The 144,179-nt window shown below is 38.6% G+C and overlaps 6 protein-coding genes across 6 annotated transcripts; 2 read left to right on the forward strand and 4 right to left on the reverse strand.

Moving 5' to 3' along the window:
• Positions 1-1,755: 1,755 nt before the first annotated feature.
• Positions 1,756-32,039, reverse strand: LOC135461872 (calcium uniporter protein, mitochondrial-like). Its single transcript, XM_064739140.1, has 7 exons — positions 31,836-32,039; positions 22,976-23,057; positions 22,093-22,263; positions 20,903-21,007; positions 19,997-20,160; positions 8,348-8,551; positions 1,756-7,400 (listed from the first exon to the last, which is right to left on the reverse strand). The coding sequence occupies exons 1-7, from the start codon at positions 31,932-31,934 to the stop codon at positions 7,203-7,205; spliced, it is 1,023 nt and encodes a 340-aa protein (XP_064595210.1). The 5' UTR covers positions 31,935-32,039; the 3' UTR covers positions 1,756-7,202.
• Positions 31,999-46,618, forward strand: LOC135461871 (phosphatidate cytidylyltransferase 2-like). The gene is made up of 11 exons (XM_064739139.1): positions 31,999-32,129; positions 34,825-34,967; positions 35,530-35,626; positions 36,873-37,049; positions 41,394-41,513; positions 42,069-42,151; positions 42,505-42,661; positions 43,136-43,288; positions 43,845-43,979; positions 45,118-45,221; positions 45,770-46,618. Exons 1-11 carry the CDS (start codon positions 32,076-32,078, stop codon positions 45,894-45,896), a joined length of 1,350 nt encoding a protein of 449 aa, XP_064595209.1. The 5' UTR covers positions 31,999-32,075; the 3' UTR covers positions 45,897-46,618.
• A 4,045-nt stretch (positions 46,619-50,663) lies between these two features.
• Positions 50,664-68,446, reverse strand: LOC135482202 (DNA repair and recombination protein RAD54B-like). The gene is given in 27 exon segments (XM_064762112.1): positions 50,664-50,801; positions 51,030-51,104; positions 51,207-51,365; positions 51,690-51,803; positions 52,407-52,451; positions 52,453-52,530; positions 52,532-52,579; positions 53,208-53,324; positions 54,123-54,287; positions 54,654-54,877; positions 55,325-55,504; positions 56,018-56,129; positions 56,621-56,767; positions 57,311-57,391; positions 57,673-57,754; positions 60,240-60,287; positions 60,817-60,971; positions 61,973-62,017; positions 62,833-63,008; positions 64,112-64,180; positions 64,183-64,199; positions 64,675-64,729; positions 65,210-65,231; positions 65,614-65,655; positions 66,215-66,428; positions 66,698-66,726; positions 68,068-68,446. Coding segments are annotated over 27 exon segments (2,682 nt in total). The 5' UTR covers positions 68,155-68,446; the 3' UTR covers positions 50,664-50,705.
• Positions 68,447-68,683: 237 nt separating this feature from the next.
• LOC135476803 (peroxisomal 2,4-dienoyl-CoA reductase [(3E)-enoyl-CoA-producing]-like) lies at positions 68,684-75,731 on the forward strand. Its single transcript, XM_064756937.1, has 8 exons — positions 68,684-68,790; positions 69,524-69,592; positions 69,829-69,946; positions 70,101-70,170; positions 70,860-70,984; positions 71,455-71,548; positions 72,421-72,525; positions 73,620-75,731. The coding sequence occupies exons 1-8, from the start codon at positions 68,717-68,719 to the stop codon at positions 73,829-73,831; spliced, it is 867 nt and encodes a 288-aa protein (XP_064613007.1). The 5' UTR covers positions 68,684-68,716; the 3' UTR covers positions 73,832-75,731.
• A 649-nt stretch (positions 75,732-76,380) lies between these two features.
• LOC135462221 (actin, cytoplasmic type 5-like) lies at positions 76,381-78,708 on the reverse strand. Its single transcript, XM_064739634.1, has 2 exons — positions 78,460-78,708; positions 76,381-77,547 (listed from the first exon to the last, which is right to left on the reverse strand). The coding sequence occupies exons 1-2, from the start codon at positions 78,583-78,585 to the stop codon at positions 76,543-76,545; spliced, it is 1,131 nt and encodes a 376-aa protein (XP_064595704.1). The 5' UTR covers positions 78,586-78,708; the 3' UTR covers positions 76,381-76,542.
• Positions 78,709-80,475: 1,767 nt separating this feature from the next.
• Positions 80,476-83,243, reverse strand: LOC135462220 (uncharacterized). Its single transcript, XM_064739633.1, has one exon. It carries the CDS (start codon positions 83,006-83,008, stop codon positions 80,672-80,674), a length of 2,337 nt encoding a protein of 778 aa, XP_064595703.1. The 5' UTR covers positions 83,009-83,243; the 3' UTR covers positions 80,476-80,671.
• Between the last annotated feature and the right edge of the window lie 60,936 nt (positions 83,244-144,179).

Below are 144,179 nucleotides of genomic sequence, written 5' to 3' on the forward strand. Positions count from 1 at the left end.
GGATTAGGGTTCAGATGCCAGAGCCTGATCGTAAAATCCCCAACTGGACAATTACAGCACATTTAATACATCAAATAATCAATACCGCAATGAGGTGCGGCACTGTAACAAGTAATTTGTGACCAGGGAAACGGAAATAGATATTTGAGCTGCATTGACAAGGTGGTACAAAGTCATCAGGAGTTAGTTTTAGAATGGGTGGGTGTATGATCAGAGAACCCTGACTGGCTTAGCGGTCTGTTTTTGCTGAAGATTACATCATGACCTGTGTACCAGCATACTTCTCACTGATCAATATCGGTTGATTCTCTTTCTACTCAGATCACATCCACTGATCAATAGCTCTCTCTCTCTCTCTTTTGAGGCCCTGCTGTGGCACTTAACTCCTCAAATGAATATTTTATTTCCCATTTTCTGGTGCTCCTGACTAAGTAGAGATATTATTCATAGAATTCATGTATCCAATGGCATAAAAAAAAGAGAAATAATACATATGCAAAAAAGCAAAAAAAAATTACTTAGGAGAGGGAATAAGACTTCACAATTTTGCCATTACGGCATTGGAAATCATAGCATGACTTGGCAGATATATCTTTTTGCCATGAAAGGTGAGGGTAGAAAGCAATGAAGCCAAATGTAGAAGCATCAGAGGAAATTTGAGCATTGGCCAGACAACCCTTGCTCAGGTCTTTGAAATAGCTTTGTTTTTCTAGGGTCTTCCAATAGAATGAGTTCAGTAACCCTGTGACTGAGGTGATGGAGATGACAGTGTAATAGCCAGGTCCCTGTTCTGTCTGGAATGGCCTATCAAGATATATTGTGCTTGTCAGTCTCTAAGCCACATATCAGGCACAGGAAAATTGGTCTGGCAATCCAGAGTTTTGGAGAACGTGCACAGAACTTTAACAACCGGGAGGAATTGGCATCAGTTAATCATTTATAGATGGAGGTCATTTTACATCACAAGAAAAGAATATGCAGTGTATTTTGCCTGAAAATCTTGATCTGTGAAGGTCATAAGGCACATCATGACAGTAAACAGTTCTCATCTTTACAAAAACAAGTTACTGATAAAAAACAACTTCTTGGTTGCTAGGTTTTGGGAAGAACAATAAAAGGTCAAAGCTGATTGGTGATCTTGCCCAAAGGATTCGAAGACTGAGGACTCTGGGAGTGGAGAATTAACCTAAACTCTCTAGATGTACGTGGTCTACATAGATAGAGGTCTAATTGGAAGGTTTAGAAATATATGTTGATAGAACAGAACACCACGTCAATTGTGCATCAGTTAAACGGAAACTAAATATACTCTGGAGAATATGTTGCCCTCCATGAACTAAAATTTATCAAGATTGCAATCGGAAAGTGAGTAGATTGCAAGCCCATGTATTTTTCCTTAGATCAGAACAATCTAAGCATCCCTGAATCCAGATGTCACCACAATACAGACATACACATAGGTACTGTAAATCTTTCACCTTTTCAATCGCTAAAGCACCTTTTCCAGTGGAATTTATACACACAATTATTATGAAAATTCCCTAAAAATGATATCTTTGTGTCATAAAAGATGCTTCATAAAACTGCAAGTTATTTCTCCACACTCCATAGTTCCCTCGGAATGTTTCAGAGTAGTGGTTGCAGAGGTGGTTAAAAAGGTTTTAGAATTACGGTAAATGCAATGTTATGCCTACTGCCAGAGAGGTCCATTTAAAAGCAACTCAAAAATAAAATAAACAAAAAAAAAAAACACCATAATGTAATAACTTCTATATTTTATTTGCAATATGAAGAAAATATTGTCTTTATGGGCCACTGGTTCGATCCAAACACAACATGCATTTAATTCAATTTTGTTACGCAACGAATATTAACTTTAAATAGCCTTACACAGTAACACATGTATGTGCATGGCATACAGAATAGGAAAATTGTGCAGATAAAGGTCTCAAGAAAATATATATAGATGAATAAATATTATCACCCTTTGGTTCAGTCCAATAAGCAAAGAATAGTACATTAACATAGCAATTAGGGACGGTACGTTATGTAATTCTCACGCTAAACTAAATCAATGTTCTCAATATCAATTTCATATCTCATATTAGCCAGAGTCATGGGATTTATGGTTGTCATTCAGTACAAAGTTATCCTGTTTTAGAGACCAAGAGAGCATGCAAGCCCAAAGTTAACATCAGTAACTGAGTGCATCCAAGTGCCCAGTGCTGCCATACAGCTCAAACCTTTAGGCTACATCTAGCGTGAGGACATTACAAGTATCTCAACTGACATACACAAGCTGACAATTAGCCAGTTCTCAGCCATACAGATGACATGCATTTGGTCTGCGGCCATGGTAGATCATCTGTAATAAGACTTTCATGGTTCAGTGCATACAGTGAAAGGGACACACTTTAGAAAAGACCAGGAATTTCTGATGTTAGAGATCCAAAATGGCTGCATGTGGAAGTCATCTTGACCTGATATGCACTTCTGACTCAAAGAACACTACTTACACACTTCAGTACACAATAAAACATAAATTTGTGTGAGCTGATCAGTTGCTTTTTCTTCGCAATTTAAAAAAAAAAAGTACACTCTCATGGCATAGCATTACATTTGTTGTGAGCCAGAATACAATATTCTATGTAATACAAAATGATGAGGTACACCACAAACCTGTGTAGAGTGCATATCAGCGACAACAACCTAAAGGCCTCTTAATAGCAAAATGTTTGCAATAAATCACAGTCAGGTGTTGGAGTTAATGTAACGATGAAGTTCTCTACACATACCTGCTTTCTTACACGTCTTAGTGCCAACATTGTAAAACTACCACAACCACAAACAAAGCCTGGAAGATCATTAATTGTTAAGCTCAATATATCTAGGCCTATACACCTACATGTATGACAAAGAGTATGGATTTTATAGACCGGCTAATGTGGTTACAAAATTTTACCATATTAGGTGGCAGTGAAACAGGCCTTTTTCATAATATCAGGTACAAGTACACGTATTTCTATCAACAAAAAAGTCAAGCAGATAATGCCCAATACCTACACACATCTTTTTTTCAATTCATCACCAAAACATTTTCAAAAGTGTAGTAGTTCCAACTTTGCCACCTTCCAGCGAAAGTTTTGAGTTTGGCGAAAGTGGTGATGATGTTTAGGCTGTGTGATGACTAACATTGGTACAAGTATGACTACACGTACATGTATAGGTACCAACCTTCAATATGCTTGATTATTGTATGCAATAATGTTTCGATTCCTCAACGAAAGAGGACACCGCAATAACTAACAAATGATGAAAGATAATACATCGTTGACTTAATACTTTAGTATTAATTCATTTAATTCTTCAGTATTAATTGAAATAATTTTCTTGAAAATGGGTTAAATTATATCCAATACATATACTTCATAAAAATTTGAAATAATTGATGTTGAAAATGGCTAAAATTATAAGCAATGTCTATACTGAATCAATATGCACTGTCCTGTATCAGATATCCCTCTATCTTCAAAACAGTAAGCAAAAGCAGAATTTTGGCTGAATAGTACCATGTGACATAGCTTTTGTGTTGAGACAAAGCTACCTGAAACTACCTGAAAGTGCTTGATGTAAAAGTATAACCTACAATACAGTACATCCACATACATATATACATGCGCGTCTGTTAGTACAGGGCCACCACAAACCTCATGCACAACATTACTATACAGTATTACACAATTACCAACAACTAGATTCACTAAAATATTAAAGTATCAGATACATTTAGACAATAAGATTGAACTGGGATACCCACCTATATACACCCCCAGAGCAATGTACAGCAGTGTACAGAAGGTTTTCTATGATGAAATATCTTCATTCAAGGCACTCGGTTACATGTAGGTTAACACTGAAGTTGTTGAGCAACTTTATATATCTGGGGATCTAATTACATACATACTGAATAACATCAGACAAAATCAGTATAGAACATAAGATGAAGTGATTAAGCTGAGACACGTATCAGTCCAGTGAACATCACTTAACCGGCCATCTGGAATAGCTCTGTGCAGATCGTACATAGATGTGGCTTCTTGAGGGAGCTTTATAGTGTGAGTAATACTTATATGTGCAGGTTACACCAGTGTTCCAATATATCGTTACTAAAGTCCCTTGCTTTAATTCCCTTTCATCATCCGGTGTGGTAGAGTATTGATATATACATGTACAGATATAGAATTCACTCATGTGAGGCTGAAGAATAACAATAAGCATCTATTAGTAGAGAGATCAGCAGTCTGGTCACAGAACAGGGCTGAATGGCTCTATGGTACAGTACAAATGTGGTAGAGCAGTGTTGGCACTTAGTTCAATATCTATACTGACTTACAGCAGCCAGATAGCAGACAGCACAACCAAGACGACCAATTTGTCAAGCCAGATTATTACTATTGCTTAAAAAAAAACAAAAAAACACCCAGCCAGTCAGCTATCCAGTGTTTATACCCAATGTGAGATCAACACCCACATGCTTGCGAGAAAAAACTTCCATTAACCCTGTAAACTGTGCAGACTGGCGTACCATTACTGTCAGCCTATACATCATGGTTAAAGTTCACATATCTTCTGTCGGAAGCTTGGGTTTTACAAACATATCAGACTTGTATGCCGACACAGGAATAGCCCATAGAACACACGATAGTTTGTACATGTTGCACAAATACATGCTTGATTGATACCCTCAAATTATATTTGGATAATCCCACTTTGCTGTCCAGTCTTAGTCCTGCCTGAAGGCAGACAGTAGATTAATGGCTTATTTAGCCCTGGATTTGCCAGACTACAGACTGCATTGGTACTGGAAATGCTCTATAGCTTCTGAATTGGTTATCTATATAAAAATCCTGGGTAAATGCCCTTGATAGTATAGCTGTTTAGGACACATATAGACTAGCTGCTGTATACATGCCTGATGTTGAAATTGGGATGTGTCCCTTCAAATGGAAAACGATTCTTTCAACTACCGCTATTTCGTGTCAATACAGCACCAAACTGGTCTGGCAGTATTACTGGGATTGATCAGTGGCCAGAATGGGAATATATCATATACATCACAAACCAGTGAGGAATAACACGAAATTCACAATAACTAACAAATGTGGAAAAGATTACTTTTAAGTTGTTCTACAAAATAAATGGCATATAAATAATGATGTTACCTACCTAATATAAAGATAAATACAGGGTTTTATGTCTTCATATCTTTCACAAACAAAGGATAAGAACTGCTATTGGCTTTTTTAAGGCCAACAACAGCCATCTTTCACATTTCAGAACTACAGTATCAAAATAAAAATTAATGACCATTTAATAATAATTCTAATACAACGACAATTGCTTGAAGCATCATAAATGTGCAATACTACTGTTACAAAAGGGAGAGATTCTACTGAGAGTCAAGCTGGTCACTGGTAATTAGAGCATTAGTGCACTGTAGTACAAATCTGAGAACCACTTCTGGAATGAACAGGGTTTGTAATCTAGGTTTGACCCATTTCATGTTCACAAGCTACACATACAAAGCATCTTGATCAGAATAAAAAAAATTACAGTCTATCTCTCATCCATCATAAAGTCCATCCAGCTAATACACAAGCTCACAGCTTTGCATTTGGAACGTGAATAAAGCCACATGGTGCTGCCTGACCATTCAATAAATGGGGTTTGGTGGCGTTGGCATTGGCCTAGCCAATTATAGCTACATCAGCACACTGAGAGTTTGTTATGTTCCAAACAGTTATCTACTTGTCCATATGATGTAAACTCATGTATGTAGAATTATTCTCAAAATAAGCTATTCCAATAATTTGGGTAATATGCACGGTATTACCTGTACAATATTACCTGTACAATATAAACGTTCCTTGAAGCCTGAGTTGATCTAATTATGGGAAAACATGACCAACTGATGTGATTCTTTGACTTGTACACTTTGGTTGGTGTTAAGAACAAATAAATAAACAAAGGCCAAAAAATACTTGTTGAAGAACACTGGTGAAAAAAATAGAAAAAAGGCGTTTCTTCATGCTTAAGAAAAGAATTCTTAAGCCAGTAACAACGATATGAGCTTATTAAAGAAATTACCATTTTGCATTTACAATTTAGTTCACAAAGGTTGCAACTCTTAAAAAACATTCATAATTACACATATAAATATAACAAAAAAATGGAGAAGTTAAATAGCAACATACATTGATCAATCAAGCACATCCAAACAGATAATAAAGAAAAGAAAAATACCCTAGAAGAGAGACAGTACAGGAGCTTGACTTCACAGTACAGAGACAGACTTTTATAAACAGAATGACAATGTACCCTATATAGAGCAATCTCAGTTGCTACATAATGACGAAGAGAACTGCTATGAGGAAGAGCACCAGCGTTAGAAATCAAAATATGGAGATAAATCTATACGCGAAAGGCACCAACAAAATAAAAGGGAGGCCTGTTTAAATACGCTTGTGCATTTGTGTGCATTCAGTTAAAAAGGTACATTATATATTTTACCTCCTCACCTGTTTCATGGATCAATCTCTAAACATTTCCTTGTAATCACATTGACTCATTTTAACTTGTCATTCATCAAAGGGTGCATCAACAGCTGCATGTTGTTGTAAATGGAGAGTTTTCTAATGAATGTATAAATAGCCAAGACATCTGGGAAATTGGATTTCAACAGACGGTTTACTCTGCACAAATTAAATTAAGCTACATGCAAAAAGAAAAAAATTAAAAATAGAACATGCTAAAAGTATGGAAAGAATCCAAAGCTTTGGTAGTTACCATACACATACATGTAAGGATGTATGTATATCTTATCTACAATATATAGATCACCTACATCTACGGGCACATATAATGGCCGTACTGTAGTACATGTACATTCACTCCGACTGGCTGAAAATAGACGTTTTTCTAGCCATCATGATCGTTCTGGGCCCTCTTCTTCCAGAACGATATTAGCACAAAACTAACTAAAAATGCTAATACATGTACCATATATCAATACGTGTGCCTTAGTAACAGTATCAGTATCTAAGGTGATCTTGGTGCTAAAATGGCCACGTCTTCAGGGTTTGTCTCCATGTTATTCCCTGGGGTACCCAGTACAGAAAGAGTGATCTAGGGTTGTACACATGCTATACTCCTTTCCTGGCAAGAGGCTGGATGGGCAGGTGAAGCTGGAGGGGGTCACGAAGACGGTCCAAGTCCAACTGGGCAACAGCTATCGCATTTTTTAGCTGATTGTAGCGATTTATATCTAACTTCTGTCGGCGAGCAGTTTTATAGAAGAACAGAAGATGTTGACGATCCTTCACATCAGGGAAGTTATATTCCTGAAATCAAATAAATATTAGAGTGTTTAATAATGAGTAGAACATTTTAGAATTAATCCAAAACTTTCCAGTGGGGAAAACAGGCAGCCTGGAGATCACACTGCTTAAACACATGTATCTGACACACCAAGAAGAAAGGAAACTGGATTCATGCTGTACATAACATTTTTCACAAGATGTTGTTCATAATGTCCAACTGCATGTCAGTTTGGACAACTTGTTGCTGATGGTGTCCAATGTATTTCTGGTAATCTGTTTTTCATGATGAGTAATTCACATTTGGGAACTAATTGCTCCTGCTGTCCAAATAGGTGTTGATGCTGTCCAATTTGGTGAAACTTATGAAGATTTGTCATGACACTGTCCAATACAATTCTGGTTACTTGTTCTTCATGCTGTCTAATTAACTTTCCGTTACACAAGAATGCCTCTTGTCCTATAAACTACCTAATGCGCTCTGAACATTGCTGTAAGCTTATTCATTTTTTTCGGTGAATTTAACACTTACAAAAGAATTGAAAGCATTACAGATTGAAAGCCAGTACCTTTAAGCTTTTTAGACAAATTCACTTCCCATTTCATCAGAATAAAATTAGCTAACAGTCAACAAGGTGCCCATAAGTCTAAGTGACACCCATCCCCAAAGACATTGTCAATTATATTGCAAGTTTCACTGTACCTTATTTTTTTTTATTTCTTTCATTACCTTAAATAACTGTACCTGTTTTTGTATTGGTATGTACCATATTAGTACATGTACATCGTAGGTACCTGATAATTTTTCTCATGCAGCCCAGGCTTCATTCATAATTAAGGTACATTTAACGGGAGACACTATTCCGGTATATGTTAACAGGGGGAGCAAATTATTTGCAACATAGAACAGAATTCCCAGGTTATTTCCCAGACATGTTCTGTTCATCAGACAGAAGTAGCATTGGTCTTACCTGCTTTGTGAGCACAAAGTACGCATACATAGCTATCGTTGTGCCGTAGGTAACAAAATAAGTGACAGGTTCCATGATATCCCAGGAGTACTCCCACCATGTGAGCCGGGCCAAAACCCCAAACTGTAAGCCCATTAGACCCAGGCCTAACCATGACAACAGCGCAGTTCTCCTATTGGCAGCCTCCTCCAGGGCAAGCTTTTTCTGCAAATATAACCAGTAACAGCATTTATACGATACATTATTTCTGGAGATATAAGATTAGAGTAACTTAAATGAATAAAAAATCTGAAGGTGTATAGTACAGTAAAATCCAGTTAAAATGCTACACCACTGAAAACCTTTAACTTACATGTACGTGGAATCAATTTAATAGTGTGTATTTCCAGAGGACAGAAGATATTTGAATAGTTTTAGCATTCTCCCTTAATGTAAAGGGCCCCGTTTCACAAAGTGCACGCAGCTCTACGTTGACATAACTACAATGGTGATGTGTTAAATACACACAGTACTGGTCACCACGTCATTCACTTGCTAGATATGAATGTTGTTCCCTTGACAACGTTTTTTTTTACAATTTGAGCTGTGGTATACTACACCCTCATTTTGAAATGGTATCTATCATAAATAAAAAAAAAATAGTTCAAGCTAATTAAGATCACAATGAAGATATGTTTTGAGTCCTTCCCTTTGTAGCACACCAATCCATTCGTTCCTATAATCCTGATTTTATACGCCATTACCAAGCTCTGCAAAGCATGTAACAAAATTATAATCATGAACATCATTTCCACATTCCTGCCAGAATTACTAAAGTAGTACATTTATACAGAAGTGCGCCAAAATACCTAAACCCTTCACGCCAGATATCATTCACCTTAATAATGGATCACAGACCATTTACCCTAATGGATTGGATAAGGAAATCTGATTCAATCCAGTTCATAGATGGCATGTTTTGTGGTTTATAAAATCAGACTAAATGCACATAAGATGAATAGAAAGGCCTGAGACCAGATCATAGCCCAGCCAACAGCAATATTACCTACGTGAACACTGTTCCTTATTACACAGATTGTGCTGCATATATGAACTGCAGCACAATCATCATGTCAACCATAACATCTGGCTGTTAATAATTATTAAACAAATCTTTACTACTCGTGCATAAAATATCAATCTGATGATGTTATCCAGAAAAAAACATCCAGATATTTTTCAGAGTATTACTCAAGTAAGCCATATATGTAATTTTAGTCAGTAGTGCACACAGATAGGAGTGCATGCAGTTTCACATAAATTCAGTCTTGCTCACTCTCATCAATGGTATGATGAACCCTTTTACTTTGCACCATATCATTTCTATCATTCAAGCTTTTTTGAAAATCCCTATCAGTTATGTCATGAAAACCTTCCATCAGAAGATTTCAAGTAATCATGTGGCAAATCTCCTAGCCTCTAGTCTACAAATTCCAGTTGGTTAATGATGAATTTCTTTACTTTACATCAAGGAACTCCAACTTTGGTAGTTTACTTTGCACTACCAAATTGTAATGACAGTGAATCCCATTGCTTCAGCCTAGAATCAAGTCAAGAAATTCCAATGACCACATGCTTACTCCCATAAAACTTGTACATTGTACCTCAACTCAGGGAATTCTACTCTCAGAAAGGAAAGTCCAATTGGTTATGTGATGCATCTCATGTAAAGAATTTCACATCTCTAAAGTAATGACTCCATTTTCCTCAGGTCAGGAAATTCTAATCTGTCTTGACTCAAATCCCATTACCTCAAGTCAATGTAAAAAATCACTACAGCTATAGATTTAACTAAGAAAACAGGGAGAGGTTCACACACATGTACTATGTAGATGGGGAGCATGTGAGATAATCACGTTACCTTCTGATTTAGGCGAATGAAACAATTTTGATAATCAAAGGCTTTCACAAAAATAATTTGGTAAAATATATCCAGACTGTAATGAAGGCTAGTTACATAATATCAGCTGTTAATTCAACTACAATGCATTGGAGGCCTCAATGGGTCAGTTGGTTAGTGCGCTAGTGAAGCGTAATGACCCAGGAGCCTGTCACTAATGCAGTCGCTGTGAGTTTGAGTCCAGGTGAAATATTCTTGAGTACGGCGTAAAACACCAATCAAATAAATAAAACTGTGTCACTACATGTACGTGGAAAACTGTACAATATGCATGTTAAGAAACTACATCTGAACACCATAAATGTAGAGATAAGTTCATCTAGTTCACTAAAATAATGTATTTTTGCTATAAGCCATTTTATCATGTTGATTGAAGCTAACCAAAACATAAAATTGTCAATATCATGGAGCTATTTAGCATTGTTTATGTTTGCTCAATGCAACAGCTTGTCTGACAGTGTGATAAACAAGGCCTATTCATCCGCGGCCAAAGTCGGCAGTGAAGGCCACAGATGTACTGGGGGAATAATGTGGTAAGGTATACACGTCCATGGCCTTCTGTGAATGGCTTAGTCAGCACATCAGTGTGATGGTAGATTACCATGTATGAGGGGTTCCAATCTCATCACAGGCCAATGGGGGTGTCTCCTGGTAGACTGTGACATTCTCTTGTACTGGTGCGATGTACATGCAAACAATCTACGCTAGTGATTGCTGGTACAATCATGATGACGAGGAAAATATCAGCCTATTCAGTGGTCCTAACACAAACCGTCAGTACAAACACTGGCTGCATCATGTAAAACACATGTATATATAGCTCTGCTATTGAATGCCATGCTTAAAGATTTTCAATGACTTTTCCACTGCACAAAATACTTTATGGAAACTGTTTCATGACATGTAAAAAGATACCTGTGCAATATTTCAGAATGAGCATCATGTTCCTTTGACATATAGTCCATACTATCTTTGTTTTAATGATGATGTAAATAGAGAGTGTTCTGTAATCAGGCTAAGGTGACACCAACTTTATTTTGTGTTTTATGTGCGAGGCAGCTCAAAAAAAAAAAAAAAAAATTATCCACAAGTGGAATAAAAATAAAACTGGAAATTCACCTTTTCATTCTGTCCAATCTTGATGTTCTTGCGATTGCCTGTTTTTCAAGGCTTTCTCATCATGTACATGTATATATGTTTTCAACCGGAAAAATTGCTGGGATAATCTAAATTTTCCAAAAATTAGATGATTTTCCAGTTATATTTCTAATTTTATACCCTCTTCCGACATTCAAAAAAGATTTAATCTACCCATAATGCAACAGTTTAACCTTGTGTGGCCTATGGCCTAAAGTGATCAGAAAGTAGACTGGTCTGGAGTGAGATAGACAGTGTTCCTGCTCAATGTACATGCACTATCTCTATGTTTGCCAAGGCCCAGTTTCACACATGTAAATGTACATAATACTCTATACCATATTACCCTGTCAATACACAGATGGGAAATATATAGTGCCGAAGTAATGGTAACTTTGCCTGATCCTTTCCAATAAGCCCAGGTTAATAACCAAATAAATGACAGGTCCCCAGGTGGAATTTACTGTTATATGTGCTCTTGCAATTCTCTGCTGACCACATCATTCTGGTCCAGCTACTTTAATACCCAGAACATGATACACATGCGTCTCGATGAACTCTGTAAAGGTGGGCACTTCAGCAATAACTTGGGTCCAGGAGAATGTGCAGAACTATGCACATGTACTGAATTGGCCAAGTGCTTACTCACACTGCTGCCTAATGATTAATCACCACGTACATGCACAGGCATTGCATACATACCATACATGTAAACGTATATGCACATGTATATATTTGACTGTCCTTAATAATATGTTTGTTTCACTTAACCCTACCTACCCAACCAAAAGATTCTTTTCAAATGTTTTTATTGAGACTTTACAAAGGCATGTTTCTTGAAACAAAAATTTTTTTAAGAATGGCCTTGCATGTATACACGCATATATCACAGAGCACCTGTACATAATAAGTAAATCTTTTTCATAACTACTGCTTGTTTATTTTGTTTAAGCCGATGTAAAAAGTCAGAAATGTACATGTGTGTCACAAATAGTTCACTTCTACTAACACACATGAATTTATTATGCTTGACAGATTATCATATAATTAGCACAATTAACGACTGCATGGCCAGCACTGCACTTTCCCCGATAAAACATTTATATTGAGCAGACTGCGGGGAAAGTCAATGCACGCTCTCACAACCATGGATTTGCGTATGTGTTAATATACAGATTTGTAAACAGGGCATCAGTTATGGGTACAGAGCTATAGTCAACATAATGATAAGCACATAGATACATGTAAGTGGTTAGTGGCAGTTTTCATACTGAGCATTAAATATGGGTGCATACATTTAAGACAAGCTACAATTTGATTGGACCAACATTGAAAAGTTGTTTCTCTGAGGTGCAAACTAACAAGCTCAACTTGTGAATTTTGGGTAAACATGCACATTTACACCATGAAGTCCACTTACATACACTGAAGCACTACCTGAGAATACACGTACTTGTGGGTAACTTCCTTACAATGCGTGACCACATGTATTAGGCTGACCCTGGGAGACATCCCAGAATTCTGTAATGGCTAACACTTATCTCAGTGATTACATGTACCAGGATACATGTACATTTGAGCATCTAATTTTAACAACTGAACATCTCTTGCAAACCAATCTCCTACCATATTAAGGCACATGTCTATACTAGGGCGATGAAAAGAGAGAGATATTCAGTTGATTACTTCACTGAACATCTCACTGAAGATCCCCACTGAACCATACATGTATTCATCCGGGTGGCTCAAATACATTTATCAAGACCGGCAACATGAGTTGAATGTTCTCTTACTCCACTGAACATCACAAAACATGCCTCAAAGCAGTCTGGCTTGATCTCATCAACCAAAAGGTAGATGCCGAGCTAATGTAGGCAGGCTAGCACACACATGTATGTGCAGACAAAAACATTTCATGACAGACACAATATCTACAAATAAAAAAAAGGCAAATGGTTACATCTCATGTACATTAATGACAGGTGCTGAGGTACACCTGTGGTCGAACATATGTCAGAAACTCATACACCGTGCAGAGTTATACAAGATCCTGCAGGTTTTCTACCAATGTTGAGTGCTGACAACTGTATTGTGCGATGGGTGCCCAAATTTGTGCAGGAGATCTAATAAAGAATATTTAAATCATTAATTGTGAACTCTATGCTATATCCCGACTTTGCACTTGAAGCGTGGCCTTGGCCGTCATGCAGGTGTTGAGTATTCCTGCTGATCAAGCCCTGCTTACTGTTGATTACAAGTTTTAATTGTCATATATTATCAGGTATCAGGCAGTCATGTTGTATCAGAAACTGAGGGATACCTTCCAGAACCTCAAATCTAATAGGGATGCACGTGCCACATGAAATGTATGCGATTTGTGTATGATGGATGAGGTACAGTCACATTTTCCCTCTACAGATTTCAAGTGAGCTCTGGTGGGGAATCTAGGAATCAGGAAATGAGGCCTTTTATCTTTTCAGTTAAGTCACACCGCTCAAACTTTCTGGTCAACTGAGCGAACACTGTTTATACTTTCTATCACACTGCCTATAGCCTTTCATCGCATCGAATACCCGCCACCCAACCCAATGAGTGATAAATTCTCCCGACATACATGTAGTCTGATAACAGTAGGCTTTGAAGCCAACATGACAAAAATGAACACTATACAGGAATACAAATACTCCTGTAAATAAATTAGAAACTATCCGTCTTGACTTAATCTGTATGTTTTGTAAAGTAGTTTGTATAGTTAAATAAATCTCGGTGAATTGATGCCTTCTGGATGATCCTCCTTACCCTCCCCATTCTGGAGAATGGGCTACCAGACTGATGTCATTCTCCTGCCAAGGTAGACACCATTCAGGTGCACTACCTGCTTTTAGCATTTCTAGTAATAGTTTGCATCTAAATAGCACTCCCCAGCACCATCCCATTTTACAACACAGTTGCTAATTAGCATTTCAGATCTGCATCACGTAGCTGCAAACTAACATCACCACACTACATGTATATTTATCTTAAATTTCAAAGTATTGTCGAAACAGATGCTAGCCAGGGTAAGTAATCTGTACAACACAATATGTTTGCCAATTAGCAATTAGAAAGCATTGTCTACATAGATGCTAACTATCACTGCCAGGATCATGTTACCCTTACAACACAAAATATTTACTCTTTACCAATTTGAAAGTACTGTCTAAATACATGCTATCTATCACATATTATCTCATATTATCTTTACAACATAATACATTTGCTAATTAGCAATTTAAAACTCGTTCATTTAGATCAGTTTTCAGGCATATTTATTATGTAATACACTGATTCTAAATCATGTGCATTAATATTTTTTTATAGTAAGTGGAGACGTACTTACCAGTACTTAAACAGGCAATGTAGGCCCATCGGACTTGTAACACTTGTCATTTTCCACCTGTATACCTATTCATCTAAATAGCAAATATATTGTCCCACTAAAAAACTGCAGAAATTCACTTTTTGATACTTAACTACCAGATAGCGATATTATCGCAGCTCTAATACTTAGTTTCTACAGAGCGCTATTCTGCAGCGCGAAATAGCGAATATATTGTCCTTTCAATACATCCGCACAGATTACCTGTCTGATAGCTTCTACATGTACCTAGCCCTATCATAGCAACCCTAAATCTGATCAACTGGTCTCTGTAATAGTTAGCTTCCACATAACACTACCACAGCAGTGTTAATTGGAAATATATTGTCCTCTCCACAAATCCGCATAGAGGGTCGCTGTAATAGGTAGCTTCCACATTGCGCTATCACAGCAGTGTTAAATAGCAAATATCTTCTCTCCACATATCCTCACAGAGCGTTTCTGGAATAGTTAGCTTCCACATAGCACTATCACAAGCAGTGTTAAACAACAAACATATTTTCCTCTCCACATATCCGCACAGAGCGTTTCTGGAATAGTTAGCTTCCACATTGCGCTATCACAGCAGTGTTAAATAGCAAATATCTTCTCTCCACATATCCTCACAGAGCGTTTCTGGAATAGTTAGCTTCCACATAGCACTATCACAGCAGTGTTAAATAGCAAATATCTTCTCTCCACATTTCCTCACAGAGCGTTTCTGGAATAGTTAGCTTCCACATTGCGCTATCACAGCAGTGTTAAATAGCAAACATATTGTCCTCTCCACATATCCGCACAGAGCGTTTCTGGAATAGTTAGCTTCCACATTGCGCTATCACAGCAGTGTTAAATAGCAAATATCTTCTCTCCACATATCCTCACAGAGCGTTTCTGGAATACATGTAGTTAGCTTCCACATAGCACTATCACAAGCAGTGTTAAATAGCAAATATCTTCTCTCCACATATCCTCACAGAGCATTTCTGGAATAGTTAGCTTCCACATAGCACTATCACAAGCAGTGTTAAATAGCAAACATATTGTCCTCTCCACATATCCGCACAGAGCGTTTCTGGAATAGTTAGCTTCCACATAGCACTATCACAAGCAGTGTCAAATAGCAAACATATTGTCCTCTCCACATATCCTCACAGAGCGTTTCTGGAATAGTTAGCTTCCACATAGCACTATCACAAGCAGTGTTAAATAGCAAACATATTGTCCTCTCCACATATCCGCACAGAGCGTTTCTGGAATAGTTAGCTTCCACATAGCACTATCACAAGCAGTGTTAAATAGCAAACATATTGTCCTCTCCACATATCCGCACAGAGCGTTTCTGGAATAGTTAGCTTCCACATTGCGCAATCACAGCAGTGTTAAATAGCAAATATCTTCTCTCCACATATCCGCACAGAGCGTTTCTGGAATAGTTAGCTTCCACATAGCACTATCACAAGCAGTGTTAAATAGCAAACATATTGTCCTCTCCACATATCCACACAGAGCGTCTCTGTAATAGCTTCAACATAACGCTTTCACAGCAGTGTTAAATGGCAAATATATTGTCCTCCCAACATATCTGCACAGAGCATCTCTTTGACAGTTAACTTCTACATAGTGCTAGTATAGCAGTGCTAAATAGCAAATATATTGCTCTTCCAGAAAATGTGCACAGCAGGCCTCTGTGATAATTAGCATCTACACAGCGATACTCTAGCAGTCCTATATATCCCATACATTGTTCTGTCAACCAATTTGCTCAACTGGTCTCTCTGATAGTTAGCTTCTACATAGCGATATTATTGCAGGGCTAAACAGCAAATATATTGTCCTTTCTATAAATGGCCTCTCTGAGATTTCGATTCTGCATAGCGATATTCTAGCAGCGCTAAATAGCTCATATATTGTTCTCTCAGTCACTCTGCACAGCTGGCCTATTTGATACAGTAGTTAGCTTCCACATAGCGCTATCACACCAGCGCTAAACAGTAAATATATTGTTCTGTCAACCATTAGCTTCTAAATGTACATAGCACTATCATAGCAGCACTAAATAACAAATATATTCTCATGTAGCCAGTAAAGGGAATTCAATTCCGTGTTCGGGTACAATTGTTTTACCCTTGCAGGTGGTTTTCAAAACCTGTGTTCACATGTGGGGGGCAGCATTATTCATTGATGAAATGGCAATTCTCTGAGTTCCAATCACATGTAGACCCCATACAAGAGAGGCTATGGAGATAAGCTGTCAGTAGATTTGAGACTTGCCTGTAAATCATGCTACATAACAATCAACTCATTGGATACATAACATTTTATTCAACCAAGTAACTAAAAGGTGAGAAAGTTAAATAAAAAAAAAAAAAAATGAAAACTAACTCTTATACTAATTTGGTATTTAATTTACTGCATTCTCAGAATAAGTAGAAAAATAAGTAGAAAATATTTACACAGTTAATACCGCTGGGCGATATCCTGACAGTTCTGATCAGTGAAGTGTGTCGTTGTTGTAGTTGACATTCCCTGCTGTGCTAATGAGACTACGTTCGCCAGGCCTGCTCCCTCTTCGTCTGATTATACAATAACTGGCTCCAAGGAAAAAACGAACAAACTCAACACCCATTGTTTGAGAAATCACTTGTTTCATTCGTTTTCACCAAGCCCGAAGCAAACGATTTATGGGGACGATCCCTTAGTCACTGTCCACAATATTTGTGTATCAAACAGTTGGTGTACCACATCACCAGTGAGTCACCATTCATGCTGTGTGATAGTGTGTATGAAAATGTCCACTATGTGTGCATATCAAACTTTCCCTGGTGTGTGTGTGTAGCAACCAGTCAATGTACCACATCACCAGTGAGTCACCATTCAAGCTATATGTGTATCAAACAGTTGGTGTACCACATCACCAGTGAGTCACCATTCATGCTGTGTGATAGTGTGTATGAAAATGTCCACTGTGTGCATATCAAACTGTCCCTGGTATGTGTGTGTAGCAACCAGTCAATGTACCACATCACCAGTGAGTCACCATTCATGCTATATGTGTATCAAACAGTTGGTGTACCACATCACCAGTGAGTCACCATTCATGCTGTGTGATAGTGTGTATGAAAATGTCCACTGTGTGTGCATATCAAACTGTCCCTGGTGTGTGTGTGTAGCAACCAGTCAATGTACCACATCACCAGTGAGTCACCATTCATGCTATATGTGTATCAAACAGTTGGTGTACCTCATCACCAGTGAGTCACCATTCATGCTGTGTGATAGTGTGTATGAAAATGTCCACTGTGTGTGCATATCAAACTGTCCCTGGTGTGTGTGTGTAGCAACCAGTCAATGTACCACATCACCAGTGAGTCACGATTCATGATATATGTGTATCAAACAGTTGGTGTACCACATCACCAGTGAGTCACCATTCATGCTGTGTGATAGTGTGTATGAAAATGTCCACTGTGTGTGCATATCAAACTGTCCCTGGTGTGTGTGTGTGTATCAACCAGTTGGTGTACCACATCACCAGTTAGTCACCATTCAAGCTGTGTGACAGTGTGTAGCAAACAGTCCATGTACCACATCACCAGTTAGTCACTGTCCATATTGTGTGACAGTGTGTAGCAAACAGTCAATTCCTGCCTGTGCAATAACATTACAAACTTTGACAAAACCAAATATTCAGCCCAGGTCTAATTTGTATGTGTATTTTTGTCTGATTGCGACTTGAAACTATGTTTGGGCAGATATGAAGTCTTTCCTGTCACAATGAGTCTCATAAAATGCACAAAACTTGCAGAAATGTGTGTGACTTCCGAGGGGTTATAATACTTTACGCTAGCCACATGGACTAGTTTGTCCCACAGCGAAGAAATCTCCTTCATGTGCATTGAAAATAGCTATTTAGCTTATGTACATTTCAGTGTTTGTATCCGAGCTATTGCATATCCTGTTATCAAAATGACAAAAACACAGCCTCAGAACTTATAGAGCATGAATATTTGAACATGCACTACCCATCAGATGATGACTAAATATAGTTGCACCATCTTCATTTCATCGTAACCTTGAATGGTAAAAACAAAGTAGCATGATATCAGTGTCAAAGTACATATGGCAAGATGTACCACACATATTTATGCACTGTATTATCTAACAAAGGGGCCTCTGTGGCTCAGTTGGTTAGTGTACCAGCGCAGCATACTGACCTATGAGCCTATCACAAATGCAGTTGCTGTGAGTTCAAATCCAGCTCATACTGGCTTCCTCTTCAGCCGGCCCTATGTGGGAAGGTCTGGTAGCAACCTGTGGATGATCATGGGTTTCCAGAGCCCGGTTTCCTCCCAAAATAATGCTGGCTGCCATCATATAAGTGAAATATTCTTGAGTACGGCGTGAAATATTCTTTAGTGCAGCTTAAAACACCAATCAAATAAATAAATAAATAAATCTAACAAAAACAAAGACTAGCTTAAGAATTAAGTTCTCCTCATATTTAACACTCAAATCACCCCAGAAAAACGATCTCGGCTTTCAGTGATTGTGAAATCATGGCAGATACACTATAAATATGAATGAGTTTGATATGCACCAAGCATGACCCCTTGTAACCAGTAAATGTCATATGAATGAGAGGAGATTGTTCACTGATAAAACAGATTAACATGGAAACAGCAGACTACACTAAACGACATTCTTAGGGTAAAAGTGGCAAAAATTAATGTCAGGTAAAAAAGAAAATCAGGTACAAACAATTGTCATATGCATATCTCAACCAAGCCATGGAGCATGTAATAAAACTTATGACATGTAAGCTATTCAGTGTGGGTGATTTTTATGCCAATAAATAATCTTCCTAATGTTTTTAATCCAATGATGAATAAATTCAGAGTTCTATAGTTCTTAAAATGACGTGAGCTTTATATTTACAGTGATAGTCCATACATATTTTACAACTTTTTAAATGAATTTCATATTTGTAGTTGTTAAGGCAAAATATTAACAGTGCTCAAATAATTAATTATGTGACTGATGACTATGCATTTGTGTTGAGAGTGAAGAGTTGCTTACACAGCTTTAAGATGTCCACGGAAAGGTAAAACAAAAGCAGCACAGTTTAGGGATATTCACTAATCTCCACATTGAAGAACTGCCTAACCTAACTCACCTTTTCTAAAGGCTGTAATTCTACTTTCAAATCCTCTAGTCTTTGGATCAACTCTTGTTCTTTCTTTAGCTGATATTCTTCAATGTTTAAAGTGGAGTAGAGTTGGCTTAATGTGGCTTTGACATCATCAAACCTGTGAACATCTTCATGAGAGGTTAACCCATCTACAAGAAAGATTACACAATAGTCTGAGCAAGAATTCTGTCATATCACTATTAGCAAATATTAACTTCCAATATGTTTTCATTCCCTTTCCAACTGAACAACTGTTATCCTTGTTTTTCAAAATCCAATTACTTTTATAAAAATATTTTCAAAGCTGAAAAACACACAAATCTTAAAATTCTCATTTCAGGATCAGAAGGCCTGTTTCACAAAGCCATTTTGGGCTGAAGTCCAAAGTGCAACACAAAAAAGGGATAAAAAATGTATCCATCTGATGGATATATTCAGTATATTTACAAGTTTAATCTGGATTTCAGGCCATTTTGGGCTAAGTCCAAAATTTTAATATTTTTTACATAACAAAATATTTGAAGCTGGACAATGAAAAATTATGTGTACCATGAATTTGTTTCACCACAACACAGAAGCATCGATCAAAACTGTATTCATTTGACGACTATACATTTAGGAGTGTAATCTGGATTACACTTTTACAGCCTGAAACTGCTTTATGAAACTGGCCCCAGAACTCAGACTTACAAACTGTATAAAGCCCTTAAAAATATGCATATTATTTCATGTATAATTTACAGTGGGAAATTAAGTCAACAAAATTTATTAATCCGTTTGTTCATAATAAGATTTCTCTGTAGAACAATAGTGTGTAATGAAGCTGAATAATTCCACTTCATGAATATAATCAACTGAGCTTTCCCTGGCTATATCAGACACGTCACTCACCTATTTCAGGTGGGCTGATGTTGTAAGAGGTATCATTGACTTTCAATGTGAAGTTAGACCTCAATAATATATCAATGGTTGTAGATTTCGCCACTTTGTTCCCCTCTGTAGATAAAAAAACATAAAATACAATACCTCAATGATACATGTATGTAAATCTATGTACATTTTTCCCTTGTTATAATGCCAAGTTTTGGACAAAATTGTGTTAGCAGTTCAGTAAATTTGGCAGTACAAGGGTTTGCACATGCTCTCTAGAAAGCGGCTTTTTGTACATTTGGATACCTTGGTCAAAGTAATGTCACAAGAAAAAAAAAAAAAAACTGGCTCCAACTAACTATAACTGACAATGTTACATGTATAAAATTTAGCACCTGCAAACCACTTATAATTTGGAAGTAGCTGGTAGAAAGCCAGCGGATAAGAGTTGGATGTTTGCACTCAAATGCAAGTTCCCTTAAGACTAAACTCATCCAAATTACTTCGACCACACATGTTATAGAGATAGGTAACCATGGTGTATAGGGTATGTACATGTAGGTTATGTCACACTAAGGTCGGTTTGTACAAGTATGTATATAGGTTTATTTATTTATTTTTTGATTTGGTGTTTTATGCTGTACTCAAGAATATTTCACTTATACGACGGCGGCCAGCATTATGGTGGGTGGAAACCGGGCACAACCCGGGGAAACCCATGACCTCCTGCAGGTTTTTGACTAAGGTTCCCACATACGGCCGGAGAGGAGGCCAGCATGAGCTGGACTTGGACTCACAGCGACCGCATTTATGATGTATACAGATCATAAGCTCTACAGATCAATTGCGCCAGATACAAATTTGACACACGTTTAATAATGGATAACAGTATAACCTGTCTGCAAAAGTGAAGGCCTATACTGCAGATTATGATAACAGAAATCTAATATAGATGTAGATCAATTCTGCTTATATACCAAATGCTGTCCTTCCTAATTCTGACCAAAAGTGGTCTTTCTTGGGTAAAAAAGAAATGATTAAACTTAGCCCATTCAGCATTCTAAAGTGTTCTTTGGAATTAAAAAGGATATCTTTCCTTCTACACCCACTTGCAGACTGGGGTCTGCAAAAGGTATGCATGTTAATATTATACCAGGGCAACTGAGAAACTCAGTTTACACATCTAAAACTGCACAGCATATTGAACCTACCACTTGAATATACGGCTACCCTGTCAATGCCTCCATCCTCCTCCTGTATATATTTTAAGAGATCCCCAACTGTGTGCGTGATGGGTTTGAGGGTGAAGTCGCAATTTTCCCGACGAGATGGCAATGGCACAGATATCACAGGTAAGCCATCGCGGTACTTTACAGATACATCTGTGTGGAGAGAAAGTAACATTACATCAACACAACACACAATGAATACATGTAAGTACTGGTGGAAGGAAAGCAATTTCTAATGAACTTCATGTAAGGCCATTAATAGGGCCTGTTGAACATTTTCATGCTTACCACCAAGGCTCTGAAAACAGTGTTTGCATGGAAATTTGAGGATTTAATGCCCCAGGTAGAGGTTGAATGAACAGCTAGGGTGTGTCCTGGTGACTGATCCTCCTCCCTTTACCAACCATATGATTTCCTAGGAGTCAACATAATACATCTACATGTACATGTATACTAGTAGTGAAATGTATATGTATAAACAATTTGTGAACATGCTGTGATATCTAAGATCTGAACTAAAGTTCATATAGATTTGTGCACAAGTAACATGTACTTTATATAGTCCCCAGCTCTTACTGCTTATGAGGTTCTTGGTGACAACAAGTGAGCAATGATGCTTGTGTGGCCGTTTCTTCAATGCAACAATTGTTGAAGACTACCTGTCTTCCGCCAATATGGTGTGCATATCTGTAAGTCACAGTCACACATAGGAAACATTGTCAGTAACTTCCCAAATGCTGATGATTTATACTGGGTACTCTGGTTTCCTCCACCCAGAAAACTGACTGCCATCCAGAAAAGTGAAAAATTAAAAGTTTGGCCTTAAGCAACAATGAAATAGGAAATAAATAGTTTACATACATACCATTCACTGATGTACCTGTACAATACAGTCTGCAGGGACAGGTCAAGCTACCAAATCGAACCTCTCCTACTAGCATAGGCACCTGAAACAGAAGATAACAGGTTTGCAAGTCTGACTCATGTTCAACCATTTGGCAGGTACTTGGGAGTATTCATTACATATACTACAAGCACATGTATGTATTGTGGAATCAAAGCTTCAGAAGCTACTATGTCCAAGCAGAAGTAAACACTTACCTTAAAATGTATGATATTTATTGGTTGGTTTGTTACTTTTTTTGATCATACCACAACAATGTTTTCTTGTAGCCTGCCAAAATCCGAGTGACATTAAACAAACCACGTGTGACCATACATGACCTTTGACTTTATATGGAGCAAATAGCAAGGTAAAGATTTGAACTTTTCTGTACCACTGTGACCAGACTCTGGTTTGAGCCCACATCTCTTGTAGACAGATGATCTAAATGCTTTGGTTTGTATGACAAAAGGTTTAATGACGATGCTGGACTACTGTTCATTCAAAAGAATGCAAACATACATGTAAGCTCATGACTTCCTAACTTCCTATAGATGTTGAAAAATGTGGCACAATTATGTTTAGTAATGTAGTTTTACATACAATGTCCTACAAATCCATAGGACATTTATATACTGTAAGGCAACATGCACTATATGCCCATCTATAATCTCATACATGTTCATAGTCAAATATACATGTATTCTTGTGAGAAGTTAAAGGCATGGCTGCTAATAAAGCTTCCACCAAAACGTCTTACATTTCTCAAAAGGTGAATATTAACTTCATGCATGAACATCAAGTGGTTTTTAACACTATTTCAGCATATAAGAAATACGGATCATGTTTAAAAGGACTTACTTTTCAGTTTGTTAGTAGATGTACATGTGTTCTACATGTATGCATGGATAAGCTTAAAGCTAGATTCATATGCTCAGAGTCTGGTATCAAGTTGTAATCATTAAAGCTTTAAATGTGTCAGGAAATGAAACACTTTTTATGAACACACAAGTTATATGGACATGTGTTGGCAAGTGACAATCGCCCGTTAGCTCAAATCTTTTCATTGCAAAAACTTCATCTAGCATTCAGTATAGATAAGCTATTTTTGTGCATTTAAAGACCGAATTTAGTTATCTTTAGACATGAGAATCATTACTATCCAAGCTGCACAAACTATAGTATCCCGCTTCTAGCTGTGGTCCAAATTTTACTTACTAAACTTGCCTTCATCAATCCATGTAGTACAGAACTAGAGCCTAATCTCTTGAAACTGCAAATCCAACCACATTAGTAAATGGCACCTGATAGTTTATTGAGTACAGATCCTACATGGTTACACCTAACTTACATGATGAATGAAAATCTAAGAATTCATCATCGATAATTATCTACATTATGTACACTGTGGCTGACTGATTCCTATTTCGCAACATTATACATGCATGTACAACTTTCAAACGTTCAAAAATTTACTCCTCATACCATACTGTAGTTGTGTTGATCATGATGTTAAAATATCCAATTCATCTTTCAAACAAGTTTACACTTGATAAAACAATGTTCAATTCACCACATGAAAATGTTTAAATTAGAGCATTTTTTTATTATATAACTGTATAAAATGCTTTCAGCACTTCAGATGTGCACCAAATAACCAAATAAGTATAATAAATGTCATCTATGGCATAAGGATATAGTACACCACACAGGTACACGTATGCACTGGTGTGATGCTCTATGCCATGGATGTTGTGTGCCTTAAGCATGGCTAATCAAGCAAAGGGTATATACAAGTACCTGTGACCCATGGAACACCTACACTGTATATGTGTATTAAATTTGTTTGGGTATGCAACTTTCAGAAAGGAAATTAGAAAGCATCAATAAAAATCTGGCATGCTATTAACACTATCAAACTGAACAGTTACATACATTTTTGTGTACACTGCACAACAGATGTGAGTTGCTGACTGACTTTGACAGTTTGCCCATCTATCTGTGGGTATCAAGGAAGCGAGTTTACATGACCCGGCAGCAAGCCCACAGGGCACAGTAACCACACAGTTAACACATCTCAGGGGGAAAATGCATGACTGGACTTTAATATGCTTTATCCTGGCCAGATGAATTATTCAGCTTATCTAAGTGGTGGGAACCTGATGCCAATGTGGAAGTTTGGGTGTTAAGTCACGGCACAAGCCACACCAAACCAAAATTAAACATGTATGTCTCCATTTGTGATTGGGAAAGAGTCAACTGCACTTCTATTCATACTGTTAGATGATACTGACATCTTCTACAACCACAGCTGCACTGTGGGCTGAAAGGGAGCACGACTAAACCACTCATAAACTAAATGCATATTGCAAAGATAACCACAAAGTCATTAATTTAATCTGCATACATATAGGCTAAATGCAATTATTGCACACTTCTGATCATTAGTGATTTTGCTGATGTGTTATTTCCAGCAGAACAGCATGCTATACAGTTGTGTTTGAAACATGCCACCAAAGACGTTGCACAAAATTTGATAAAAATGAAGCCCACTGCTTAATGAAATCTTTAGTAGTCACATTTTTCATTTGATTTGAAACCTTTGAAATTTTACCAAAAAATACTCAACAGGTTTTTTTTAAGGGAGCTGTAAGGCCATAAATCTAAAACAGTTAAGTCAGAACACACTATACATGCAGTGATTTTAATAGGCATATGACCAGACTCAAGCTGGCTCTGGTCATGCCACTAGCTCTTGACCAGTGAGGTAGAGTGAGGATTCAAGCTCTAACCAGCTGAGATTAGACCATTTGCCGTTGAGCAGTGAGGTGGATTGAGAGATCAAGCTCTCACTGGCTCTGGTCAGACCACTTGCTCTTGACCAGTGAGGTGGAGTGAGGAATCAAGCTCTTACTGACTCTGGTCAGACCATGTGCCCTTGACCACTGGAGTGAGGCATCAAGCACTTGCTGGCTCTGGTCAGACGACTAGCTTTTGATATGAGGAGGAGGGATTGACGGATCAAGCTCTAGCTGGCTCTGGTCACAACACTAGTCCTTGACCAATGAGGAGTGAGGGATCAAGTTCTCACTGGCTCTGGTCAGACCATCAGCTCTTGACCAGTGAGGTGGAGTGAGGGATCAAGCACTCGCTGGCTCTGGTAAGACCATATGCCCTTGAGCAGTGAGGTGGAGAGGCATCAAGCTCTCGCTGGCTCTCGTTGGGCCATATGCCCTTGACCAGTGGAAAAGGGATCAAGCTCATTGGCTCTGGTCAGGCCACTTGCTCTTGACCAGTGTACGTGAGTTTTGAGAGATAAAACTCTCACTCGCAGAAGACTTTCATTAGAAAATTGAAAATTAGCCTTCATGTTCAATTTAAGTTTAGTAATAATGCCACAAGATAAGACTAAGTCAGGCTTAAGTATGAGACAGCTCTGTGATCCTGGTGCCAGGTCTGTAAACTGTATATAAACAGTAGTACCTAGACACATACATGTATATAGTATTTGGTTCTGAACCCAATTTATTTATTAAATCCTTAAACCTCAAAAAAGGTAAATTTCTTTAACATGGTATAAACTACACTACAAATGAATAAATCAAATGTAAATAACACATGCACTGTGGGCGTGCCATGGTAAATTGGTAATCAGATTTCTCAATCCGTTACTTTACATCTTTAATTTCAATGACATATGCACATAAATTAAGGAACACATCTATTCATGTATAGACAGTAAATAAATGCAACACGGAATATGTGTACTATTAAATAATACAGACTGACGTCACACATGATAGGCTGATATTTCTATTCAGGAACTTCTTCACAAAACAACTAATTAACATATACAATGATGCATGCAAGCGAAATGTAACAAGTCCTTACTACAAAGCCTGATTAACAGAGCCTCAACACGTGGCCAACAAGCTTTTACTTAATGAAAGGTGTTATGACAAAAGGGACTTGCAATAAATCTTGAATGAGAATCAATCTCTGTGGAAATAAACAACTGAATGTTGTATACGTGTACTTTATTATGGTAGCCCAAGCCAGCCGGCATCTGCTATATAGACCCTAGCACTGATCATCCTATTTAATTCCGCAAGAAAAATGTTCTCCTTTAAAACTCAAATACGTTGTATTAAATACATGCTTTTGGTATACCGAAGTCAGGCTATTCTCATAGATGTCAAAACCAGCATGGCCGAAACCCCACTTCCACCCATAATCCATCAATTGAAACTTTTGGACTGAGATGTGAACTCAACACCTGGCAAATCCACTAAATCCTGTGGCATGGTATGGTACCTGCTGGCTGTTGAAAAATTTCTCACAATGACATTTTGCATTAAGAATTTGTTTTGTATTTGTTTTTTTAGGGTATTTTGGTCAATGGATTTTCATCAAAGGTTCCATTTCAAAACATGTATGCAAACATGTTTGACATAGTGGAAGTCAGCTAACTTCGACTATTTCCATGGTGGGCTCACAGGTCTGTCATATCTTACTTGCCCTTGCATTTTAATGTTTTCACGAATGACATCTAAGCACCCAATAGAGTTCGTATGCATATGTATCAGCTTGTTACCGCAAGCACAGAAATAAGTTTTAAGTTGTCACAACACATAATTATCAAATTTTACGGAGACATACATCATTAAAAAACTTTGTGCTTGTGTTATCACCTCTAGTTTCATAATTTTTCATAATTCGAATTCAGGTTCATAAAAAGGTGACATGATCATCACACGTTTCATGGGGATGTTGATTTGGGTTTACCAGATGAGGTTCATACACATGCAACTTAGGTTCAAAAAGTGTGTTACACAAATTTAATGGGTCTGGGTATAACTGGTGATTGGTGATTGAACTCCTTACAGGCTGTGTGTTAGATACATTTCAAGTTCAGTATTACGTCCCTAGTGTATGAGCATAATCCAGATGTCTCATATTTCACCTACACACAATCAGGTATAATACACAACATAAACCAGGATAGCTGGCCAGAGACAGCAATAATAGCTGGACAATATGGGAACTTTGACAATCCAGTGACAAGCCACCGACAGGTTGGATGGCTAGAGGGTATGGAAGAGTCAGAAGATAAGTGCTCTGTTAGAGTTATCAGCAAATACCAAGGTGCCTCCCTTAATGATGTTAGCAGACATTTTGTTATACAGGTCTTCCGAGGTTTTGTGGTTGTCTTGCTTATTCATGTTTTAGTCTAATACACACCCTCCTCAGTCTAACAAACACATGACACACATGTATATGCATACATGCAGCATTTACAAGAAAATAAAATGCAGTACCTTCAAAAGTTAAAACTGGTATGCATCACAACTCTATGCATGAAAAATAAGGTGAGTTTTTTTCAGCTCAATGAGTATTGATTTGGTGTTCAGATCCTAGAATGTGGTCAGGGCAAACATTACCAAAGCTGATAATAAACAAATCTAACCCACTTTAAGCTGCCTGCCCTTAAGAGCCGTAACCCACTAACTCTATGATGGTTTACTGACATATATGTGCATGTTCATGTATGTGTGGGGGTGAGCTAATCACAATAAACTAGTCATTATACAAAACTTTAAAACAATTTGTCTTCTTTGTCACTACTTATGAGATGCATGTAAAAATGGCAATGAGCAATGTGAGGATAACATGGCCTAAGATGCCAGGTGCACTGGTAACACTCTACACTGGTATACCCTGTATGTACATACGAAGGCTACAGCTATAAGCCATATACATCTACTCTCAAGTGTTGTCCAGTCTATATATAACTGGTCCTCACCCAGCCAACACCAGACCTTCTATAGTAACAGGACGCCCTTCACATTGAGACTAAAGATGTACACATGTATCTAGAGTACTTGTAGCAACAGGCACATAAGCATACCTGTACATTGTACACTACAGTTCACCACTGCTTAATTCCCTCTTATCTGCAAGGTTTGCTGATGAGTACAGTAAATTCAGAGTCACAATTTCACTCCCACCTCTATTGGTTTGGTGTTTGAAGTAACAGATCAGATTAATAGAAATGTGCCCAGGAGGTGTGAACATTTCCTTGTTTGTGTCTAAGGGTGTTACAAATTAATGTGAACATACACACAAAAAAAAAATCCATGCAGTTTACATGTTCTTAGCCCTTCAGGTATGAGGAGACATTCTATGAAGGCTAGACAGTGCAACAATTATAATATTACCGATACAGGATTCTAGCAATGGCAGCTACCTTCAATGCAAAGGCAGTTAAAGAGAAAAGAGCCAATCTACTGTTTCAATAATCATGAGGTTTAATAATATATGATTCCACATTTAAGTTTGTCTGTTATAACTTTAAACTGTAATATCCATAAAGGAAAAAATGTACTTCCTGCTGTAAGTGAATACTTCACTCAGGTTATACTGAAAAAATAGTTTAAAATAGTGTGGAATATATGTACTAATTCTTACTGAGAAGGTACTTTACTGACAAGAAAGAAAAGGCGACTGTAACCGGATGATCAATTGTTATTTCTGACAGATCCAATTTGATTTTAAGCAAAACTTAAACAAAATTTATACACAAACAGTAAATGTAAATTTACACTCTGCAAACTTAAACATTCAATAGTTCCAAATGGGTACATACATCCAACACTGAACTTCAGGATTGAGTGGAGAATTAGATACGTACCCCTTTCTAGACGTAAACTGGTAGACTCATTCAACAAAACATAAACATGTATGACAATTCAACTACCCAAGTCTGAGAATTCTCTTGATCTTGAAAAGGTTTTCTGAAGCTCATTTGGAAGGTAGGATGATATCTATTCTCTCCATGACAGACCATTTGAATCTATCAACCTCAAGCTCTGTCAAAAGACACCTGGTTTTTCAATATGAGTGACACACAAGAAAAATACTTTCGCAAACAGGTACAAATTGATGTTGGTAGATGTGTCTTCATTAATATTCACATAACTTACACAGATGTACGTTGTCCACTACCGAGGATGGCATTTCCAACGAAATAAAAACTACTTCAGCAATATCTGGGGCCAATGATCACTCACAAGTGAACCATAAATATTCTCCATGCTGAAAACCTGATCTCTATCAACAAATTTGGTAATTTCGTAATATTTGTCCTGTATGGACTCTTCCACATTGTTCACTCACGGTAACTTTACAACGACAACATGTTATGGTTTGTAATGTTATCATCATTCCATTGGTCCTTCTTGGCTGTGTAAATGTATCAGATTTGTGAGCTCTTTCAGCAGAGGTACATATTGTAGACAGAAGGCTACAAGCACCTGCAGGAGGAGAGTGGATGATATCCTTCTGGAGAAATCTATGTTTCAGATCTAAAAGTAATATTTTATAGCATTTATTTACCACTAAAAATGCACTTTTGGAGGTGAAATTTTAGGTCAATTATAGTTATGTGTTTGTGTGCCTAGTTGCCATTTAAAATAATGTGAAACAAACACTTGTGATGTGTATTTGCATCTCTTATTCATTGATCCCCCCATAAATCATACCCACAGAAAATATAATAACATTTGCGAGATTTACAAGATCCCCAGTAGGCACTTTTAAGAATTGAATTTATTGACAACAAGCTGAATAAGCATTCTGGGAGTCTTGACAGTTCACACATGTTTAAGCAAGGGAAGGTGGGGGCTCTTGCAAACACAAACTAATCCATCTAAAGGGTGTCAGGCTGCCTTCCTGAAACATGGCAGACATCAGTTGGAGTAATCAATTTGAAATTCTCAACTGGTGGGTTGTAGCTAAAAAGAGTGTGCACGTTTTTAAACGTCGATAACTTGGGGATTCAAATTTTACCAAACATCAGGATGGACTCAAGTTATGAAGGTTTGTGAAATTTTCCTACTGAACAAGATATGGCCACAAAAAGGGCTATACAAAGCATTAAAAGTTAGCATAGCATGGTTCAAAGGTATAACCTTTTGTAACAACATAATCAATAATAATAATCAAATTTCGATGCAGGAGCCGAATGATGTGTAGGCAGTGACAGGAATCTAGTGTGACTGGCCTCATCAGGAATTATCTGTTCCTCTCCTATGGATATGAAGTCTTCAATATTCATGTAGGCAATAGCTGCACTTTATCAGTTTCTGACAAAGGTCAAGTACTCTGTCCAGTTTAGTCCACCTAAAAACTTGACTGCTGCTGTACCAGTAAATTATACAGCAATGAATTAAATAAATCAATAGGCCACACCTGTCATATAGAATGTGCTGTTGTCTGTCCTAACAGCTATTCATGTTCCACCAACAGCGAACACATACTTAATTATTTACTTCAATTCATGAATATAACTGTCCATGACTTGCTGTTAAACTTTGCGTTCAGATACACTATAAATCTGAGAGCATTTAAAACAAATGCAATTTCAAGACTGCTGCTGTAAAATTATATCCGAGAACTTTGAAGGCTAGCTCTTACTGCATATTACTTGCTCGCTACACCGTACATCCGAAGCAGACGAAAAGGTAAACTAGGCGTAATGATTTTACGTTACTCAAATAACAACATGCACAATACACAAATTGCAAAACAAAAGATTTCTCAATGTGTGCATGACAGGCACGCAGATCTAAGCACTGATTCGTATCCAAACTATATCAGTACACTGCCAACACATAGTCTTGCCACCATATAAATGCCGCAGCGCACCTGTTTGCCAGTGTGTTGTGTCCCGTGTGCACTGCCCCAATATGCGGATCAACTTTAGGTTTGACAAAAAAATAGGTGGGAATTGCAATATGCTTTCACCACCAGACGTCACAGTTCCGACGATGTTAGCACTTACCTTGAAATGTCCCGCGATCAGAGATGGCCTAAGAGATAATCTCTGCGAGAAACTCGCTACTTGTCGGATCAACGCCACCGCCTTAGCCGCCATTTTCATCAGTTGTTATCACAACAAACTCTCGTTTGTTGGAACGAGAGTACAGGTGTAGAGGCTATCTGTCGTGCGCGGATCAGTGAATCGGTAGTGACGGTGATCTGTGGTTTTCTGGTAAATTTAAGCTCCTGTAGGTCCGCATAAATGTCGGAATTGCGACACAGGGCCCCAGAAGACAAGCAGGCTCCACAGGATGAGGTGAGACTCACGGGCGTGGTTGCATGGGTTCAGAAACCAACTGACGAGTTTGTTGTTGTTGTTGCAGCGTATTCATAATTTATCCACCTATTTACTTGCTGCAAATCTCGCCGTGCGATTTGGTAACATTCGGTCAGGTTTATGAGTGAATAGCTTACAGGCAAGTGGGAAGCTTTCGGAAGCACATTTTCTCTGTCATTCAGGTAATTGCTGGGCTGTTGTAAAGACTAGGGTTATATTTACGTGTGACTTTCTACGTCACTACTTACGTCAATTTGATGGATTCCTCTCCGGCCGTACGTGGGAAGGTCTGGCAGCAACTTGCAGATGGTCGTGTGTTTCCCCTGGTTTCTGCTCAGTTTCCTCCCAACATAATGCTGGCCGCCGTCGTATAAATGAAATATTCTTGAGTACTGCTTTAACTGTGAAATAAATGTTTACTCTTTCATTGATTGTAGACATTCAGTAATTAGACGTACCTTAAAAGCTCATGTTCAGGTTTCATGTCTAGCCTTAGTCAGAATTTTCTAATTAGAACCTTCAGCAAATATTGTAATAGGCCTGGTGGCATGCCATTGCGAAATGTAACTGTGAAATCGAGCAACACAAAGTGTTAGGATACTTTCAGGGGAAAAACTGCTTCTCATATGTCGGATCGACGGTAAGCCACATTTACCACATCTTGACACACGCATTAAAACTTTCCTGTGTAAATCCATGTCAACCAAGTGTTACCCATAATCAATTAACTGGGTCAGAATTCGCAGAACCAAAAAATAATAAATATATTTTCAGACATTACACCCACTGTGACTGTAAGCCCTCTGTCACTGTTTTGATCACTTGCGAGAACGAAGGAGATTAAAGATATTATCTCCCTTGATCAACCTTATTATTTTTCTTCGCTCACATCAATCACGTGACTTGTATGTACGACTATCACAACGAGATGGCGGCTAAAGTGGGTGTAGTGTCTGAAAATGTTTTTATTTTGTGAATTTGTGAGGTTGTCATGGATCAGTTTTGGTTCTGCAAAACTAATCATCCCACATTAAACGAGATGAACTTGTAATGGCAATAGTGTCCCGTATTTAAGCAGTCACACCTGACTTTCGTACTTGCATAATATTTGGCCCGGTTTAAAATTTTGCAAACTATCTAGTGATTTTTTAGCAAAGAGGTGGAGAAATTATTTGGCTAGTCATTCACGTCTGTGTAGGAGAAATATTGCAGCATTTGTAGGCTACAGAATGAACTATATTGAGGTGGCAGAGTGTAGCTTTGGTAGGAACTCTCCACACACAGAAGGCAACATTGTTTACAGTCACCAAGTCTGACCAGATTGACCAGATTGACAAGTTTCTTTTTAAAATGGGGTGACGATAATCAAGGCTGGCAGGCTGCTAAGGAATAAATGAGAAGTTGTAGTGCACATATTTATGGAGGCCTGTAATTTCGCATGTGACACACAGTATTAAAGTGTCTTATGTGCAAGTTGGCAGAGCTTGCTGGAAGCCTGTATAAATCCACTGTAGTGACATAAAAGTATCACATGATAATATGTGGTGTCAGTTAGGACTAGTTACTTATTACACTTAGTTCAAAACAGCTGTAGTGTATATCATCCCAAATTTTAGCGTGAAAAAGCAGGCAACAAAATTCTGATGTCAGTTAAGTGGTGAGCAGCTGAAAGATGTAATTATATTCTTCTGTCTAATATAATTTGATCTTGTAAATGAAAAGACAACACTAAATGAGATGCACACATGCATCGATAAAGTGTCCCACACAAAGTTTACAAAGCATTTTTAACCTTTTTGTCTTTGGGATGTGGCATAACCTAGGTTTCGAACTTCAAAGTCAGAAAAATTGTACACACTGAGAAAAATGCAATACTAATGGAAGGGTTCAAATTCAAATTCTGACACTGACATTATTAAAAATAAAGAGAATAAGTTTCTCTGTCCTGAAATTCTGAAATACCTTTAGTGGGGGGATAACATTAAAGATACCTGTGTTGTAATAATTTGTTATCTGTATTAAGTCAGCTGTATTTGTCTACCAAAGAAACATTTGTGTGTGCTTTCCTTCTAATGGGAAATAGGTAAGGCATGTACATGTATGTCTTCATGACCCGAGCATTGATTTGCCATGTGATCAATAGGGATTGATCAGATCTGGTGGTAATGAAGGGAGGTAATTATTTCTCTTTCTATTTTTATCCTACTGGTGCTGCATCAGGCAGTTACCCTGCAGCTGCACCATGCGCACACGTTTTTGTGATTTAGGAATCAGAATTAGGCTCATCAGTCTTTGTCATTAGGAGTCTGATCAGTGCTGATTGGGATGAGATTATTAGAACCATACTCACCTGTCTGTGTGAGCTTCAGTAAGAAGTGGTACAATGCTTTATAACTGTTTTTGTGAGTTCTGTATCAGAACCAGTCTTTGATTGTGGGAATTAGAACCAAGCTCACCTGTCTATGATTCTGTCTGGTACAAGTCAGAATTAACCTGCGAATGGTTGTGGGTTCCCTGTGGGCTCTGCCCGGTTTCCTTTCACCATTATGCTGATGGCTGTTGTGTAAGTGAAATATTCTTGAGTTTGGCATAAAACACCAATCAATTAATAAATAAGAAGTGAGATCTGGATGTGCACATGTATATGATGGTCACCATGTACTGTATGTCGTAGGGGCCTGAATCAGCCAGGTGTTTGGGAGAGGAGGATACTGATGACGGAGCTCTACCTACCACATCTGACATCTCATCCTTACCCCAGGCCTCGGACAGAACCACCGATGTCTTGGACGCAGCCCTCAAAGACCTTACCCCAAGGTGAGTTTTGACACAGTGTTGTCTTTGTTCAGATAAACAGACGAAAAGCATGTTGCATTCTTCAAACACAGAAGTACTTTCTTTGGCCAGATTTGATCTCTTTCAAAACATTGCTCATGATTTCAAAACGTCTAGTGCTTAAGTAGGTGTCAAATTTTTGTGACCACTAAGCTTTATGAAGTTAACAAGTTAAAGCCTAAAGATGTGAATTCCAAGCAGACATCTAAAGAATAAGTTTTGGTATGGTGCTTGAATAAGATACAATATTTTGAATAAGCTGTTATGAAAGTTACATGATCCATAATGAGATTATGAGTTGATTATCAATGAGTGGGTCAGTTACTTGCCAAAGGAAAGCAATTTACCCCAGGAACCTCTAGTTTCTATTCATCCATAAAACGGACCGCCGCCATATATTTGAAAAATTCTTGAATCTGGCATTGAACAACAAGGAATCAATCATTTAATCAGTCAGTCAAATTCCTGAGAACATGATATGTAAAATATTAAAATTTCTCATTGTCTTAACTTGTGATGTTAATACTTGTACTGCTATGTGCAGATGGCGGAACTGGATCATCCGTGGCATCTTCACCTGGGTGATGATCCTGTCCTTCTGTTTTATTATCTACTTGGGGCCTCTTGCCCTAGTCTTGCTGGTAAGTCTTGAATATGTATACCCCGTTCACATGGCCGAAATTTAAACTGGATCAAATCTGAACTGGTTTAAATTTAAACCAGTTGTAAAAGTGTGTGGGTAAACACGACCATGTGACCAAGCTGGTTTTACACCAGTTCAGGGATTTGCTCGTTCACCCAGTATCATTTAAGCCGGTTCAGTAGTTACGATGTCATCCTGACCTCCACGTATCCAGGGCATTTAATCCAGTTGCCGTTCACACGACACAGATAAACCGGCTCAAGACCTGAAACCGGCTTAAAGCCACATCGCTAGCTGGGACAAATAACCGGAATCAAATGCCCCCGGTTTGTGTTCACACGTGCGACGTCAAACTGGCTCAAAGCCACTTTCGCAAGTTAAACCAGATTAACTTTGCCCAGGTGAATGGGGTATTACGCAGTACTATAACATGTTTCTGAACACATTGTCATTTTGACTATGGAAATTGGAGCTTGTACATTATAAATATCCTTTTTAAAACTAATGTCTGAAGTCCAGCTCATGCTGGCTTCCTTTCCGGCCGTACATGTGAAGACCTGTCAGCAACCTGCAGATGGTTGTGGGTTTCTGTCGGGCACTGCCCAGTTTTCTCCCAGCATAATGCTGACTGACGTTGTATTAGTGAAATATTCTTGAATACGGCGTAAAACACCAATCAAATAAATACATAAATAAACCTAATGTGCATATACTGGTTCTTTATATGCATATATAAAGGACCATGTCAGCCGTATTGGAATGGACAAATTGATTATGCATAGAAATGATCATACTTTTTGGAATGCTGTGACCTGTATAAATGATATACTGTTCAAAAAATGTGAAGCACATTCCAGTTCGTGAAAATAATAATATAAAGATAAATGAATTAAGAGTACAGGTGGGCTGTTCAGTGTGTGATAATAATGGTCCAAACACTCCAATACCCTACTGGGGTTTGGCATGATATTGATGTGAATCTAGTTGAGTTACATGTATACATTTTGAAATTTGCACTCATACTTTTTTTTGAGATTGTACGTTTAATGTTAACATGGGTGTACTTGCTCACTTCTGTCTGTTGCCACATATTTGTGAGGAACACATGTCTAATGTGATATCGGAAGATAAATTTATTTAATACAAGTAGCCTACATTTGATGTCAAACTTTAATGAACATATACTGTTAAATTACATATTGGTGAAATTAATGCCCCATCTGCTGGCTGTCTGTGTGTTTCAGATCTTCGCTCTTCAGATCAAATGTTTTCACGAGATCATCACAATCGGGTACATTGTTTATCGTTCTCACAACCTACCCTGGTTCCGAACACTCAGCTGGTACTTCCTGTTTGCCTCGAACTACTTCTTCTATGGAGAGAGTATGATCCATTACTTTGGAGTCCTCTTGGCCAGACAGGTGAGTTCAGCTGCTCAGATAATCTGATCACCTGTTAATACATGTAGGTGTTTCCATCTAGGTATGTTTTACTCCAGTGTGTCTAGTTGGATACTTTAGGATCAAGAAATTCTACCACACTGTTTCTTTGAATTCACATGAATGCTGATAACTGGACATTTTCATTGTAAAATATGATATTGATTTCTGTTTGTCTTGTATTGTGAACCACCCTCAGTCCTCCACAGATTTGACGGCAGACTTGTATTGTGAACCACCCTCAGTCCTCAACAGATTTGATGGCAGACTTGTATTGTGAACCACCTTCAGTCCTCAACAGATTTGTCGGCAGACTTATGTTGTGAACCACCCTCAGTTCTCAACAGATTTGACTGCAGGCTTATATTGTGAACCACCCTCAGTCCTCAACAGATTTGACGGCAGACTTGTAATGTGAACCACCCTCAGTCCGCAACAGATTTGACTTCTGGTGTTGATCTCTGTTTGTCTTGTATTGTGAACCACTTTCAGTCCTCAACAGATTTGACTGCAGACTTGTTTTGTGAACCACCCTCAGTCCTCAACAGATTTGACGGCAGACTTGTATTGTGAACCACCCTCAGTCCTCAACAGATTTGACTGCAGACGTGTATTGTGAACCACCCTCAGTCCTCAACAGATTTGTCGGCAGACTTGTATTGTAATCCACCCTCAGTCCTCAACAGATTTGTCGGCAGACTTGTATTGTGAACCACCCTCAGTCCTCAACAGATTTGGCTGCAGACTTGTATTGTGATCCACCCTCAATCCTCAACAGATTTGACTGCAGACTTGTATTGTGAACCACCCTCAGTCCTCAACAGATTTGACGGCAGACTTGTATTGTGATCCACCTTCAGTCCTCAACAGATTTGACGGCAGACTTGTATTGTGAACCACCCTCAGTCCTCAACAGATTTGTCGGCAGACTTGTATTGTGATCCACCTTCAGTCCTCAACAGATTTGACGGCAGACTTGTATTGTGAACCACCCTCAGTCCTCAACAGATTTGATGGCAGACTTGTATTGTGAACCACCTTCAGTCCTCAGCAGATTTGACGGCAGACTTGTATTGTGATCCACCTTCAGTCCTCAACAGATTTGACTGCAGACTTGTTTTGTGAACCACCTTCAGTCCTCAACAGATTTGACGGCAGACTTGTATTGTGATCCACCTTCAGTCCTCAACAGATTTGACGGCAGACTTGTATTGTGAACCACCTTCAGTCCTCAACAGATTTGACGGCAGACTTGTATTGTGAACCACCCTCAGTCCTCAACAGATTTGTCGGCAGACTTGTATTGTGATCCACCTTCAGTCCTCAACAGATTTGACGGCAGACTTGTATTGTGAACCACCCTCAGTCCTCAACAGATTTGATGGCAGACTTGTATTGTGATCCACCTTCAGTCCTCAACAGATTTGACGGCAGACTTGTATTGTGAACCACCCTCAGTCCTCAACAGATTTGTCGGCAGACTTGTATTGTGATCCACCTTCAGTCCTCAACAGATTTGACTGCAGACTTGTATTGTGAACCACCCTCAGTCCTCAACAGATTTGACGGCAGACTTGTATTGTGAACCACCCTCAGTCCTCAACAGATTTGACGGCAGACTTGTATTGTGAATCACCCTCAGTCCTCAACAGATTTGTCGGCAGACTTGTATTGTGATCCACCTTCAGTCCTCAACAGATTTGTCGGCAGACTTGTATTGTGATCCACCTTCAGTCCTCAACAGATTTGACGGCAGACTTGTATTGTGAACCACCCTCAGTCCTCAACAGATTTGACGGCAGACTTGTATTGTGAACCACCCTCAGTCCTCAACAGATTTGTCGGCAGACTTGTATTGTGATCCACCTTCAGTCCTCAACAGATTTGACTGCAGACTTGTATTGTGAACCACCCTCAGTCCTCAACAGATTTGACGGCAGACTTGTATTGTGAACCACCCTCAGTCCTCAACAGATTTGACGGCAGACTTGTATTGTGAACCACCTTCAGTCCTCAACAGATTTGACGGCAGACTTGTATTGTGAACCACCCTCAGTCCTCAACAGATTTGTCGGCAGACTTGTATTGTGATCCACCTTCAGTCCTCAACAGATTTGACGGCAGACTTGTATTGTGAACCACCCTCAGTCCTCAACAGATTTGATGGCAGACTTGTATTGTGATCCACCTTCAGTCCTCAACAGATTTGACGGCAGACTTGTATTGTGAACCACCCTCAGTCCTCAACAGATTTGTCGGCAGACTTGTATTGTGATCCACCTTCAGTCCTCAACAGATTTGACTGCAGACTTGTATTGTGAACCACCCTCAGTCCTCAACAGATTTGACGGCAGACTTGTATTGTGAACCACCCTCAGTCCTCAACAGATTTGACGGCAGACTTGTATTGTGAATCACCCTCAGTCCTCAACAGATTTGTCGGCAGACTTGTATTGTGATCCACCTTCAGTCCTCAACAGATTTGACGGCAGACTTGTATTGTGAACCACCCTCAGTCCTCAACAGATTTGATGGCAGACTTGTATTGTGAACCACCTTCAGTCCTCAACAGATTTGACGGCAGACTTATGTTGTGAACCACCCTCAGTTCTCAACAGATTTGACTGCAGGCTTATATTGTGAACCACCCTCAGTCCTCAACAGATTTGACGGCAGACTTGTAATGTGAACCACCCTCAGTCCGCAACAGATTTGACTTCTGGTGTTGATCTCTGTTTGTCTTGTATTGTGAACCACTTTCAGTCCTCAACAGATTTGACTGCAGACTTGTTTTGTGAACCACCCTCAGTCCTCAACAGATTTGACGGCAGACTTGTATTGTGAACCACCCTCAGTCCTCAACAGATTTGACGGCAGACTTATATTGTGAACCACCCTTAGTCCTCAACAGATTTGACTGCTGGTGTTGATCTCTGTTTGTCTTGTATTGTGAATCACCCTCAGTCCTCAACAGATTTGACGGCAGACTTGTTTTGTGAACCACCCTCAGTCCTCAACAGATTTGACGGCAGACTTGTATTGTGAACCACCCTCAGTCCTCAACAGATTTGACGGCTGACTTGTATTGTGAACCACCTTCAGTCCTCAACAGATTTGACGGCAGACTTATATTGTGAACCACCCTCAGTCCTCAACAGATTTGTCGGCAAACTTGTATTGTGAACCACCCTCAGTCCTCAACAGATTTGACGGCAGACTTGTATTGTGTACAACCCTCAGTCCTCAACAGATTTGACTGCTGGTGTTGATCTCTGCTTGTCTTGTATTGTGAACCACCCTCAGTCCTCAACAGATTTGACTGCAGACTTGCATTGTGAACCACCCTCAGTCCTCAACAGATTTGACGGCAGACTTGTATTGTGAACCACCCTTAGTCCTCAACAGATTTGACTGCTGGTGTTGATCTCTGCTTGTCTTGTATTGTGAACCACCCTCAGTCCTCAACAGATTTGACTGCAGACTTGCATTGCGAACCACCCTCAGTCCTCAACAGATTTGACGGCAGACTTGTATTGTGTACAACCCTCAGTCCTCAACAGATTTGACTGCTGGTGTTGATCTCTGCTTGTCTTGTATTGTGAACCACCCTCAGTCCTCAACAGATTTGACTGCAGACTTGCATTGTGAACCACCCTCAGTCCTCAACAGATTTGAAGGCAGACTTGTATTGTGAACCACCCTTAGTCCTCAACAGATTTGACTGCTGGTGTTGATCTCTGTTTGTCTTGTATTGTGAACCACCCTCAGTCCTCAACAGATTTGACGGCAGACTTGTATTGTGAACCACCCTTAGTCCTCAACAGATTTGACTGTTGGTATTGATCTCTGTTTGTTTTATATTGTGAACCACCCTCAGTTCTCAAAAGATTTGACTGCAGACATATTGGAGGAACCTTATCTGATCTGGACAGATTATTTTGGTATTTGTGTGAAGCTCATCTGTGTGTATATACCTCAACAATTCATTCTTAATATTCAAAATATTATGAACTATGTTTTGAAATTGCATCCAAAGTTATGGTTTCCAGGTGAAACTTTGGTTCACACACGATTTACAACATCAGGAGTTAGTGTGATGTCATTTTGAAATGTTCTTTCTGAAAATAGTCCTGATTCAGTGAGTGTGCTGTGGTGTTAGAAAGAAGAAGAATTTTTTAGTCTGTTTTTATACAGGGTTATATTAGTATTGTGTCACGTGCTAATGATTTCCTTGTACTGTACAGGAGCATGATAAAAGGCTGTAAGTATAGTTCTTCTCTTTCACCATTTAATGTGTCACTAATGCACTTTTGACTGCCATTTCAGGAGTTCATGCATCCTTTTGTGGTCTACCATCGTTTTATCTCTTTCTCACTGTACGTGGCTGGCTTGGTGGGATTCGTTATGAGCCTGGTCAAGAAACATTACCTTAAGCAGTTCACATTGGTGAGTACATATAAAAGTCGCTGAAAGTGTTGTAGTGTCAATCTACTTCAATCATTTTACTAGAAAAACTTATTGTCCACACTGTCCATTCTTGCTGCCAAAAGGCAATCCTCATTTGTTACTTCTAATGGTTTATTAGTCGTCTGCTGGTACCCAGGGGCTGGGAGAGTTGGGGGGTGGGGGGTATAGGTTTGTGTCAGTCTGTCACACTGGTTTTCTGGATATATTGAATGGAAACTTTTGGTACATAACTTCATAATGAGTTACAGGCCAAATTCAGATTTTGGACCCTTCGTCCAGTTTGAACAAAGTCATTTTTGTACAAATTTGGACTTTAAATGACTGTTTTCCTTGAATTGAAAATGGTCCATTGCAATGAATTAAAAGTTGGTGCATGGCTTCACCATAACAAGTTCCAAATGAAGTTTGAGTTTCGGACCTCCAAGTTCAATTTGAACAAACTTATGGACATTTTTGAAGGACAGTTTTTCCAGATGTTGTTTTCAACATGGTTCAGCAAATGATCTTGTATTGTAATGCTTGATCTCTCCACAGTTTGGTTGGACACATGTAACCCTGCTGATTGTCGTGGCACAGTCACACCTTATCATGCAGAACATCTTTGAAGGCCTCATATGGTTTGTGCATATGTCTACTGCGTTGTTTGAAAAAAAAGGGACAAACTCTCTGTAGTTTTGTAACTTAAATATTGAAATTTCAGTATAAATTTTACATAAAAGTCTGTGGTGTTAAAGATTGGTGGCCCTTGTAGCTAATATTTTAAGAATGGAAGTTTAGTTTTCTTTTGTCAGATTTTTAACGATCAAATAATGTTACTATTGTCAAGGTTTCTCTGCATTATTCTTGGGAACTATGTGAAAAGGTGTTTCTGATTTTTTCTTACATGACTGAATTTCACTCAGATGTTTAACTTGTTTATGAGTTTTCTTCCTGATGCCATGACTCACTGGAGCTCTGTGTGTGTTTGCAGGCTGCTGGTTCCAGTGTCCATGATCATCTGTAATGACATCATGGCTTACATGTTTGGCTTCTTCTTCGGGAAAACTCCGCTGATAAAACTCTCCCCAAAGAAGACATGGGAGGGTTTCATAGGAGGCGCTATATCTACCATAGTCTTTGGTATTGTAGTAAGTACCATTTACCCCCATGTAAATGACATAAATGTAACTTTATAGTCAAATCTTCCACAAAGTGTACCAAATTTCAATGAACAAGTTTATGCAGGCTTCATTGTTAATCTACATGTATGCATATTTACATATCTTGTTGCAGAAGTGAAATAATCATTAACATAGTTACCATATGAACACCATTGAGATAAAAAAATAAAATGTATGCTTTAAAAATGTATTTAAGTTTAGTCTTATCACTTCCTGTTTCCATAACGGTTATGCATTATGGGAGCCTTGTGAACTGTAGATGAACTGTTATTGCCAACTTTTCCTGTTCCTGAGAGATCTATTAATCTTACAAGGTTTCAGCACCAAAAGTCATTTTATGACTTGAAATTTGCATTTTTTTGACGAAGTTTTAGCTCATTTAAACATTGTGTGGCTGTGCAGTTTTAAGGTGTGGTGATGCTTTTGTTGTTGTTGTTACAGCTCTCCCTGGTCCTGGTACAGTTTGATTACCTGGTGTGTCCCATCAGCTATGACGATGTCAATGAGCAATTATCTATGGAGTGTGAAAGACACCCTGTGTTCAGAGTGACAGAATACCAGCTACCTTCTACAATACAGTCCTTCTTTTCTCTTGTAAGTTATAACAGCTATGGTGCTGTATTTTGTTACTGTGGAGAATGCACGGGTATATGTGCACCATCATCAACTGGTGCTGGCGGTGGCTCATCAGTGCGGTGCTCGACTCCCAATTACTGGCACCTAAACTGTAATTCAATCCTGAACTTGGACAGGAAACTTCTGACTTACTTTGCTCTTATTAACCATGGGCCCTGGATGACAATAGGCAGTCAGTGATGTTCATGGGACCATTTGCATAGTGTTTTTCTCTACATCAGTATGGAATGCAAGTCTGAAATTGTTGTGCCTTTAACAGTGTGTAAACCATGTAGGGATGTCTGACTGGTCTGTCTTGTTTCATATTACAGGCCTAGAAGGTTTTGTTTGAATTCTGCACCCAGCAAAGCCTTACGTCTTCGAGGTTTGAGTGCTTGCTTCCATGCGGACTTCCACTCATTAATCAGATTGTCAGTTGTATTAAGGTTATATATTCTTCAGAATACATATACATATAATATATAGCTGATAGTACTGATTATATAAGTAAATCCCTTGCCTCTTTGTTCACCAGTTCTTTATTCCTTGGAGGACCATCCACCTGTACCCATTCCTGCTGCACTCCATCTCCTTGTCCAGCTTTGCCTCCGTTATTGGACCATTTGGAGGATTCTTTGCCAGTGGCTTTAAACGGGCGTTTAAAATTAAGGTACGTGTCCTTTGTGTCCGATGTTTCAAAGTCCATTGCCTCCAGTCCTGTGTTAGTGCATCTTAAGTCAAAAATCCTGGTCACAGTAATTTTTTTTTTGGTAGTGGAAGTTAAAATTTGACACATTTGCCTTGAGATAATATTTATGAGGTTGTCAAAGTTTTAATTTTTATATCCCCAAAAATCAAGTTTAGAAATAAACTTCTTTTTGGCTGCAGTTTTAAGTCAAGGTTTTCTAACATGTTCCAAACATGAAAGTAGATTATGTTGGCCCTAGTTCCTTTAAACACGAACTAAAGGAGTAAATCTAAGTTCAACTTCCTGGGCAACCTACCATGGAATTCCATATAGCATTATCGGCTTGTGTGCTGTATTCCACATTGCTTAGTTTGTATGTTGTAGATTGGTGGATGTTGGTTGTTACATATTCTGATTCATGCTTTGTGTTTTACAAGACTTTGTAGAATGTTTGTATTTCACAGGACTTACTGGGTTATCCACTACTGTGTTGTATTTCACAGGACTTACTGGGTTGTCCACTACTGTGTTGTATTTCACAGAACTTACTGGGTTATCCACTTCTGTGTTGTATTTCACAGGATTTACTGGGTTGTCCACTACTGTGTTGTATTTCACAGAACTTACTGGGTTATCCACTACTGTGTTGTATTTCACAGGACTTACTGGGTTATCCACTTCTGTGTTGTTTCACAGGACTTACTTGGGTATCCACTTCTGTGTTGTATTTCACAGAACTTGCCGGGTTATCCACTTCTGTGTTGTATTTCACAGAACTTGCCGGGTTATCCACTTCTTAGTTGTTTCACAGAACTTACCAGGTTATCCACTTCTGTGTTGTTTCACAGAACTTACCAGGTTATCCACTTCTGTTTGTATTTCACAGGATTTACCAGCTTATCCACTACTGTGTTGTATTTCACAGGACATGCCGGGTTATCCACTACTGTGTTGTGTTTCACAAAACTTTGTGGGTTACATGGGCATATTTTGTATTTTACAGGACTTCGTTGGTTACATAGGCATGCTTTGCATTTTACAGGACTTCGTTGGTTACATAGGCTTATTTTGTATTTCACAGGACTTCGTTGGTTACATAGGCATATTTTGTATTTCACAGGACTTTGGGGACACAATTCCAGGACATGGTGGGATAATGGACAGATTTGACTGCCAGTTTCTTATGGCTACATTTGTACATGTATACCACTCCAGTTTTATACGGTAAGCTGTGTATAGGAGCCGACAAAACAGCCCACCACAGTATGGCTGAAATATTGCTGAATGGATACTGAACCAGTCAGTGATTCATTCACAAATATAACAAAATGATTCAAATGGAAGGAAAATAGAATTTGTGAACATCAGTTATTTCAAACCTCAACTTCCTTTCAAATACATCCTTCCTCGTCATGACTGTAAAATTGTTCAGTATGACGTTAAAACCTAAGCAACCACTCTCTCACTCCTTTCAAATATAGAAATTGAAACATATTGCATTTTATCTACTTGCACACAATTGTCACAGGTTGTTTCATATGGAAACTGTTAAATGTTCATTACATGTATATCCTTTTAGTGATTTGATTTCAGTTGAAAATCAACAGTCAGTAGAACATTGTGTGTATTTTATTGTATATATCCCAAAACTTTGCAGTTTGGGAGACATCGCTCTCATGTGCTCATGTAATAATGTAGATTAGAATATTTATTCCTCTGGTTAGATTCCTAGTAACCCATTCTATTTTCATATTACTTTTTTTTTTTTGCAGAGCCCCGAACGCCCAGCGTGTGATTCAGCATTTGCTGACGCTGAAGCCAGAGGAGCAGTTGGAAGTCTTTAATGTGTTACAGGAGCGTCTCCTCTCCCGAGGGATCCTCAACATCACTGCACATTAGCCATCTGTCTATGAAGCACAGGTGTTTTATTTATTGTTGGTAGCTCTCTAGTACCTCAAGCATATGGGTAAAGGTAAAGGCAAAGAAAACACTAGAATTAGTATATTTCAGATGAAAGACTGTCCAGGAAAATAGTTTGCTTCATGTTTTTTTTTTTTTTTTTTGTTTAAATTTTTCCATCCAAGTAAAATGCTTCTAAAACATTGGATTTTATGTTGGTTTTTTTATCCTAGTGGGTATCATTGAGAACCCATCTATATATTTTTTTTTTGTTTGAAATTGTGTAACTAGTCAATTTATATGTGAAGAAGTTTGGCAGTCTGTGTACACGTACCAAGTACACAAAACTCTCTGTGACGTCACTGCCCACATTATGGTCAGAAAAGGGTGCCATAGAAGCCAGTATTTTAAATATTTTACTTGGTTAAAAAATTTGAAAAAAGAAAAAAAAAAATCATAAATAAATAAAATTACTTTCCTGGACAATCTTTGATGGTTTATCTGACATATACTTCATGGTAATGTTGTTTGTTTGTTAGCCTTTAATTACAGTAAAATGTGGTTTGAGCTGTAGAACACGCTTATAACACATGGATTGAGCCAGGCAATTGTTGTGCGAAAGGTAACATATTCACCTGGTTTATTTAATGGATCGAGGTATAAGTCTATAATATTCTGGGCTCGTCTGAACAATCGTGTGTATATGTATATATGTGAGTGTGTGTATGTATGTATGTACTGTTGGTTGTAAAAATTTATTCAAGGTGGCAGCTGGGCTGTTCTCATCTATATTTAATTAGCGTGGTAGTGTTGCACATAAATTAGTCAAATTTTTAGAGTCTTTTAGCTGGTGCCGTGTTCTAACTGAAATGGGAGTTGCAGTGGAGTGTGATGTGTGTGAGCAGAAATAAAGTTTTAGTTGTTTTTAAAGTTCATGTAGGAACCTTGCTGATTGGCATTTTCATGTGAGTTCAGGTGATGTTCAATACTTTGACGCACATGGGCATGGAAAAAGCAAGATGAGGTACTTAACAGAGATCAGTTGCTCTAGTAAATGTTGCTGAAGAAAGAAAATTGATAATAGTTGCTAAGCGTTCTAGAAACACTGTTTATAACACTAAGTATATCTTTGTCACACCTGTGTAAAATGTAATGCTGTCACACTTGTGACATGTCATTTGGTCAAGCTTATGTTTTCACATTTGTGACTCGTTACACATGTACAGGTGTATTTTCCTATGTGATATGTATATTTTATCTGGTCACATTTCTGTGAATGCAATGTACTTTAAGTAGTTGATAAAATCATTATTTTCTCGAGTAAAGGGTTTCAGTTTAAATGAAAGCTTCAGTATGCCATTGTACATTGTACAGTTTACCATACCTGCTTCACAAAATATGCCAGACAATGAAATGAGCTTAGCAGCTTCTAACATGCCCTTGATGGATGCACAAGCCGGTTTCTTTGGCACTGTTGACTGCTAAGCTTTGGTTGTTTTGATTGATTATTTATGTTCTTTTGACTCCAGGTAAGATTTACAGGATTGCTTTTTTGGCATTTTGGTTTAGTTACCTAATTTGTAATTGTGAAATATGTGTTTTGTTTCTCATCACCTCAATGCATATGTAAATATCATTTATTTGCTCTGCTCACTGGATTTTTTGTATTTTTTTTAAAATAATATTGTACAGATTTTATTTGTTACAAAAATACATGTACTTACATAGGGAAGCTGTGTAGTTCTTTATGGGCATGCAGTACATGTATCCATCAGTTCAACAAGCACAGTTCACAGCTTGCGGTTGTCTAATAAAGTAGGCCATAAGCTTTAATATTTTAGTTGAAAACTGCCTTAATTAGTTAAAAAATACATAAACTGATATTTTAAGCAATAAGTGTTACCAAATTTCTGAAGTTTTTTTTAATTTGACGGGTGTTTTTTGCCGTACTTAAGAATATTTACTTTATTTGATGACCAGCATTATGATGGGAGAAAACCAACAATCATCCTAATTTGACAACAAAACTGTCCATGTGCATATGTATCACTGGGCTGGACTTGAATTTGCAATGACCAAATTAGTGAGAGGCTTCAAGGTCATTGTGCTGCACTAGCGTGATAACCACTTGGCCACGTAGGCCCTACATTATTTGAAATGAATTTTTGTTCACATGTATAATTCATTCATGGTCTGCATTTAGCATAATTGTAGCAGGTGTGAATGTGAAGAAAAATGTGAAGTGTAACAGTACATTTGTAAGCAAATGTGTGCCATTCACATACATGTATATGTGTGTGTACTTAACTGAATTACCTTTGACATAGCTTAACCAAGATGTGACAGTGGTGTGGTCGTCAGGTATAGGGTAGCCGAAGGGTCAACCTCGTGCCAAATGGAGAGATGCCAAATCAAAGTCATGGATGCATGGTCCCATGTCGGGCTGTTGGCAACTAGCTTTTTAAGTTAGTCATAAAGTCAGGTGTGTGTTTGATCTGTCATTATCCTCATGTTTTTCAAACAAAATGATTTTAACTGAAGATTCCAGATCAAGTAAAAAAAAAATTGTTAGATTTGTTGAATTCGGCAAGATCAAAGAACACTTAAATTTGTGAAAGTAACAGCTGTTTAATCTCCATTTTATAACGGGGCCCCATTTTATTCCTGGCATGTCACCGCACACTGAAGTATGTTCTTACCAAATGATGACCAGTATACCTTTATTGACCAATTAAAACTGCCTTCATCCAACTGATTGACCAATCATGCATTGTTGTTTTCATCTTCATCAGTACTTAAGCTTAGTTTTGATTAATGTCATAGAAAAATACATTTGTAGCCTTCTTTTACTCCCTTGAAGTGGGAATTTAAATGTTCCATGTAACAGCAGGACAACTGAATGGCCAAAATTGTGATTTTGGGCTTAAGAAGAAGTATACAAAACATTGTTGTACCCTGATTGTGTGCATGTGTTTCTGCAGTTTAAGAATGCATTAGTTAACCTATAAATGTATACAATGCTCTGTACTAGCAAATAAGAAGTGAGGTGTTTAGGACGTGAACACATGCCTCAGTTCATATGTTATTGGAACAACAAGAGGATGTTAGAAGTTCATGACCGTAATCACAAACAATGAAGTGTTTCAGTCAAATTTATTAAGTTAAAAAATGTTATTTTCTCTATTTCTCCTCCAGTGTTGAAGAAGTTGGTTTGTGTCAGCTCTTGACAATATTATTTACAAATTTTTTTAGAATTTGTTGTATTTCAGCAGGTCAATCTATGATATAGCTGAAATGTTTTAGTCCTTAGAAATGTCATGGTTATTGATGTTAAAATAAATAAATCTTCACTTGTCAGTCATTTTGTTTATCTCAGCTCCTTATAAACCACTTGCTGTGCAGTCCTGGTTAGAATCATTACCTGTTGTCTGTATCAATGACAACAATACCTGTACACACAGGTTCGCTTGATTCCTTTAACACCACAAACACTTCATTAAATTGGTCAGATTTATGGCCAGAAGATAGGCACAGTACAGTGGAAACGTCTCCACTCATCTCTTGCTTGCTCTCACAGCCTTTTTATGCAATCATAAAGGAATTCATAATTTCGAGCATTTGAGTTGACAAGAAGGAAGACGTGATAAATAACATGGAGTTAAATGGACAAAATGTCGATTTTTATCGATTTCTAAAGCTCAAAGTACTACATGCCACTGAAACTATCATATCTGAAGGCTAGATACACTGCAATTACTTTTCCAGGAAGAGTTTCTTACCTAAAAGCTAAATTTTTCATTTTTTATTCTAAAAGCCCCTTCAATCCCTATGCCACCCGTGTTAAATTTGATTTGTTTTCACTTCCAGAACTGCAGTCATGTGACGTATGTGCTGATGGTTGGATAGCAGCTATGACATCACTGCAAAACTATGAATGTGAAAACATTCGATTTACAGTTGCAGCAATGTCAGTGTATCCAGGAGCGATTCTGGAGCCTAAGATTTTAACAATTTGAAATATTTGCTCTCCCTTTCTTTGTACTCATACAGTGATTGGCCAAGTTGGCTACTGGTCAGTGATTGGCTAAGTAGGCTACTTATCAGTGATTGACCAATCAGTGCTGGCTGAGGGGTCATGTGTGGTGTATTCTGCAAGTGTAAAGCAGTACTAGCACAATGTTGGCATGGATGACTTCATATTGCATACTGCTGTGATGCAGCAGTGATGAGAACAGAACATTATTGATCAGCCCCAAAACAGTTTCTTGTCCATTTACTTACTATAAATAAACGCTTCATGTGATATCACTTGTCCAAAAGATTTCGTGAATAGGGGAGTTTACAGATTAGCTTTACAAACAAATCTGTGTAGACATTCAAGTAAGTATTAAAGGTAACAATAATTCTTAATAACTTCTGCATACTTTACTTGAGAATAGTTTCTGTGTGATGTGTGTAAGAAAAGATGATCAGGGGAATTTGGAGATCAAACTCATTTGTGGTTAGAGGCATAAGAAGTCCTACTGTATTGTGCGACTTGTGAAAAAACTTGTGACACTCGCATGTCTACATTGATTTGTTTGTATAGTTAATCTGTTGCCAGCCTTTGTGGTCTGTTTTTCAACAGAATAAGACGAGAGAAGACAAACTAGTACAATTCTATTATTTACACAAAAGCTATATTTCATAAATAAGACAGCTCAATTTCTGACAGCTTACTCACAAAGCATGCACAACTGCTTGAATTCAGCAGTTCTGTTTGCATCTCTTGCTTGTACATTCGCAAAGCATGCACAACCAGTGGTACTATCACAGACTGAGTTCAGCTGTCTGTTTGCCTCTGCCAGCAGTTTCATTCCAGAAGAGATAGGATATGGTATCTCCAGCCGCAGCCAAATGCCACTCCTGTCAGAGTACATACAAAAAGGATGACATTAATTCTGCTTTGCCTCAACCATCTTACAGCTGCACATGTAACTAGTTATATGCACTATTAAATAAAAGGGGCTTTAGCTCAACACAGGTACAAAAGAAATAAAAATTACAATGCTCATTTTATGAACGATAGAAATGTATAAATGGGTTGATTGTCATATACATTATATATCTACAAAGATCCACAGAGTTACTTACAGGTGGATAAGATGTTGGGTGTGAATTTGTGTGTTTCCAGTCGAGCAATTCATCCATCGTCAGATTTTGCTTTTTCTACAGAGACAAAAATAATCAACATTACTAATACAAAAGGCTTATGATTTATAATCAGTCCTAAAACAATAAACAGGGAGTAAACAGTGTTAAACATTGTACCTTCTTAGAGCTGATTGCTTGTCCCAGCTGACATGCCCTCTGATTCGCAGGCTGGGTTATCTGTTCTTGTTTGTCTTTACCTGGCTCGGAACTGTCACATGTACAGCTCAGCAGGTCATGAGTGTCACATTTGGTGTTCTCGTTGAGAGAAAATAGGTCCTGCAAAAGCCATCATATGTTAGCACTCCTGCAAACAGTATTATAATAAAAAGAATACTTTTGCAAAGTGCAGGTCAAGACTACTTGTATAAATTCATGTTTCTTCTGTCTGGTGTGTGTACTCAAAACACACTCAAGCAACCTTCTAAATCAAGGCTTACTCATTTTCTCCTACCGGCTACAATAAATTTTGTGATCTACAATAACACAAGCCGATAATTATTTAAATTCACTCATTAGGGAGCTGTCCATTGTACATTTAACGATGCCGTTGATATGAGTGTAAATCTATATTGCTGATAGTATTCTGGCCCTGGTATTTACCCTGAGATCCTCCTGAGCAAACTGCACATCACCACGCTCCTTGACGTCTACCACTGCTCCACTCAGGCCCTGCTTGCTGATCTGCCTCTGGTAGATCTTCTCCTCTAGGCTGCCCTAAGGGGAGACAACCAGGGATAAGTCACTCGGTCAGGTTGCACAAATTTTATTATTGCGGGCTGAGGCAAGTCCTTACACTTAAGTCTGGCATGTCCACATCAATTTGGCAGAAATTATAAAAGAGGACTTATGGAATCCTGTCTAGGTACTCACAAAACATTTGGAATATCACCATGTATTGATGTACATGGCAGAAATTATAGAAGTAGATCTATGGAATCCTGTCCAGGTACTCACAAAAACATTTGGAATATCACCATGTATTGATGTACATGGCAGAAATTATAGAAGTAGATCTATGGAATCCTGTCTAGGTACTCACAAAACATTTGGAATATCACCATGTATTGATGTACATGGCAGAAATTATAGAAGTAGATCTATGGAATCCTGACTAGGTACACAAAAAATATGACTGTGGAATAAACAGTAGTGGACTGCAATCTTTGTATTTATGAATTCTGCACCTGATCAAAACTCTGTCTGTCAGATTCTTCCACTGCCAATGTCAGTATTTTAGAAACATCCTCCTGTCAACATCAGTCTTATGTAAGATTGTAACTTACTTTGAGCAGTAATGAGGCATACACTCTTACTTACTGTATTAATAAGTCTGTAAATAAACACTCTCTTCTTTTGCCCATACCCGCCACACTCGGGCCATAGCTTGAAGATCATTGGCTGGATTCCAGTCTATGTCATAGAGGATGAGTCGAGATGCACCATATCAGATTCAAACCCACTCCACCAGCTTTGGGCTCAAAAGGAACACACTGTCAATCAAAATTCAAATGTTCACAGTAAACCATTTCTAATTCAAATAATTTTATTTACTTCATTGGTCCTTTCCACTGTCCTCAAGAATGCATGTATCTGACCTACATGACGACGGCCTGTATCAAGCTACCAAGACGACAGTGAACCCTATACATGACCAGTACATGTATCTCAACGTTATCAATTTATTTATTTGATTGGTGTTTACGCCGTACTCAACAATATTTCACTTATACGACGCGGCCAGCATTAAGCCCGGGGGAAAACGCAAGAACATCCGCAGGTTGCTGGCAGACCTTCCCACATATGGCCGGAGAAGAAGCCAGCATGAGCTGGACTTGATCTCACAGCAACCGCATTGGTAAGAGACTCCTGGGTTATTACGCTGTGCTAGTGCGCTAACCAACTGAGCCACAGAGGCCCCGAACGTTATCAAGGGTTGTGTTGGTATGCAAATGGTGGGTAAACTATGAACCCTCAACAAGCGGAATAACCTAGTATATTATGACCAACTTTTTAATATGTTTGAAGATAAATACTTTCACCTTTCGGTCTCACACATTAAGAAGCCTGAGCTACATTACTACACTGTCTGCCATGTGCAAGGTACTTACACTCCTGTGCATATTGGTTGTTGAATCGCTGCACAATAGCCTGTCTCTGCGCTGTAGGGGTTTGACCGTCTAGCCTGAGGAATTTGTATCCCTGCTCTGTACAGAACCCCTGTAGTATGTCCAACGTCTGGAACACACAAGGCAAGGGGAGGGGTAATTAGCACAAGCTTTCACACCATCAACCTATCAGGACTGTAATACAGGGGGAGGTGTAATTAGCATGAGCTTTCACACCATCAACCTATCAGGGCTGTATTACAAAGAGAGGGGTAATTAGCATGGGGTTTCACACCATCAACCTATCAGGACTGTAATACAGGGGGAGGGCAATTAGCATGAGCTTTCACACAATTGTAAAACAGGACACTGACAATGGATTCAAATATCTTCAACATTTACCAAGTCTAATTTAACACTGGCTAATATGTCCAAGTCAACAACAGAACAAAACCTAATTTTATGAAAAATTAACTTGTATTTGATTTGTAACTCTTGTTCGTGGTAAAGTCACGTACCAAATTCCAATTCAATATGATGAAATTAAAAAAAGTCTGGAAGTAAAAAAGTACAAACCAGTACAAAAACAAAATAATTTTGGAAAAACAAGCTTTAATTTAATATGATTAACTGTTACAAAAAAGTGTTTCCTGACACTGTGTAGACCATAAGTCCCCATCGCTTCCCCTCAACAGTAGGGGTAAGTCAAGAGTAACGCCACACTAACTTGAATTGTTGTTTTCCAAGCAGGACAACTATTTTGTCAATGTCAGAGGAAGGTTAAAAAATAAAGTCATTCTTCCTGTTAAAGACATAAAAACATGATTGGAAAGCCTGGGGAAAAAAAGAAAAATCATGAAAACATCAAGGTTGGACAAAATAAAATGGAGGAATTTCAGTTTTATTTTTATCCCATTTTTGGAAGTACCTTGGTGTGATTAGAGACAAGGACAACCCTCTCCTTAGGTCCCTCAGAGAACAGTGACCACAGCAAAGCCGCTAGGGTCAACAGTTTCCCAGAGTCTTCTACATCAGGGTGGTCAGGGTCAAAGGTCTCAGGGTAAACGGGCAACAAGTTCTGATAGATGGACACCTGAATGGGAAAGACAAAGGGAAGCAGCGTAAACGTCCACAATACATCAACACAGAAACATGTACGTCACTGATGAATGCTGAGCTGAAGTAGTTAAATCGCAAAGTTCATGATCATCTTTTGGATAAGATTCAATAGCAAGAACTGACCGGCAACACAGGACAATTTAGAACAGATCAAATTATTTGTATGAGCATGCTAGAGCAACAGTTGTAATAGAAACAAAGGGAGTATCCTTCAGGCCTTCTCCATTTTTGGCATCAGAGACTAAAGGTTTAACAAAAACAAACCTTAGAAGATATTAAGAAATGCGAAAATAAAAACGTTTGCCTGATTTAGGTCTTTGCTGACATTTTAACAACTTACCAGCTCCTCATCCAGTTCACAGGCAGCATTTTCAGCAGCCTCTTCAGCATTGTGGTATAGCAGTGCTGGGTGGTTACACAGCTTCTTGAGGGCAGCAATACAGACGAGGTGGGGTGACCCACTGTATGTACTGCTCAGACAGGACCGAATAAGCCGACTATCTAGAAGCTTACGATACAGTCTGAGCTGAAGGGGACTGAGCTGGCAGAACACCACGATGTCAACTGGGGAAAAAACAAAACAGGAGTCACTGGTGACTAATGTTATCATCATAATGTTAACTGGGCGAACAGAAGATCATTTATGAATGTCCAAGGATATCTTTGGATATTTCGCACCATGTGACCATTTTGACTGGTTTGCCTAGTACACGTTTTCTTCATATTACTTTTGAATTATATCATGAATATGTTTGCTCTGTGAATTGTCAGAACTGGAGAAATATCAACAGTAATGCCCAGGGCTTGTCATGCTTCAACCAGAAGAAACTGTTTGAATTAATCATATCAGTACAAGTGGACTGAGCAAGAAATCAAGTGAAACTCCTCTTCATACAGTTCATGAAGTTGACAACTTCTCTTTATTAACTGCTTCCTTCAAATCAATGTGACACTTGCAGTGAACAGTGTCTTTCCACTTATACACTTTGTATGTTTACGTGATAAACAAACCTTTAGGAAGTAGGTACTTGTTGTTGATGTCTTGAGTCCTGCGCAGGGTGAACAGCTTGGTGAGTCTGGCCAGTTCATTCGCTCGTTTCTCACCGATCTCTATTTCCTCAGGTGTGGCAGACGGCTCTCGGGCTCTGACAATTGGGTCCTCATACACGCATCTGAATCCAGCCATCGAACCTAAAAAAGAGTAGCCTCCACAGTTTAAGTGAAATATTCTTGAGTATGGCGTAAAACACCAATCAAATAAATAAATAAAAACTCAGTAACGGTTAACTAAAGCAAATTTTTCCAGGTGCACCTACTTTCAGCACATTCCACTTCAGTTGGCAAAGTGCCTGTATCTTTTTGTTACATGTACAAATTTTATAACTTACAAGTAGAGGTGTAGTAGAAAGAGTTTAATTAAAAAATATTACTGACATTTTCATAATTAATCAGGGGTCCTCCACTCAAGAATCTTCACTTTGTGAATAAAGATCCAATATAATCTGTTATCAAATACGTCATTTATTATGATGTGCCCCAATTAACAACTCAACTCACACATCAGGGTAAAAGACTTAGTGTCCCAGGATCAGCAGCTCACCCAGTACCCCTATATTAGCAGCTCACCCAGTACTTCAATGTTAACAACTCACCCAGCAATTCAATGTTAACAGCTCACCCAGTACTTCAATGTTAACAACTCACCCAGTACACCAGGATTAACAAACTCAACAATAGAGTAGAACTCTTGCAGGTCATTCTGGACAGGAGTGCCGGTTAAAACCACTCTTCTTCTGGCTGGTAGGGCCATTATTAACTAGGACAAAAAAAGTCCTAAATTAGATAACTTTCTTGGCTGGAGAATAATTTATTATAACAGTTTTTAAAATTGTGATGTATATATGCTTAGGTAATAACATGTTTGTCTCAATTTGATTCAATCATATGATGACAAGGAGCCATAAGGTGTGAGTACATATACTGTCACTTCTTGTGGCTCAGCCAGTCCATGCCACCAATGTGCTGCTGTCACTGAAGTGTCATCCCAAAGACACCACACATGATTACTACCCAGTCACATTATGCTGGCAATGGGTCAACCAGTCCTTTTTTCTTTCCTCTAAACTCTTGGCAAGGAAGAAACATTTAAAATTATAAACTTTATCAAACATAGTGTAGTAAGATGCATCAATGCTCCTTAATATTATGGCTTTCCTAAAATTTTAAAGCTTTTATTAAAATTCAATCCTCATACTCATGTCAATATTTTTAAATTCTGACCTAGTTAATGTAGCTGAGATTACTCACTGATGTTGTTTTAATTGTGGTGTTTTTCAGTCTGTGCCCCTCATCACAGATGACAAGGTCAAAGTTCAACGAGCTGAGTAACTCTGCTGATCTCACAAACATCTCATAGGAGATGATCAGCACAGGGCAGACAGTCGTGGTGAATTCCTGACAAGAGCATCCACAAGAACATGTTTGACAACACAAAAAGAAACAGCCCAGATATTTCACAATAATCCTCATGGTTGATTACAAGCAAACATTAGAATGGTCACAAATACAGATCCTAATCTAATATTTATTTATTTATTTGATTGGTGTTTTACACCATACATAAGAATATTTCACGTATACGACGGGGACCAGAATGATGGGAGGAAACAGGGCAGAGCCTGGGGGGAAACCCATGACCATCAACAGGTTGCTGGAAGACCTTCCCACATACGACCGGAGAGGAAGCCAGCATGAGCCAGCATGAGCCAGCATGTTTAGTGAACAAAACAAAAATTAGCAAGCTGCAAAACTTTTCAATTTCAATTTGTGTAACAAAAATGCATTGCAATTATATAAATCAAGAATGTTACTTTCCTCTAATACTACAGAAAGTTTTGCTTCAAGAAAAAAATGTAATACTGCTTTATGATTGGAAGACATTGATTGATCTATGAACTGCAAATCTACCAGACTATTATTTAAACAGATGCACAATACCTCCACTCTGTTGTCCTGACCAACGGCAAATGTATGCAGTCTTTCAGTTCCCAGCCATTTCTTAAACTCCTGCTTCCAATTCTGTTTAATTCAAGGTAACAGCATGAACTACTAGGATGAGGGCATAACAGTGTTGGGAGTTGTTTTAGGTACAGGTGACATAGATTGAAACATTCAAATTAAATCATTGCAATACATCTTTCAAAAGGTGTAGAAACTACAAAATTGACCAAGGATCGCTACAGTATTGTATTCTTGCAAGAATGAAATGCAAGGAATGTTAACAATGATGTTCATTTTATCTACATAATTATGGAATATCAGTAGTTTTACATTAAAATCTTTCAGTACACGTAGTTTACCTTCACAAGACTGCCAGGTGTTATAATGATGGCTTTTTTGATCACAGCTTTGCCTCCATAAGGCCCTTGTTTGAGTAATGTCCTAGGAGTAAACAATACAAAGAGTTTACAGACCTAAATGTCTTGTACAAAACTCTTGAGACTGGTTTCAGATTTCATTTTTCTATAATGCCATACTTAAAATTTTTTTTTACTTTATATACAATGACAGTCAGTTTCATGCGGGGAGGAAATCAAAGTGCCTGGTGTAAACCACCAACCTCTGGCAAGTTACTGATGAACCTTCCCATATGTGTCGATTTGTGCAAGTGGATTACTGGTGAAAGTGTGTCTTCAACAATTGTTAGACAGTCCAACAGTAACATGAGCGTCATTGACAGCTTATTGTCCCCAAGGTCAGCAAAGTTCACTGTCCAAGGCCAGATTTGAACCCATACCTCACACGTCGTAACTACTGAAAGACAAGCGCTGTTTAGTCACCTGAAACATGATTCACTCTCCATACATGAATAAATTGTGCAACTGTTTTACTGCCTTAATCACTACCGGAAGTACATGTACGGACAACTACCATGACCAAAAAGAGTGAATGAGTGAGTGAATGCTTAAGCTTAAAGGGCACGTTAGTGTAATGTAACGCCTTGTTGCAGGACTGATTTCCACCGTTATTTTATCCAGTGCTGCTTCACTGAGATGACTTACCAAAGGCAAGTAAGCTACCACACCTGAGTCATTATAATGATAGGGGTCACTTAAGGTACAACTTCCTCTTTTTAAGGTTTAAGGCCCAGTCGGATCTCACCCCACCTCCCCCCTCATAACATCATGTGACTGTTTTTGAGATTTTAATTATTTGAGGTTGACAGCCAGCCATTTGTTCCTCATGTGCCGCAGGCTTTATGTCATGTATGTCTGCAATGGGGCAAACCAAATACGGTAAATGAGCTAAAGTTTCGCACGGGAGTTACTGTCGTTATTTTCTCACAATATGAGTTGGCAGCAAGATGACATAAGAGAGCGATCAGCTCCCTACCCCTTTCATTACCATGCATGGCACTTAGTGGCTCTGGTTGCTAATCCTCCATACATGAGATCAAGTTTTTGACAGTGAGGTGTGCAGGTCTCCCAACTAGTAGGTCTATGTGTACATCTCTAAATATGCCCATGAATGAAACAGAGGAAAGTATTAAGACAGGCGATGTGAGAGCCCTCAATATGCAACGAATATGTGTAAAAATGTAGTTCAGCGGAAAACGAATTTCACTCAGAAATATCTGTCATCAGCTTCCTGTGTCCATGTAATTCTAATTTAGTATGTCAGTCTACATGCACATTTTGTTTCTCTACAGTCAAAACTGTCCTCCTATTGCAGAAGAGTTCCTTTTCCCACATTTTTACATCGGAACCTCCCATTAAACACAGAAAACATACTCCGAGGTTTCCGAAAACTACCACAATTTACTTTTACCCCATTTCGGTAACCCTGTATAGGCGTCCAGCATATCGGGAGACAGGATTTGTTATCACAGTTCACACAACACCGTCACTGGCTTTATAAACAAACTGCTTTATGATTTCCTTTATACAGTTTTGCCCAGATGTGATTTACCTGTCGCCAGTGACAGGTAAGATTATAGTTATGCCTTTCGCCACCAAAAAATCAATAGGTAGACATGTGGAAATTTCGAGTCCTTTGATTTAAGTGGCTTTTATCTACATGTAGATAAAACCAATCCGTATGACTAAAATTTCATCTGAGGGGACTCGATTAAGTACTAGGTAAATTAAGTAATCACGTTTACAAAATATGGGTGGAAGTTGATAGTCTTTTGAATTACACCAGAGTGAACAAGAAATGTTTAGCTACAGCAGTGCAAACACACATGTGTAGGGGTCACTTTGATTGCAATTTGACATCTTCATCTCGTCTGCTGCTAGGCGTAGTTTGCAAGTATTGATTTGCAGTACGTTAAATTCTGCTACAGCTTTGAATACGACAGCCCTGCAGTTTGAAAATGGATATTTGACATGACACTCCACATGTGTAAAGGTACTGGGTTGTCACGCTTAATCTCCACAGAGTTTTCTCCCAAATTCCCATTCATCACAAAATAACGATAATAAAAAATCAAAGTGCATGTATTAGTGCTAAGTGCATGAACTAAAATTATTATGATTAAAACTGAAGAAAACATATCGGTTGTAGGAGTATAGACTGCCTGCCCAGTGAAGCCTGAGCTTGCTTGTCTATTACATTCTGGAACTGTCCATATAATCCCCTGGCCACCCCTGATGCTCTCCCGTGGCGCTCAGTCAGTAACAACCACAATCAAGGCAATGAACCCTGAGATACACTTTCCTAGTCTCATGAGGAAACTTTAGGACATTTACCACACCTCAATACATTTCTTTACTTATTTCTTTCTTTGGTTGTTGTTTACTTTCACACCAAAGAATTTACACACATACATCGATGATAAAATTTATGGGTGGAGGAAACAGGATGCTCAATAAATTAGAATCTGAAAACAAAGCATAGACTGTAGCAAATCAAAGTCAATGCTTACCACAACATAGCTATACACTGTAGAGTTTTCCCTAATCCCATGTCATCTCTGCAAAACAAACAACCGTACATTTATCCATGTTATCACAAACACTAAGTTGAATGTAAGCTTATGTGGTTTGCTTCAGTAAGCAATCTAACGGGAAAGCAAGGGAAAAGGTATTATACTCATGTGTACATAACAAAAACATAACAGATACTTATTTATTTATGTGATTGGTGTTTTACGCTGTACTCAACAATATTTCACTTATATGACGGCAGCCAGCATTATGGTGGGAGGAAACCGGGCAGTGCCCGAGGGAAACCCACGACCATCGGCAGGTTGTTGCCAGACCTTCCCACTTAAGGCCAGGGAGGAAGTCAGCATGAGCTGGACTTGAACTCACAGCGACCGCATTGGTGAGAGGCCTCTGGGTCATTACCCCAACAGATACTTAGGCCTGTCCCAAAAATCTAATTATGTCAGTTATTACAAATTACAATGCTGAAAACTTCAAGGTGCACATAGTACAGCCACACACTGATACAGGCTTTTATAACACTTGTTCTGTACAAAACTGATAGTCCTGACTTACGCCAGTATGGCCCCTGAACCCTTGTACCCTCTCATGCCCATCACACACTCGTACAGGAAATTGACACCCTCTCTCTGATGGGGGCGCAGGTGGGTGGACAGGTAAGGATCCACAACAACATCAACAACAGGTAACTCCTTCTTGTTGTACTCCCACTACACATGATCAAGTGTGAAATGTAATACAGATTAAGCAAAGATGCAGGATAATAATTACAATACACATATAACATCAATAACAACCAAATCTGTATATGTTACAACTAGAAAAGATTTCATAAAAGCAGAATGACCATTTTATCTGCTTTCTGACAACTGAACGTCATCAGAATATTTGTAAGCTTCAGTCAAGGCCCAACCGAGGCTATAACAGAAATACTGATGATGGTAACAAAAAGAAATTCACAGAGCACGGGCAGCTCACTTGATTGATCAGTTAATCAAACTGCATAATGTTCATGTCAGGTGATACTTTCAAATACTGACCTCTAAACCAAGTAGAATGACTTGGTCCTACACATGTCAGATATTATCCGTGAGCAATACAGAAATACATCACCATACTGAAATGTGTCTTCAGCTTGCCAATTTAGCTGTATGTACGGAAAGCATTATTACGCTATGTACATGAATGGGGGTAACAAAATCACGTCTACAGAAAGACAGAGAGAAGGGCAGACAGGCCGATTCCAATATACCCCTCCTCCCAAGCATACACCATACTAGGTTATGACTAGGGAGCTAAACTAAAAAACTTATCCTTCAATCCATGTATGAGAGCCCTTTTATACAGATCTACAAAAAAAAAGGCTAACCGGACCCCACCACTTTTCTCCTCTCCCATAATATCTCTCCTTACTTTGTAAAGGTGAGCTAAAAATGGTTACACACTAAACAGTAACAACACTTAAACAAGAAAAGCACCAAAACATCTTATGAGTTTTTATGTTTTATACTTGGAGAATCTGAGTTGAAAATATCAAAAAGCAAATTTCCCTGATCTTTATGTACACTGCATTCGTGTTTCTGCTCTCTGTCTACCTAACTCCACTGCAAATATCTATCAGTTAAGTTAAAATATAGCATAATGAATAAACAGCTGTATATTATACTAGCAAGATCTGTACCTCAGTATTCACCATAATATGAAAACTTACCTGGTGTGAGGGACTAGGTCTGGGCATCACCAGTGCCCCAGGGGCCTTGGGTCATACCTCGTCACAACATCCACCGCACCTGGATGTTTCTGTAATCATGTAAACGCAGCCAATGAGAAGCCTTAGAAAGTACTAGTCAGTGTGGAGCTATGCTGTCAGAGGTAGTCTTTCTATCTTGAACAACAGTATACATGAAACAATAAAAAAATATGAAAATCAAATAAAATCATTCCATTGAAATAACAGTAAATCAAAATTAAAAATTTCAGAGTTCCTAAAATCAGTAAATGACTATTGTAGCCTTTGCCTGTATTTATACATAAATTACTTGCGATGCATATCATTTGCTGAAATACTGACTTGACCAACACCACAGCTGACTTGACTTATGTCATTTGGTGAACTACTGACTTAGCTGACATCATTTGGTGAACTACTGACTTGGCTGACACCATTGGTGAAATACTGACTTGAACAACACCATTTCATGAGCTACTGACTTGACTGACACCATCTGGTGAAATATTGACTTGGACAACACCATTTCATGAGCTACTGACTTGACTGACACCATTTGGTGAGCCACTGATTTGGCTGACATCATTTGGTGAACTACTGACTTGGCTGACACCATTTGGTAAAATACTGACTTGAACAACACCATTTCATGAGCTACTGACGTGACTGACATCATTTGGTGAAATACTGACTTGAACAACACCATTTCATGAGCTACTGAATTGAAAAACACCATTTGGTGAGCTACTGACTTGGCTGACACCATCTGGTGAACTATTGACTTGGACAACACCATTTGGCGAACTACTGACTTGAAAAACACCATTTCATAAGCTACTGACTTGACTGACACCATCTGGTGAACTACTGACTTGAACCACACCATATGGTGAGCTACTGACTTGACTGGCACCATTTGGTGAACTACTGACTTGACTGACACCATTTGGTGAACTACTTACTTGACTGACACCATTGGGTCCTCCTTTACAGGGATTCATAAAAGGTTTGGAAAATGCTGACGGAGAAAAAACATCAAACACTAAGAACCATAGAAGATTTTAAAGATCGTGTCATGGCTAACATTTATAAAGTCCACCCTTCCCACCATCCCACCTGAAGCTTAGCATTTTGCTTGATTCATTCGCCTTAGGCCCACTTAAGTGTTTTTTGTTAAGTTGGAAGATAATTTCTTATCACAAAAACTGAAGTGTTGGTATCAAAAGCATTATATTAAGACCTTTATATGCATCTGAAAATGCATTTTTACACACCAAAGTTTGGGTGAATTACAGTAACGCTAGAATCAGGGGTGACTTTGAGCGTCAAGTGAAGATGGTGTTGATGTACACTCAAGACGGCCTGAAGCTGTGCAGCTTGCTCATGCAGTCAGAATTAATAATGAAAGAAGAGTTTGTTATAATCCTGCCACAATGAGGTAATGGTACATATTGTTGCTATAGGCTCTATAGCTCCTATATATGGTCTGTAACCACTTAACAAGGATGTAAAGAACACTTACTCCTGACTGGAAAGACACCTGAGGGCTGCTCGGCACAGCGCACATTCTGACATGAAACATTTCCCTGACTTGTAACTCTCCTCTGATATCACAGACATCACCTGGAATGTTATATTTGTATGTGGGGGCTATAAACAGACAGATCTGCACAACACCAATAGAGAGTCCAAGTAAAGGCCAAGCTTCTGAGCTTGTTACATATTCATTAACGTTTTTGCAGTTATAATCAATCAAATGAATTCTGACAGTAAAACATGTAAATATCTAGCAATCTTTTTCTTCGACCGTAAAGGTTTAACTCTCTGCAAAAAGAAAGGAGAACTGACTTCCTCAGTACTGAAAACAATAACAATAGGCCAGATAAATTTAAATTTTTTTGATTTAAAATCTGGAGAATTTAAATAGTGTGGAAATCAAGATTAATAATGCCCTTTATCAATAAAAAAACCAAAGCAAAACAAAACAAACCAAGCTAATCCATTATGAGGCTTAACTAAGACAAACTGAATGTCTAAGGTTTAAGTTTAAGCATGAGCTTTTTGCAAATGGTTAAAGCTGCAGTATTGTTTGTATACTTGTCATTAATGATGAACATTTACTTGGATTTTCCTTCCCTCCAATAAACAGTGTTTCATCCTCCTTGAGACTGGAGAGCTCCGTGGCCTTGTCCCTGTAGCTCTCCCAATCCTACACACACAAAAAATCCATGTTAAATAACTGGGGGAAAGTGAACATACAATATCAGAAGAGTTTCTTCAATAGCTGTAAGAACAAAAATCACATCTCCCGTGCCTAACAAATCAATAAGCCATCAAATAAATCTCACAACTCCTTGAATCTTACTACAAAATGTTCAGCAAAAACTTTTTGACTTAAGAGCTAACAAACGAAAAAAAAAACATTATTAAGAAAGCACTTGCGAATAAATAATAGTATTAAAGCAAAATGACTTGCAAGGTTGAGGACATTATGTTTAGAAAACTGACATTTACATCTTTTAATCTGGCGAAGTCAAACACTTCTGCCTACATTATTTACAGTTGTTTCTCTGATATACATGTGTTATGACACTATTGATAACAACTTAATGTTCCAAACAATAAGGGTACAATGCTCAATGTTCCTTATTTAGACACATCTTTGGGTTTCAGATCACACTTACTCTTTGCCATCCATGTCATGAAGGATAGCAGTTCTTCCATGGGTAACAAGGACAGCTGAAATACAAGATGTATATATATATATATATATACATATATATATATACATAAAGTACTGAAATTGTAAATTCAGTCAGTTATGGTAATTATTATATATAATGAGCATGTAAAACTTCAAGTCAATACATGTAGTACTATCTGAGATACCACCCCTAACATTTTGCTTAACGTTCATACTAATATGCACTACACTGAGGAATCAGGAATTTGGTAATTTATGGTATTTAATATGCACACATCGAATCAACAATGGGATATCCCCCTTGTACTATTGTGCTCTACATGTGTACAAACCCTGAGCTCAAGGCATGCGGTACTTTTTAATATTCCACCCCTAATGTTTTATTTAACATTGCTTTCCCTCTCACCAGAAGCCGACACAGACTCTTGAAGCATGACATATAAGCTACTCCTGTACGTTGTATAGGCAAGCTAAAAATGTCTGGATATAATGAAAATCAGCAATGTTCAACATACCATCTCCTTCCCACTTTTTATGCTGAAATGACAAGAAGCATAAGATACATATGGTGAAAACAATGTCCTTCAGGACACCTGCATCTTAATTTGTAGGCATTACTTTTTTGATGAAAAGCAAATTATATTCATGCATCCTACCATAGTGGTAACTAGCTTTAAAAGTTTAATGCAATATATTTGATTGTACATTACTTAAATAATTTGCTATCTAGAAATATATTAAAGAATTATTCACTTTTCATTTGTATGATGGCAGTCTGGCTAAAGGGCAGAGACACCCAGAGTGCCCTGGATACACCACTGACATCTGGCTGAAGAACTTTCTCAAGTCTGACATAGACAGGTATTAAGCTACATGACTGTAAAGATACTTGTAAATGTATTGCTTGTCAACTAAATACCTTCTTTTTCGATGCCTTACACCACATGACATTAAAATATCAGACGAGGCATTATCTAATGTGTTACTTGGGCTTGATAAAACTGTCAAAGAAAGAAGCAAATGAAGGCATTCTTCATACACAGTCATGGAACTGTGAACACATACACTAGTTTTAAATTCTTTGGATCTTAGTGCATAACACACAAATATTTTTTTTTCTGATTTCTTTTTTAACTATTGGAAATAAATAGATTTGAGCAGATCAGGAACATGAAATGACATGACATGATAGAAGAAAGCAGTCTCAGCCATAAAATAACATGTGCATTAAAAAAAATAGCATCTTGATAAAACCAAATACACAGTGGCAAATAAGGCCATCATTAAAAACATGTTTGCTGGGGGTATCCCAAACGACCCTTCAGAAAACCATATTTCAAAGTTTTCTATGGGGCTTTTAATGGCATCCAAATTTCTTTCCTAATTTTTCTCTCAATGTGAGATTGTTTAAAATCCCTATCTCGTTTATTCTCCAGAATGAAGAAAAAATGTCCCTGCCAACCAACAATGAATTTTTCGATGATGAGCTACATGTAGCTAAGCTTCATTATTGGTGAAATATTTACCTGGGGCAGTGCAGAAACTGAGTTACTGACAGCAGCCAATGGTGTCCTGAACTGTCCTGGAAGTTTGGTCGACTTTACAGGTATGGTTTTACAAGAAACAGGAGGTCTTAAGCCAGCAGCTGGTTTCTGAGAGCTTGGCAATGAAATTCTTTCTGTATGATTTGCTAGGGTTTTGGATGAGGATAACTCCTTCTGCGCTACGTCAAGTCTGTAAAGTTAGTAAATCCGTATACAGTTTCTCTTGTCAAAATATTAGTAGAAATTTAACAGTTTAGAGAAAATGTTTTTCATATACCGGTACACATGTTCACGTAAAGTTAAGAATTACTTGCAATAAATAAAAAAAAATATCTGGCTTCATCCAGTGCAGAAGAACAGGCAGGACGACATAAAAATTATCAAAATGATACATACATTAATAAATAAAATGAATGCACTAATTTGCCTAGCATTAAGGACACGCTTACATGCATTTACCTCAATATTGTCGTATTTGCTTCACATGGCTGGATAGAAAAGCAAACAGAAATAAATATTATTAATTTCTGAACAATAATACTAATATCAGCATGACAACGTTCACAGCTGAGACTTCACACTTCAACACTTGCCATAAGAGCATCAGTGATCAGATTAAAATTCAAGGCTGAAATTGCTTTCTATACCTAATAAAAGAGCAACATTTCCAACTTTTCTACTTGGTTTCTTAAATGTGTTATTGTCACCCTGTCATCACACCATGTTACCATCATAATTTATACATGTTTGCGGTGTAAACCTGCATAAGGCGTGTTCTTTGCTACTCAATACAGAGCTGTTTGTAGAACTGCTCAAATCGTTGATACATACTTAATCAAATGACAAAAAAATATAGATATCAATACGTCTATATCAACATTCGTAGAAATTCTCTAATGACTTTGTCCTGCTTGATATTCCAAGTTTGAATAGAACTTTGCTGATGGGTGCATCTATTTTTTCATTGACAGCCATGTTGATCAGGCCCCTAGCAGCATAGCAGTTATTTACTGAAGGTAATTCTGAAGCTGGGGTGAATAACACGAAATTAATCTCTGCGCCCATGTGTCTAGTACAACCAGTGTAGTGTGTGATCAGATTTTGGCACAGATTTTTTTTTTTTTCTTTTTTAAAAACAAAGGGTTTCACAGTCCTCTAACAGCAGTGGTTCCTCATGACCCTGACTGATGCCTGCCTTGGTTGATATCCTTGCCTCATGCTCTTGTTGGGGGTTAGGTATTTTTCAACCAGAAATAACATACATGGCAATATATCACATCATAACTATAATACATAGAGGATATTGCACAGAGATGACCGAATATTAGAAATAGTTTTTTAACAAGAGTGTGAAAATCTTGTGGGTTATCACTTCCACCTTTCACGAGAAAAACAGTTATGACATTCAATCTTCACGGTGCAATATTCTATTTATTTTGTATATTCGTGACTTCGTGCATTTGAACAAGTTTAAGCAATGTTTCTAGCAGTAGGCCTTCAAAGACTTGTGTATATAGCATGATGTCGCACATGACGTCTTGTATGGCGTCGTGTCTTGTGGCGTGGCGTGACGTGAGAAATATTAAAGCAGACCGATCTTGTATTACTGTATGTTGTCAATCTGCTAAACTTGGATTGGAACATCATAAAACAAACTGTTTCTTTGGGACATTATGGCGGTGTAGTGTGTAATAACAAAAGTGATATCTAACTCTAGCCTGTGAGATATCACTTTTATTAGTGAAGGAAATCCTGACATTTCACCTTTATGTAAATAATAAGCAGTTATATTGTAGATCATTAACAAGCACATTTAACTTATACTCAACCCAATTTCCACCGTCTTTATAAGTTGGCTGATATTTTGCTCTCTTAGCCAACGACTGGAGCCTGCTTGGTGCTGCCGACCGCCTCATCCTTCAACATAAGCTTGCTTCAACGGAACTTGTTACCCAAGTGTCATAATCAAAAGAATGCGGAAACTGGGTACTGAATGAAACAACTATTCACTGATAAAAAAGCGGGAAATGCCAAATACTTTATCTTCTATCCCAAAACAAGTGAAATGAACAGTACTCTTTTCACTTCACGGTCCGTCGGATGTAACCATAGGAATAAATCAGATATCCATGCAATGCTCATCTGTAATGCGAAATGATTAGCTAAGTTAAGACTTCTACAGCAAATTCTGTAGTTTGTACTACGCGCTTTCATTCTCACTGAGCAGCGCCCTATGAACATCGTCTGATAGCTTTATTTCATTTACAGTGATACATGGTGTTTTTAATGTTGCTTGTTTGGGCTGTTATTTCAGTTTGAAGAAAGTAAAAAGTAATGAGTGGAAGTAAAAACTCGTCTTAATATTTCTAAATAGAAATTGTTGGACTTCTGAGTCTCCCAAAATATATGGAGCGTAATTTTCAAAAGTAAACATGGGCACCATCTCCTGAAATAGACTTTGGCCTAGTTAAACCCAACATGTCGTCAAGTGACAGTGTTCAGGAAAAATGCCTCCAAACTTACAATTATCTGTTCAGGCCAGATTTACTAAGGTTTGATTTAAAGTCATCTGCTAGTTATGCATCTTGTGAACCCGTTGTCAACGAAAGACACAGGGCAGCAAAGTGAAAGATTATGTATTACACACGACTTGCGAGTTACATAGCCTATTATATAGCAGGCCTATATACAATCTGGGAAGAACATTGACCCCTGAACATCCCCGACATGATATAGCTGAGACTATGCTGTATTGACTGTATTTATTGAGTGGTACTCAGGTTTATGAGTGGAGGAAGTCTGGAAAATAGTGTGTAAAAATATTAGGATTTGGCTTGGGGCTGATTGATTTAACGTGTGATTATAACATACATGCAATGATATAGATTAGTCCCAGATTTGGAGAGAGTAATTAATAACTGGATAAATACTATGTTCTCATTATATTTTACCAGTGCCTTATAATGTCCAACAGGCCCTTATTATGTTTAGGTCATGAGCTTTAAGTGCCTAATAAACATTTAATCATAATATATGTTTTCATTCCCAGCCTAGTGAAAGCATGATCATTCAATGCTTACTCAATATCTTTTCCTGACAGTTTTATTACAAAAAGTTACTAGTATATAGATTAATAGGTGGAGAAGATTGCCTATTCCTCTTGTTCAAAGAAACTATAACTATGTGAAAGAAGAAATGACATTTGCTTGAGCATTTTGACTTTGACCATTCTTTCTTTTGATAATTAAATATTTTATATTAAATATTGTCTTTTCTGTTTTTCAGAGGCAAGGTGGCATTCATCACTGGAGGTGGAACAGGAATAGGCTTTACCATAGCTGAAATATTAATGAGGTGAGAAGTGACTTGGAAGAAATATGTAGTGTGAACAAATATACATTCAACATAAGCCTGACTGGAAAAGAGTATACAGTAATCATGCGAGGCAAAACATAAGGGTTTCTTTCACTGTTCAAAAGTTTTTTTTAAGCCTTTTACAAATTCCTACTGTCAGTTGTAGACATTTAAAGCACATTCTAATGCCAAGACTAATACATACAAGTTTGTCATTTTGCTTTTTTTTTCTTCAGGCACCAGTGTGATACTGTTATTCTGAGCAGACGTCTGGAGAAGCTGACGGAATCTGCTAAGACTTTGAAAAAGAATACTGGTAGAGAATGTATTCCAATTAAAATGGATGTTAGGAAGGTAAGAGCCCACACGTTCACAAACTAGAGCAGTCAGTTCATTTCCTTTTCACTGACATGTCCAATCTTGACAAATATAATGAACACAGTGTGAACTGTTTGGTACACGTACAGTACATGCAGAAGTCTTTAATACACATATTTTCACATTTCAGCCTCAAGAAATCCTGGCTGCAGTGGATGAGGCTTTGGCTACTTTCGGAAAAATTGATTTTGTAATAAATAGTGAGTCACATTAAATTGGGAAATTTTAACTTCTAATTAATATTTAAGGGGGCCTCCATGGCTCAGTTGGTTAGCGCACTAGCGCAGTGTAATGACCCAGAAGCCTCTCGCCAATACGGTTGCTGTGAGTTCAAGTCCAGCTCATGCTGGTTAAGAAGTGGGAAGGTCTGTCAGCAACCTATGGAAGGTTGTGGGTTTCCCCCGGGCTCTGCCCGGTTTCTTCCCGCCATAATGCTGGCCGCTGTCATATAAGTGAAATATTCTTGAATATGGCGTAAAACACCAATCAAACAAATCTAATTAATATTCCTGAATAGTTAATTTGTAATGTCCTTTGAAGTTTGAAACCACTTATGTAGCATAAGTAAGCTAACAAAACAACTGCTCTTTGTTTTTTACTTAACATTTTAACAGTCAGTGAATCTGTATTCCATGATCAGCACTACTGTATATCCACCTCTGTGTATTATCTCCTGATGTGTAATCTCCCTTTGCTGGCATAATTACTGTAAGTTTAAAAATATGTATCTGTGTAATCCATGATTATATTGCATACAATAAGATAACTGTAAGATGTATAAAAGCAAAGATGTTTTGGCATGTCTATGTGTATGTGTTTTAAGACCAGTGCCTGATATGACATGCATGTCAGTGTTCACTGGCCAATGCTGAAGCTTGACCAATTTCAGATGCTGCAGGGAATTTTCTGTGTCCTGCATCCGCATTGTCATTTAATGCTTTTCGTACTGTGATGGAAATTGATGCTCAGGGAACATTTAATATCAGCAAGGCTGTATACGATAAGTGTCTAAAGGTGAGAATGTTAATCTTACAGATACACCTACATATATAGAGGTAATCAGAAGTAGGCAGTCTTTAATGATGATTTGTTAACTTACAGCTCTTGAGAAAAGTGAAATGGGCTTGCCAGAATAAAACTTAATACAGTTAAACAAAGTCCTTACTTTTTTAGTTTAGTTTAGTTTTAGATAGCCCCAATGTTAATTGAGAGACAGTGTACAAACCGGGATCTGGTTTCCTTCCACCAGAATGCTGGCCGCCGTCATATAAGTGAAATTTTCTTGATTACGGCGTAAAACATCAATCAAGTAAATAAGTATGATGAAGTGACAGTACCCATGGGATGTGAATTGAATATTTCACACCATCGGAGGCTTCATAGATTTTATCAGCAGGTCTGTATGGCAGATCAGGTTGTATGCACAACAACTGTGTGAACTACACTCTGACACTGATTTTAGTTTGGACCTCTTATGTTTTCAGAAACATGGAGGTGTGATTGTGAACATATCAGCCACTTTACATTACAGGGGCTCCCCTCTACAGGTACATGCAGGCTCAGCCAAGGCTGCTGTTGGTAAGATAACAACACAATTCAGCCAATCAACTAAATAAATAAACAACAACACAATCCTGTTAAAATAGCGTAAAGAAAATAAATTATTTTGGCAATTTGAAAACATAATTGTAGATTTTTTTTGAATTCACCAAAAGCGTTTATGATGTGAACTACTGACATGTTATTTTTTAGGAATTCACAATGTTCATTTTCATGTTCACAAAAGTAACACAGGTTTCATCAGACTGAAGACAGATGGGCATGTACTTATTTTTGTAAATCTGGCCTGATCAAAGAATTAAAAAAAGAGTTAAAACATTCTACAGTTGGGGTGGCATATTTTGATGATTATTGCTTCAAGTTTGTTTTGTTTTTTTATTTCAAGGAAATGAAAACATAATATAAAATGTTGCTGTGTGGTGCATTGACCCAGGAGCTTCTCATAAATGCCATGGCTGTGAATTCAGGTCCAGCTCATGCTGGCTTTCTCTCTGGCTGTGCACGGGGAGGTGTGTCAGCAACCTGCAGATTGTCACCATGGCTCTGTCTGCTTTCCTCCCACTATAATGCTGGCTGTTGTCATATAAGTGAAATATTTTTTAGTACGATGTAAAACACCAATCAAAAAAATAAACAGATTGTTTTAAACCAATAAATCCTGAAAATTGCATCTAAAATACCTTCACTTCTAATTAAATTTCAGTAATGTCACAAAGCTGCGACTACTTCGTAAGACATGCCCTTATGGCTGAACCTAGCAGTTCCAGCCTGACTGGTCAAGCTTTTCATTACCAGGATTTTATTATTCAGAATTATTTTAGATGTTGACATTACATATGGTACCAAATAAATGTGTTATAATAATTGAGTGTAACACTTTTCTGGTTAAGATGCTATGACAAAGCACCTGGCTGTGGAATGGGGCGAGGATGGAGTCCGGGTTATCAGTGTCAGCCCCGGACCAATTGCAGACACTGAGGGCATGAAAAGACTGGGTAAGACATAAGCTGGAAATGCAGGTTCAAATCTGAGTTTGGTCATGAGGAAGCTGGGTAAGGCATAAAATGGAAGAGCAGGTTCAAGTCTGAGCCTAGGTATGATTAGGATAGATAAAACATAAGCTGGAAACACAGGTTCTCACCTGAGCCTAGGCATCAGGCTGGGTAAGACATAAGCTGGAAACACAGGTTCACATCTGAGCTTAGGCATCAGGCTGGGTAAGACATAAGCTGGAAACACAGGTTCACATCTGAGCTTAGGCATCAGGCTGGGTAAGACATAAGCTGGAAACACAGGTTCACATCTGAGCCTAGGCATCAGGCTGGGTAAGACAAAAGCTGGAAACAGGTTCACATCTGAGCCTAGGCATCAGGCTGGGTAAGACATATGCTGGAAACACAGGTTCTCATCTGAGCTTGGGCATCAGGCTGGGTAAGACATCAGCTGGAAACACAGGTTCACATATGAGCATGGGCATCAGGCTGGGTAAGACAAGCTGGAAACACAGGTTCACATCTGAGCCTAGGCATGAGGCTGGGTAAGGCATAGACTGAAAACACAGGTTCACATGCAAGTCACTGGCATTTGTGTGAACTTCACAAGTCATATGTGCGAACCCCACAGGTCATTAGTGTGTACGTCATAGATCTTTGTCAGCCTGACAGATCTTCGTGTGGATAGACAACCTAACAACCTAATTAGTGGCAGGCTAGTAACATAGTTGTACTTTGTCATCTGTATTCCTTGTCACCAACAGGGCGTACTTACACAAATAAATCGTAAGTCAGGTTTTCATAACTTTTCTCATAAATGATGTCACATTATGGCACAGTAAGCTAGATGTCTTTTATGAAAAAGTTGAGGAATAAGACTTCAGGAAGACTAAAGTTTTGTGAAAATCACTGTTTTTTGGGTAAAAAACTGTTTCGTTCAGTTGCCATATCTTTGGGTGTGAACTGTCATAAACGTTAAGATGGACATGAACTTGGTGTTGTTAGTTTTCTTCTGAATATTTGAAAACAACTGATGGAGACAAATTAAGTATTTCTTTTTTTTTTTTTTTTCTTTTTCATTTGATCAATATGCACAGGTGGTAAGAGGGCAGAGGCCACAGGCTACCAGCGTAATATTCCTCTCCAGAGGATGGGGCGTAGAGAGGAGATAGGCAATACGGTGCTGTTTGCTGTCAGTGATGCCGCTAGCCTGTTGACTGGGACTGTGATTGTGGCAGATGGAGGTGCCTGGCTCAGTACAGGAGGGAGCTATGCTAGCTACAAGCAGATGATGGGCAGCAAACTGTGACCTACGGCATGCTTCTCACAAGCTAATGAATATTTCCATAACGCAGGAACAAAATCACAGCCACATGTATTTACACAGAGAAATTATTGAATCATTCTTATTATTCTGGCACCACTGTTTTAATTGTTTACAACGTTTTCAGTTCGTATATTGAGGATATTTCCAAATCCACGAATGGACCAGTATTAATGGGCAAAGTGGAATAATGGGTCCCTGCACCATATAGGTGAATGAAAGCAAACTAGTGTCAGTGGAAAGATGACTGAAAGCTATACTTAAAACTACTATGACTTATTTATATATAATTTTTTCCCCCTTTTTCTATTCCTAATAATCTGAAGACATGTTTGCAAAGATTACTAGCCCAGTGGCCAATCATACACGTTAATAGCCTCCAACAAGTTTCAGGCTTAAATACATGGTTTGGCATAAAAAGTTTGTGCTGTGCTTTATAACACTGTAAGCCTTACCTTAAAATTTACATTTCAGCTGAATTTAATACAGGTAAGATAGTTCCTGATATACATGTTTGTGTAGTTTTAAGTGATCTCTCTGTTGAGGCTCACTTCATTTTTCCTTAAATTTAAGAGAGACTACTCAGTGGATTAAAACTATCAAAGTTAGATGAAAAAAGCGATCCTGATGTGAACATGCATTCATGTAGTTGGAATCATTCTCTGTTGGCATACATGTATAACTGTTTATAAACAGGCCTAACTCAAGTGCAACGGACAATTAACAGCACTCCTTATTGAATCTACTGCCAAATATGGTGACAGTGCTCGTCAGTATGTGTGAGTGCGATTCACTTAAGTTTATTCAGTGATGATACTGATGACCAGGCAGCTGCCTAGTAATTGTAACGGATATCATTAAGAGTAATTCATGAAAGGATGAATCATTTGTGTATAGTCTAGCCTGTAACGTTCTCTTGAATGAAGTGTGAATGGATACTAGTAATACATTCATTGCACGGTACATGTGTAATTGTGATTCAGATACTGTAATATTGTCATTGTGTATATTAAAGGGTTACTTGCGTATGTGATATATGTACATGTTATTTGTCATATATAAACTGTTTGATTCATAGGTCACGTGTAATGTGAATTCTATCTTCAATCGGCGATAACATGGATAAAAATTCAGACAATACTAACGAAGGAGACCATGCACATCGCTACATCCCTAATGGATCTGCAAAGGCTTAGGAAATCTGTTGAACAATACCGGAGTTTCATTGACATGCTCATTTTTATACACCACTGGCATTAGGCAGAGTGAATTATAACGATTTTGTCCATCTGTCCATATTCATGCCCATGCTATAACTCGAACAGTTTTCTCCGTAGTTTTAAAACGTACACAGACGACAATGTGTCACGACTTACATTTGTCCATGTCCGCAGCTGTCATGGTTACCAGACTGCCATTTCCCTATGTATACTGTATGCACAGATGATTTCATGTCCGGGATATAACTCCAACAGTTTTAATTTTTGGGGGATTCATAGACACACAGATGACGGTGTGGTACAACTCACTTGTCCATTTTCCGAGCTGTCATGGTAACAAGGTAGCCATTTTCCTTATATATGCTATATAAATAGATCTTTTATTTGTTTGAAAACAGCACTCCCCTGTTTTCAACGCAGAATTTTAATTTTGGTGGATACGTAGACATACAGATGACGACGCAGTTTTCATGGAAACCAGATTTTCCTTATATAAACTACATAAATAGAAATGGTTTCGTGCCCGGGTTACAACTCTATCTGTTTCCGGCATAATGTTTGGATTTGAGGTGGACACCTTTGTCCACTTGTGATGTTATATTCACCCCAGTCCAGCTGGTTACCTTTTATACATTTCTGGCCCCGATATCACAGTTGGTAGAGCGTTTGCTTCGGGAGGGGAAAATCCAGGGTCAATCCTGTGTTGAGTCATACCTAAGACTTTAAAAGAGGAAGTTGCAACTTCCTCGCCTGGCGTTCAGCATGAAGGGAATAGTGCAACAACTGGTTGACCTGTATCAGTGTAATGGCTCAGGCGGGGCGGCTTACTTGTCTGCATTAAGTTGTCTCAGTGAAGCAGCACTAGATAAAAGAGTGGTGGAAATCTGTCCTGCAACAAAGAGGCATGCACTCTAAAGATTCTTTCATCATCATATGACTGACAAATTGTTAAGTATGGCGTTAAACCCCAAGCACTCACTCACTCACTCAAATGCATTTGATGGGGCATATGTTGTGTTCACCTCAAGTCTTTATATTTTTTTTTTTTGAAGTCTGGATTTCATTGGGATGTAGCTCAGCAAGTAAGGCACACAAGATGCAAGCTCAATCCTGCGCTTCGACAGCGATGGTCAGTGGCGATTATATGGCCATATGCAGATGTTCTAATTTGACTTGCACAGTGTTTGCCGAAGGTCGGCGGTAGTTTCCTCCGCTGTTCGTGTAAAAATTTTGTGTATGGTGTTTAACATTAACAATCAATCAATCTAAATCACTAACTATCTGTTGAACAAACTGGACAGAAAAACAGCATATAAAAAAAAAAAACAACCTTTACTGGGCAAGGATTGGCAGTTACATGCAGTACCGACTCACTGCAGTAAAATGATATAGACTTGTCAAGGTGGAATCCACATAAGAGGTATTAGAAACAACAGGCGGTTCTTTGAATGTTTGATTCAGAAAAAAAGGGCAGTGTTAGAAGCACTTGCGATGCACAATGCTTGGTCCACACTCATCATACTCGGGCTTACTGATCCACATTTGCTGGAATGTGGACAGAGAGGCCAGGATGGAGCCACCAATCCAAACAGAGTACTTCCTCTCCGGGGGAGCAATGATTTTAATCTTCATGGTAGCTGGGGCTAAGGCTGTGATCTCCTTCTGCATGCGGTCAGCAATGCCAGGGTACATACTGGTTCCACCTGAGAGCACAGTGTTGCCATACAAATCCTTCCTGATATCCACATCACACTTCATGATGGAGTTGTACGTGGTCTCATGGATACCTGCAGATTCCATACCCAAGAAGGAAGGCTGGAACATGGCCTCTGGACACCTGAATCTCTCATTACCGATAGTGATCACCTGACCGTCGGGCAGCTCATAGCTCTTCTCCAGAGATGAGGAGGCCGCAGCTGTGGCCATCTCTTGCTCAAAGTCAAGTGCCACGTAACACAGCTTCTCCTTGATGTCACGTACAATCTCTCTCTCAGCAGTCGTGGTGAAGGAGTAGCCGCGTTCTGTCAGGATCTTCATCAGGTAGTCAGTAAGATCCCGCCCTGCCAGATCCAGCCTGATTATGGCATGGGGAAGGGCATACCCCTCATAAATGGGCACAGTGTGGCTCACTCCATCACCTGAATCCATGACGATCCCAGTGGTGCGGCCAGACGCATACAGTGACAATACGGCCTGGATGCCCACATACATAGCAGGCGAGTTGAAGGTTTCAAACATTATTTGGGTCATTTTTTCTCTGTTAGCCTTAGGGTTGAGAGGGGCCTCAGTTAGAAGGGCTGGGTGCTCCTCAGGGGCCACACGGAGCTCATTGTAGAAGGTGTGATGCCAGATCTTCTCCATGTCATCCCAGTTGGTGACAATGCCATGTTCTATGGGATACTTAAGGGTTAAGATGCCCCTCTTACACTGGGCTTCATCTCCCACGTAGCTATCCTTCTGTCCCATTCCCACCATCACACCCTACAAAAAAACAAGGACAGACAAATCACCTCGTCAACTGACATTACCCCTTGTCAAAGTTAGCATTAAGCCTGGTTGGTTACGAGGTGATTTTGTTTGTATTTTCTCATTGTCACATTGTTTATACGATGGTATTTTATTTGTTCATATGCGGCGTAGGATTTTTATTTATTTATTTGATTAGTGTTTTACGCCGTACTCAAAAATATTTCACTTATACGACGGCAGCCAGCATTATGGTGGGTGGAAACCGGGCAGAGCCCAGGAAAAACCCACGACCATCTGCAGGTTGCTGGCAGACCTTCCCACATACGGCCGGAGAGGAAGTCAGCATGAGCTGGACTTGAACTCACAGTGACCGTATTAGTGAGAGACTCCTGGGTCATTAAGCTGCGCTAGCGCACTAACAAACTGAGCCACAGAGGCCCCTAGAACAATCGAATATTGTTAGAACAATGCAGCTGCAACAGTTATGGGTTATTACAACCATCCTGCCATGAGTGATTTGTAGGCCTACTTGCAGTATTTCGAAATTTTTAAACTCAATTTGATTGAAAAATTAACAAAGGCCTACATGAAATGTATGCTGTTTTCGAAATTAATCTGCGAGGTCACAACTTGAATCTGTACACGAACTTTTGTTAACATCGGACAATATCTGAAGTGGCTATTGCCCAACAGCGTGAAAACGGGAAGGACAGGCTCGTATATCCAAATTAAAATTCATAGCATTTCATAGAATATTGTATAAAACTTTTACTAAAAGGCATAAATAAATAAATGGCGACACAAGTAGCTATGCTTTAATAGATTTTGGCTGATGTTCGAACATAAATATGATGTGGCTTCGTTCTGTAACTAAATTCATCCTTACAGCTCGAGAGAAAAAAAATAAAGGTTGTGGAAATTTACCTGATGGCGCGGTCTTCCAACGATGGAGGGAAAGACCGCCCGGGGTGCGTCGTCTCCAGCAAAACCTGCTTTACACATCCCAGACCCATTGTCAATAACAAGAGCTGTAACATCTTCATCAGCCATGGTTAAGTTTTAGTTTTAGAGGTGAAAGACTGTGATGGAATGACAATTTTCACAGAAGTACTTAGCGTTGCCGTCCGGTACAATGGCGGGTCATCAACTGATCACCCCACGTGGTTTCGAATCTTTCGTGTACCAAGTTCCAAGAAATCTCAGCTTTTGCGCACGTCCATGCCCAAATTTGGCCACGGCTCACTCCATATTTGGACCTAAAATTTGCTGCGCGGAAACTTAGTGGCGTCATGGGATGAAACGTTTGATGCCGTGACGAAATGTGACGAATGAGCCACGTCAGCTGATGGATCCGCCCACAAACTCAGAGTACGACGTTACACATAGTCGTTCTTACTGAGGTCAGATCAAATCGCCGCTCAACAACTACTGGCATGTCGATGAGGTCAGCTCCACGTACCTCTACACCTTGTCTAAAACTTCGGGGTACCGTAAAGTGTCAGCCAGTAAAGGTGTAGTAAAGGAGATTCGTGGAGCTACGCTGACGTTAACCCTGTATTGGCTTTTTTTTTTTTTTTACTTTTTCCTTTTTTTGCTTTTTTTTTTCTTTTTTGCTGTTTCTTTCTTTTACTTTATTTCGTGTAGGGCAAACTATGAATTTGTATAATTAGTAGGCTATTAAATGCTAATGTGTAGACCTACACGAGCATTTGCATGTAGGCAAAGATTTCATCGCCCTCATCGGCGTCGACAACGATTCAGGCAGTCGTTCGTTGGAGACCACACTTTCTTCCACCGATATGCGCATGTCTGTTCGGCACTTGTGGGAAAGTTAGCAGCTTACCACAGGTCGGTGGTTTACGCCAGGGGGTGCACTCGACCTGAATTTTTGAAGAAATCTCGCCTTGGAGAAAATATGCTTGGCGAGGGAATGCTATATGCTTCACAGTGCCTTAGCACACACCGTCTTCCATATCATACGTGCGATGCTACACTGACAAGCTTTGAGTCTCACGAAAGTTGGAAACGCTTGATAACACTGGGAGTCACTTCTTGATAACACTGGGAGTCACTTCTAACACTGGGAGTCACTTCTGATCCGCTCATGCACTTGGTCCTGCGCGAGAGAAATCTTCGCAAAACAGGTCCGTTGTAAATAAATGTGTGTGAAGATGAGGGATGCAAGGCATTGAAATCTCAGTTAATTATCATGTTAACTGCTTTGTTTAAAGTGGTCTGTCAGTGAGAAGGGACTCCATATATACGACGAAGTCAGCAGTGTTATCTATATACGTTCTTGTAACAGCTGTCCGCTGTTGCTCACACTTGGTGCCACTGTCAAACTTTCCTGACTCTTTTCAAAGAGTTAAACAAGATTACACTTAGCTCTGAATCACTAAATGGGGTTCATGCAGACCGAGCAGGTCAGTAAACTATACAATCATACAGGAACAAACTATTTCGAATTGTGTCTAAATGTAACCAAGTATGTAGAACGCTCGATTGGCATAGTTTGGATCTATATAATTACATGTGTAAATGAATTTCCAAATTCTTGGTGAGAGGGTATAAGCTAGTGCCTTTAACCATTTTGGTTATGCAGGGTCCATCGGCTTGAACGACCCGGCGCCGAAAGCGTCGTACAACACATACTGTATACACCGGTGTGTACAACACATACTGTATACACCGGTGTATATATATATATATATATATATATATACACCGGTGTATACAGTATGTGTTGTACGACGCTTTCGGCGCCGGGTCGTTCAAGCCTATATATATATATATATATATCGAATGTCATGGGATTGTGGCCATGCATATAGACCCAAAAGACACGAGCTGTGAATAATAATAATTAATTCCCTTTTATAGGATTGTAAAATATAGCATAAATATAATGACATTCACCAACCATTACAAAGAGTACACATTTATTATATACAATGAACCAAAATACATTATAACAAGATTAGGAGGAATCTTTAATATAGATGCCATCTATATATTAAATAAGTAAAACAAAAATACCAACTCAAAGAACTTATTTAACTAATTATATAGTTTGACCGCTTTCGTAGTTTTTGAGAGCTTATAAAAATTCAGTAAGGAATCCATATAAGGTAGATTGTTAAACTTCTTGAACATTCTTGCCAAGAACAGCATATGTGCTTTTCGTGCTTAACGTAGTTTTACCAGTAGAACTGGATACCGTACCACGTGACTTGCCAAGCGATACCGCGCGGTATTCACAATGGAATTTCTCTTTTAGCAATTTTAGCACCTTTTTGGTGCAAACAAACGCCACACAAATGAACATTCCTTGTAGAGTATTGAGAATCACAAACAAATACCAAAGTGCTTGGACATCTGTAAAGGCTGCCAGGAAGCCAAATGCCCAGGCTACTCCCATCAAAAAACATAATTTAACATACAGAAAAAATCTCCGCTTTTCAGAGTTCTTATGAGCTATGCTTGTTGACTTGTCCACTTCAATGATACTTCGTATTGTCAAGATGAAGAAAATGATGTTTGAGAAAACTACTATGGCAACTGGTCCAGCAAAGAACATGATTAAGCCGGCTCGGCTAGCAATCCAACAAATGCCTTGGCCATACAAGGGTCTCAGGAAAAAGTCGGGTTCGGTGAAATTGTCCACTATCACAGCCACTGAGACAATCACTATAGGAGTAAGCCATCCATACGCTTGGTAGAACCAAAAGGCACTGGACTTGCCGTTCTGAGGAGAATGAAGTGATTTGCGACTGAACGTGTACCATATGTCAAAAGCCATCACTTGCATCCAGCAAAATGCAGCCTGAAATCCACAGTGCATCATAATAGCTATAGCCACACACGCCTCCTTGGACACCTCCTCTAAAGACGGCGCCACCAAGAACAGTAACTCTGCCAGAAACAAAGAGGCCACCAAGCACATTAAGTTCTTGCCAGGAACATTCCTCAAAGTAGGTAAGAGTGCATAAACCAGCATCTGAACAGCCAGGGCAATGAGAGATAATAGCACACCGACAAGGGATAAATAAACTTGAGTCTCGCTGAAATTAAAGGCTATTTTAGTCCCGTTCACGAGCTTATGTTCGGTGTAGTTTTGTGTAAATTCTGCACAAACAAAAGCGTATCCTCCTGACAGACGAAACTCAGCTGGCTGGTAACGCTTCTGATGGGAGCTGATAAAAATAGTTCCGTTTACATCTAGCTGATACTCCGTCTGATTCAGTCTGACCCAAGGACAGTCCAGAGAGACCCCGTTATCGACGTTATCACCTAATTCATCACCTGTTTGGGGCCTGCAGTCTGACCAGTTCTCTTCTCCGGAAATCGGGCACCATATTGCCCTGCACGCTCTGATAAAGGGATCGTATACCCTGTTTGTTGGACATCTCAAATTCCGTGTTATATTGCGAGTCGATATTTGAATACCTCTCATCCCAACCCGGGTAGACTTTGTCCGACTGTTTTTATTCATATCCAACAATATTTTAAAAGAATAAGGCAGTTTTCTTTTCTTAGCGTGACACAAAGAATCGTGATGTCCCACATCTTGTTTTGTGCAATAAACCTCATCTAAGGATACATTGTTACATACGGCACAATAAATATTTTTGTAGGTATTGGTGTCAGAGTACATGTACACAGCACTGCCGTTAACACACAATTCTCTTATGTTGACGTCCTGGAAATCAATTGGGCAGGTAGCGATACTTTTTCTACATGGTCTGTATGTATAATTGCTTTCCGGAGAACGATACTCCGTTTGGCATACCTGTGTTCTAACCTCAGAACTGCCCCGTTCATCCACCTCCTCGATTGTTGTGTTCTTGCAGCATGTTTCAACACTCCAGTAGAGATATTTGTCCTGTCCGTGGCAGATGGCGCAGTACAGATTCTTGTAATTATCAGCGCCCCTTTTGCCGACCACTGGAAGGTTCAGCAAGGTGTCATTCTCAAAGTTTTCCTCACAATGATTCCGTACAAACTCATCTGTCCAGCCCTCCGGGCATTTTGACACCAGGTATATGCCACCATATGGATCAACCTCTGGGACGTTTTTGCAGGAATAGTATTCTTGTGGTTTGGGAATCTGGAACTGATCCCCACATGTTTGGTTCCAAGCACAAGGATCGTGGACACTGTCCAGACAACAGTCTCCAAACCTTTCACAGGCCGTGTCGCAATGGCAGCTGAAGTTGAGGAGAAATCTACTGGCCGAGAGTTCGTTGTCGGGGGATGGTCTACCAGCACAATTGGTTTTCTTCCAACATTCCGCTGTCCATAGGTTCATCGGGAAGATTTCTGCAACCTGGGGCATGGTCAGGGACTCCCATGGCAGAAGAAGAAACACCAAGGAGCAGAGCTGAATGTTGCGGACCTGTTTGAAGAACATTGTTATCCGCACTGATCTTCTGACGTTCACATTTGGCCTTGCAGTTCCATGTGCTGACATCATATCGCCCCACTCACTGATCTGATAACACCCCAAGATGTGTGGGAGCCAATAACCAAGTCGGTTATGATGTGGATCTGGTTTGTTCAGACGTTGATCGGCTCCGCCCTACACTGTCAGCCCAATAGTTTATACACTTCGGCAAACACACAGCAAGAGCAGAAGCCCATGGTATCCCGGACGCGTGCAAAAGATCACACGCCCTAGCCGTGAACTTTTCATACACTTTTTCTTTGCTCTGATCTTACAAGCTGAAACGGAACGAAGGTTGCTAAGCGACTCGTCATGTGATGGAAGTTGTGCAGGACAAATCCCGTTTTGCATCTGGATTTATAGCTAAACAGACTCTGAGTATGGTGGGAAAATGACGAACAATGACGAGAGGAAATGACTAAACCTATACTAAAACTGCTAAAGCAAACATTTATCTTTTACAAGCATTAATTACCCCCTGTCAGACTATGATGCCTCTATTATGCCGCCATGAGTGTAGATAAGGGTTAGTTGGATAATTGTTTAATTTATGAATTGTTGCACTATAAAGGCAATCATTTACAAACTGTTGATTTCATTCCTAGGTATATTCATTTCATTGAAGATGTTAGGTATATGAACTTATCTTCTGAAGTTTGTCATAATCTGCATCTATGATAGATTACTTAAAATCATTTTGCCAAAAAAGCAAATAAATGTAACAAAGTACTATTTTTGATTCTGAAACTTACATTTTTTTCGTCGGATATCACTCTACCTTCAAACAAACTTCACAAGACTTTCAACTCTCATAATCAAGCAAAATGAGTACCGTAGTCAAGAGAAATCTGAGTTCATTTATCACATTTCTTCTTTCTTGAAATTCGATGTTTTAACTGATTAAAGTCTTCAGATGTATGCATAGCTGAAACATCGTATCTGTCTACCATCACGTACCCTGTGTATACGGCACAGAATAATCTACAGTATAATTTTACCTGTTTCTGTGTAACTCATATATTAAGTATACATGATTTAAAACTGCAAGATGGGTTAATAGACAGTGTAGCTGTATTCTAACATATTTCCTCACTTGATGCTGCCCTCAGTTTAATTATCATTTATGCGTGCAAAGGGTGTTTATATTCACCACATTTGTTAAAATTGTAAGTTTTCATATACATACACTTGTATCTGTGTGTTTCCTGCCCCTGGCATATGGTTTGTGTGAACGGAAGTACTTGTTTCAGGGCAAACATGTGCGGAAGTCTGATCCAGGAAGGAAGGATACAGCGGATGTCCGTTATAGTCTTAGTTAAACAATGGATGGGCCGATGACGCGACCGCAGGTTGTTGAGAAAATCATACTGGCTTTACAGCCAAAACCAGCTTCATCAACCTCACAGCTGTAAACTGAGATAATATTCATAAATCTTCACGCTGTACCTGGTCATGCTTAGGGCAGGTGTAATCGCGGTATGATTTTAGCTGCGTGGTTTCAGCTTTGGTATGACGCATTGCGTCTATTGTTTATTTGTTGTGACATGATGGTTCCATTTTCAATTTAAACCTGGTTGGCTTTAGTTGCACGAAGTCTCACAGCAGTTCAGCTTGCGTGCGGATAAACATAACGTGTGGTGCACAACCATACGTGTGGTGCACGAGTGTTTATATAATGTCACCCAGTATTAATGTAAATGCAAGAAGAGTGTGCTATCTGGCACCGCGGTGTTTAGCTGAAGTGTCAGATACAAGTGCTAATTTCTGCTTATTTGTAAATAATGTAGCCGTGACCTCAATCATCGGACTATGCGTACATGTGTGCTGATTTAGCTGCGTTTATCTAGCTTTTATATATTGTTGAACAAGGGACAAGATAAGTAGACACGTACATTTACAGACAGATATATAGCATTCATCAGATTTACACGATTTCAAAATTGTTTTCACATCATTAAATATGTATGATCAGAAGGTCGTATATACACAGTAATTGGCTTTTCTTTTAACGTTTGTGTGAAAACTCAGAATGAAATTTATTTAAATTATAATTTGACATTTGAAAAAAAAAATGATGAAAACGATTCTTTTGAGACGCCCAGAGATCAGAACTTGACATGAAGCCACAACGAACTTTATTATTTATTGAGTGCAAGTAAGTTAACCCCTTTGGTTCAGTGTCAGATTTTTTCAAGACCAATAGCTGGATCATTTCTCTCCTTAGTTGTCCATCATCAGTTATGCTAGTTTATGGAATAATTTAAAAACCCGTCATACGCCATAAGCGAAGGCTTATAATGCAGTTGGTTATGTAGTATGTTTTTTTGGAACGACCAGTGTTCATTAGGCCTATACTTAGGCCTACAGGTAAACGATGGACAAGTTGGAGAGCCAGTGGCGCCCATTGTGAATATTTTTTTAGTCAGGGTTAATTGCCCGTCGCGTCCTACATAACTAGGACGGTAAGTAAAATCCTGAGTGTTTTTTGCTGATGGCTTAATATTTATTTAATTTTTGCACGTCCCTTTTACTACTTCGTATAGCGTAAAGCTTGACCATCGTATTAAGTGACCGGGCCCCGATAGTACAGTTGGTAGAGCGTCCGCTTCGACAGCGGTAGATCCAGGGTCAATCCTGGGTCGAGTCACATCTAAGCCCTTAAAAGAGGAAGTTGTAACTTCCTCGCTTGGCGTTCAGCATTAAGGGGATAGTGCATCGACTGGTTGACCCATATCCCTATATATCGGGCGGGGCGCCTTACTTGCCTTCGGTAAGGCATCTCTTCGGTGAAGCAGCACCCGATAAAAGAGTGGTGGAAATCCGCCCTGCAACAAGGAGGCACGGTACATGCACTCTAAGGATTCCTTCGTCGTCATATGAAAAGTACGACGTTAAACCCTAAGCACTCACACACTAACTCGTATTAAGTGGATGTACACGATAATCAAGCGGAGTAAATGTTGGATTCCATGCAAAAACACATACGGAGTAATCCCCCTTAGAACAAACACACAACGTGAACTGATATTCTGCTTGACACCTGATTCATCAGAAGCCTTAACCAATAAAATAGTCGCTGAATCAAGTCATTGAAGTTTACCGCTATGAGCAGATAAGTAACAGCTATAAAGTAAGTTTCATGATCATAAAATAAGGTCCCTCGAAAAATTTGATCTTGTAATGCGACTATCGTAATCGTATACAATGTACTCATTTGATGATTGATATATGTGGGAGTGATTAATGCCTCAGTATAATCAAACTATATGTGCTCTACTGATTTTGATTTATTTATTTGACTTGATTGGTGTTTTATGCCGTACTCAAGAATATTTCACTTATATGACGGCGGCCAGCATTATGGTGGGTGGAAACTGTGCAGAGCCCAGGGGAAACCCACGACCATCCGCAGGTTGCTGGCAGGCCTTCCCACGTACGGCCGGAGAGGCAGCCAGCATGAGTTGGACTTGAACTCACAGCGACCGCATTGTTGAGAGACTCTTGGGTCATCACGCTGCGGTAGCGCGCTAACCAACTGAGCCAAGGAGGCCCCCTACTGATTTTGAAACAAACTATATTTGATGTCCATATTACATGTATGTCTTGGAAACCAGCAATAGACTGTTATTTTTAACACGAAGACATCTGGAGGCCTACCTTACAGCGATACCTATACACTCTTCTAAAATTCTTTCTTCTCACCAATGCGGTCGCTGTGAGTTCAAGTCCAGCTCATGCTGGCTTCCCCTGGGCTCTGCCCGGTTTCCACCCACCATAATGCTGGCCGCCGTCGTATAAGTGAAATATTCTTGAGTACGGCGTAAAAGACCAATCAAAAAAAAAAAAAAATTCTTTCTTTCCCATTTTTATATACTTTTTTTTTTCACCTATGGCAGCAAATTTTATTATACAATTAGTGGGAATTTTAGACTCGGGCTACTACTAACGATGTTTTTAAAACAAGTTTTTTAGCCTGGTTTTACCATGTGGAAGCTCTGTGTCCCGTGGATTATAAGTGAAATGACCGCCCAATGGTCAACTACAATGGCTACTAGATTTACAGGGCAGTAGGTAAAGTTAACTCTCACCTCTATATTCCCTTTACTTTTGAATACTCCAGCAGGAAATCTCTAAAGTCAGGGGAACAAAATGAAAGGATCGATACAACAGAGTGAACATGCTTACCTGGGAGCCCGGAGCGACCTAACGATAATACAACAGACAGATGACTTGAGCTGACCTGGGCCCAGTTTCACAAAGCGTCGTACGGCATTTTTCTGTGGTGCGTTATATTCTAAATATACTCTCCCAAAAAAGAAACGCAACCCCCCCCCCCCAAAAGATCAATCATAAATTCTTCAAAAAATTGGCGTGATTGAGACATGACAACATGATCATATTATAATGTAAATGTACGATAATTGAATTTAAACACCAGATAGTGTCTGTTGGTCACACGTGACTTAAGGGTCGGCCTTTGTGTAACGCTGCGCGAGGGATTCGTAGAGAAAAACTTAGGACAGTTGCACCTGCGAATCATGCCGTATTTTTAAGCGGATTTAATGGGTATAAAAGACACATAACCGTTCCGTTGAATTTAGTCACTAAGTTGCTTCTCCAACCTGTCAAGATATGCCAAGACTAGACACCGCTACCCGGAACATCGTCATTGGTCGACTCCTCGCGGGTGAATCACGGAATGCAGTCGCTAGACTTTATCATGTTCACCGGAGCACGATTTCCCGGCTCTGGCAACGGTACCAGCAATCCGGTTCAACAGCTGACCGTCAACGTTATGGCCGACCTAGGGTCACAACAGCAGCCCAAGACCGTTACATCCGGTTACTTCATCTCAGAAACCGAACCGTAACAGCAACAGAAACAGCATCAAATGTCCCAGGTCTCCGACCAATATCGGCACAGACAGTCAGGAACCATCTCCGTGAAAACGGCTTACGTCCCAGACGTCCTTACTTTGGCGTAGTACTGAGACAACAGCATCGACGCGCAAGGGTACGATGGTGCAACAGATTAAGGGACTGGAATCTGCGAAATTGGAGGTCTGAACAACCAGTGTGGAAAATTTCAGTGTGGTGTAATGCTTATTTTTGTATTTAAGATGATGTTGAAAAATTCATATTTGGACAAAACGAATCGGATGTTGCGTTTCTTTTTTGGGAGAGTATATTTCTATTTGCTGTACGATATATTGTCCATTTCTAATACCGTACCATTGTCCTATATGTGCGATTATCGTACATGTACGACAATTTCGTGAAACTAGGCCCTGAAATGTACAGAAGGACAATGTACATATAACCTGCAAGAAAGCTGATTGGCGGGGAAATTATATAATTAGTGAGATCCTCCCTAAAACTTGCAACTGAAAGCAACCCCAGGTCAGTCTTTCTCCCTGTGTTCATGCTTTTAAAGCAATCTGAACACAATGCAGCTGAAACTAATTCTAACAAATGAATTTACGGAACCTTTGGATTTTCTTCGAATTTCTGAGCGGTATGGGTGGAATGGTTGCAGGATGTTGTTGCGCTATCATTTGACCGATTTCAGTTCTCACCAGTTTTCATTGTGTCCACACTCGCTATTGTCTTTTTATGGAAGCGATGTCTGTATTTAGGAAAACTTCGCACAAGACCAATTAAGAAATTTGGGCACAGACAAATCACACTTGAGGAAGAAGAATTACCAGTGAAGATTTCAACGAAAAAAAAAAACAATGTGGAGGAGAATTTGGTTAGGAAATCCACTTGATACTTCTTTAACGATCATTTTCAAATCATTACTTATAATACCTTTTAAGACAAATTACACAAGGAGTTTACTTTAAGAATAAATGTTGGCACAGTGTAAATCACTGATCGCGGATTCTAAATCCGGAAAGCTCCTAATCTCTGTAAGTGGAAAGTCATCTGGAGACGGCAACCAGCTTGAACGAAAGGATTGACAGGGACACCAGACACGGACAGGATATACAATGATTGAAACAATCACCAATGATTAATATATAGGTTAACTATAATCAAAGCATATGTGCATTGATGATTTAGAAAGACTATAACCATATTTACACGCCATGACCCAGGGACCTCTCACCAATGCGGTCACTGTGAGTTCAAATCCATCTCATGCTGGTTTCTTCCCCGGCTATAAGCGGGAGGATCAGCAGCAACGTGCTGGTGGTTGTGGTGTTTGCCCTGGGCTCTGTGCGGTTTCCTCCCATCATAATGCTGGCCCACGTGGTATACGTAAACTGCTCTCGAGTACGGTGTAGAACACCAATCAAATAAATAAATAAAGAATGATATTTGCTTTTCTTATATAGGCATATGCATTTCCATAAAACCTGCTATAGAAGGTTATGTTTAACACGTATAACTGGATGTCCATGTTACAGCATAGCGATTCCTGAACGTTGTATGCACTGATGTGACAATTAATATTGGAACACGGCCTGCTGGGCCTTTGCTATCAGCTTGTCATTCAAAATGACAGGTAGCCTACTGCTGCCACACGGAAGTCCCATTACGCAATTGTCGAGTGACCTGGTGAGATGAGGAAGAGGAAACCTCCAACCCCAGGCAATATGCGGCCACACATGGCTACATTTCTTTCTTTTCCCTTTTCATGCAAAGTTTTTCACCTGAGGCAGCAAGTTTTATAGAAAAATTAGTGAAAATTTCTAGACTCAGGCTACTTTTGACGATGTTATGTCGACAGCATTATCTGCACTAAAATGTTTGCGTACTTATTTCAAGAAGAAATATTTGTTTAACCTGGCCTTCCCATGAGTAAGCAGTATGTTTAATGGATTATAGGAGAAATGACTCATCTTAGGTCAGCAACAGTAATAGATTTACATGACAATATCAGGCTTTAACTCACACCCCTGTATTCTATTTTGCCTTGAATAATCAAGAAGGGAATGGAATACAATCTCTAAACTCCGGGGATCAAAATGAATGGGTCGATACAGTGAGCAGGCTTAAATGGGCGCTGGGAGCAACTTAACGATAATATAACAGATAGATGACTTGACACTGACCTGAAGTGTACAGCTGAACAATGTACATTAAACAAAGAAATTAAATGGTTCGGGATAATTATATAATTAATGAAAACGGCCAACGTAAGATATGTAACCGGAAGTATCACTTGTTTTACGCACGTCAATCTTTGCCCCCTGCCACCATTCATTTAAGGCAATGTGAACACATTGCAACTCCAGTGGATTTCACGAAACCTCTGGAATTCCTGGCCAGTTGGAAATGGCTGTAGAAAGATGTTATGCTTGCTATCTTCCATACAAAATTTCATTTATCTCCAATTTCTAGAGCTGTCTGGTTAAGCGATGTCGGTTTTTATGATAACTTCCTGTACATGCGGGTCATGTCGATAGTCTATATCCAGATGTTTAATTTCCGTGTGAATTCATTTTCTAGAAGTACATTAGGCCTATATATTCGTGATCGACACAGAGCAAAATTGTGGCGGATTCTGGAATCATGAAGTTTGAACTGAATCTTCTAGAAAATCAAGGTGTTAAGAATGCAAAATCTTTAAAAACAAATAGGCTCAAGAAGGCGGAATTATAAATAAAGATTCCAACAAAGACATCCATGTTCTAGAGAATATTTTACGCGTGTAAAGGCTACAAGTAATATTGTCACTGACGAAGGATATGGTTAATACTAATTCTGTGAGTTGATAATGCTTAATTTGCGTGGGTGGCTAGTCTGGTGACGGTAACAAGCTGGGCCGGAAGGACTAAATGTGACACCAGACACAGTACTAAAGACAACAGTATTGTTATATTGTATGGTTTCTTCCTAGATTGACTACTGAGAGAGATAAGACCCCGTTAGTCTAAGGTTTATGAGAAAGTGCATGGTTACTCAGTGCATCAGTTTATTTTTAATACATGTTATATATTTGTTTGGTTTGTTGGTTTCAACACCTGCCTTAGTCGGGACTATAAACAATACTGGAATACACATAGTAAGGGACAAAGCAGTTGAATGGCCTGTTCTTGTTCTTCAAAGCAGGTTTTTTTTTTTCGAATTTCTACATTTTTTTCACCAACAAGGTTTGACACATTCTGATAAACTAACAATCATGAGTACCTTACCGGCACTACAGCTAATTGTGAAGTATATGAAAACTCTTGCACAGAACGACTGAACTTGACACAGATGTGTTGTAGACAGCGGCATTTTGATCAGTGTTTCATATTAGAGTGTCATTACTGGTATGAATGCCATTTCCCCAATTCTTTACCCTAATTTGAGGATGTGCAAGGACGTTTTCGCTTCGGGTATGAGAACAGTTTTACATGTAGTCTGGAGACTACCAAGCTGAAGCTATACACGGAGCCTTTGATTTCTTCCAACGAACAATTACTATTTTATTTGTTCTGTTAGTTTCGAGAACCCTTTAGTCGTGCACAATGACACGCTCTCCGACTCCGACGGCCCCTCCTCTCCTACTCCATTTTATTGCATCTATCGGTCAGGAACGTATTTGCAATTCACTTAACATCTGATTGCTCCAACTGGAAATGTAACTAAAACAAATACAGCCACTAAGGCCTGTAATAAAAAACGACAGAAAAGACTTTGAAATGACTTTTCGTTACCAGAAAGTAAGAAAAGGATTCCGGGGAAGTTCCATTTCAAAAGACTCAGCACTTTCTTAAAACGAATTGGAAATTCTATGAACCAGAAGAGATGAGATTCATTGATGATACTGAGAGCAAGTGTTCTCCAACGCATGCCCATTACTGTCTGTCAAACAACTGCTTTATGTGCTCAGTAAAATGAAATTCGTCTTTTTCAATCTAAATGAAGGTCATTAAAGCAAGTTTTGATGCCAGATTTCTTTCGTGTAGAAGATGTATCGTGCAACACACGGGATTTATGCAGGATACAAGGTATTACTGAAAGACATGAATACAAGATATGTTCCTTTTAAATGACCGGTGGGCTTGGTGCAGTTTCACAGCAGATCAAATAAAACCTTCCCTTCTGTAACGGCGGAACATTGTGATAGCAGGTTGCCGCGCAGCGCAGAGGCTGCTAATTTACAAATGTATTAGTCAACGCTGGCAGAAAATCATATTAGCTTGTTCTCATTCTGGCTTTCATCTTAGCCAAACAGTCCCAAAGACTGTTATAAAGTCTTGCTGAATTGTGTAAAAATCTTGAGTAAATTTGTAAACACAAAAGCCATTGTAAAATTGGAAAAACAACACAGCTTGTCACTGATGTATGGAGAAACAGTCCAGGCTGTAGTTACCTTATTTCACCTGAGACTTTATATTACGTACTGGCGAGTTCGTGTTCAACATTTAAGATTCAGCAATTTGCGGTATATGACAAACACGGCTCTTGTAATCTGATGGCGTTTCACACTTCGACGACGGCCAGAATTTTGGTGGAAGGAAACAGGGCAAGCCCAGTGAAAACCTTTGACCATCCGCAGATTGAGGAAGCCAGCATGAGCTGAACTTGAACTCACTCTCACAAATCGATAGATCGATAATCGTATGACAAAGTGGCGTAGATAATGATCTGTATGACTATCCACAACCACAAGCAAGTAAGTCCAAAGAGATTTGCCATATATGTTTGTACTGAAGTTCTCGGGTAATAGATACAGGCTGTAGAGTTCTGGGGATACCAAGTAAATATCCACCTAATGAAGATCTAGAGCTTTGATATATATATACATAACAAGTATATTTTATATGCCCGTCAAAGGCATTTGTGCCTTACAGATAGGAATCATTAATTATTAAAATTCGATTTGAATCTTTCTTTATGTTAATGTTGTTCATGTAAAAGAAAGTAAGAAAAAAAAACAACGCTTTGGCTGGGACGACATTTCCGTTTTTGTTTTTTGTTTTTTTTTATCTAAATGGTTACAGATGGCGTCTGTTTGGATAGATTTAGATGTCAGATGTGAAGTCTACTGTGATGACTCGAGAGATATTGTCGATAATGGCTCACATTAAAGGCCACACTTCTTAGAATGCACAGCAGAGATGCATGATTTACACTTGAAAATTCCAAGTATAAGAACATTTGACACCAAATTTACTTTTTACATACATGTAGTCTATATTAATCAGACATAGCACACACAAAGTGTCAACAGTGTGCGTTTCCACTATGTCAAGGATAATTAGGTTAGGAATTTGCGAAATAATGATTAGATTAAATAATATATGTTCAAATAACTTTTGAAGGAAACAGAAAAGTTTTTTGCTGGGTTCAGCCAGGTCACTGTATAAGTAAGATAATGACAATCGTTTCAGCAGTATTGCTACCTTGCTTGGTGTAAGCATTTAATACCAGTCCGCGCAAGATTTGTACTGATGCCTCGCTGAGCCAGGAGAAAAAGGAAGAGACAACAGACAGCGACAATGTTAATAATGATCGTTGAGATTTTGAAGATAGAAAGATGGTAACTCTCACAAGAATATTCATGTCGAGACTTGGCAGAGAGAAAGATGGTAACAAGGCCTATGACGTTGTGTCTTGGAAGAGAGAGAAAAATGGCAACAGTAACAAGGTCCATCACGTTTTAACTTGGGTGAGAGAGAGAAGATAACAGTAACAAGGTCCATCACGTTGTGACTTGGGTGAGAGAGAGAAGATAACAGTAACAAAGTCCATCACGTTGTGACTTGGGTGAGAGAGAGATGGTAACAGTAACAAGGTCCATCACGTTGTGACTTTGGTGAGAGAAAGAGGGTAACAGTAACAAGGTCCATCACTTTGTGATTTGGGTGAAAAAAAGAAGGTAACAGTAATAAGGTCCATCACGTTGTGACTTGGGTGAGAGAGAGATGGTAACAGTAACAAGGTCCATCACGTTGTGACGTGGGAGAGAGAAAGATTGTAACTGTCGCAAGGCGTATGACGTTGTGACCTGGGAGAGAGAGAAGGTAACAGTAACAAGGTCCATCACGTTGTGATTTGGGTGAGAGAAAGAAGGTAACAGTAACAAGGTCCATCACGTTGTGACTTGGGTGAGAGAGAGATGGTAACAGTAACAAGGTCCATCACGTTGTGACTTGAGTGATAGAGAGATGGTAACAGTAACAAGGTCCATCACGTTGTGACGTGGGAGAGAGAAAGATTGTAACTGTCGCAAGGCGTATGACGTTGTGACCTGGGAGAGAGAGAGATGGTAACAGTAACAAGGCCCATCATGTGGTGACTTGGGTGAGAGAAAGATGGTAAAATTAATAAGGTCCATCACGTTGTGACTTGTGTGAGAGAAAGAAGGTAGCAGTAACACGGTCCATCACGTGGTTACTTGGGAGAGAGAAAGATGGTAACAGAAACAAGGTCCATTACGCTGTGACCTGGGAGAGAGAGAGAGAGAGAGAGAGATGGTAACAGCAACAGTGAATAACCAATTATTATATGAAACGTTACCTCTTGTTTTAGTCTTTCTTTGTCCGCTGTTGACTGCGTTTTTCAGTGAGAGAAAATGGTTACAGAATAATTTCAGTTTAGTGGTTTGTCATTTTATAACGGTTAAGCTTCTATGCGTCAAAACAACCTGATCAATCTCATCTAAAACAAATTGAAATGCGTCGATAACATTCAATCCACATCAACTCATCAAGCAAACAACATTAACTCCATTTTCTCTTACTTAACTGTTTGCCTTTCCTTGCTATAGCATCACAGGCCTCGCCATTATAACCAAGGTGTCCAAACCAGGCAACAAAACAAAAAATATGACATAGGTTAACAAGAGAACAAGTATATTCATTAAAGCAGCAGAGATTACGTCGTGAAGTAATTTGCAGCCGGAAAGTATTACACTTGTGTGGGAATGAAAATTGATTTTTGAACTTTTTACGCGTGTTTATTTTATCTGGCGTCTGTATATGGATTTGGTTGCTGTATACAGGGTAAATAAAAAGTAATGTTCGGATTAACAGTGAAGAATATACAGTTAACATGTGCTTGCCAAGTATCGGTAGTCATGTTTACTAACTTTTCCCTACCTGTGATGACTAACGGTCCGTTACCTGTGGTGACTAGCGGTCCGTTACCTGTGGTGACTAACGGATTGTGATGACTAACGGATCGCTATAATTAATGACTAATAGACCGTTATGTGTAGTGACTATCGGATAGTTACATTTTCCCGTGATGAGTAAAGGATCGTTGCCTGTAATGACTAACGGATTTTAAACCACAGTAGTTATATCATCATCATGGCAGTATGGCAATGATTAGCATATACCTGATAACACACAGATCTCTTTGGTTACAGTCATACCAGTGCACAGTTCAAATTGACATACTTCTGTCCTTAACGTCACAGAGTGTCTAGATATCTCTCTCTCTCTCTCTCTTTTCATGTATAACGACGCTTTAGACAGTTGTATAAAATCTATATTAGCTTCTCGTCCTGCCTCATACATTATACTAACACCACCCACAAAATCTTACACTTTATATTAAATGCTTAGAGTGCACAATACTGCTGAAGTAAATACACCATTCAGTTCCCGTGACGCTGGGTCCAGAAAACTCCGTGCCTGTTCATGACTGAAGAACGACACTAGAGGTCACAAAGTCTTTGTAATTGATTTAAACTGATGACATGCATTTATGCCTATCATTTATGTGCTATGTTGTTGAACCCATTTTCAATATAGTCACAAACACTTTATCCTGTGTATACTCAAGTTTTAATTTGTCACTGTCAAAGGACGACGTTTTTACATTCTAAGAAATGTGTGTTTGTGAATGTCGGTTACCGTCCTGAAATAACGTCAACGTCTCCAGTGCTATATAATATATGAAAAACCCTTCCCTCGTGTTCTAATCTATCCGAACTGATGCCATATGAAAATACACTTCCGCCGCTGTAGCCACCATTACAGAAATGTTGTCCCCGCACGAACATTCTCAGTTTTACATAAAACGTATTCGCTTTTCGGTCGATCAAAGTGAACGGCAAGGCTATGAGTAAAGATCGAATCTCATAGAGGCCTTGTGCTTTTAATGATCGATGATTCCTATCTCTAGAACAGAAAATGCCTTTGACTGCCATGCTCAAACATACCTGTTATATAGATCATCGCTGTGTGTAGTGGTTAAAGAATTCATGTGGAGTATGTGAACAGTTACTAGGAATCTCCATGGGCGTAGGACTTGTATATACCCTATAATAGACGTATATTTGCACGTAAGGTAAAACCTGGGACTTGTTTACTTAAACCTATGCCATATCATACATGTAATAATGGCATGGCCTCTGGCATAAGTCCAGTGTCGATCTGTGAAGTGTGAAATGAAATCCGATATCAAGAGAGGTGACTGTCACACGGTAAAGCGATGAATTCAGAATGTTGAGTACAGAAGCACATCAGTCCGTGATAAAATGTCAGGTAAAATCCGATATCAAGAGAGGTGACTGTCACACCGTAAAACGATGAATTCAGAATGTTGAGTACAGAAGCACATCAGTCCGTGATAAAATGTCAGGTAAAATCCGATATCAAGAGAACTGACTTCCACAGCGTTAATTGCTGAATTTTCACTATTTAGGATACGAGCACATCATTCCCCGATAACATATCAGGTGAATCAGATATGAAGAATTGTGAATGTTCCATCGTTATAAGAATGCCTAACCGTGATAAATCGACTATTTTTCTGTAAATCAGTTATAAGATATGATTTCGTCATCCAGTGTGCTTTAATCCAGAGTATATACTGAATAGTCTTAGATAATAAAATAAAACATTTAAATCATAGCCTAACTCATATGGCACTTGTGCAATGGAAATGACTGCGGCGCTCCATTGCTTTCTGGAAGAAGGGTCACGACTATATAGCAGACTGACAACCTAGCAGAGGTCGTCAGTAGTTGGAGAAGGAGGTCGTGTGTTCGAATCTAGTTGTGGTTCGGATGCAGCCTTATGTCAGATACCTCAATGTGTGAGCTATGTACGGTCCTCTCCACCCATAAACTTTTGGACCCTCATATATTACGGTAAATGGCCTAAATTTCGCCCATGACTAAGCTGTACAGTCTAACACCTTTGCGAGTTCTAATGATCTTAGATACGTGTTTTCAGGTTTGTTTGGAGGTTGTCCTAACCGAAAAAATCACCAAGTGTGACATTTCATGACATTTACAGTTTTACATATTGTGAGTTCTAGTGATCTTAGATACGTGTTTTCAGGTTTGTTTGGAGGTTGTCCTAACCGAAAAAATAACCAAATGTGACATTTCATGAGATTTCATGACATTTCATGGCGATATTTTAGTAAGTGAAATGATCATCAGTATGGTCATGAATCTAGAGATAGGTATCAATCAACTTGACTGTTGAGTAACATCGATTAACCACCTTGGGTAACATCAATGAAAGTTCTCCGAATATAGCTGTTATTGTTCGCCAATTCTTAAAAAAGCTAAAATTTATAAAATTTTAATACATTCTCCTCTACCATGGGAGAACACCTGGATTGGATATTTCATTTCAATAATTACATTCGATAGGATAGTGCGTTTGTTGAAAATAAAATTGCTTCACGAAAGGAGGCAAACATAAAAAAAAATAAATCACATCTTTGGAAATCAATGACAAGCCAGTCAAAGCAGGATTCGAATACGTTATCTTAGAGGTGGCCTCAAAAGCACTTTTCAGTTCGATTATTTGAATAGCCGGCATATGTTCTACCTCACGAAGATCGTGGGCTTCATGAAGACTGTGGGCTTCACGTTGTAGGGTACACGGGAATCATACACGTTCAGACGTGCAAAGGGTAAGTGTCTATAACATGTCGCCACGACGTTCATGGCTGAGAGTTATACTGCTGCCTGGGAACAGCCTAATTTCCGCACCCCACGAACTGATGACAGTGATCTCATTTAGCACCCCGAAGGAAAATTCATCGCGACTGATTGATATCAAACATTTAATAAGAATGATTCAAAGAAATCACGCAATAAAAGAGGGAAATCAAAGAGAATGTGTTTAGGCACTGGCATGGTTATCTGCATATAGAATGCTATATTTATGAAGAGAGGGATATAAATCGTAATGTGGTGTGTTTCTGTGTTACTAAATATTATATGAACATAAGGTGTATAAAAACAAGATAGAATGTATTTCTGCTGTTTCATATTGGCTGTTTAAGTGAATTCTAACAACCATAATGGACAAAAATAATAATGTGAAGTGTGCATATTATGGTGTTCACGTTTTTTATTTGATGAATTCACATCGAGCAACCACGGTTTTTAAACTCGATCAAACCAAGTAGTTCTGGGTAAAGACTAGTTCTGATATTCCAGTAATCACTCAGTTCTCGACAATAAACTGGTTTGACTATTTGAACAAATGAGAAAGCAGTTCTCATCTAACAGTGGCCCTAATGCTTGAGAATCCACCCAATTCTAAGCGAAACTGGTTCTTATAGCCAAGTACCTGCACATTTGTCCACAAAAACTGGTTCTGATACTTGAGCAACCAAGCAGTTTTAAGTAAAGATCGTTTCTGATATTCAAGAAACATGGAGCTCTTAGCTGAACCTCTTTTTCTCTCATGAACACGGGTCTCATCCAGAAAGGTTCTAATGCAAAAGAAGACTTCACGTTTTCATCAATGAAACTTAGATATTTCTTTTATCAGCATGTGTATAATGCATACATATCCTTCATGACTAAGACTAAACAAATGGAGAATGGCAACATGACTTTCTTCACAAATTCCTAGGACAGTGTAACTGAGAATTTCAATACAACGAAGTCCATGTAAACACATGAGTAATCCAGCAGGTATTACTGAGTCTGAGATACCATTTGACTATAAAAAAAACTTTACTCGTATCCTGCTTGATTATGAGATCTCAGTGTTTCTTCATAGGATAATGGTACTAGTTTTGGCCACGAGAGAGCAGCTAGCGGAAGCCTTGCAAGCGTTCTTCTGATAAAATGATAAAGCATGTCATGGTGCAACACTGTTATCTGTAGAGAAAAGAAATAGCAACCCAGACAAATACAGACGAATAGAAGAAAAAAGTAGAAATTATTCACATTTTAATTAATTTCTGCTCACGCTATCTGTACTCTTCTGAAACACTAGATGGCACGAGACATTCTGGTTGGCTTTTGGAAGATTAAGTGAGCAGAAATCTGCTGAGAAGAGTCTCACATGAAGTTTAGCTTTTTTTTTTTTTACCTACACAGAGATGAATATTTGATTATTACCTAACATTCCTTCAATAATAGATTAGGTGACATTACGTTACCTAAGTGGCTGTGTTACGAAAGAATGTTTGCTATTTAAGAGCCCATGACCGAGAATGTTCCTGCAATTTCCGTCACCTGTCTTGCTTCCAGATCACACATCTGTTTCTTTGACATAATCCTCCAGTTAACCACCCAATTACACCTGGAGATCCCTTTCTCTCCAGGGCGCCATGTTCGACCGGTGACAGTCATGAGAAGTTCCTTTCATGATGCACACAATTGGTCAGAGTGCTGTAATAAAACAAACACGACTAACCCTTACCTTGCATTCTAGAACTTGAATGTTTGTGTAATGTTTTCACCACACATTAAAGTCGTATGTGAGGAAGGAAGCGTGTGACTCACTTCGTCTCTTCATCTTATATGTTTAAAGGAAAGACAACAATTAATTTAACCTCACGGTTAAGTTCGGACCAGGCGTGGAAACAGACCTAAACACACACAGCCATTCCTTTTGCCTCATCATGTGCTTGTTTCTTAACTCTATAAATAACGTTTTAATCTGGAATTTTGACGAGGCCTTGGAATACGTCATACTAGTGAAACCGAAAGCACTATATCGCGTCACTCGTAACCTACATACATTCAATTTATATGGCAACGAGGGAAAACAGGGGTTGCGTGAGGAAATAGGTATGGTCCCGGGTTTAGAAATACTCGCGCATGATTGATTGGATAAAATGGTGGTGCGTTTTGAACTGCAAAATTGGTTATATACATCGAGCTTTTTAAACTTTGGCTCGAATAAATTTTCAATACATATAAAAATTTGTTCTGTTTTAGACTTTATTCAGACAAACCATAAGACCAACCAGGAAAACTCTTTTCCATCGTTATGTTGCAGCTGAACTTTTGTCCTCATCAGGCATGATAAGCGCTAACAGCAGACAACGACAAGCGATGGGTACTGACAGCCACTTACAGTAATGGTGCCAATGTTTTAGAAACGTTATCATCTGGGAATTTTTTTTGGTTTTGTATTCCTGCTAAATTTGCCTGGGATCCTAATTGTTTATCTCTACACTAAACATTCCTGTAGCTTGACACGGCTTATCATTTATTATAATATTGTCAGTAAGGCTTCGAACTTCCGCTATCTGCTCATTCGCTGATAAAAAATAATACCATTATTCTACCCGCAGAACTTTGGAATTTAAAAAAAAGAGAAAAACTTTAATCCTTTTTTTTTTCTCTATTCTTAATACTACCTAAGACAGACTGTGATATAAATCAGTTGACTACATTAACTTCGTTGTATTTTATATCTTTACTTGGGGGATTCCGTACCTGGACGCCTGCCAAGAAAGTCAAGCGCATTCACCTGCACCTAATCTGTAGTCGTTGCTTTGTATAACTCACATTGGCCTTTCGTTTGTACATTATGTGCTTTAGTAAAACTGTATCATGGCAAAAAACAAAACGAAAATGAAAAAAACAAACAACAATAACAACATAATAATAATGTACTGGAAGGTGGTTTGAGAATATCGGTGAGGACGCGAAGCCTTGTCAATATTAGGCTTTTTTTCTTTTTGTAAATTCACCTTAGTAAAAAAAATTGTACTTCTGAATGATTCACGATAAGATCACTTTCACATTACTGTATTTTCTGTGGTGGTGGTTAAATTTCACATAGGCAGACAACTTAACAAATCAAGCTACATTAAGGTTGAATACATTTTATTCTAACTGTTCATGTAAATGCTAAACATTTGCAACGAATACGCCACCTAGTTCGTGGCTGAAGTAGAATCAGGTTAAAATGTGCAGTGACGTCATCAATGTATAATTCCTCAAAATGTGGGGGTGTCCCTTCAAAACAAACAATCACGTTAAGACAATACAGATGGACCTATCCACCAATGGTGCTTTCTAGGTGTTTGTTCAGGCTACATAATACCGCAGTTTGACTATAAAACTCAGCAATTTACGGTGTGACAGTCAAGGCTGGTGTAACTTGATTTTGTCTCACGGATATCGCACATTTACAAGCTTACCCGAAAGGTATTACAATACTACTGCATTATAATAAAAAGAAGAAGAAGCCGTGGTTATGGCTAAATATGATTACCTCTATGTTGACGTTTTTGATATATACCGATTCCAGAACCACGTGATTCGGATTAAATACCTATATACTACACACATATTTACTGAAAGAGATGACGACACTTTGAGTAATTCTGGACCTAATACATTGCCTTTATCATCACAGCATTTTATACCTAATTTTGGTGCGGCCATGGTTGTGTAAGTTACTATAGGCTATGGATTTACATAAACAGTTGGAATGAACCCTAAATGAGATAATTTGACAAGAGGCCCGACTTTCACCGGTTACATGTGACCACCACATTTTCGCCTCCTCTGGTTTCACTCTCCATGCTAATGTCTGTTGTATTCACCAGCTTTATAGTTAGGATCTATAAAGCTGACATCTTTGAACATGACGTGAATAATGTGGCCCCTAGCAGACAGAAATCATTGATCATTAAAAGTACATGTTATCCAGGAAATTCGATCTCTCTATTTACGGTACAGTCGCTCATGCTTTAATCGAAATACGTGTTATGTAAGAATTGAAAACGCTCATGCAGACGCGTTTGTGTTATTATGTCTGCAGTGCTGCGAGTACATTTCCAGAGGGAGCCTGTTAGGATTGATTTGGACATCAGACCAATTCTCAGTATCACCATAGATACGGATAATATTTCAGGTCAGTAAAAGTGATGGGAACTAAAGATCTTGTTTATGAGTAGAAGCACTCGAATTCAGATGAAGTTACACAATAAATGCTTGACGATCTTGAGGACATCAGAACTTAAAATCGAATTTGCTTTTGTCATATTGTTGATGGAACAAATAAATCCAGAGATAATATTCAGCTTAAAAGTTTTGATGTCTTCAAATGTTATCCCACCTCTTGAGATCGATTTTGGACTTCAAAACTTGTGTGATTTCTAAATGTAGCATTATGTAATCTTTTAACGGAACATGGGGGTATTATAATATAGCGTCAGTTGACGCGCTCTAGGTTGTCCATAGTTTTGACAATTTATCGAGTATCACTAAATTCTATTGAATAAAATATATTTAAGACGTTTAACAGTGTGACCACTTTTGGAGAATGTGAAGTGTTACAAACAAAACCTTTAGTAATTAAATAACTTTGAACCAGGTTTGATATCTGTAACTGAGTGGCGCCAATATTTAAGCAAGCACGTTTGATTCTAATCATGAATTTCTTTCCTTTGTTTTCATGTTATTTATATTGACTGTGAGAAAAACACAGTAGTTTGAGTAATTCTAAACAAGTGACGTCTAATAAATTGATATTAACATTACAGCATACGTTTTACCTTATTCTGCATAACCTGTAATGTTAGGGGACATACAAATTTATACGGGTTAAGCATTTATACGTGGACATTGGAATAAAAGCCTGACTGAAGTAAACGAACAATATGTCGAATTTCACCGGTTAACTGTGACCGTTTGCTAAATATCATCGCTTCTCTAGTTTTATTCACCATGCTTTAGTCTTTCATATTGTGTTCATGACTGTATCATAAAGATGTATATATTACCAGGTATGTAGTAGTTAGTGTTATAACCTGAACGATATGTGTCCAGTGTGTGTTAATCGTTACACAGATATAGACATACGCCCGATTGCTGCACCCACCATACCTTTATTACGAATGAATTTCCCGTATACAGCATGGAAATGGAATTCCATACAGTCGCCTCAAAAGTCAAAAGAGCGTAAAAAATACAATCAATAGCTTTCAGTTCGACTGCAGTTTAATACTTTCCTGTTGTAAATTACTTCGCGACGTGATCTCTGATGCTTTAATAAATATACTCATTCTCTCGTTAACCGATATTCTAGTTTTTATATTGTTCTTCGTTATATGAAGTCACCGGTGCGGTCATCTTGCCCATAATGACGATGACTGTGGTGCCAGTCAGCTATAGCAATTAATAGAAAAAAGTTAAATTGGAAAAATTGCTGTTACGTCGTTATGTGGATGAGTTGATGTGAGTTGAATGTCATGAACGCGTTTCAATTTGTTGTTCAGGTTTTTGACGCGCGGAAGCCAAACAATTAGAGTTTTACAAACCACTGACCTGGGTGAAGTTATTGTGCAACGCTTTGTTTCTCCTAGACCCTGCGAACTACTGACAGTTACAGTGTTACATAGTTAAGGTCATGAGAGAAATACGAAAACAAAATATCCCGCTGTAGCTCCTGATTATTCAAGCTAGAAGATTCCCCTCTTGAATGTATAATGCAGCCACTTTTTATAATAGCATCCTTTTTCCAATCTGGAAATCGCTATAAATATTAGAATGGTCATTGTGCATTGAAGCAATTTGACGCTTTTATACGAAGAGTTTCCAGTAAAGCCGTGAACCAAAAGTATTTTTCAATTTCACACATTCGATTTAGACAGAAAGTGTCTTTGAGCTAAATTTCATCGAAATAATTAAAAAAGCGTCCAGAAGAAATGGCAACATAACGGGCTTACTTCTCTCTTCCCAGTTTCAACAGCACGGGCCTTAATACTTTCAATTCTTACAATTCTCAATATGTTGGGCCTTGCAAATTTCAACATAATGGGCCCAGAATGTTACTTGCTCTATTCCAAATCACAGCATGATGGGCTTTGGGGAGTTTTACATTCTTTACCTCTTGGAAGTCTCAAGATGATAACCGGATACCTCTAATTCTGTGTGATTCTGTTTTTCTCCTTAGGTTTTAGTCTTTTATATGTTAACTCGTTTCTCTCTTCCCAGTCTCCACGTGCTGGGCTTGTAACTGATACTTTCTTTCTCTCTTCCTAGTCTCCACGTGCTGGGCTTGTAACTGATACTTTCTTTCTTTCTTCCCAGTCTCCACGTGCTGGGCCTTGTAACTGATAGTTTCTTTCTTTCTTCCCAGTCACCACGTGCTGGGCCTTGTAACTAATACTTTCTTTCTCTCTTCCCACTCTCCACGCACTGGGCCTTGTAACTGATAGTTTCTTTCTCTTTTGCAATTCTCCACGTGATGGGACTTGCGAGTGATACCCGGTACTTTTTTCCGCCATGCGAAGTCTCAATGTGATGGGCCTTCCGACTAATAACTCCTTTGTCCCAGGATGAGGCTTGCGACTGTTACCCTCTTTCTTTCCATAGCCAAAGTCTCAACGTGATGAGATATGAGACGGTTCCCGTCTTGCAAGTCCTGACTTCTTTGGCCTTGTGACCGATATCGTCTTTCTCAAATCTCAGCCTTTCTTACAAAATCGTGACTCATTCCTGTTCAACTTTGTTGTCATACTTTTGATATAGAACAGACATTAAGTACTGTGTTAATGTTTTAATGAGGCCACATTCGAGCATGATCAAATATTCACGGTGTAATCATTGTGTAAATCCTTTCCTCTGGGCTTCTTTCCTGCTCTGTATTCTGCTGTATTTGTCTGGGTTCGCTCTTTTTATCTCCACACAGGAAACACGCCTACAGCTTGTCTCGGCTTATCATTCATTAGAAGACCACCAATAAACCTTTGAACTTCCGATAACTGCTCACTTGCTGGCAAAAAGTGGTACCATCATTTTGTGACACAACACTGAGTTTGCTCTGCGCAAAAGTAGGCGCGGTAATGAATTTGCTCAAAATGGTGTTCAAGGCTAAATTATAAATCCTGTGACTCTGTCCTAGAACTTTTATCAAGTCGCCATTCACTACCTTTGTTTGACCGTCGTTCCTACTTTGTCTATTATAATTCGTGCAAGTCTTTCCTTCCTACATTATGTACATGCTGATAAAACGCTCACTATGGAAAACATTATTTAGGTAATATCTTTGAATCTGAAAACTGCAGGAATGTGTTATGTTTTATATAGCTGCTTCCTAGATAGTTTCATAGAGTCTAAGACCATGTATCATTTAGATATAAAAAGAGACATCAATATAACAGCTTTCTACATGCCGATGGTTAAAGACATTCTCTTTTTCTATTTTCTTGTGTTTTATGGCGTGTGAATCATTCTTGTTAAATCTTTCATATCAAGCCGTCCCGATGAATTACCCAGTGATAATGCATGGCCTTAGGGCACGGGGATAAGGCTGATATTTGGTAGGGTATAATTGTCACCCAAGAGTACTGACATGACGTGCTAGTAACAATGACTCCTTTCAAGATGCTTTCAAGAAATATGTAACCGTGTACGAGCAGACATTCCAAATTCTTTCAATTAACACGAATATTCTAAGTTATGTAACCTAACACCAATATAGATCTGATTTCCGACACTGAATCAACTAACTCAAGACCAATGAAATACTGGTTCGACTGAAACTCGCATATATCCTTGAAAGTTTTAACTTCACATAAGTAGGTAGGGCTGTGTGTTTTTGTATCCAAGGAGATTTGTAATGATCCAGTCTGACAACCCAGTAGCTGAGAAATGCTGAGTGTTCCGAAACTCCAGCTCGCAAGTACACAGCATTTTTTCCTGCAAAGAATCTTATGAATCTCTCGCGGTATAACAGAAGTGTATTACATCGGGTCAATTGCTGGTAATAATCTAGGGTATAAAAACATTAATGCATATTCATACAAGGTCTTACAATGTTTTTGCTCGTTAGATAAATGTCACAACCAAATGCCCTCTCTTTGCGTCTTCTTAATTCTGTTGTTTGCAAAAAGTCAACAGAAATATATCGCTCAACATAATTCGGATATCTCAATATTTGAAAGTTCTCCAGTCGAAGAGATGCTCGACACTTTTGATCTCTGATTAAACATTCCCTCGAGAGCCAGGCGAAACGCCAAGGTGGAATATTATACGAAGGTCGAGTATTGGCTTTTCTAATCATAATTTCTTACGCTAGGAGCAACTTGCTTCATTCTGACTTATTTTTAGTTAATTTAAAAGACATCGACTGCGGAAAAACGTCTAAGTGCTTTTATAAGAACCAACCACCTGTTCTAATACCCTTATATTCCTGACTGCAAGCTTGAGAAATCAAGTGCGAAACAATTTACATTTACCATTTAGCAGTCGATTAATGACGTGCGTACCAGGCGTCTATTTTGATGTTGGTCACTATAGTGCTTTTTGCCAATGAATGACTCTTTCAGTAAACGCTAGAAGCAGAGCAGTATCGTTGGCCACCATGTTGAATCATTATGAATTATCTTACACTGTGAAGATAGATAAACATAATTCTAGCAAGCACTGTACTCAATACCAGCCCAGTTTTGAAGAGTTCCACGTGCTGTCAAAAGTTTTAATCGAAAAAAACCCGTTGATGTTTGCTTGCTGTGTGCATTCCAGAGTAGGCGTGTATCAGGGCGTTCTAGAGGAGTTAAGTAACTGGTTATGTTTTGTTTGATTTATCTCTCCAAGGTTTTTGTATTAGAAGTATATAGTATATAATGAGATTTTAAAAATTTTAATTGTGTTTTTTGTGTTAAAACTGGTTTAAAATGGTCTGTTTCCTGTTTGTTCTGATTTTAAATGCTCATTCTCTTGTTGAAAGACAACTGTGTTCCGGTTCTAACATGTTCTCAATGCAGTATGGCTGTAATACCATCAATATGGCGTAAAACACAAATCATTTATTCATTTACCCCTGACACTAAGGGATCTTAGAAGATGTTGACTTTTTTAAATTTATAAGTAATGGTCTCAAGGTTAGTTCAGCAAGATGAGAAATTACCAATTTATGCCTTCTTCACAGTAAAATGGCCTTATTATCATTTCTTATGTAAACCAACGGCTTACCAACGTATCCTTCCCTTGACTTAGCTTCCTGTCATGGTTAAAAATATCGATAAACAAAAATAAGACAGCCTAACGAAGCGATAGTTGACATTTACTTTCAGACACATCCTGTTGTTTCACTTCCGGTCAACCTCTAAATCCTGGTAATCTTTTTGGCCGACCATTCTTTGATCTCACAACTTGGCAATCACAGCGGCTGGATAACAATGCTCAAGATCACTAGGAGGCTAACCGGATTTGTTGGCCAAATTAACTTCACAAATTGTAACTTTACATGGAACTTTGTATACTCTAGGAAGTTTCCAGAGACGACTTTTCGTGTGCGGTTTGGGAAAGACAGGGCATCAAACTGTAACTGTAAATATGTGCAAGCATGAATGTATTCAGGAAGTGATGTCCCATGTCTTCCTTGGTGTAGCTACCATAGTGGGAATATAACTAAGACTGACTGGGTTAAAGAGCCAGGAAACTGTACTTAGAAAGAAAAACAATAGTCATGAATCGACTATACATGAACCGAAAATATTTTTGGACAGAACAAGGACGATGATTACATTTCAAAAGAAATCGTCAGAAGCGATATAAACACGGTCATTTCCTAATCTTGAATATTGATGCTTGGGCAATTTAGTGATTTGTTTTTCACCAGTGGATCGGGACTCCTTAATACTCCAGGTATATCAAATGTTTTCGGTCCAAAGATCCAAAAGAGGAAACAGCCAATTTGAGCTATAGTATACGCATGACTAAAAACTGAAGCACTATGATAAACCTTAAACATGACTCATGTATAAGGCTCTTGTTTACACTTGATTATTTAAAGCATTACTTTTCATTTTCCACAACTGTTCGTAATAGAACCCAGTTTTATGATTTCAGCAAATAAAGCAATATTTTAAAATAGTACATAGACTATATGCTTTAGCTGTCGTTTTCTTGAAAAAGGAGCAGTTTGTGTGTGACAAATGTAACTATAGATATAAGGCTAAAAATGCTGGTTATATCGTATATCTACAGTGGCGGCGTGAACTAAATATACAGCAATCATCAGTATATATACTGAGTGTATCTACATACCTTTACCAGCACTTTTGGCTGTAATTTACATTTTTCTAGTGTATGCCTATACGATCCGCAATATCGTTGACAATTTTAATGTTCTATAATCCAGGCCTAATATAAAAATGTATAACGTGGGTAGTATATCATTCCACAGAATTCTCACAGAGATTATTATGACAAAGACATTAGCTGCTCCTGAGCCACCTGGCACGGAATATATCCCTCTTTTTAGTATTGGTCCCCACGATATGGCTGAAATATTGCCGCTGTGGCGTTCAGCCGTATTCTTTCATTCGCTTATTTCATTTTAGCATTGGGGACGTCTGAAAATATCTGTACCGTATCGCAGTCAATCCCATACAAACAGTCAATCCCGTACAACAGTCAATACCGTACAACAGTCAACCCCGTACAAACAGCCACTCCCGTACAAACAGCATTTTGAATAATGATAAACTAACTGTACAGTGCTTGAAGATCTGGTCAGAATAGATGTGCAAAAACTCAAATACGCTCGCTATAAAACTACAGATATCGAATCAGAGGTATGTGAGAATTGCAAATATCATTTCTTACCTGAATATCACCAATGAAAAAAACCGGGACCAGCACTGACTAGACCAGACCAGATGTGTTGTTCAACCCAGGGGATCAGCAGAATGCTAGACTATACATGGAGTTAATGGAGTTATTGCCAAATTCCGCCGACTAGGATGAAATGTTCCCTTTGTTAACTGTAACACAACGTTCCCTTTTATGACTGTGACCCAACGTTTCCTTTGTTCGTTGTGACACAACGTTCCCTTTGATCACTGTGACACAACGGTCCGTTTGATGGCTCTGGCATAACTGTCATTTGATCGCTCTTACACAACGTTTCCTTTAATCGCTTTACACAACTTTCCCTTTGATCGGTGAGACACAACGTTCCCTCTGATCGCTGTAACATACTCTTCCCTTTGATCGCTGTGACACAACTTTTCGTTTCATCACTGTAACACAACGTTCTTTGTGATCACTTTAACACTTCGTTCCTTTTTATCGTTGAGACGAAATTTTCTCCATGTTTTATTAAATGACGTCGATTACTTGGTGCTTTTGTTGGTTCAGCGCTGTAGATTCAGTGTCAACAGTTTAGTAATTAGGCTCTGTGCTGTAGATACGTTTTGTGTGTACTATAGATTTAGTATTACGTTTATTGTCCAAGGTGCATTGCTATAGGTTCCGTATGGTATGAACACAGTGTTATGGATCCCATGTAGTAGGTTCTATGTTGTAACTTCATTGTTGTAGGTTCGGTGTTGTAAGTTCATTGTTGTAGGTTCGATGTTGGAGTTTCAATATTGAAAGTAATTCTATGTTACCGGTACTGATTTAATGTAGGCTCAGGGTTAAAGGTTTATTATTTCAGATTCTGTTGTGTACGATCTGTGTTGTTCGGTCATTGTCACAGATTGATTCAGTGCTCAAGGTTCATTCTTGTTGTTGGGTTTCTTTGGGTTTAACCGTTACCCGTATTTTGGTAAATGTAAATACCTTTATATACGGTTTAAAAGCCGGATTCATTGTGATTTAGTAATCACTATACAGAAGCAAATGATTGCAATTAGTGTTTACTCTTCATGGTAAAATCAAGGCGCAACTATTCTTTTATCCGAAAAGCTAACCAATCAGGGCTGTACATTCTTATCAACTGTACAGACCTATTGCAATGTAAGCTATCAGTATTGCTACAAGTCAAGATCGTCAGAATAGTTTTAGCTTTTTATTGACATCAGTAGGAATTCATTACTGTGTTCAGGACTACATAGTAACGAAAACTGTAGTAGCGGCTTTGTATAAAGACAACAAATAATATGCCATTCAGGAAATCTCTAAATGTACAACACCATTTTGGTCGTAAGGTGAATCGACTGGGTACAAAGTGCTCTGGACAAAGCATGTCAATTTCGAGAAGAGGAACTACGTCAGTGGAGTCGTTGTTAGTGTGACTTTCTGGGAGTATCTATTACCTTTGTGGAAAATCATTATCAAGGGATGCAAGGCTGACGCAGGACTAAAGAAAAATATCATTAACCAAAGCATATGTTTTGTCGAAAGCTGTTCTTCCTACTTTTCACCAAACACAACATAATAGTTTCAACGACAGCTCACTGTATTGTTCCTAAAACCTTCAAATCAAGTTTGACGGATACAGATGTAACCATTTTAGTTTTGGGAGTTATGGTTCAATTCAGGATTTCTTGTAGATACCAGGGAAAATACTGGACAAACTAGAGGGCACATAGAACATTATATATGGGACATTCTGGACAGATGCAAATTACATCTGGTACATCCAGCGTAGTTTTGCATGGCATTGTTAAAATAAGACATGTAGAAGAGAGTGGAAGTAGTACTAACTGCATGACTCCCAGTTACATAGTCTAATATGCCAAGGCTAACCCGGTAGGACTATATGCCAGTGACCAGCATTTTCCAGAAGTATTCGGTAACGTCTCAGCAGTCTGTTATTTAACATTATATTATTAAACTGCACAACGTTGTAGTGCCGATCTCAAGCTCTCATCTTAAGATTTCGGGATCATGATTAAAGAGATGTCACTACTGAAGGATAAATAAGGATCGTCTGCTCGGCTTGCAGACGTGTTTACCCAAATCCACACCCTCGTATTTCCGGGGTATAAAGTTCTTGTCATCTGTTGTGCAGGAAGACGATGGCGTGATCATGTCATAGTAATGGAGGCAAATGACGAAGGATCGTTATATGAGACCGTCTTCAGCTGCACTCCCCATCACCTATTAAACATAATTGCTCACTTTCACTGAGTTGTGTGCCAAAACGTGGAAGAACTAAAATCCTACTTTGCGCAAAATTCCGTACATATAAAATAAAATGTTCCTGGTGTTGATATTATGTGTCTATGGTGCTTCTCTTGTACCGGTAATGCATGTCTGACAATTTATCGTCATGTCGGAAGAGTGGCCGGTACTAGATTAAATATTATACTTAGCTGTATACGGGTAGTGGTTGTACATGTATGTCGACAGAAAAACACAATTTGGCACTATGATAAAACTGAGCTAACCTGCAGTTGTAGGTCAGAGGAAACGGCCACCTAATCTTAAAGAACCTCTAAGATTCGTACCCATTCTAATTTATCAATATTGCCTGTTATGTAGTGAAAATCATTTGTCGGTTTGATCTCCATACCCATTGGGGATATTAAACAATAATCAAACAAATAAATACACCGTATATATATATATATATATATATTTGGAGATTCGTATTACCAGTTGGTGAACCTGTATTGTATATGTGTTATAGAACATGATGAGCTGTTTTTCTGCCACATTGACCTGAAGTTCTTAGTCTGGGAACTTTGCATTATTTGAAAAGTTTGAAATTTTTCTTTTCAAGTCATAGAATTGGTGAGGGAGGAATCGTCAATGGAAAATAGCTTTGAATCCAAAAGTATATTTTATAATTTGTGCGAAGTGGGACGCGGACAGGCATGTGAATTCATTTGTGTTATCTCGGGCGACTGATTAGTGCATGCGAACGGGTTTCCACGGCCGTACGTTGGCGACAACTTCATCTCCCAATGTGAGTCTAAAAAGAGAGTCAACGCTGAGTACAAGGTCAAGGTTATAGTGTAAACAGTACTTCAAGACCACCTCTTGATCCAAACAATAGCAAACTTCTAAAAAATCGTCTGTTACAATTATCCCTGTTCGAACACATAAAATTGTCAAAACAGCCGTATGTCCCTTGACGTGAAACGATGGAATAGTATGGGCCAAATGCGATCTTTCTTGATCAAAATTATACTTGTATGCATAGGCAGGGAGTAATAATTCGCTAAAATACCCGCTTTGCTGTCATTCCACTTCCTGTGTTGTTTCCAGGAACAAAAGGTCAATCAAAAGGCTGAGACCTTTCCGTTGAATGGCGTCACCGATGCGTTAGAAATGAGACTTGACCTTTTTGATCTGCGATAACGCATGCGTCAAACAATCACCTATAGTGCACGGAAACATCTCCGGTGTATGTATGTAATTTCCACGTTCGGAATAAGTATCGAATGAGTAATCCGAAACACCCCCGTCTATCGGCGGAAACACAATTGTAATCGTTTGCCAATACATAAAATGATCATTCGAACTAACGGCAAATATATCTAAAGATACTCTCTAACCAAACCTATCACAGCAGACGTTATCTCTTGAGGTTTGGCGATATTTATCATTAGTTTATTACCTGTATAACGGTAAATGTAATTTTCCAGCAAAGGTCACTCCTTTCTAGATTTTTGGATTCACCCACGCGTTAATTAGGTAATTACATATTGAAAAATGATAACTCTCAATTTTTATCTAATCTATGGTGAGGTGTCAAAAATAACCTCAGGCCAGACTTTACACCCAACAAAAACATCATCAGCGCTAGACTTTACACCCGACAAAAACATAATCAGCGCCAGAAAATGATAATATGTCTCCCACATAGAAAAGTAGAACTTGTTACAGAAGAGTGGACTGACTGAGAGGCTTGCACATGTGAATATCACTTCACCTACGGTGCGATTATAACCATAATTAATGCCTCATTTGCGTGATTATTCAGAGAGCTATGTCTTATAAATGAACAAGGTTCCATACGGCTATGCAAGGAAGTGTTTGAAAATTCCAAGTAACGTTTTCCGCGTGGGTGGAATGATACATTATGGTCACAGAGTAAGCTTGCCAACATAAACATCATGCAGACAGCATTCAAAGCCAGGCGGGATATTTTTGAACTCATCTATCACTGTATTATTACTCGGAATAATTTATTTCATTGCTGTTTAAAGCAATACTTAAACAGGCTGTATTAGATTTCTCGCTAAAAATCTATCAGCGTAAATCCAATCGAAGTTAACTATTATTTTAGAATAACCTAAATAATTACCTTTTACACTATATCATTCTGATCTGTGCCCGTGTTATCGTTCATAATCGATACTAAAGTTTCTAAAATTTATAAAACGTGTGACATTATAACTTTTTCCAAACATTAGATCACTATATTTTCACACTACAAATAGTACAAGATCAAGCCTGATATTTACAATTATTTGAGGTATTCTTAGTAAATACAGAAAATTTAATATGATTAGCCAATATGCATTTTTTGCCAGAATCCCCGGTAAAGCTTTTTAAGGAATTTTCATTTATAAATGTACGAGTGCGCTCGTTTTTTTGATGAAGAGAACCAGAGTGTATAGATTAATCCACCTTTGAAGACTAGAAGAAAATTCTTTCCATTAACGGGAACGGAAATGTGAAATCAATATCTGTCTGTTTGCTTCATGGACTTTGGCGTAAGTAATATTTTTGCTCTTATAAATTATTTCTTTCTTTCGTGAAAACAAGATCAGATGGCCTAACTCAAAGCGTGTCATTAAAAGTATGTTGATTTCTTTTCGGTTTCTCACACAAAAGAAATGATTTATATCCGACAATACTTCTTTTATAACTTGTTTAATAACCCAAGAAAGAGCACCGTAGGACTTCCGAGTACACTATTTCTTGTGGTGCTCACACATTTAATTTAGTTAAGAATATTCTCAAGCAAAAATAGATGGTTTCTGCATATCGCAATTTGTCGTTCCTGTATGCTTCTATGAAATGAAGGTATTTTGAGGATAGTCCTTGTGTGGTAAAATATTTATAACATACCGTCAAACTATATAAAAGTAATACCATATAAGGGAAAGTAATACAACGTTATTTACACAGATCTTTGTGTTCTGAGAAAAGTCTTCATCGGTATGTCTTCCAGCCTTATTAAAAGAATAATCTGACTTAGGCAAACAGGTCAATGATCCTGTCATCTTATCTCATCTTTGTTTTAGTAGTATGTAACATTGCTTTGTTATATACCATACCTGTAATAAACTATGCAGTGGGTGTATTGTACACATATATCATTATTTTTCAAATAGCGGATTCTTCACAAATCCTATCCTACATAATTCAGTTGGACATTGAATAAAATATCAGCATGGATAGCTACACAGGCTCGCTTCCACTAGAATCTCTGGCTCCACATTGCTGTCATTATCTCCTTAGGCATTATACATAATGAATGATGAAATAGAAAACTGATAGACGACGTCTCAGAGGTTAAATAAGGCTCCTAATATACTACACTTGGCAAAGGATAAACATCTACATCAAATGCTGTTTTAATTGGCAGCTGTGCCATGTCTGTGAAGAATTATGGTGCCAGAAGCATTGTCGTTGTAAAATGTTATAGACGCACAGGTTGTCTGCATGCACAAGATAACTGGGTAGACAAAAGCGGTGTTAGACGTAGTGCGTTGTTTGATCGTACAAGGCAGTGACAAAAGGTTGTTAGGAAGTTCGATTGCTTGTGGAAAGAAAAAGCATTTATGAACGTCCATTTGTAAGCAGCCAGCCAGGTGTTTGATTTATTTATTTATTTATTTGATTGGCGTTTTACGACGGCGGCCAGCATTATGGTGGGAGGAAATCGGGCAGAGCCCGAGGGAAACCCACGACCATGTGCAGGTTGCTGACAAACCTTCCCACGTACTGCCGGAGAGGAAGCCAGGATGAGCTGGACTTGAACTCACAGCGACCACATTGCTGAGAGGTTCCTGTGTCATGGAGCCCTCCCCCCCTCCCCACTCCAGGTGTTTGAGTGAAAATGATTACTTGTTTACTTACTTATCTTACTCCATAACAAATGGACGCCATTTTAAAGGAACACAAATGGTCCTCAAAGAAAACCGCACAAATAGTTTTCAGTGTCATTGGCCACTTATTGTCACCAATCGCGGCCCCAAAGAAGTGTGAGAGACGCGGAGATATGTTGTAAAGGCTTGAACAAGTTCGAGTATATGAGTGCACACGTTCAATTCTGAGTAGAACTCAGTGGCACTGTGTAGTATAGGCCGCACACATTCATTTGTAATGTGGGACTCATTGACACTATGTCGTAAGGGCCGCACACGGCCAAGTGTGAATGAGATTTATTTATTTGATTGGTGTTTTACGCCGTACTCAAGAATATTTCACTTATACGACGGCGGCCAGAATTATGGTGGGTGGAAACTTCGCACAGCCTGGGGGAAACCCACGGCCATTCGCAGGTTGCTGGCAGACCTTCCCACGTACGGTGGGAGAGGAAGCCAACATGAGCTGGACATGAACCCACAGCGACCGCATTGGTGAGAGACTCCTGGGTCATTACGCTGCGCTAGCGCGCTAACCAACTGAGCCACGGAGGCCCTAAGTGTGAATGAGACAAAGTGGCACTGTGTAGTACAGGCCGCACACATTCAACTGTGAGTTAGAATCAGTGGCATTGTGTGGTAATAGCGCAATTGTGAATGGGACAAGCCAGGCGAGACAAGCAAGGCAGGATTTTTTGAACTCATCTGTCACTTTATTATTACTCAGAACAATTTATTTGATTGCTGTTTAAAACAGTCCTCAGTGGCACTGTGTCGTAAGGACCACTCAGGATAAAGATCGTAAGGACACCACGCAATCAACCGCTTTAGAGAGACCCGTTGTCGCATGGGTCCAACACGGCCAAGCGTGTGAGTCAGAAGCAGCGAACCTGTGTAAGGGAACTGGGATGGGACTCCTATACCATACTTTATCCATTACAAATGGTGACAGTATTTGAGGGCCAGGTTTTCATTTTCGGATGTAAAATACGCAGTCATTGGTTTTACATTAGGTTGATACGTAGCTGAATGATAAAGGACAAACATATAAATATCCAAAAAATATCGTGGACGTGCTTCATAACTCAGACAAACAGATTACTGATACATAACTATCTCTTGCGGTGCTCTCTTATTAATATCTTATCCCGCGTCAGACAAAACACTGGGCTTTTTGTTGGACAATAACGGTCACATGGAGTACAGATATATTCTTTAATCCTGTAGACGACGTCAAAGGTGTCTGCCGAGTAGATTATCTCCCTTTGTTGGTTTGCACATACAATGGTCACATCGCTGAAGCGATTCATCTATACATCGGTCTTCTGCACTGATTTGAAGGGTCTTTGCGGGATAAATTCGTTACATGGTTACTCAGTGATAGGATACGCAAATATATGGTGTCAATAATCCTGACGCTTCGCCAAAAATGAGGGTTATTGACACCATATATTTGCGTATCCTATCACCGAGTAACCATGTAACTAATATAATGAAATTCTCTGTAAAATGGTTCAAGTATGACCACTGAGCTGTTGCGATGTGAACCAAATGTGCACCAACTTTACTTGGCCTATTCTTTTGCACAATCACTCTGAACGAATGTTTGGGCTCACCCAGACGGTTCTCTTGCCTACAGACAAAATGAGATCGGGCCAGTTAAACCCAATTTCAGGAGTAGGAGAGTGAAAAGCTGCCATTTCGTACAACATAGGAAGGGTGAAAATATTTTACTGAAATATATCTGCCTTTAGGAGAACATCTTTTGCTGGGTGCACATTTTCTTTACTGTCGCCGCTAGAGAATTCATCCATCAAAACGTCATTCCTAATGAAACCTAGCCTTTAGAGAGCACATTTATGTCAGGAGTTATCAGTGACGTATTTTTTAGTGGAAACACAATTTCTAACAGTTTGATGAAGTTAGTCACGTTTTTCACGTAGTTCTGACTGAAGTATTTAAGATGGCATAATAATAGTTTTACTACATCAGTTAAGTGCAATGACACAGAAATACAGAACATGCTCTAGTCGGCTGATTCAGTGAGATATTCACATGACAACACCAAATGATGATCTCAAAACATAGAAAGAAAAATAATTTTTTAATTTTAAATTCGTAAAAAGTTTGTCCATTTAGAAGTGTTATTCTTGACATTTTCTCTCATTTCCCCAAAAGAATTCCTGGTAAAAATGTGCAATTAGCAGAGGATATTCAGGTGGAGACAGACATCCAATTTGAATCTTGTTCGATGTTCCTGGATTAGTCAGAAAAAATAAACTGATGGAATCTTTCACCATTTTAATCACAATTTCAAAAACGTTAGACTTTTAGCTGAGGAAATGACTCTGTAACCGAAATAATCGTTACGGAGATGGCAATTGTACTGATTATTTCATTCTTTGCATGTCAGATTTATACTTTTTTTTTATATTTCCTGATGCCAATCAGAAAGACATTTTCAATCAGTCAGCATATATGCAATTCATGAAAGGAGATTAGGCATTAATTAAGTATTTAAAAATACAAAAGACGAACAGACAACAGGTGAAAAACCAAGCTTATCTTAACAAAGGACGAAATTTAATGTAATTAGAAACGGCGGAGTTTAAAGCCTTTACAAATCTGTTTATGTCTAGTTTTATGACCACGTTTTCATGACCCAGAAACATGTCCTTCTCTCATTATCAAATGTGTTCTTTGTTTTCAAACTGCATGGCGATATATTATCATATTGAAATTATGTCCAAATTAAGATAGACCACTAAGATATGCGATATTTTAAAACATTGCACGCAAAGCTGTGGGAATTTGGTGTTATTATGCATGATGAATTTACCTGTCAGATTCCCACTTTGTATAAAAAGCGTTATATTTCATGCCCCCCCCCCCCCACTTGGACTGGTTACTGACTCAAGTACTGACCCTCTCACTTGGACTGGTTACTGACATCAACCCAACTCGGTCTGACTTGTTGGGTGATACTCAGGAAAAGCGCCGTTGTGAGCCGCTCAGAAGAGCCGAGGAGGTATTACGACTGTTTTGTACTACAATCATCAATCGCTAATATCCCGTCCTAGGTCAGATCAGTTCGCGTGAAAACCGTCACTGCATGATATGACATCCTTAAAACGATTTCTTTCTTTGCCAGGAATCAAATGACATCAGAAAGCTAGCGAGGTATCGATAATGTTATGTTGTCCTAAATCATGTTCCACAAAATTTCAATGACGGCAATAAACTCCCTTAACCACCCAAATCTCCCGTAGTGAATTCTCATTATCGCCTGAGTGGGATCCTCAAGAACTACACTGAGGGCGTGAAACACCCTGTAAGTGTGATCAATTTGGTTATACACATACTTTTCGTTTTCTGCTACGTGCGCTGCAAGATACCTGGCGATGGTTGGCTGTTTAGCGCGTTAACCGTGCTTTCCTCTGGAGTGCTTCCATGTCATAATATATGAAGTGAAAAAAACTTGAGGACAGCTTTAAACACATATCAAATAATACCATTTTTCTTGGGTCCTGATAACTGTGTTAAAGCCATTCACACATATTTAAAACCTTAGAGGCCTATGGACCGGTATTATATCTTTTCTTAAAACATTTTATCGTCTAAAATAAGCTGTTTAGTAAAATCAGCTTGTTTTGACACCGTTCTTTTTCAGTCTACTAAATATCACAAAATTAATTAATATTTCAAGCGACATATCAGGGCCAAAGGCATTTTGTCTGCGCGCTTTAGAATTGTGATGGGCAGGGATAAAAGAGCCCAACAAACGACACAAAGAAACTTTCTTTGAAACTAATGCAGAACCGAAGAGCAGCACTTTTTTTTTTAACTAAAGGAGCCATAGCCGTATGTCTTAGCGATAATTAAACAAAAAAAAAGAAAAACAAAAAAAAAAAAAAAGAAAGAAAGAAAAAATAAAGAAATACACGATCTTACTGTGACAACAGTAGTCGTTGTTGTTCTAAAAGTACATTTCCATACATTAAACACTGAATATTTACACCGTTGAGGGAATTGTTTCCAAACACTCTTTCGACTCAATATCTTGTGTTAACATCTGAAAACATTGCCTTGACATAAACCTACACGTGGTCATTTTCAGGTAATCCCAAGTGTGAGGATAGCTGCCTGATTTTTTTGACGATAAAATGCAATATGCATAAATAGGCAGTTTTGACCTGTATTACGTGTGTTTTTTACTAACTATTGCTTAATTTTCACACCCCTTATGCTCAACGGGATTGGGTACTATCCATTCTTATAACGAAATCAATGCCTGGCCCACTTAATGTGTTGATGATCGCAAAAATTTTGCGAAATATCTTAGATTCATTGAAAACGCATCTTGCGCAAAGATAGAAAGTTAGTCTTTAGAAATCAATGCACCGTGGTAACAATAAATGGAACCATTTTTGAACTGCATTTCATCCATAAATATGGATGTGGGATGCCGCAGAAAAATTTATTCATCTGTGTATCATTGGCGTTTAAGGCAGTGCTCAAGAATATTTTACTTATACGACGGCGGATAGAGTTGTTGTGAGAGGAAACCTACGAGAATAAGGGGGAAAATCTGCTGTACATTATACAGTTAGTTAATGATACATATGGAGGTATATTCTGGAGGAAAGGTACAGGTCGTCCTTAGATTATGTGATTTTATCTGCAACGATTTGTGACGTCTTTGGTACGTCTTTGGTATTTACAGGAAGGCTTTCGCCATCGTGGCTCTGCTGGCTGAGTGTGACTGTGGTAGAGTTGTGTATGGAATAATTTCAATTCTAATCTGTATAGTACAGGGATTCTGACGAACGCACCGCACAAGAACGACTTAAAAACTGAGCACAACACTGTACTACTAGCGACAGCAATACAAACTGTTATTCCAAAGGTCGGATATGACGCTAACTTGGCGAAGACCGAAATTCAGACCACCATCAGGAAAAAGAAAATCCAAGCCACTGAAAGAGTCCAGATAATAAGAAAACTGTAACAGATTCAGTTTGTGTATTGTTCGGTCATTTTACTCGCCTTAGTCAGCAAGTCTGTCATGAAGAGGTAGGTACAGAGATGTATAATGGGGTGATTAGACCGTCCGTCGAGCCTGGAGACACACAGACGCTCTCAGCCAATCCCTTACGGCAAATTGGCATGGAGCTTTACACATTCGTCTGGTTGTGTTCAGAACTGTCACAGTATGTCCAACTTACATGGACATCGAGGCTATAGACACGTTTATATTTATGATCTTGCTAGGCAAAACCATTGCCATTACTTTAAATATGTGTAGCTGTAGAAATATATTTGTTTATGGATTCTATTGGTCCTTTACACCGTGCACAGGAAAATTTCCCTGTAATGTTGACTGTATTTTTTAAAGGTGAACAAACCCCAGTGATCAACCTTATGAAAAGCACTGTACTTTACGCAATACATACAAAACCTACCAGAGTAATGCATGACTACCAGGGTATATGCATGACTGAACATGGAAATGGTTTAAAGTGAGCCATTTCAAACAGGTCATCCGGCGAAGGCCCGTGATCGTAGATGCAATGGTGCAACTCGACGCAACTCACGCAATCCACCAAATAACTAAGAGAGTATATAAAGTAAGAAATTAGGACAAATTCGTGCAGAATGAAGCAGCAACTAAACTAACGTCAGATTGAACACAATATGATTTACTGTTACAGTACCAGTCAGAGTAGATTGAAAATGATTAAGGTGTTGAACACATAAGACAGGCCATATTGTGAACTTTGGGAAGCGTGTGCCATTTATTTGCCTTTCGCAAGCTTTGGTATTTTTAATCTTATATTTTGTAATGTGATATAATTATGGCACTTTGGAAATTGGTCTTAGTGCTGATAAACTATTTCGTACATGCCTTGCCAATCAGCCCCACAGTTCTTACCATTTTTTGTGTTAGCATTAGTTTTGTGTCATTAGAATAGAAGGTATAAGAGGGATGACATGTTTTCTTTGAAAGAAGTTATGTAAGTACCTGCGTTTTGATAATATTACTCTTTAGTTTACCGTGAGATGATTGATTTGGATTTATGGTAGGTATAATTGTCCCAAAAAATTATGGTGAAAATCTTGTGACAGTATTTAACAGTGACTTATTTATATATTTTATGGTATAACGCGATGTTCTATGGGTTTTCATCTGTATGATAGGGATGAGTTTTATGGGTGGAGGAAACCGGAGTGGCCGGTGCAAACCACAAGCATTTTCTAAAGTTACTAACAAACTTTCTCTGCGACACCGTACAATAAATCCATACGGGTCAACTGTTTCCAATGACTGTTACATTGCCCAAACATTTCACATTGGGCCATGCCTCCCGAACACATCTGGTCATGCACCTGATACACCGCCCGAGCATAAGCTAGGAGGGACACCAACACACCTGGCCATGCACCTGGCACACCTCCCCAACATAAGCTAGGAGGAACACCAACATACCTGGTCATGCACCTGATACACCGCCCGAGCATAAGCTAAAAGGAACACCAACACACCTGGCCATGCACCCGGCACGCCTCCTCAACATAAGCTAGAAGGAACACCACCAACTGGCACACCTCCCGAACGTAAGTCAGGATTAACACCAACACACCTGGGCATGCGCCTGAGACTTTCTCGAACGTAAGCTAGAAGGAACACCAACACACCTGGTCATGCATCCCCCCCCACCTCCTCCGGCGTAAGCAAGGAGGAACACCACCATACCAGGTTATACACCTGACAACCCTCCCGGGAGTAAGCCAGGAGGAACTTGGAACGGACACTCGATCTCATAGCCAGGAACTGCTATTTTCACTGGAGTCAACCCACCGATAATAACAGCTCCATATAGCCTTAAACACTATCTGAAGCAATCTTAACCACTTTCCTCGAAATAACCAGTGATACAGTTGTGCACTGTTTCGTACGCTCCAAACGACAAAAGTTTTACCGTCATTGTACCGATCTCCAGAAGTTACGCTATTACCAGTAATTTTGTAGTTAGCACGTAACAAATGAATTCTTCAGTGGTGAAATATGGCAGATGACAAAAAGATAGGTTAAGTGGCTGTTTAGTGCATTGGTTTGAAAGATCTACAGATCTACTGATTTATCCCAGTGCTATCCAAATGTGTAGCCAAATGATAGGCATGGCCACTCTCCCTAATGTATCACCTCAACCTGTTAAGTATATCACTCGGGGGAATCTTCTAACACGTTATACAAAAAGATTCTCACTACACCCATGTTTCTGTGGCTAATGGAGCGAGGTGGGGGTTGTGAGACACCCACATACACATGTACTCACGCCTCTCGCCGCTATACCTAACTTAGGATTAAAACGCTCTTCTTTTCTGCTGTAGATGGGCTTGGTGTCCTGTACTATCATATTTGGTCTCTGGCTTGCACGTCAGTAACAGATAGTTATTTTTGACCCTAAGGATTGAATATCCGCTCAGCAGTTTGCATGTCTACTTGTCATCTTCAAAGCAAGCGAGGAACGACATGTGCAGAAACCTTAATTGCTTAGAACAGAGGTGCCTCATTAAGTATGGGGGCACATACAGTAATTTACTCACGTCAAACTTACTTATCTAATTAACTGTGGTGTTTGAAGTTAACCGTGGGATTCTTGCAGGGCATTAGGAATAAGGTGCGTAATGTACGATGTTCACCTTCCATGTCGCCATTAATGGAAATTTTGACAAGTATCCCTTAAAGCTGCTTAACGCTATGTCACGACCAGGAGATCTTTGGTTAACTGTTTGACTGGAACATCGTTATGCATGATTCACAGAAAGAACATTCATTGCTCCACCGTATTATTTCTATTTATCGCCCATAACATATTCTATCTTGCATGATACAGGTAAGGCTGGCGTGGTGTCAATGTTCATGACATGCGTGTAACCTACCAGACTTCAAAGAAAAGCGACAATTATTGATACCCTACAGATAACAAATCCGACCAAATTTGGCTCATTGCCACGGCATTAATCTGTAGGTTAGTAAGACAAATGATCTTCAGCCACCTTAGAAATAACAAAAATCTTAGCAAAGATGGAGTAAAATCCTGACAACGTTTTCTCTTCACAGTACTAGTGTTTGAACCATGTCTTTCATCCATCGCGTCACATATGTTGTAAAATTAGGAAAACTTTTTTTAGATAAAATTTTTGTGAACAGAATTCTGCAAAATGAGTTATATTTTTTTAACCAGCATTTGATTTAAGCGATGTGCATGTATCAGATAATGTTTTTGCACTGACATCTTTTTATCAACATCTTTTGTTACCAGGGTTTTCAAATTAAGACAGTTTTGCTCTTATCTTCAGAAATCTGGTTAGTTGTTGCAAATAAAGCATCTAAATGGGTTAACTTCCAAACATGTTTATCAAAGAGAACTGAAGTCTCACCTGAATTAAGTAGAAGCCATGTGTCTGTAGGACGCTTCACGTTGATACAATTGTATTTGTCAGTCATAAGAGGTGGCACACTTAAATTTCGACGGGCGGCCAATTCACTTTGTCTCTGTTACGTGGTTTTAACATTTCTGGTTTACCACTGTAGATTTGGATAAAGGAGGATTTAAACGTAGCGATCGACGAAATGTCAGACTAAATTTAATTGCTGAGACAGTTTTCTGGGATGCGATGCATGGAACGCCGGGGGCGTTTTGTTATCTGGTGCTCTCTACAGCACTGGAAATCAATTACTGAGAAATAATTCCAACTGAGAGAAATGATAGAAGACAAAAGACAGGTCGTGTGATGACGGTGAATGTGAGCGATGGTATTTACTCCCCTGTCAGGATAGTTCAATCAAAGACATCACAGTATACAAGGAATCGCAGACCAGAAAAGAGTAAGTTAACAGAAGAAGTGAGACCGCCGCCATTTTGTCCTGCACTCATGGAGGTGTTGCCAAAATTCCACGCAGTCATGACGAGATGGATATTATTAGCGGTGTACTTCTGTACCAGAGTCTGATTCTGGTTCCTTAACGTCCTCTATCTCCACCATTTATGCAATTCTGAGTACACATAATTCATTTTTGAAGCAATAACGTCTATTAGAGTTCTGGACACATGTCTTAGATACTCAACAAATTTTGTTAACTATATGACAGACATGAAGAGGAATCCATTAGAGAAAGGTTTGTCAAATTGTGAAATGAAAAGCAGGCGACAAATTGTCCACCTGAAGTTAATGTTAATGAAAGAAGACATCTTTTTACTGTATAAATATGGCAATTTGCTGTCTATGATTTCAACAAAACTGTAAAATAATTCATGATACCATACGACCATTTGGATCGTATATACTTATATTATTTCAGATCGTTTGTAAGTCAGAAAAAGTAATTCAGTTAGTCAATAAATTAATCAATGTCCTAAATTCATGTCCATGGTTAATTGTGGATTACTCCCACAACATAGGGGGTTTAGTTTGCTGCTTATCTACATCATACCCACTTTCTGCTATCAAAGGTGCTTTCTCCAGACAGCAAACTTTTGCAAATAGGTCTAAATCTCGCGCAGCCAATTAAGTCATGCATCCAGATTTTATTGTAAAAATAATTTTTACAAGGCCCAAACTAACAAGCATACAACAAACAGAACAAACAGATTCGAAATGAAATCAAATGAAGTCGCTGATTACTTTGTGTTTAGAAGCATATTATCTAATATGAAGTATTAATGATGGTAAGTGAAAATATATATTAGATATTATATGGTAAACTTTGAAAAGGTATAAAGTTAAGTAAGACATTAAAAGAAGTTAAATGTGTGGTGTCAAACCTGCGAAGCCGTGAAAGTGACATGGTGAAAAAAATGTTTAGAAGAGGAAAAAAATCATTTTTGAAGATGGAAAAAAATGACATGGTGGAAAGCAAAATTTTTGGGAAGAGAAAATCTTTTTGCCATCAAACAGCCAATATAGGAGTCATAGACGAGCATCCCTCACTGATAACTACATATTTTGATAAGGTCTTACCATGAGGTAAATAACTTGTATTTTAAATCTAGAAAAAGGTTTACAATGGGCATGATCGCCCCTACAGGGTAATTCCAATCTGTTGGAGAACGTATATTCTCAGCTGCCACGCTACACTGCTTGTAAACGTCATGTACATGTATGACTTCGTTTGACGGACACGACTAAGTCTACATAGAAACAGTATCGAGATGAAAGAATAAAAGAGTACATCGCTTTAGACCAACTTTTTTTTGGGCGGGCAATGTATCTCTACATTAACGAGCCAGCTTATTAATAAACAGATTTCAAAGAGACATACATAGGCTAAATACTACTAAAATACAAAATACTCTTTGAGTTCTTTCAATCTCAACTACATACACCAACTCATTAAATTTATGTACTGATCTTCATTTTAATGGCGTTAAGTACGACGTTAAACCCCAAGCACTCACCCACTCACTCATTTTAATGGCATTTCATTATCGTTCAAGTGGGTACCGGCTCATGCCGGCAAACCTGGCAATGAGTTGACCGACAGTTCAGCCAAACAGGCACTTTCATTTCCTGACATTTCTATTCATATTCCGTTGTCTTTGTCTGAATGTCTTAGTGCTATTACCCATAAACATATTGATATCTGGCAAAGAGACTTGGACAAGTCTGAAAAGGGTGGAACGTTCTATACACATAATTCAATCGTGTCCCTTAGTTATAACCTGTCTTTACCTTGCCGGCATGATGAGATTTTTGTTTTAAGATATCTGGTCATAATATTTAGATATTATTATCTGGTCATATACAGACAACTTTATATTTATTTCGTTTTGCCCTGCATGATACAGGCCTCTGTGAAAAATGTATTGTGGACGATAGCATTGAACATTTACTTTTCCATTGACACCATCAAACTTATGCTCGAAATTAGGTGCGCTTGATATTATGAGATAAAATAATATGAAATAAAGACATTCTTGTGGTCAGTTGCATAAGATATTATTACTCAGACATACACATTATTCAATAGGTACACACAGTAATGTTTTACCTCTACTTACCCCTATATATAAGTTTTTTACTATGTAGGATAGTTATTTCATATGGGAAACATTTGAGCTGTGAATTTTAACTCTTTTTACCCGCTATCACTTTTACCCTTCAGCTCAATTATGCTCTGTGAAACTATGTATCTACATGTTTCCCGTATATGTGTTTAACACGTGCTAACATTATGCTAACATGTGTCCCTCTTCTCTTATCTGCCTAACCCGTCCAGACCTTTAAAATATACAACAGCTAAAGAAATTAAGAAAATTAATAGTAATAATAGTAATAACTAGGAAGCAAACTCAATACAACGTGAAGCTGTGGCGTACATTGCCCTTTTGGGGACGGAAAACGCCAGAACAAACTTTATTTAAGGAAGTGGCTGGTAGACACCTCAGCTGTCGTCACGATCAAATGCCAGAGAACACCATTAGGCGTGTACGTGTGTACAATGTATAACCTGCTCTACCTTTGTCAAACGTACCGTGTAGACAAACAACGATGCGTATGCGCTATAAATTTTATATTTGGATAGATCAGATAATTTTAAAGCCTAATGTATTGTTCTGTTTATGAAGTTTCACTGTGCCGCAGCTACTGCTGTGATTATCAAACAAGTACTAACTGTTTGTATTTAGTTTGGTAAGGCCAAGCAATCTTGAGAGATAATTGCCAGTTGAATACACCATGCTCTGTCCAAATACCATGGAGACATACACATGCATGTTCTGCACAGAGATTTAGCGTCGATTTTCACTTAACTACGACTAGTGGCGAGGAAAAATAAAGCCTAGATAAATAAATAAATAAATAAAAATTTATGAATGAATAAATTCTACAGCAAAAATGACCAGTTTATGAGGAATAAAAGAATGTGAATGAACCAGTGTTTGGAGTCCCATTCGTAACCACATCCAGGCGAGTGTGTAAATCTCCATGGCCCTTTGTCGTAAAGAATTTGGTTGAGAGCGTCTATTACGAACCCCGTCTTTAAACATTGTATTATATTTTTTATTTTTATATTAGTCAGTGTCTGACCTACATTTTGCCCTCTGTGTTGCCTGCACTGTAATTCAGTCGAGCGTTCTCTAGGCTTCGGTGACTTTAGTGTCATTGTACATAGGGTATACATTCTCGAAATATGTATCGGTGTTGTAAACATGTTTGCTATCAAACCATCCAGAATTTTCTTAATTTATAAATATGACTGACGGAGTTGTGAAGCTGGCAGTCATTTATTCAAATCCGTTTGAGGGCAGTCATATTGACTGCCATTCACTGTTTACACAGTATTTGTATTTTTTTTGTCCTGTAGATAACATTGTGTAAATAGATAAGATAAAAAATGTTATATTCATTATAAAGGTTGCATGTGCGATCCAAGGATCGGCCGGAAATAAAGAATATCACATGAAGGGTAGCGTTAATACCAACCCTATCCATCTTAGTCCATTTCTCATATAATCGGATTCGTGGCAAAGAAAGAAATCGTTTTAATGATGTTATATTAGTGGCGGTTTTCACACAAGCCGATCTGACCTATTCCGGGACATAGTGATTGATGATTCTAGGACAAGACAATTGTAATCCCTCCTCAGCTCCTCCGAGCGGCTCACGACGTCCCCTTTCCTGTGTGTTACAGAACAAGTCATCAACCCAGACCGAGTATTAACTTAAACCGTTTTCAAGCCATCAGAAATTTACCTAAATCTCCATTTCATTGAATTATCATTATTGTAATATTATATTATTATACGTCCTAAGAGGGATAAGTACAACAGCGATGTGTCCTTCCTCACAATACTCCCCTAAGCACAACGCCTTACATTAAGCTCTGTTTGCTGTCGTGTGTTACATATTATCTGTATGCGATTAGTAAAGGTACGTATTTTGTATGGCTAAAAGGGATCGATATCTATGAACCAAAGGGGCGCGCTCGAATCCAGACCCAAAGATCACTCACAGACATATGTCAAACCTTCTTCACATTGTAAATCTCAGTTAATGTCAGACCTTCTTCGGGTTGTAAATTTCATCCAATGTCAGACTTCCTTCAGGTTGTAAATCTTAGCCTACGTCAGCCTTTCTTCACGTTGTAAATCTTAGCCGTCAGACCTTCTTCAAGTTGTAAATCTCCCTCTATGTCAGACCTTCTTAAGTTTGGAAATCTCAACCAATACCAGACCTTCTTTATGTTCCCAATATCAACCAACTCCAGACCTTCTTCACTCTCTCAAGATCAGTCATTGTCAGGCTTTCTTCAGGTTGTAAATCTCAGCCAATATCAGACCTTCTTCAGGCTCTCAATGTCAACCAACTCCAGACCTTCTTCACTGTCCCAAGATCAGTCATTGTCAGGCCTTCTTCAGGTTGTAAATCTCAGCCAATATCAGGCCTTCTTCAGGCTCTCAATGTCAACCAATATCCAAGACATCTGTCTAAAGAACATTTTACACTAGTGCAATTGTATTTGTTAGGTAGCACATTTAAAATTCGACTGGCGGTCAGTTCATTTGGTCTCTGTTATGTGATAGTACATTCTTGGTTTACTAGTATAGAAATGGACAAAGGATGATTTAAATGCTAAATTTAATTGCTGATACAGTTTTCTAAGATGCACCGAACGCCGGGGACGTTTTGTTTTGAGTAGAAATCAATTACTGAGGAATAATTCCAACTGAGAGAAATGACAGAAGACAAAAGACATGTAATGTGATGACAGTGATGCGGGTTATGGTATTTACTCCCCTGTCAGGATAGTTCAAGACACCACAGTAAACAAGGAATCGCTGACAAGAAATTTGTGGTACTACGGCAAGCTTACCTTCTCGTCAGCAATACTGTCAGCAATAAAAGATGTTGACCGATTGCTGTTAATTGCATTTTTATAAATATGATTATTTAATTATTGATCTGTTTGATAACCACTCACATGTTAGTGAGACAGAAAAAGAAAATGTTGGACAGGCGAACGTGGATTGGCTGAAATGGACTTTAGAATATTTAAAAATACCGAATTTGTTCGCGTTTAATTTGTCCTGTATGTTTCTTTATTAGTACAGAAGTAATGTTAGTATTTTCATAAATACATCTATTTATTTGTTGCTTGCCGGGTCAATTAACCTTGATACATTTACATAATTCAGTTTAGCTCTATCATTCTAACAATCAGAGTAAACCTAGCGAGCAATCATTGGATTAAATTCGATCAAATGGTCTGGAATGATTAAAACAGTCAGGTTTCCGGTATAGAACCGATAAGTAAGTGTTCCAGAGTAACTCTTCAATATGGTGATAAATTTGTTATGCACAAGACTTATTTTATGATTGCACGCACTCTAAATGAATTTGATTTTTAGAAGCTTTAATGTAAAAACGCAGTGTTCCCTGCACTCCTCGAACTCTTCACAAGTTCTTTTACATCACAGAAATGAAAAAAAAATTGGTGGACGAAAAATTGCATTCATCCGTGAAAATTTTTTTGCACCTCTTGCCTTGAAAATAGATTGATTTCTTTTGGTGTTAAAAGGGATTTCTATGATCTAACTGATAAATGTTTCTTGAAGTGAATTGGGGTAATAAAAAAGCTGTTACTTTGGTTAGCTGTTATTGTATGCTTGCTAGAATACTTCATATTTGTTAAATAAGCCTGGAACAAACTTCTGTTTAAGAAGTGGAGGAAGTTTATTTCCCAGCACAGGAAGTTTACTGCGGAAGGCTATTGCGTGTACGTACTTGCTCGCCTTGTATTTAAAATGACAATGTGTAAATATCACATGAATGTTCTTTAACATATTAGGATAAAATATTAATCAGCCTCGGAAATCTAGGTTTCAAATCAATGACTTTTTAAAATTTGTAATAGTCTTTAAGGGGTGGATTAAAGACCTTGGTGACCGCTTCAGTGGCCAACTGGTTAGAGCTTCAGCCTCGAAGTCGGGAGAACCGTTGTCAATATAATGTGACTGGGTGGGGTGTCATTTCTGGTGTCTTCGGCATGATACTTCAGTATGGGCTACACTTTGGTGGCATTAACTTGTCCTGCTACAAGAAAACACCATATATGTACACACACTTCATATGTGTGTAAAAATGACTGAAAAATTACTAAATACGACATTAAACCGTAAGCATTCATTCATTTGTTTACTTAAGACCTTAGATGTCTGCAGATTGCGATCAGTGCTTCCTAAGTGCATCTGTCGTCTTTAACGAGGGACAGATACTAATGGAGATATGTCAATACGAGCAATTTTATGTCATATACAGAATGGCCTTCTTGGAATATCTTGAAAAGAATGGGTATCTACAAAAGAAGATAAACTGTTGCTTTAGTCCAGAAACTTGTAATGTTTTCATCGGCTAAAATGTCTGAAGTAGATTACCGGAAGTGGCTTTTCTGTCATATAGTCAGCTAATCCCAACTATGTGTCACAACTGGCGCCTTGGCTTCCCTTCTTCATTTAAGACGATAAAGGCGCATGATGAATCAAAATACTGACCAAATTTCATGTATTACCTGTATTATGCTGGCAATATTTCTCCCTTGTTGTGATCTTATTTTCAATCTCTGTAGCAATTTGTTAAGGTCGTGGAAACTACTGCTAACTGAAAATGAGTGTTATATCAGTACATAGTTAAAAATGTATCTTGGGATAACTCACCCTTAACATCCATCTTTGTCCACGGATGTGTTTACGAATGTCTGACTCGACATCTAGATTCATACCCTTTTCAGACGGCCTCAATTGGCACAGTTTTCTTCAAAGCCCCAATTAACATGATCAGTCTCTGACCAAGGACATCAAAGAAGCTCCTGAAGCCGTTACGGCTTTAAGTCAGGTGATTTGTCAGCACCAAAAGGCTTTGTAGTTAAAGAAATAGACCAGGCAAGAATGAAGTGAGTATCAGATGATAATTGAAAAGTGTTTCTGAACGTACTTTATTTTAGATTTCCCCCTAGTGTATTGTATTCAGTGAAATCTTTGCCCTGTGGGCTGGGTTGTCAAGGTCATATTGATAATGTTTGTATTGTGAGCAGGGTTGTCAAGGCCATATTGGTAATGTTTGCACTGTGGGCTGGGTTGTCAAGGCCATATTGGTAATGTTTGCACTGTGGGCTGGGTTGTCAAGGCCATATTGGTAATGTTTGCACTGTGAGCTGGGTTGTCAAGGCCATATTGGTAATGTTTGCACTGTGGGCTGGGTTGTCAAGGTCATATTGATAATGCTTGTACTGTGAGCTGGGTTGTCAAGGCCATATTCATAAGGTTTTTTGGCAATGGAAATTTTTTTGTTCACCTTTATGTTCCGACCGCAGTAATATTCTATCATTGCAATGTGTGTCTGTGTATGAAAAAGGAAATGAAATTGGAAATCTGACAAATAACTTTTTAGGGCCAGTAAATCTTTGTTCATGAATGAATTTCAACACAAGATTTCCCAAATGGAAGGGAATTTTTTTTCCAGTTGAATAAAGGAATGAAACACTGAAGGAATAATTCTAATGAGAAACGATGAGTATCTAAATCCAGAAATGTAATCACGCCACGTGTGTGGTATTAGCAATATCAGAGACATTCAGCCCTCTCCTAAGCCGTTCTATATCACATTAATATTTAATAATGTTGTGCCCACCAGACAGTGCTTTAACCACATGAAATTTCTTTTTCCGGTCGTTGGTATTTAGAGGTATTTCTATGAAGTAACGCTTTCATGTTGGAATCTAGTAGTGTTTACATGCTTGGAACACATACTAAGAAGACTAATTACAGAAATAAGTGCGAGACGGAACTCGTAAGTAGGAGAACATTCAGGGAAATGAGCCATAAGGTGAAAGCTATGTATTGATATATATCGTGTCATTGATGCATAGTGTGGTCATCAATCAATGATACACTGGTCCAGATATGAATAGTTGTAAAGTAAACGACTGACTGTAGCTATATGCGATAAGAGCTTTCTAGTACTGTAACAAAAGATTAACCTGGGACGTTTTAAGTGGACTGAAGCATAGTAGTCTCCGCATCGCGGAAATGTATGTTATACATGCGAGTGAAAGTAGGCAGCATTCATTCCTCCTTCGCAGCTGTGCAAAGATTTGTCTGTATCCAGGCAGCTGAAGCCACATCTTGGACCCCTTTATATTGTTTACGGGTGTTGAACTAAATCGTGTTGAATTAGATAGCCACGTTGAGTATATGAACAGTTGCAATCTAAGCCCAACTGACATATCGCGCGCATATTTTCATATCGACAACTTATAGTTTTATAATGGTACAAAATTTGGATTCTTATCCTAAGAACTTATTCCTAGAACCTCCTTTGCTTCTTTCCAACATCATTGAAAACTGTTGACTGTTTCTGTTTGCATGAGCCCGTCATCATTTCATACTTTTTATACTTTCTGATGGTAGTTTGGTGGTTTGGATTGCACGTTGTCTTGGGCATCGGTTTTGCGATTTTTTTCCGGGAACGTTCATTTTCGTTGACGGCTAGTAACACTGAATGTCAGTTTTGGCGCCTAGAATACAACGAATGTTGCTGGTTGTATTTAAAGCAGTCTAACTTATTTAGATGAGAATCTTCTGGCAGAACGCGTCGATTATTATTTCAAAAACATAATTAAAGAGACAAAACTGCTTCTGGGTGATATCTTCCTGCAGACTTGAGATACTATTTAGAAGATTATAATTTTAAAACAGACATTGAATTGCTTCCTCCATATACACGTATAGCGGATTTATCATATTTGTGTGAAGAAACGGAAGATTTTTCTGAGGGAATTAATAGTCTTTTCGTTGATCAAATAACGTTTTTTTTTTGTGCAACTGGAATATGCAAGAAATAACACAAACTGAAAAGTATACGGTGTGACGACAGACACTATATAAGAAAATCAGTTACTTGCTAAATCATGGCTATTTTATATTTTATTAGTTACTGCATTAAACGCTAGTCAGTCTTATATCTAAGCTGTTTATTTTTATCAGTGATGTGAACAAGGACGTGGTAACATGTTTGATGAAATTTCTCGTGCGGTGCTCATATCATGAATTGGATTCTTTGTATGAATAGACATGTAACAGGAAAGTAAGCTTCTGATGTCTGCATGTATAGATGGGATGTAATTCAGCAATGTTAAAGCTTTTATGTTAGATCCATGAGGTAAATGCAAATAAAAAGCCTAGTGTTAATACCACCTCTATCCATCTCAATCTATTTCTGATATTATTGAATTCCTGGCAAAGAAAGAAATCGTTTTAATGATGTTATATTAGTGGCGGTTTTCACACAAGCCGATCTGACCTATTCCGTGACATAGTGATTGATGATTCTAGGACAAGACAATTGTAATCCCTCCTCGGCTCCTCCGAGAAGCCCACAACGACCCTTTTCCTGTGCATTACCCAGAACGAGTTATAACTTAAACAGTTTTCATGTCGTCAGAAGGTTAACTTAATCTCCATTCCCCATTGAATCATAGAGAGACCAGTAAACAGTGATGGATACGGATAAATACATCCATATATGACATTTTATAGCGGTCTGTATTATGCTTGGGTAACGAAGGTTTTGAATCAATACTCCTCGAAGACACATACAGAGCATACTCTCTCCCAGAAATCCGTGAAGCCACACGCTTTAGAAGAAACTAGATACCCCACGATGATCTTCGTGAGCTAAAACGTCGCTCTCTTCGCTGTGAAGGATGGTCCCCTGATACTTAATCAGGCCGTGTTCTCCTATGCAAATATTGTTGTGCAGGTTACAGCTTTAAATCGAAATGGTTGTTCGGCAATTTTCGGAGGACGGTGGTTTTCTTCGGGTTAACATGATTGTATAAGTAAAATTGTCACTGAACAACATTCAAATTATAAAATACATAAGGTTGTAATGAGAACCTTATGTTAGATCTTCTATAGGCTCCCGGTATCTGCCAAACTCAGGCATTTTTATTGCTGCCAATCAAGGTCATCTGTCTGAAGAACACTTCACGTTCTCAATCTGACCTTCTACAGGCTCCAAATACCAGCGGATATCAAGGCCATCTGTCTGAAGAACACTTTACGTTCTCAGTCTGACCTTCCACAGGCTCTCAATACCAGCGGATATCAAGACCATCTGTCTAAAGAACACTTCACGTTCTCAGTCTGACCTTCCACAGGCTACAAATACCAGAGAATATCAAGGTCATCTGTCTGAAGAACACTTCACTTTCTCAGTCTGACCTTCCACAGGCTCCAATACCAGGGGATATCAAGGTCATCTGTCTGAAGAACACTTCACTTTCTCAGTCTGACCTTCCACAGGCTCCAATACCAGGGGATGTCAAGGCCATCTGTCTGAAGAACACTTCACGCTGATACACATGTATTTGTCAGCTCCAAGAGGCGATACACTTAAATTTCGTAAAATCACTTTGTCTCTGTTATGTGAGATGTAAAGTTCTGGTTTATTAGTGTAGAAATGGACGAAAGAGGATTTAAACGTGCAGATCGGCGAAATGTCAGGCTAAATTTAATTGCTGAGACAGATTTCTAGGTACTGATGCATGGAGCGCCGGGGGCGTTTTGTTATCTGGTGTTCTCTACAGCCATGGAAATCAATTACTGAGGAATAATTCCAGCTGAGAGAAATGACAGGAGACAAAAGACAGGCCATGTGTTGACAGTGATGTGAGGGATGGTATTTACTCCACTGTCAAGAGAGGTCAGTCAGAAACATCACAGTAAATGCGGAATTGCAGACCAGAAATGTTTGTTCCCACGGCAAACTTAACTACTCGTCCGTCGCAAAGGTGTGATCTAATATCTGAAAAAGTATTACAATATGAGTACACCGAAGTCGCAGAAAGATTGCTGTTAATTGCAATGTTTAAACTTCATAATTTATTACTTACCTATCTCAGAACCATCCCCTATTAGTAAGACGCTGGAATCGTGAAAATGAAGCTGTTGCTATAATGGCCTTGGTCTTTTAATGTGGTATTGCCAATAATACAGGTCATTTGTAGCTATTGGATTCCTGATCTTTGATATATACACGTGTTTCAGTGTTTATCAAAGCCCAAAGCTTCGATACGTTTATATTATTGAAGTCATTCCTGTTGTTTTTCTAAGAATCAAAATAAAACGACCAAGTATTCAAGTGTCCAGTCATTGGGTCAAAGCGGGTCACATGACCTTGAACGGTACAGAATGTTTCATATTAACTGATCAATACAGAGATACATTTATGCCTCCTAGGGCTTTATTTTTGGAATGCACTTAATGTGAATCAGTTTTATGGCACTCTTATGTAGGAACATATAATGGAGTGTTCATTTTATTTTTTGGATGAAATTGGTCAATGACAGATTGTATTAAAAACTAACTTGTAATCTCTTAATGTGAAATAGTTTTTGAAATGGATTTAGGTAAAAAGGCATTACTTCTAGCATTACATAGAATACAACGTTACCCTGGTAATATAACAGCTGTGCATTTCATTAGAAACCTTTTTTGTAAAATAACCCTTTACCTTCTCCATAAACGCTAAATCGTCAATAAAACTAGAAGTAGTCTTGAACGGATTGGGGTAAAACATTAGCGGCCCCAACCTCATGGTACACGAAGTGCTGGTTCAATCCCGAACGTGGAATTTGCAAATTCGGGCACTCTCAGTGGTCGAAGATGCCCAAAGGTTGTCTTTATGTCTTCCACGCATAGGCAAGTTAACGTAGGGTCAATAACTGGACAAAGTTCGGTCGTTTTATACCTTATGTATCTTTTCCCTGTACCCATAAAACTGGCCCTGTAAGTCTTATGACACGAACACAATCGAGTAGATAAATGTATACATACGCGTTTAGAGACTTTTGACAACAAGATCCTGTCTGACTAGATAGTCCTAAGGAATGATGCAGTTTTGATGCAGACTTCTCCACGTCAGACGAGTATACTTCAGGCTGATTAATTCATACAAGAAATTCTCAGGTTCTGCAGACTTGCCGTCCTAATATTTTTGGCATGTTCTCAAGAAGGCTAATAGCATTAGAAACCATTGATCTAACATACTGAGCATTTCTCAGCCAATAAAGAACGATTAAAATGGATGATAACGCTCAAAAGCAGGGGAATTGTTACTGCAGCCTCACGAATGTAAGATAAATGTAATGTTTGGCAAAACCTCCTGTGTCGGCTAAACTGACTGAAGCAGACGTTCGGGTGTGTCTTTTATGTCACATAGTTGGTTAATGCCGACCACGTATGTCTCACAACGATCGCCTCGCCTTCCCTTCTCCGCTTGTGAATATAAAATGTGCGTGATGAATTAAAATACTGAGGGAAGTCTCATGTATTTCCCTGTCTTGGGTTCCCAGTGTTACTCTCTCATTCTCGTAATGATCTTAATTTCAGTCATAATAGCCATTACTTACTCTCGCGTTAATCTACACCAATTTCGGGTTGTGGATGTCAGATCAAAATATAAGCGGAAAAGTATCATTTCCTTTTCAGAGTTGGCCAGGTTTGTTTACAAAGACCCGGTTGAAGCAGTTTAAATCAGCTCCCGACCCACATCGGAATCAGACCGTTGTAACCTTACATTGGGTGCACTTATTTATTTATTTGATTGATGCTTTACGCCGCACTCAAGAATATTTCACTTATACGACGGCGGCCAGCAGCATGGTGGGAGGATTGGTGGGAGGCATCTTTGTCATTGCCTCTTGCTGGTGTGCTAACCCCATCAGCCATGGAGGCCACCGGTGCACTTATTGAAGGAAAATTTATATGTTGGAAAACCTAAAACAAACAGGTTTGGAATGTACTCAAATAAATCTCTTCATATCTATTTGTTACATATATCTGCCGTGAGTTATAAACAAAATAGTAAGTACACAATGGTGTCATCATGTATAGAATGCTGAGAAAGATCTTAAAGGGGTTAAACGTGTTAATTCTTCCCTTTATAGACGTACCTTATCTTATTTGATTTGTAATTTGAGCACTTTCTACTTTCTTTGCCAGTGTGTTAGAACTTTCTATGAATGTTCAGTCAACAATGTGGTGAATTCAGTCAGTAAGTCACAAACTATTACGGAGTCTGTAATGTGCTGTAAAAATACCAGACAAATTAAAATACCACAGAAATAAATATGCAGCCTTAACTGTTGCTCAAGTTAGGACGTTTGTTATGTCTGACTGATCACGAATGGCATGCACTTCTTCTCCAAACTTGTTAGTGAAATGTTCTCCCTCTTCAACGAAATCAAACAAACAGAGAAATAGATAAAATAAATAAGAAAATAAGTAAATATATAAAGTAAGTAAGATGGATTTGAGAAAAGGGGAAAACCTGCTGTATGATCGTGTTGAATGAAACTGTGCCAGTGACCAGGTCCAGTTTCTGAGGTGCTAAAATCTGCATGGCACTTTACCGTAAGAGATTTGGCTGAGAGCGCCAGTGTATCTACAGATCAGAGGGACTGTTTGATCACGCCTCTTCACGACAGACTTATTAACTGAAGCCTGTAAAATGAGAGCAAATACAGTAAGTCAATACATTATTTAACAAATGCGCCCATTGAAACTACATGGGAAACCTGCTCTTTGTTACGGATCTCCCGCGGAATGACGCGAGGGCCTCAGGCATGTCAACGGGGGTAGCTGATGAAGTAGTGTGTCTAGTTTGTTTTAAATACATGGGCTAATATGTCTTTCCGTCAAGTCTATAAGATGTTGGTTTTTTGAAGTCAATTTTTGTCTTACAAATTATATCGTAAATACATGACTAGGCATTTGAGGATAGCAAAATGCTGGCTGCCTTCGTAGAACGGTAATATTCTTGAGTGTGGCGTAAAAATAAATAAACAAATCAACGGGTGAATTGATAAATGTGTGCAGTGCATGTCCCGCAATGTAATTTTACAATATGCTAACACCGAACACGTATAAGTAGTACTTGGTATCGGAATGATGATGTGGACAGTATGTGCATATTATTGGCTGCCTTGAGCATTCGTTGGAAGTATAGGTCTACATCCTTTATCATGCATGTATATTTATTATATCTGTATATTCATTATACAACTTTGCAAAATATACAAGAAAAGACTTTTGTCCTTGTGGGGATTATTTGTTTTCTCCGCAACTCATGATAAGCACTTAAATTGTGCCATGACAGAAATCGCCAACTCGGTTGTATTGCGCGCATGTTATTTGTGTGCCAATGACTAGTAAGCCAAAAATTATGATGATGAATGTACATTGGGAGCTCTAGTGACCTATAAAACATTTCATGGTAGCGTGAACCAACATGGTACTTCGAAATACCCGCCAGTATAAAAAAGTAATGTATATAAAATGTTTTTCCATGATAAATGGCAAATTGCCACGCGTAAACATTCAAACTCAAATTTGCATAAGTAATTTTGGTTCACTCAGTCGTATTTTTTTTTGATGGGAATTTCCTCAGGAAAAGTTAAAATAGTGAAATTTGATTTGAACCTTACTTTTGTGAAAAAGGATGAATCATAACACTCCAGAATGAATGAATGCTTGGGGCTTAACGTCGTAAATGACAATTTTCAGTCACATGACGACGATATAATACTCCAGTTTTTTTTAACTGTTGTACAGTATTTGTACCTTACATTCAAGTAACTTTACACATCGAATGAGATGCCTGAACTCATTTTGTGACCAGACAAACACATTGTCAGTTCTGCTGCTCTATCTGCCATTCATGTTAAGTAACACGAACTAGAAAAACAAATCCAATTTTCCAAAATGGTATTAAGAGGTATTTCTATGAAGTCATGATTTTTCCACTGCAGTACAGCGCGCACTGAGATGGCTAATAAAACGTATAAATGTATGACGTGACCAGATGGAATGTTAAGTATGTCATTAATAAACATGGACCGTAAGATGAAAATCATGTATTAACGTTTATCGTGTCACGGCTGTAGTATACTCATCAGTCATCCAACGACCCAGATATGGTAAAAGGTCGACGATAGTCATATGCAGTAAGAGCTCTCTGAGATTGTTATACAAGACTGACTGGAAATGTTTTCGCCGATTGAAGCGCGGTAATGTAGGCATAGTGAAAATTATGTTGCACAGGTGGGTGAAAGCATGATATCTATAGTAGAGACAATGTATTAACTGTCGGGGTCTTTAGCTACCTGGAAATAGGCGAAATCTTCAATAGCTTCAGAGCTGTGGAAAGTTATGGTAGCTAAACAAAGCCTACTGCCATACACTGTCGTCCACCAACAAGATCGGTCAGTAAAAACAGGGATTTTTTTAAAACTAAATCTCTGGTGAGAGGCATTACAAGCAATGAAGGTTGATACTGCAGTTGATTCAAAATAAAAAAAATTTGTTCGTCGGCTTAAATCTCAAACTATAGGAGACAGTTCAGACAGACAGTCTTGTTATATCAGTAGACTTTTCATTGTTTGATTAATAAGGCGACACAATTTTAATTAATAAATAAAAAACGGGAAATGGAATAAAATATTAACTTTTAGTGAAAGTACATACATGTAGGGAGTAAGGGTGCACTTGAAAATCTCAGTCATGATAAATAGCAATGAACATTCTTCCTTTCCTATCTAACAGAAAGGAAGAGTAGACGGGCTTTATTGAAGTTCACCTGTACATAGTGAATTTGCCTTATACTTTCTGAGAAATGAATATTTTCTTCAAACTCACTTGGACATATTTTCCGGAATGACTAGACTGCGTTACTAGGCACATAATTATTATGAAGCGGACCACCGTCGTATAAGTGAAATATTCTTATTTTCGCCTTTAAAATTTGCCAATCTATTAATCAGTCTTTTATATAAAAGTAGTATATATTTTCTGCAAAGTTATGTTGTATAACAGTTAAGCACTTAGACTGCGAATTTGATTTCCTGGTATGAAGAGAAGAGCAACGTGTAGAAGGCTGCAGATGTAAAGATGTAGTGTACATGTATGTCAGGAATATTAAATGTTAGATACTCGGTTCACGAGGCAGAGAGAAATAAAAAATGGTCTAGGTCTATTTAAGTAGAGCGTTAATACCAACCCTATCCATCTCAATCCATTTCTGATATTATCGGATTCCTGAACAAGAAAGAAATCGCTTTAATGATGGCATATTAGTGGCGGTTTTCACGCAGACTGATCTGACCTGCTCTTGAACATAGTGATTGATGATTCTAGGACAAGACAATTGTAATCCCTCCTCGGCTCCTCCGAGCGGCTCACGACGACCCCTTTCCTGTGTATTACCCAACAAGTCATCAACCCAGATCGAGTTATAACTTAAACAGTTTTAAAGTCGTCAGAAGGTTAACTTAATCTCCATTCCCCATTGAATCATTGAGCGACCAGTAAACAGTGATGGATGCGGATAAATACATCGATGTATGAGGTAGTGCAGCTGATAGAGCTATGCAGGAATAGCGGAACCATACAAGATACTACTGACCATGACACGTATACACACCATGACTTTTAAATCAATCTGTCAATCCCAAATTCTTAGACATAAAACTGGATTCTCTGGGGTTTAATATCTGCCTACGGATACACGAGCAATGAAGTTACGGTTAAAGAATATTGGAATCACTCTAAATCCGTTGCTCCTTCTTTGTGTCTGTCTGTTTGTCTGTATAAACTACTCGACGAATTTTGATGAAACTTACCATATAATTATTTCCATTGATGCCCCCATTTAGGACTGTTTTTTCCCCGTATCCAGAGTTTTTCCATGAAACTTCTTCTAAAATGCTGCATGGATTTCCATGAAACTTGGTACACATCTTCATTATCTTCTCGATTTGCGCACGCCTAATTTTAGCTAGAATCGGATCATTATCGACATAATTACCCCTATTCAGGTACTTCATGCAATAATGGATTTTCGTGTACAAAGCTTTTTTTTAAAATGCTCTAGTTGGAAGGGGGATATTTCCGAAACCGAGAGGATGGATGCTCATTCGAATCCAGCCCTAGTTTGTAGAGTAAGAGATGTAGAGATTTTTCATATTTCCTACGCTTGACGGAGTTAAGTTAAAATTTACTTTACGTTTATCCTGGGTTTCCAAACTAGTTAAGAACGTTAAAACGCTCCATTTACATGGGAGAGTTACCTGAAGGGAGGTATTTTGTGATTTCCATATTGCTAAAACTTTGCATAGAATGTGATTAACATTTAGACACACCCAATGGGCCTTTCTGTAGCAAACAATCTCAACCAGTGCCACACTTTTAAACTCACAGCCTAAGTCAATGCCGCTTTCTTCAGTGTCCCAAGCTACGCGAACGTCCAACCTTTTTTCAGGCCACCTGTCTCAACTTATGTCCAACCCTTTTTAGGCTACCAATGTCCAACCCTTTTTAGACTACCAATGTCTGACCCTTTTTAGGCTACTAATCTCAGCCAATGTCGATGCCATCTGTCCACAGAGCCCTTCACGCTGATACAGTTGTATTTGTCATGGGGCGAGACGCTTGAATTTCGACTCGCAGTGGATTCACTTTGTCTCCGTTACGCAATTTGAAGATTCCTCGTTTACTAGAGTACAAAAAAGAAGTTAATCGTAGGGATCGACGAAATGTCAGGCTAAATTTAATTGCCGAGACAGTCTTCTGGGACGTCATGCATGGAACGCCGGGGGCGTTTTGTTATCTGGTGCTCTGCACAGCAGTGGAAATCAATTACAAGTGAGAGAAATGATAGAACACAAAAGACAGGTTATGCAGTGACAGCGCTGTGAGCGATGGTATTTACTAGCCTGTCAGGGTTTAGTCACATCAACATAACAACAAGGTATGACAGATCACAAATATGTGTCCCCACGTTAAGCTTAACTTCTCATCTGCCAGCAGTATTATAATCAAAATCTTTGAAAAATATATATTTTTTTTCATTACATAAGGCCATGTAAGTTGCTGAAAGACTGCTGCTAACTGCATTTTATATGCTTCAAAACCGGTTAGTTAGACGAAAAGGAAGGAAATGCTGAGCTGGTAAGGAAAAAAGCCTCTGTTCTTGTAGTACAGAAGTAACAAGGTGATATATGTCAATAATACAGTCCATTTGTTGTTGCGTGTCAGACATTCAATACATATATATCAAGGCCAAAATTCTCAATACATTTCTATAATTCAAGTCAGTCCAAATTTGGTAAGAATCAGAATAAAACAGCCAATTATTTTTCAAGTGTCTAGTCATTGGAGCACATGATCTTTAACGGTCGTCCGACTTGAAACATTCAAATTTTCAATACAAGACTGATCAGTAAGTGTTCCAGGACTGATCAGTAAGTGTTCCAGGACTGATCAGTAAGTGTTCCAGGACTGATCAGTAAGTGTTCCAGGACTGATCAGTAAGTGTTCCAGGACTGATCAATAAGTGTTCCAGGACTGATTAGTAAGTATTCCACATTGACTGTTCAGCATAGTGATACATTTATGGCCCATAAGACTTATTTTCTGAATGCATTTAATGTTAATTCATTTCTTTTTCAAGACGCTCTTATCTTAGAACATTGAATGGAGTGTCCTTTCTATCCTTTGAATTTATGGTTTGTTCTTTTACACTGAAATGAATGGGTCGATAAAACAATGCATTCATCTCGTGATGAATTTTTGCTCTACTGCTTTTGTTTGAAAATGAATACATTTCTTTTGGTATTGAAAAGGAAGTAATAAGAGCTTAATGTGAAAGAGTTGTTTACGTGAATTTTGATAAAGATTTCCGGCGTTACATGGAATGCCCTGTCGGGAAAGCTTACATATACTAGAAACGTCTATATTAACCGTTGAACTAATTTCTGGTTTCGAATAGATAGTTTATTTTGAGCCACAAAAAAGGGTTGCCAAACCATAAGATTATAGCCCATATATACTCACACTCTCTCAACAGACGCAGGTGATAAACCAGTCATAGTCATTAATAATTTAAGGTAAAGCATCAAACACGATGAAAGACTCGCGTACGGGAGAGGGATGTGGCTAAGTGAAATATATGCGATTCTAACCCCGGATATGGAAATTGTAAATTTTACAGCTTCACAGTTTGACTGTGCTCAAGCGGCGTTCTCACATCATTACTATTGTTGAAATCCACTTGTCTTCTATTATAGAGGGTAAGTCTCTACGCCACAGGTTGTAAAGTTCGTCAATAACTTGCCAAAGTCCAGTGGTTCATCAAAGCCACTCGAATTTCCTCCACTCATAGATTACACCGCTCTAAATATCAAACGACAAATTTTGGACCCGTTTGGAGAAAGGCGTTTTGAACAAAGGCGCCTGTATCTTATGAGTGAGCATTTCTGAGGACATCGGCAGTCTTTTCTATGCCAGAGGAGCGTAGTCCATGAAGATATATTAAGAAGATCAATCTCACATTCTGCAGACTGACCACCCTGATGTCTTTGGCATGTTCTCAAGAAAGCTCTTAGAAACCATTAGTATAGCATAATGTGCATTTCTTTGTCCATGAAGACAGGTTTGATTTGCCGCAAAATGGATGATAAACAACCAAAAGGGGAAATTATTGCCGCAGCAACGGGAATATAAGGAAAATATGATGTTTGGCACGACCTCATGAGTTGGCTAAACTGTCTGATGCAGATGTCCAGAAGTGTCCTTTCTGCCACATACTCGGCTAATACTGTTATGTAAACAACTGCCGTCAGCTTCTAAATTTAGCTTGCCACTGTTTACATATGCTGAGTTCAGGGCCTGCTGTCTGCCTCTACCTTAGAATGGTCTAGAATACCCTCAGTTCGGGGCCTGTTTGTTTACAACAAGTGTTCAAGAATTTTCTTATTTTAGAAAATTCCACCAGTATATATGAGACCTATGAAAGCAGGTCAAAAGAGAGGAAGGAGAATTATTGAGAGTTTTGGATGTTTTCGCTGTGTATTACTTTAGTAGGCCTTTTGTGCTGAATTTTGGTGTCTTTATAGCCTCTAGCTTTGTTATATCATATCTCCACCGAGCACTTGTTCAGTCTGAACTTGTATATTTAATTTGTGCTCTTGTGTACACAGTGCTTATTAGTACACGGACCCTGTCTGTGGAATTTTGTGTATATTTCGTCATACATTCAGTTATACTGTGGATTTTCCCTCTTTTGAATATTGCCTATGTGTATTTTGAAGCATTGTGGAATATATGCGTCCGTTTGGACCTGACACCGTTGTACATGTAAGTACTTTAGTATTTGTATAGATACTGCTATCCTTTCTT

Source organism: Liolophura sinensis, chromosome 1 (assembly GCF_032854445.1).
Source record: "Liolophura sinensis isolate JHLJ2023 chromosome 1, CUHK_Ljap_v2, whole genome shotgun sequence".
Taxonomy (NCBI): domain Eukaryota; kingdom Metazoa; phylum Mollusca; class Polyplacophora; order Chitonida; family Chitonidae; genus Liolophura; species Liolophura sinensis.

Coding starts and splice junctions, on each gene's coding strand:
- LOC135462220 (XM_064739633.1), bottom strand. CDS start 83,008: ATGATGTCAGCACATGGAACTGCAAGGCCAAATGTGAACGTCAGAAGA.
- LOC135476803 (XM_064756937.1), top strand. CDS start 68,717: ATGTCGTCAAGTGACAGTGTTCAGGAAAAATGCCTCCAAACTTACAAT. Junction 68,791..69,523: donor TTCAGGCCAGATTTACTAAG/GTTTGATTTAAA, acceptor TCTGTTTTTCAG/AGGCAAGGTGGCATTCATCA. Junction 72,526..73,619: donor TGAGGGCATGAAAAGACTGG/GTAAGACATAAG, acceptor CAATATGCACAG/GTGGTAAGAGGGCAGAGGCC.
- LOC135462221 (XM_064739634.1), bottom strand. CDS start 78,585: ATGGCTGATGAAGATGTTACAGCTCTTGTTATTGACAATGGGTCTGGG. Junction 77,548..78,459: donor TTGGAAGACCGCGCCATCAG/GTAAATTTCCAC, acceptor GTTTTTTTGTAG/GGTGTGATGGTGGGAATGGG.
- LOC135461871 (XM_064739139.1), top strand. CDS start 32,076: ATGTCGGAATTGCGACACAGGGCCCCAGAAGACAAGCAGGCTCCACAG. Junction 34,968..35,529: donor CTCAAAGACCTTACCCCAAG/GTGAGTTTTGAC, acceptor TGCTATGTGCAG/ATGGCGGAACTGGATCATCC. Junction 42,152..42,504: donor ATCTTTGAAGGCCTCATATG/GTTTGTGCATAT, acceptor GTGTGTTTGCAG/GCTGCTGGTTCCAGTGTCCA.
- LOC135461872 (XM_064739140.1), bottom strand. CDS start 31,934: ATGAAAATGGCGGCTAAGGCGGTGGCGTTGATCCGACAAGTAGCGAGT. Junction 22,264..22,975: donor TACAGGTACATCAGTGAATG/GTATGTATGTAA, acceptor CTCTCCACACAG/ATGTATCTGTAAAGTACCGC. Junction 7,401..8,347: donor ACTTTGTGCTCACAAAGCAG/GTAAGACCAATG, acceptor ATTTGATTTCAG/GAATATAACTTCCCTGATGT.